The following is a 116,145-nucleotide window of genomic DNA, read 5'->3' on the forward strand; positions in this document are numbered from 1 at the left end:
CTGGCTCTCACCTGTATAATTCAAATAGATCCATGTGTTCAAAATCAATGATAATCGATTTTGAGTATCAAAAGACACAACCCTTCAAGCAGCCTTGTTAACTGGAGTAATTCATCAGGAGTCATTGGAGACTCTTCTTGTTTTTATGAATAACAGCAAAGGATTAGGTGTTGGATTGGTGCTTCAAATCCAATTTTAATTTGTTGGGGCCATGTTTTTGAACAATGCCTATGTGTGATAGCATATGAAAGCCCTTCTATGAAATTAATTTAAGCTTTGACTTGTTTTCCTTTTATTCCCATTCTCACTAATTTTAAAAATTTTTATTTGTTATATTTATTTTCGCACAGGGCTTGGCATTGGCTTAGTTGTCAAGATCTTCATCCCTCTTTCAGACCAGGACATATTGTACATTGGATTTCCTGGAGAAATACTCACAAGGATGTTTCAGTTGGTTTCTGTTCCTCTGATTGTGACCACTGTGATAACAGGTAGGCTGAATGTGTATTTTTCCTTTTTATAGCAGGTTTTTGAAGTGACACACACAGCATACAAAATTCCAAGTGGTGGTTTTAGAGCTTTAAGATGTGAGAGCTGAACACACTGCATCAGGGCAAACATCCATCATTCCTGTTTTATTGTTCTCCAGTTTCTACAGTACATGATTTAAAAAGACTTGAGTTTGTCAAAATGTCTCCCTATTAAGAAAGGACTTCTAACACCTTACCTTTTAAGAAATACTCACCTTATTATTTGAAAGTAGCGCCAATGATGACTGATTGTTTAGAATAACGCAGAAAAATATAAACAAATAATTTGATCGTACTCGTGTTACAAAAAGTCTCATCAGAGACTCTGGTGATGGTTATATGATCATTATAGGTGCTCATACTTTCTTTTGTGGGGGGGTAGGTGCTTCTCAGAAGGTTGACATCCCTGAAAAATTGGCTAGGAATATGACACTGTGCTTTGCCTCAGCTACTGTTATATCTGTCACTATAGGTAAGAGAAATAGGTTATCACATTCAAACAACACATTTCGGTTTCTTTTCACTTTTGCACCCTTTCCTGTACACAAGCATATGATTGTAATTTTTCTGAGGCTCCTTTTCTTGTATAAAATATTTGTTAAGTTTTATATACTGTAATTGTGTAATCGTCACCAACTGTCATGTTTATCTTAAAATTATGTGATCTTCCACATTTCTAGAGTTTAACGCATTTGCTAGTTTTCAACATCTGTTTTGTTAAGCACTATTGAAACAATTTTTTCACACATTTTTTCCTTGCCTGTCAACCTCTGCGTATTTGTTTTAGGCCTAGTGCTCGTAGTGCTGTTGGAGCCAGGGGTCGTTGAGATGGAAGAGGCAAGAAATCCCTTTGCTGTCGACTCCATATTGGACCTAGTAAGGTAAGCGAAAGCGATATCAACATTTACAAATGGACTTATATTGTACTCATCAATTGGAGGTAGCATGAGACTTTATCTATTATAGAAACATGGTGCCGCAGAATCTGATTCAGGCGTGCTTTCAACAGGTATGTTTCTAACTCAGATATGCTATTTACACCACACATTTATATGCTTTCCATGAAGGATAAATGTAATTTATTATGTATGTCATCCCATTTTTCTTCCCTAGTACCGGACTGACAGGGTGATGATAGAACATGAAACTGAGCCAAATTCTAGCCTAGAAACAGTAAGTCTTTCTCTTCAAACATGATCAAGAGTGAACATATACAGTAATAAGTAATGTAGTTGTTTGAAAACCAACATGTTGATTGAGTTTTTGATTTTGTTTCAGAATGAAACTCACACTGAGGTGGTATTGGTGGGTAACTATGTTGACGGGGCCAATACACTGGGCCTGATTGTGTGCTCCCTTGTGTTTGGTCTGATTCTGAAAGATATGGACGCGAGAAGGAACGCCTTTGTGGACATCTTTGACATCCTCAATAATGCCACAAAATATGTGGTTCACTTGATTGAGTGGTAAAGTAAAACATCATGACAGTTGATCGTTGTGTGATTATATTTTTTTAAGTGTTTTAAGGAGAATAAATAGAATAACACATTTCAATATTCATTCATTCATTCATTATTGCCATCATTATTTAGAGAAATATAGCAAATATCCAGTGAGGTGTGAGTTGGGTGAATTTATGAAATTATTATTAGAATTATTATTGTTTGTTTTGCTTTTTGTTGTTGTTGTTGGTTGTTTTGGTTCAAATTGTTATAATAGTAATTTCACAACTGTCTGTAATGTTTGATAATTTTTTATGTCCTGTTCTTAAATTACTGAGCTATTTATTCTTATTATTATTCTGTTTTCTGCTCTCCAGGTACCTTCCAATAGGGTTAATGTTCATGATAATAAGTCATATTGTCGAGCTTCAAGACTGGGAAAGTGTGTACCCACTGGGATACTTCATGGCTGTGGTTCTTCTTGGGTATTCCCATCTTGATCAGGATAGCTCTATCAAAATGGCATTTTATTTCTGTGTCTGGCTACATTTCTGATCCTCATAGTGATAGCAGTAGTAGTTCATAGTATGAATTTAATAATAGCCCACCTCTGCTCACTTCAGTGATCAGTGTCAGTACTGAACGCTCTGTTTCAGGCAGATAATCCATGGAGCAGTACTTCTCCCAGGGGTCTATCTTTTGATTGTGAGATCTAACCCCTGGGTGGTTTTCAAAGACGTTTCTCCTGCATTATGGACTGTGCTGCAAACATCATTCAGGTAAGAAGCTGTTTTAGGGCTGTCTGTTTATGATCCATCTTTATTGATTAATGTGATTATTTATTTGTTTCTTGCAGCTCTGCTGTTTTGCCACACACTTTCCGATGCTGTGATCAGGGAAACAGAATCAACCGCAAAATCACACGCTTCATGCTGTCCATTGGGATCAATGTTAACATGAATGGAACAGCCCTTTATGAGGTGGTGGCAGCAATCTTCATTGCCCAACTCAACCAAATCAGTCTGGATTTAAGCGAGTTAATCACCCTTGGGTAAATCTAACTGTCTGTCTATCTGCTATCGAAAATTAGAGAAATAATGCTAGATCATATAATTAATGTCCGTATTAGCTTGTTTTTAAAATGCGTGACAGGGCACTAAGAGGTTGCAACCTAAGAAATATATCACACTTACTTCTTTTGGGTTTTTTCTGCAGAGTGACAGCAGTGATCTCCACCCTAAGAGGAGTGGGGATCCCACGAACGGGAGCAGCAACCACCCTCTTTGTTTTGAGTGCAGTTGGTGTTCCTGCGAAAGAAGCTGCCATTTTGTTGCTAGTGAAATTGCTGCTGTAAGTTTAACCTGAAATTCAAAAGCTGCAATTCACAAGTCTCTAACAAATCATTTTGGCAGAGATCACTTAAGCTGCTTTTTCTAATTCCGATTCTGTCAACTGTAAGGAGAAATATATGTTAATGTATGTTATTGTAAGGAGTTAATGTCAAATAAAAAGCATTATAAAGTAGAAGCATATTTTATATATTACTTGTGTAGTAATAGTTGTGATTCTTGACTTTCAGAGGTCGTTGCAACACTGTTGTCAATGTTTGGGGAAACTGTCTTTGTGTGGCACTTATTAACCAACTGTCCATAAATGAAATAGAAGATATGGAGGAGCAAGACGCAAACACGAGGAGGTGATATACGAGATGGTTACAGTTTCTTTTCACTTTCGTTTGCAACTAGTGCATGACTCGCAGACCTCAAAAACTTCAAGAAGGGACATGTTTAAATTAGCCATTTACCCATGGGAAATCAAAACATGTAGATGTTATTGCAGCTGATGTAGACTGTCCAGCACCTACTTTTGAGTTTTCACAGTTGTCTGTGGTTGTGTTGTGCTTTCCTAGAATGGCGCACAGTGATGCTGAGAGTCACATCCAGGGTGGAGAGGGCTTTTCCCGAAGCTCGACCTCTTTCAAGAGTGATGTATCGGAAGATTAATCACTGCAGGATGACTTTACACCAACTAGCATCAGCAGTAGTAAAAAGGCTGACTGTGAAAATATTTTTCAGTGATGCCAGATTTTCTGTTTTGTTATTTGTGATTATTCGCAAGGCATTAATATATGATATGCAACAATTGATTTAATAGATGTATTTTCTGAAATTCATTTGTGTGTGTAATAGAAGTATTTCTGTACTTTAGTTATTAAATAAAATCAATTAAACAATCATTTTTGATTTAAATCAAATGAACTGATTTAATTCTGAGGAGAATAGATGGTAAGGTCCAATTGTTGATTTTGTACTTCCACAAATGGTGGATATATTTTTCATTTATTTATTTGTTTATTTTTTACAAAACAAGGTTGAATGTATTATTATTATTATTATTATTATTTATGGTGGAAACCAAGAACAACATTCCCATTCAACAAAAAGTGAAGTCAATATGTGATTTAATGTAGATAAGAAGAATTTTCAGAGATTATTTACAGTTTTTACAGTCTTTACTGTCTAAAATACTAAAATGTTAAATGGTCGATCAATAGCTGAGTTCTGATCGGTCATTTTGTATTTTTTATTATTGATTATATGTCATCTTTTTTATATTAATGGCTATGCATACTGTAAATAGAATAGTCAATTGTATTTACAAACAGCATCTTTTGTAACATATTTAAAATAAAATATTTAAAAAATTGCTCAATTTAAGAATTCATTCATAAGATTAAAAATAATTTCAGGCCCTTAAATGAAACAATGGGCGATGGGCCCTAATTGCTTTTTTTATGCATACTTTTAATTTTATTATATTTCTGTGTAATTTTAACGTTTGTATTATTGAAAAATGAATCTTTTATACAATAAGTTATTCTAATTATTAAGTAAACCTTTGACTAATTTAAACGTGGCAGCAGCACAAAGTAAAGAAGCGAGCTAAACAGGTCCCCGTACAGGGTCGACGCCATATTGTGTTGCCGTGGAGACGCGGTGAGATTAAACTGAAATTGTTCATGAGGTCAAAATGAGTCACGAGCCAATACGGAAGTACCAGCCAGAGGCTAAAAGCTACACAGCTGCTGCGAAGATACGGCTAATCTAGTGGTGGGAAAAGTGTCGTCGTGCCATATAGAAGTTCATTAATGTTGATGCTTCGAGTCTCTGGGAAAAAGCGAATGTTGCCACAATGGAATCAGCTGTCAAAGTCGGTATTTTGTCGGTGATTTTCACGGTATCGCAGGTATGTTGTTCAAAGATTAGAACCGAAACTGTACTAGTGCTCTGTTAGCAGTTAACGGGTCGGATATGTCTTACTGTCGAAAAACACATCATTTAAGAGAGCTGGAGATAAATTGGGTTATATCTTTGGTGTTACGTTAATTCAGTAAGATAATGGCTGTATGTGAAATGGAGTTGTTCGATATTCAACGAGACAAACAGTTGGTGCTAGTAAGCTAACGCTAGCATCACTGTTAGCCGAGCCAAGCTGTTACCAAATGAGCTCTTGAACTTAGTTACTGTGACATTAATATGACATATAATTACACCACAGTCACAAACCACCAAAACACAATGTTGCCTACTTATTTAGAGTTATAAATGGAGATATGGCGATGTCTCCGCCCTCCTCTTAAAATTTTAAGGAAGTTTTCATAGTGTCATAAAGGGAACAGGAATGATTTATTGATCGCAGAAAATGTGTCACTGCTTGTTGTTGGTAGTGTCAGGATGCATCTGCAAGAGTTATGTCTGGTCAGATGAGTCTGTCAGTTTCTGCTCATGCTTAGCACACTTTTCTGGGTCTGGTATTGTCTTAAATGTTTTGAAGTCACTTCATAGAATAAAATGTTTTTATTTATTTTTATTTATCTCAACAGATATACTGCCAAGAAGCTGTTCTACAGATTTCAGCTGGAGGTTTAGACAGGAAGTACTGCATTGTCAATAATCAATCCTGGACCCCTCTGTCACAAACCCTTGATGATGCTGTAAGTTTTTCAGATGTATAAAAACAAAACAAAACCCCGCAATCCTTTTCTGAATATCAGTACAGGAAAGTAAAGTTGCTTTTCATTGGCCTGTGGAGGACTGAAACTAGAGAGTCTGTTCACACTATGACTACACTATTCCAATGATGAGAAAAGCCCTGACAGTGTTTAATGACATATTTATGCATTTTTTACAGATACAGTATCCGTTGATGAATATGACCTCCTCTTTGCTGTGTAATGGCTCAGGGATCAGTCCAGACGTAGTAAAAGGCAAAGCGTTGGTGGTGAGGAGGGGTAACTGTAGTTTTAGCCAGAAGGCTCTGGTTGCCCAGAGCCTTGGAGCTACAACTTTGCTCATTGCCAGCACCATCCCATTGGTAAGAGAACTGCTATTACATGATTGGTATAGTATTGCTATCCCTGTGTAGCATTTAAGTTTCACAGGCAGAAGTGATTCTAATATGAGGAAGTGAAACATTAGTGGTGTTGGAGTGGGGAGATTCCTGCTAAATATATAATTTCTTTTCCATGTGAAATGAGTCATCTTTTGTTTATATGTTGACAATATACCAAGCATAACTGACAATGATCTCACTGAAGACTAGTTAAATCACTCTCAGCTGATCCAGCTGCATCTATAAACAACTCTGGTTCACAGATCATTCCATCAGCTAATGACTCGGACTATGCGAAAGTGCATATACCTCTGGCTCTCATGCGGAACAGGGACTTCCTGGAAGCACAAAAGGTCAGACAGACAGATTTTTTTCTGGTCATAGTATTTGGTCTTATTACCACTGTCTTTGTTGAGGTCAATTTCATGAAACTTTTTGTTTGACTTCAGGAGTTTGGTGAAGGGATGCTGGTGAAACTGTATGCTCCACCTCACTCAAAAATTGATCCAAGCATTGCTGTTATCTTACTGATTTCCATGGTCACAATTGTATTGGGTGGCTACTGGAGTGGGGCATGTGAGAGGTGAGATACTACATTTGCATTAATGTGCAGAACTGTAAATGTAATACTTTGACACATTAAGACAGGAGTGAATGTGACAGAAACCCATTGTTTAAATATTTGGTATGTAGTGAACCTGTTATTTATATTTATAGATTTTTATATATATTATTCCCTATTCAGGTTTTCCTGAATAGGGAATAATGAGGTGGCCCGTCTCGTATCAAATTACATGTCACCTCCAGTTCTTAGTAAACTATGATGCTTATTTTCAGACCAACATTTCACTCATTGAATTACTGTCATTTGAAACAAAAGTTGCAGCAATATGTTGGTTTGGTTGCTCAATTTTATAAACAGTATAGAGCACCAGTAAAGGTTCTGGAAAAAAGGAAAAGGGAAAAACATTGATTGTCTTGTTTATTTCCTACAGCAGGAGAGTGTCTGTTACACAGGTGTATCGTGTGTCTCCCGGATCTAAGCCCCCCCCCCCCTATTTCTCTAGAAGGGCTCCTTTATTCATGTTGCATCCCCATCAGGGGTTACTTTTGGGTTAGTTTGTAAAGTAGAGAATCACAAGGACAGATGAAATAGTGCAGGTATCACCCAGTTATTACAGGCAGTTAAAATGTCATAATTATTGTTGCAAATGAGCTCCCTCATTGTGAGGTAGCACTAATTGCGGACAATTTAGATGTTGATCTGTTTGTGGCAGAGATCGGTTGAACAGTGGCGTGACAGAGGGTGGAGGTGGAGAAAGCAAAGCAGACAGTGGAGAACTTTTCCTGTACTCTCCCCTCAAAGTGGTTGTCTTTGTTGCCATGATGTGTGGGATGCTGGTCCTCATGTACTATTTCTACAATGTCCTTGGTGAGTCTGATGAAAAACAGCCAGTATTGAAGGAAGAAATGTTATCCTTGTTTTGTTGAATCAATCTCTTTTTTGTTTTTTCCCCTCAGTTTACATCATCATTGCCATATTCTGCCTGGCATCTGCCTCTGCGCTGTTCAGCTGTCTTGATGCAGTGATGGAAAAAATTGGCTGTGGCACCATAAGGTATGAGCCACCCTCTTTCAACACAGACACAAATACACCATAAGAAAATTCTGATTTAACATCTTCAGACATGGTTAATTAAGATGAAATAGCAGTTGAATAGATGTTTGTCCTACTTATATATAAATGTGTGTAAATGTTTTACTTTTTTCCATAAATAGAGTAACTATTTCCCTTTATAAACAAGACATACTTGAGGTCACAGTGGGACTAAGTTCCATGTTGTTTCCCCCAAACTCCTCCTAACTGTTTCTGTCTCTGAATCACACCCTGGCTGCTGAAAGCCTTTGTTTATTTGGTGGTTGCATCTTTTTCCAGCTTCTCTATCCGAAATTGGAACTTCTCAGTGAGGTCTATCATACTGGCTGCTGTGTGTATTAGCATTGCTGTGGTCTGGGGAGTCTACAGAAATGAAGAAAGGTACCTTCATGTTGCACAAAATACACAACCATTATCAGTCTCTCCGTCAAACTTTTGCACTAATTGGTGCTTGTGCCGCTACCAGGCATTGTTGTATTGCAGGAAATTAGCCACTTAAAGCCTCTAACCTAATTAGTCTGATTTTCACACTCAAGAACTTGGCCACTTGCTGATGATATTTTTAGGAAAATCTTTTCAAGTTATCTGAAGCTGGTGAATGCTGCTAAGGACTAAATCGTGGCTTTCTTTCGTTGTTACTCATGGAATGTAACTAGGTACATTTTCTCTGCTATATCCAGCAAACCTAAGTTGACACACAAACGTAGGTTAAAACAAATGGTAAAAGAGCTTCCTGTGTTCTTTCAGATGGATCTGGATCTTGCAGGACCTCCTTGGCATTGCATTCTGCCTCAACTTCATGAAAACTATTTCTCTATCCAATTTCAAGGTACCGCTTTTGTCATCTTTTGCTTGAATGGTCCTTGCAGTTTGCTAGGCATAAAGGGAACTGTTACTTCCATTAACTTTTATTTGTTTATATTTAGTCACCCACCATCCCATTGTCTTTTTTTTTCCATTCTTGCAGATCTGCGTGATTCTACTGAGCCTCCTGCTTGTGTATGATGTTTTCTTCGTTTTCATTACGCCTTTCCTCACCAAGGTATGGGAATATTTATTTTTGTTTTTTTTGCCTACTTGTTAATTATTTCTGATCTATAATGGAGATGGTTTTAATTCCATTCTCCAGAATTGCTGGCTTTTATTTCTTTGTTTCACCACTCTGATACACAACAGCTCTGATATAAATTCTAATGATCTTCCTCTTTCAACAGGATGGGGTTAGTATTATGGTGCAGGTTGCCCTGGGTCCAGCATCTGGGGAGAAGGTAAGTCCACTTGAATAACTAACCCAAATTCCACCAAATTGCATTTTAATGCATTGGCCAAATATTCATATGTCAAAGTAAACACAGTTCCTTTCACTGCTTTAAGTGTCTTTGACAACAAGATTTTAAATTTTTGAAAAAAAAAATAAAATAAAAAATAATAATAATAAATAAATAATAAACCAGTAATTGCCTTTTACATTGGTTTAATATCTAAAATGATGATGAGTAGAAAATAAAATAGCTCAGTGCAATGAGAAATTCCAATTCGCTACTTAATTGGTATAATCTGAATGAAAATGAATAAGTTGAGTGAAGGAATGAGATAAGATATTCCTTTATTTGTCCCACAATGGGGAAATTTGCAATAAATGTACCAGAAAAGCAGTGAGGAGGTTTATCATTCTCAAGGGAAAAAAGGTCAAAGTTAAATCTGGCAAAATTCCCCATCCCTAGTTTTCTCCAGCTTTATTAACATCCCGGCTGATCTGCTTCGCTTGATTGTTGATGCCTTGAGGGCACTGATGGACTGATTGACTAACTGTGTGCTGGGGTTGTGTGGGCTCTGTCGTAGACACAAGGTAACATGGTGGAGGTCCCAGCTGAACCCCAGGCTCCCTCTGAGAAAGTAAGGCTTGAATTGTTACTCATCCAATCCTTTCTTCAGTGTTGCATGCTGAGGAGGGTGGGAAGGGATTGTAAATGGTTTGGTCTCCCATAGATTGTCGTGAGCAGAACTGTACTTTGAGGTTTTACAGCTGACATATGTCATGAAGTAAATAAGCACATTGTATTCACATAAATATATTGGCCACCATGTGCCACCAAAATAGCTTTGCTATTTCTAAGTCTTTGAACTCTACTGGAGTAATGAACTCCAATTTCCCAAAAGATATTCCCTCAGTCGGTTCGGCTGATGGCAATAAAGAACACTGCCTAAAATCTTGAACCAAAATCTCTCATGGGGTTCAGTGTCTTGCATCAGGACACCTTGTCACTTTGACCAAATCAGAATCAGTTCAGCCTTATTGGCATGCACTTCACCTGTGTAGAAGCATTGAGTGTTTGTGTGTGTGAGAGAGATTTTGACTTATTGTAACTAAATTACTTCATTGTTTTACACCTTTTGTCAATGTTAATCAACAACATTGTAAAAATAACTTGTCCTCAAGTGTCCTCAAGTTTCCATGTTAAGGAAAAATGTATTGTAATCACCTTCAGTTAGAGTAAAACATTAAATTAAATGTTTTTACTGCATTACTGTAACATTAACCAAGCAAAATTAAAGCATGAATAAAACTAAGTTCATGCAGCTTTTAAGTACAGAGATGAGCCAAATAGCTGAGATAGAAAATCTCCACAGCTTTGGGAGGTTATTATGAAGTAGACATGGCAGCCAGATTGAAGACAGCTCACTCAAAGCTTTGCTGTCAAAAAAAAAAAAAAAACATCAAAAATGTTGTATTTTCTCAGCTGCCAGTGGTGATGCGTGTCCCGCGATTCTCAGCTTGGGCTCAGAACCTGTGTGGGATGCAGTTCTCCATCCTGGGTTACGGCGATATCATTGTTCCAGGTGAGGTTGTAACTTCATTAGGGATGCATCACACACCCTTTTCCTTGTGCAAACTGTTTGTAGGTGGATAGAGGTGCATGTGTCAGCTGAGACAAGCTGAGGAAGGTTAAATATTTGTAGTGAGATGTATGACTCACCCACTATATTTGTCTTTATCCAACAGGTTTGCTTGTGGCCTACTGCAGCAGGTTTGATGTTTGGATTAACAGTAGCAAGAAGATCTACTTTGTCAGCTGCTGTATAGGTGACTCCCACCTTAACAATTGTTGGATTAATTTGCATTACCACATACAAACGTAACATCTGGTTTAGAGTTATTAAGCTGAAACAGTAAATGGCAACTTAAACTACACAGTTTTTACAAGTCATTGTGATTGTTAAGCCTGTTTTATTATTACATATTATTTTAGTGTGGAGTGAGTTTGTACCTTTTTAGATTTAAGCGAATTACATCCAAATATATCCTATTTTTGCAAATGCATTAAAATGACTCTGTAGCAGTTCCTCTGTGTTTAAAAGTTTAACATTCATGCTCTGATTGGGACTGTGCATGGTGGGAATGATTGAGTTTAATTTTTGTTTTTGTTTGCCTCTCTTTTTCCCCTGTAGCCTATCTGCTGGGAATGATCCTGACATTCGCTGTGATGCTACTGTCAGGAATGGGTCAGCCTGCTCTACTCTACCTGGTGCCCTTCACCCTAATAACATCAACTGTGGTGGCTGCATGCCGAGGAGAGCTGAAGCAGTTCTGGGCAGGAACTACTTATGAGGTCAGTGGACCAGAGAGGGACTTGTAATGCCTTTTACATACGTTTGGGAAATTAGTGGTGCTTGATGACACCTCCTCATTTCTGAAGAATGCCCTTCCTTTTTTGTCCGTTTCATAAACTCAATCTGTTCATCCATAAGTCCTGAAACCAAAGTCAACAGAGCACTCTTCCAAAACCTGAAGTACTCTGCTTGCTGCAAATTAGGGAGGATACTGTAATATTTACTAACATGAATAACACTTTCATGGCTATAATACCAGTTTGCCTGTGCATAGCATAACGCAAGAGCATCTTACTTACTGTACTGTGGTCCTGATAACTAAACCTACTTTCTGAACACAAGATACAACATAGACTACAACTATGTCTGCGTGTGTGTGTAAAAAGATAAAATTCTGACTTGCGTTCGTCTTTGACAGGTCTTGGACTCATCCAGGGAGCCTTTATTGCCAGGTGTGCTTCCAGACCCGTATCTTATTTTTTTACATTATTGCTTGATGCAGTCGTTTCCTTTTTAATCCCCTTTTTTATTTCGACATTTTAACTCCTAATTTCCATGGTCGTCATTATAAAAATAGAAAGAACTTGGGAGAAGTTTGGACACACAGTTTTGCCTCAACTGACCACTAGGTGTCTCAAGTTGATTAACAATTACCTCCAGATCTGTCTAAGGAACTTCTCCGCCACACTCCACAGTGGACTGGAGTACCATTAACCGTATCTCTTTATTTCTGCAGTTTGTTTTATCATTTCCTTTCTTTTCGCATCGCTCTTCCAAGCAGTGGGAATCAATAACTTTTTCTTTGTAGTACCAATGTTTTCTTGTTGTTGTCTGCATGTAGTAGCTTGGAATGCAGCTGTGGCATGGATATTCTTTCTTTGTGTTTTGGTGTTTGTCGACTATATAGTGTTTCCTCTAAGCAGTCCACCACTATTAAATGAAAGATGGACAGTCAGTGTCATTGTGAAGAACAGGACAATAAATCATCTTAGAAAAATTTAGATTTTAATTTGCTGAAGATGACTTGTAATAAATTTTACAAGTAATATTGATGGCAAACTAATGTTATTTAACGTATCTTAAGTCAATTGTGCCTGGCGAATCTATATGCCATGATGATTCCGTTTTCAGATGAGCTTGTTAAAACACTTCTCTAAAATGAGAAAGGAAACAGAGGATGAAGATAATGCTAGTCAGGTAACAATAGTGTCCAGAGGAGAGTATTATGTATGTTATGCTATGTTAAAAGGATATATTTACCTATTTCTATTCATGGGTTAGGGTTAGGGTTTTTTATTTTTTACTTAGCCTTTATTTATCCAGGTGAAAAAGGACCTAATGTTTTGTCTCTTTTCATAAACCTAAAATATTTGATCTACTATCAAGGACACTAAAGAATCAAGAAAATATTGGCCTATTTGAATTAATTTGTATAAAACTTTATTGTGTCTTGTGAATGAATGGGTTCCATTTCAAAGTTCAGTTGCCAGTCAAGTGTCATATATAATCGTCAGCCCCTGTTGCAGGAAAAAATCCTAGGGGAAACACTGCAATAGTCCTTATCTGCCGTTGTAATGCAGCTTGCCTTACAAGCTAAACTCTCCAAGTGACTCTGTCTTTGTCTTTTGGGTATTCATTGAACTAAAATATTAAATCGAAGAAATACTAACTTGTCATTTCATTTTCTCTTTAGAGGGAAGAACTGACCGAACCGTAGGAGGAGAAATATGCTGATTTTCAGTGTACTGCACAGACCCAACTTCTGGATATTTTTTATACATTTAAATATCACATTGGCAAAGAAAGGAAACATGTTATCAAGCACCTCCTTCTTAAAACATTTTGGCTTCATTTCAACAGCAGTGAACAGTTAGAAAGTAAATAAATATGTAAATGGAACAAACCTGTTTTAAATGATTAAAATGCTTGTTTGAGTGCCTGAAATGTTTGTTAGGTCCGTGTGCAACTAATGACTGCCTTGGTGATAATTATTAAACAAAATGAGAAAGCACTTTATAATATTTAGTTTGACGGCTGTTTCATTGTGGGTAGGATTGGGAATTGGGTTTAAATTTGTTGTAGTTAAAATATGACACATTTTAATAACTTTGGGTTTTCTGTGTAATCTGTTTGTATGATGAGATTTCTTTGATTGCCTTATATTAAATGAACAAAATCTATTCAAAGCTCCTGCATTTTTCTGCCCGGTTTGTGTCCTGTTGCAGTAGATAAAAAAAAAAAGTCAGTCAGCTTTATTGTCAATTCTTCACATGTGCCAGACATACAAAGCAATCAAAATGACGTTTCTCAGTATCCCACGGTGAGACAAGATGAGACATTTCTGACACTAAAAGTAGATGGTAAAGTGCACAGGTACAACAAATAAAGACAGACATATAAGCACCTAAGATGGCTAATTCCTGACGCTAAGTAAACAATAAAAAAAGTAGTAGCAGCAAAAAGTTACAAATAGCTCATCCATGCAAAGAAAAAAAATCCTTTTTTTAAAAAATTTTGTTGATTTAAATGGTGAAAAGACTTATCATTTATTGTCTCATCCAATCCATCACAATGTCAAAAGGAAAAACAATTGATAATCTGAATGTTACATTGCCAACAATGTCAACATTTATCATTGGCTTAACAAATTGAGCAGAATTATTCTGCAGTATTTGTGTTTTGGTTTGTAAGATTAATCTTACATCCCCTCGTGGTATTGATTTGTCAATCTAGCACAATTCTTTCTCCTCCATTGTATTTAACATAATGTACTTTATGAAATGATAAACCTCAGTAGGTGCTTTATTACGCTGTATGTGCAGCGTTAGTGTAGCAGGGGAATTCACCAATTTACACAGGGCCAACGTTTTTGCCCTGTGTACTTTTGAAAGCTGTAAAACAAAAAAAAACAAAAAAAGAAAAGGGTTAGGGTTAGGGTTAGGGTTAGTCATCCCCTCTTGTTGAATGAATTTGCAGCCCAACCTTTATTTTATACAGCACCCAGAGAAACAAATGGAGACGTGGCCTCAGCAAATCACAAAATAATGACGTGACTTCATTCAAAGAGAAACAGCAGTGAAGAATTAAAAGTTGTGGCATGGAAAAATTACAAGGCAGGAGTCTGACTTCACTGTACCATGGGGGGTATTTGGGTTTATATCTAGATGACATATATTTTTATAATAGATAGATAGATCTACCAAAAAAAAATAAATCACCGTTGTGACAGTGAACACTGCAAAAAAAAAAAAAAAAAAAAAAACCAAGAAGTACAAAGAAGTACAAGATAGAGAGCATAATTTATGCCCTGGAGGTGCTATGGAGGTGGTGTAAAAAGTGGTCAGGGCAAGATACAGTGCCTACAACCAAAATACACACACACACACACACACACACACACATATATATATATATACACATATATCTAAAGAAGTGTTTCTACAGAGCAGATCTATGACTCAGCAGGCTGCCCTGGATGAGTGGGACAGGAGCAGACATCGTGCCTCGCTCGGTCGGGTTAGGGTTTGTGTGCACCCGAGGTTCAAACACGGCTCACGTGTGGCCGCTGGCCCCGCCCCGGTCACGTGACGCAGCGCCGGCTGACTCAGCCGGCTCGTCACGCAGCGTCAGTCCGGAGTCGCACAATTATGAAAAAGCAACCTTCCGTTGGAGCTGCAGCCGAAGCGGATCTCTCCAACGTCCACCGGGCTTTCCTCCCAAGGCCAACCGAGAGCACCGCCGATAGATGGATAAAGGCCACGACGCAGCTCTTCCTGAGTCTCAACGGTGAAGAGAATGGTACGTGGTCCCGGATGGTCCGGCTGGGGCGGCGGCGGGTGAAGTGAGGGGTACATTTGGCGCTTGTGATCATCGTGACTGATCGATTTTATTTTGTTGTTATTTTTTTTGACTGGTAGGACATCCTTGTCTTTACTCCCCCCTCTCTTTCTCTCTCTCTCCCCCCCCCCCTCCCTCCACCTTCCCCGGTACATGCCGCGTCCTGCCTGTCAGGGCACCCAGCCGACAGCCCGGCGGCGTTAGCTTTACTGCCGGGCTAAGGGATGTTTAATGTCGGGTGTGATAAGTAAAGTTTACGCTGTGACACACGGACGATCTTAATCCCCCCCCCCCACCACCACCACCACCACCACCACTAAAATCACACACACACACACACACACGTACGGGCGGACGGTTAGCAGGCTAAGTAGCTAGGTGGCTAGCGCTAAATGCTAAATATGTGTACCGATGCTAACTAGCCGTTAGCCGTCAGAGGAGAGCGCTCCTCCGGGCTGGTCGGACCTTCACACATCGGGCAGATATTAAAGATATGAAGGGAGAGTTGGGGGGTATTTCCGAGCAGATGGCACTTGTTTGAGACACGTTTCTGCCAGCTGTCTCTGATGTCTGACAAGACACGCTGTCATTGCCAGTAACAGGTCAATGCGCCCCCCCCCTCCACGGCTGCCAAGTCCGCCTGAACTGACGCTTTGTTTGTTCAAATGGTGCGTTTGTTATCTCCGACTTTCCTTCAGCATCTTTTCCGCCCCCTCCTGACTCCTTTCAGCTCCCTGGGGGGGATCAGGCCTGCAGCAGAAGAGCCTCCGCAACTTCAGTGAATTGACATAACTTGTAATTTCTCCCTTTTCCTCTTCGTGACAGGCATGGCCTCTCATTCTTTCTCCCCCAACGAGAATTTCCTGTCTGTTTCTACCCCCACAAACAAACCAAGACGCTCAGACTGAATGTGAGGAGAAGATGACATGTTGCCAAACGTATGAGTCACGTTTGACCACACAGTGTGTTGGCGCTGTGTAATAATGACAATATCAACTGATTGTCATGCTTCAGATCAGGGGTGGGGAACTTGCAGAGAACCATTCTGTTGTATATGATAATAATCATTTCCACACCCACTAAAAAACTGCCAAAGGTTATTCCTATTTCTAATTTTGCTCATGGGCTTTGAGAGCCCAAAGGGGGTGATGCTGCAGCAAAACCAGTTTGACAAATAATTCATAATCTCTTGTCTCCCAGAAACTTGGCAAATGGCAAAAGGAAACCCTATTAATAATCTGGATGTGATAACATCAGGCTTAACAAAGCGAGCAGAATTATTTAACACATTTTATATGTCCTGCCGCACATAAGCTGAGTAAAATATCGTTACAGGAGCTCAGATGATATATAATCATCCCTCATGGTATTGATTTGTTGATACAGCCCATATAACGCTCTCTCTCCTCTCAACTGTGTTTGAGTTGGTTCATCTGGAATTTGGAGCAGCCTTTAGCCTCAGTGCAGAACTGTGTTATTTCCCACAGTGCTGGGCTGAACTGGTCACATGCTCCAGCTTACCCCTGGATGAGGAGCCCTGTTAATGTCAGACTGCTCTGCATAATTTGAATTTAAGATGGCTCATCACAGTAGGAGAAATGATTTGATCTGTATCGCCAGTCGGTAATAGAGCTTTATTATTGCAAGTCACAGTCTCTTATGTAATGATGAATGGTTGAACTAGTCATCAGCTTGGGCTTTAGCCCTTCGTGAGCTGGGGAAAAATGGTCTTGCATCACTTTGTTGTGCTCCAGAATAGACTGTAGCGCTACGAGAGCGTGTGTGTTCTGTGTACTTAGTTTGCGTGCGTGTGTGTGGAACTGCTTTCATGTTTCAGCCTGTGGCAGAGTGACTGTGGCATGCCCCTTTGAGCCCTGTTATCTCACGGTCTAATCCATTTGTACCAAATGTACAAACCCATTTGAAGATGACTAAAGTTTTTCCAAAGGCCTTTAACTGGGTTTTCAGAAAGGAAAAAAAGTGAGTCGGTTTTATTTTGGTGATTTTTTATGAATGGATCTGCCCCTCGCTCTGCGGAGTTGTAGCTCGTGGTCAGGCATCAGCTGACGCGCTTGCCCTCTGCAACCTCCAAAGAGCATTTAATGCATATTTTACTTCTCATGCTGAAGTTCTTGTATGTGCAAATAGAAATGTGCGTGTTTATACTTCTTTATAGCGAGGCAGAGCGTGTTTAAAAGCAGCAACCTGCCAATGTTCTTGCTGCTGTAATCCTAACCTAAGGCTGCTCTAACTTGGTTTTCACAGGCTCAAATAACCATGAGGGCCAGATGTTGAGAAGAGAAGTAATCACATGATTTACATTATAAGGTTGTACAGCTGCTTGGAGGTAGAACTCAGGGTGGCATACCAGCATGGACTCAGCACATGCTGTGCTGTCTTTTACAGCTAGTCCTAAGGGGCAGAAGTGTGAGAGCAAGAGCACAGTCACACTTTGGTCTCATGACAGTATTAATCCTATCTAATGGCTCCAATGATTGTCTTCCAGTTAACATTTATAGGCCTTAATCTTGGAACAACTAAGATGGAGCAAGGACTGATAAGTGATTCAGCCTGTGATACATCTTTCTATTAGACCTGTTACCTCAGCAAATCAAAAAAGCACAGTATAGTGACAGTTTTGCTTGGAAATGTTGTTTAAACAATTTAATGATCAAATTTACTGCAGATTATCTTCTGTTGGTTGATTAAAGAATTAATCAATGAATCAGCCCTAATTAAATGGTGTTCTAAAATATTTGTGTTTATCTTGATATTTGTCTTTTTGTATTCATGTGGTACAACTGCAGTTCCCCTGTGATGTGACTTAATCCAAAGAGAAGCAGCAGTGAGGAATTAAAGATATGGCATGGAAAAATCTCAAGGCAGGAGCCTGAGTTCACTGTACCGTGAAGAATGCCCCAGTTCTGTGTCTGTCCCCTTCACTATCACTATATAACCAGTGGTTCCATCGCAGTTGTTATAAAACGTATTAAACTAATAATTAAATTAAAAGTGTGAGACAGTTGCTGCGCTTCTATTTGCCTCTAACCCAAATGTTTTTATTTAGTCTTCCATTACAAAAGATTAAAACTCCTGGAAGCTGAATAACAGCCGCAGCACTTGGATGTCAATTTGTTAAGTAAAATGAGGGGAAAAAAAATAACCACCAAAATGATTTTGTTCTACTTCTCTGAGAACCACTCTTCTGTTTGGCTACTGCTCAGACTAAAGTGCTGACCTCATAACCTCCACTCTTTCTAATGGGTAATAGAATTGCTAAGCCAGATGTTATCTCACCCCATATTACGTCAGGAAGGGCCAGAGGAATGATGGGCTGATCAGCCAACCTTGTTACATTGTTGGGGAAGAAGGAGGAAAAGGAAAGGAAGAGCTCAGTTAGCATGTTTCTGAGTGCACGGTGTACTTGTATTGTGCGTTCAGGGGTGACCTTAGGAAGATTAAACCGACAGTATGTTGTCAAAGTAGCATCACTACATTAAAAACGAATGCATTTCCACAAACGTGTTGCTGCAGATGAACATGACACACACGCACACAAGTACTACATACACATACCCATAAAGAAGTGCACAGCATCCGACCTTGTTGAACTGAATGGGATGGAAAGGTGTTGGGTTGAATTTCCTACAGGAACATAGTAATCATAAGAGCTGGAGCGCAGACAGAGAAGCCAGAGAGGAAGAGGGAGGGAGGGAGGAAGTGTGTGTGTGTGTGTGGGTTTTTTTTTTTTTTGTGTGTGTGTGTTTTTGGCAGGGGCTCTGAAGTGCTGGAGTCTTTTGTTGCCTGACATTCTCAGGTACTATGGTTACAGGTTAGCAGTGCACAGTCCTGCTCTATCTAACTCATTAACACATTGTTGGCTCAAGACAACAGCGGTGTTTCTGTTGGAGACATTCCTCAGAAAAACATCAGGGCCATTCCTGAGGTCGAAAGGTGTGCCTCACACCTGTCTCTGCTCCTGCAAACACTGACTCACCATGCAGGCAGTTGGATATCACCAGACGCTGATCGAGTTACTAAAAGAGGGCACTGAAGAGTTGGTGACCTTCTCTGCGTCATCAGTGCAGCACAATGAAAACGGTACTCCAGTCACACATAAGTCAAAGAACATGTCGGTGTACTGTAGTGCAAAAATTCTTGATTAACACAGAATAAACTCAACATTTAACTATTGCTGCGTGTTTTCCACTGAGGGCTCTGGCATGAAATTAAATGGATACATTAAGAAGCAATGGAATTATTGTTAGTTATTACTAATTGGCAGGTGGGAACCAAACCTAGTAATTAACACCATTAGATGCTTTTGCCTGGCTGGGCTACTGGCTGGGCCCTAATTATACACACTAAACCACCATGAAGTGTACATTATGCAGTCACAACCTTCAAGATTTTTATACAATGTACAAGAAGTGAATATAATGTACCATTTTGTACTCAGAGAAAATGACTACATGTGAAAAGTCTGCATCTTCAAATACAGACATTTTTAAGAGCTAATTTATGCTCACTTTCTTGCATGGACTAAGAGGACATTTACCTTAGTTTAGCATAAGATTGAAAATTAGGGGCAAAGGTGAAACTAACTTCATTTTTAGAGCTTTGCAGATGGTGAGACGAGTTTCCGAGTCAGTGTTTGCTGCTTCGACAGCAACGATTCGTTATCGTAAAATGTAACTTTTTCACTTTTATTGTTTTTGAATTGTGAATGGACATTTTTGAGGATTTAAGGATTATTATCAAGGACTCACTTGTTTTCATTTCTAAATGGGTGGTTTTGATGATTGAGGGTTTGTCTACACTGTGTGGTTAACTGTTCAGGGCAAGAGACACTCACAACATAAATCCTAATTGAAAGGGATGGTAATTCCCACTGTGGAGATCATAATTTTCACCTTCATGAAGCATTTTCACATCACGGCCTCGTCCAAGCCATAGTACATTTAAACTTTTTTTAACTTGTAAACACAAGCTCTATTTAAACACTGTAACAGTCTAAACCAATTTAATTACCAAATAAATGTTCGATAATTCAATTTCAACTAAAAACAATAATTTATCAGTTCCCTAGATGGTTCCATCACATCACTTTTTATGATGTGACGGATGCATCTGATGTAAAAAAAAGTTTTCTTATAAGAGACTTCAGTGTGATGGCCAAAACAATATATATGAACATATGTTGCAAGCTGCCTGTCTGAAAGGAGCTTTGTTATGGCCAGCCCATAGATGGCCTGTCCTTGTTCTGATCTAGACATCTTTTTTTTAATGTCGGTTTTCTTGGAAATGTGTTTCAAAATAAAGGAGGCCTCCTGTAGTGTAAGTGAGGGGTCAGAAAGTTGTTTGGAGAGGTTTTGTGTGCGCAGCATGAATCACGGTTGTTGGTGTGTCTACAGTAGACAACTAGGTATATATCATTGAAGCCTCTGCCCATCCACTAATCCTCTCGCACACCTCCACCTCCCTCGTCTCTTTCTCTCCAGTCTAAGTATAATATCTAGTTTGTCTCAGACACATTCATCTGCCCCCCGAGTGGCTTCTTACAGATTAACAGTGGATGGAGTTTGGAGGCTGCAACCTCTCACTGATCACTCAGCTTTTAACCCGGGCCGGATCTGTATGCTAACAGCATCACTGTAGACTTTGAAACCTGTATGGAAACAGCGTGCAGTACTTCAGATACAGAGAGAAACATTGTGATTTGCTGCTGATGATCCCGCACTCAAGGGAGGCTGTGGTGACTGAGGTTTGTTCGGGAGATGCATAAAGGAGCCTTGGTATGTTCCTGTACAAAGCCCTTAAACACAGAGATGAAGAGGAGGACGTCCAGGTATGCACTCGGTGGCTCACTCTCTCTGGTCGAGCAATGGGCTGACCTGTTTGTCTGTTTGTTTCCATAAAAACCACAAATTTTTTTGTAAAAAAAAAAAAAACGTGGAATCTAGATTTCATTCTAGGTTTAGGGATATATGCATTTATAGATTTATCAGTTATCACAGACCATATTTTTGTGCATTTGTCTGCTGGCAAGGCTCATTTTCAGGTACTGGCACGTTGTAACTGTCTGTGTCCCACCATTTCCAGCGCTGGCTGTTTTATAAGTTTGAGTTTGGGGAATGGTTTAACCTCTATGTGGTAAAGCTGATGATGGCGTTTGCAGGTTTCCCTCTTTGTGCTGGGAGGGATTAATGTTGTTAATCACTTGTTGGTCCCCTCTGAACTGGACGGGAGGAACTGTGAGGAATGAGGCAGTAATTGAAAATTCCTGTGACATAAATCCTTGTTTTGATAAAATGGCAACATAGAGTCAGATAATTTGTTATTATATCTTACAGAATTATCTGATACAACACTTGTAGCTGATGAATTATAGTTTCCCTAATTTCACATTTACAATAAAAAAAAAAAAAAAAAAAATTCTATTAAGACTTTGAATACCTTTTGATTGACCTTTTCAAGTACTAAATCCTGGCATAAGTGTTTACAAACCCCCACTTGCCCTTTTTATAAAATTTGGAGTTCATTATTTACAAAGAAAAGAGGAAAAGAAGGGCACTTACCTATTCATGTTAATCCACATCTTTTTGAAAATGCAATATCTTCAATGTCAGTAATCATGTTCAAACATTCACTTACTATACAGTGGAGCATTGTTTGTAACACTAAGGGTCAACTGAGTCAACACATTGAATGTGTATGATGCTTGCCAAGCAGCTTGAATACATAAACGTAAACGCAAACATCTGCTTCCGTCCTTAACTCACACGCGTTTTCACTCTTTGTTCACAGTCCCAGAAACCCTGGATAGAAAGCACTTTCACCAAAAGGGAATGTGTGTACATACTTCCAGTGTCGAAGGACCCCCACAGGTATGTGCCTTGTGCTGATAGCCATGGAAACCGGGTAATTGTATGCTCTGTGTGTATGTGTGTTTATGTGTGTGTGTTTTTAATGTCACCTCAAACTCTAACCACTACTCTGCTAAGAGTAAATGAGTCTGTTTCTTCATAATTTCAGTGTTTATGTCTGTTATTGTAATTATATAGTCATAAAAGGGAGAAAACCAGTGGACCTTTGTATCATATTATCTACCTTTTCTAGGAATTCAATATCCTATTAATTTCTTATCACTCCCTTAATTTTGGAAGGCTGAATTTTTTTTTTTTTTTTTTAACCTGACTCACCATCCCTTTATTTGATTCAGTGTGATTTTTATAATTGTTTTTTTGTGAATGTAAAGAACTGATATGGATGTTGTTCTTCAGTGAAATGAGGCAGGATGTTTCTGTAGTCTGGCAAGAATTTTACAAAGCAGGGTTAAAGGTGTATGGAGGGTTCCTTATTGGCTTTGCATGAAGTCCAATAAGATGCAATGACGTACACAGATTTAAAGAGCACATGGTAGAAATGGTCATCCATTTATGAGTAAACATCTGGGTAAAATTATTGTTTTGTTTTGTTTTGTTTTTTTTTTATTTACACACAATTTACTCTTTAAGTATTTAAGTGCTTATGTGTAAGCCATTTCCGCTTTTAGTCACACTTTCCAAAATGTTGCTTCCTTTCTTCTTATACACTCACAACGATAAGGGGTGACTCTTTTTCCTGTGTTTTCTTTTACATCAATTATTTGCAACTGGCCTTTCTCCACTAACTACGAAATGTGCTGCTGCTTGTAGATTATTCAAAGATGTAAGTGAACACAGGCCTGGATGTGGCTGTGATCAAAACGTGTCCTTTCAACAGGTTTCATAACTCACTCTCGGTTAAATGTCAGTTTAACTGGGCTGCTTGTCCAGCTGATTGATAATTTTCCTCTTTGTCTTCAAACTGTTTTGTCTACCAGGAACTTCCTTCCCACTTGGGACAGTTGAAAATGATCTTTTTACGTTGAAAATGTCCCTCACATGTATTTGGAATTATTTATATTCAGATTAGTGATTGAATAATGTTGATGTGAATTCCCTTGTAGATGCCTTCCAGGATGCCAGATTTGCCAGCAGCTGGTCCGGTGAGTACATGTTTGGTCTTTCACTCAAGTTCAGTGACCTGACAGGATTATGCAGAAAGAAACTAAGATAAGCGGTTACTCTTAATCAGAAAATGCCTGCAGGAAAATCATTTTAAGTGTAACTCCTCTGAGCAGCGGCGCTCCTTTACAGGAAACAATTAACTTCCAGGCTTTGTGTGTCAGGATGCATAATCTCCCCTGACGCAATGAAAGAAGTTGAGTGCACAAGAAAGTTTCAAGTCAGTATTTATGGCTCATTGTTTGGATTTTCAGATTATAGTGCAATGTAGATGTAATTTATGAAATGAATCTTTTTTTATTTTTAAAATCTTTTTTGGACATCTGCATGTTGAAAAGTAGTGTTGCTGTTGTCTAAGCTGCCTCAACTTTTTGTTTTCACATGGCACATTTTGCAGTTTACTGTAATATATATATATATATATATATATATATATATATATATATATATATATATATATATATATATATATATATCTCTTTTAGTCTACCAATTGAATTTTTTTTTATGTATTTGCCTCTCATTTCAAGGCCACAACGAACAAGTTAATCAACTGAAATTACGTATGATTGGATTTAGCTAATTGACATAACAGTAGCTAACCTTAGTTGGCTTAGCCGAATATTAAGCTTTTACTGTTGTTGTGCTTTGCTTTTTTTATGAGAATCCTTTGAAACAGTTTCAAGTGTATCAGAGATACAAAAGTCAACATCTTAAGCTTTTTCCCAAAGAAGTCATTTCATTAATGCCGGTTTTGTAAATGAAATCTTGTCTAGATGGGGTCAGCAGATCACCACACTGTAATTTTGCCTTTTCTTATTGTTTTTCTTTATATTCTTCTGCCGTGGGGTGCGCTGGGGTTTGGTGGGGGGGTACAGGACCAATTGGTGAAAGGTTTTGAAATTTTGCCAACTGGTTGGGAGGACTCTGTGTTTTTCACCAGGTGGCATTAATGTGCCCTAAGCACTCTAGTGCCACCAGCAGGTCTAAGTTGAGGTTGTTCCGACCAATCCGTAAGTGGCAAGATGGGTGACCAAATCTGAGCAACCTTTGAAATGGGGATGAAAACGGAAGTTTGTCCATGGACTCTATATATTTCTGGAAATGCAACCCAGCATCCGGTCCTGTCACACTAATTGATAAGGCCACCACGCTGATTTTCAAGTGTGTCTTTGCTACCTCTTAACAACTGTTGTCCAAGCTTCAAAATTGAAGTTCAAAAATTTTAAATTGGCTAAGATAACATTGAGACCTCACAAAAGTTTGCACATGGAGGTTTGATCTTCTACAGCGTTTTGTCTGTCACAGCAGAAATCAGATAATATCCCAGCCAACCTTTAATTACTGACACAGAAGTTGCTTTCAGTGCTTACAACCGCGGCCTCGACTTAATGACATGTTTCTAGCCTGCTGAGCGGCTCGGCCCCCACATAACTTCTTTCAGCTCTCTATTTTTTAATTGTTCTGCTTTTCAGAACAATTGTTTACTGATACTTTAAGTTATTTTTGCTAAAAATTTCCTCATTATGTATTTTGCTCTGCTTAAGCTGACTGGACTAAATGGAGTTGATGAAGTACTTGACTTCTCTATCACTTATCATAATTGTGCTCTCTCTAAAGGTGCTGCTGTGGGCGGCTGGTGCGGCAGCATGTTGGCTTCACAGCCAGCTTGGCTACAAAATACTCAGACGTGAAGTTGGGTGAAAACTCCAACCTGCCCGAACTGGAGGAGTGGTCAGTGGAAAAACATACAGAGGCAAGCCCCACTGACGCCTATGGTGTCATCAACTTCCAGGGAGGGTCTCACTCATACAGAGCCAAGGTAGGAGGGCAGAGTCTTCTCTGGCAGAGGTTATGTTTTTCATGTGAAAAAAGGTGTATGTGCTCATTCCTATTAATAAAATTTAGTTTAATGTGATTTTGTACTTGTTGAGCAAAGTTTCTCCCCAATATTAAAGGTGAACAGTATGAAATTGTTAAAGCAAACAAAATATTAACTCTGTTCTTGTATTTGAGCCCAGTCTGTCATTTCCACATTACAATCCCAGAACCGGTTTGTGGATCAGTTAAAGTGTGTTTTACGTTCTTTATGTGTGCGTGTATGTGTGTGTCAACATGAACATGCTTACCCTTGGATCTGTGCCAACATGGGCAGTATGTACGTCTGTCCCACGACTCGCGGCCAGAAAGCATCCTCCGTCTCATGCTGAAGGAGTGGCACATGGAGCTTCCCAAGATCCTCATCTCTGTCCATGGAGGAGTTCAAAACTTTGATTTGCACCCACGCATCAAGCAAGTGGTGGGCAAGGGCCTCATCAAAGCTGCAGTCACTACGGGGGCCTGGATTCTCACCGGAGGTGTCAACACAGGTATGTAGTTGGACAAAGATTTTTGAAAGTGCAAAGTTCCCCTAAAAGTCTACGTCCTAATGTACTACTGAATTTACAGGGCTGGATCTCATGGAAAGTTATCAAATTTCTTCTTGGGAACTTTGCAATTTTTCTGCAGAAATATAGCAGAATGTATTGTACACCAACGGTCACATTAGCCACTTCAAAAGTTATTTCTCTTTCCCCCCACAACAACCTCAACTGTTTTTGAAACCAGACTGTTAATTGCAAAACACGTCAAGGGACTGTCCTCTTTCTCTCTTAAAAAGAGATTCATGTTAGTCATGCTCCAGGTGTGAGCTGTCAGCTCAATGTGAAACCAGTTCCACAAGTGTCAAGACTGTGCCACCTACAGGAAAGGAAAGTGATGGGAAAGTCCATGTTTCAGTTTGTACTGTAGCTGCATTTGTTGTTCTGGGCATTGCAGTGCGTGTCCAGGTCCATTTAGCTAAGTTCCACACACATATTTGCAGCTGAAGTACCTTTTGGGCTGGTGCATGGTCCGTGATCTCTTTTTTACACCTTCATTTTGAAACAGATGTTTCTTTCACTTTCTGTTGACTTCATACGGCTGGTCTGAAAATGCTGGTACTGTGGTTCTATAGCTGGACAATATTTTCATTGCCAGGTTTTCTGCAATTTGTTGCATTTGTTTGCATCTTTGTTTGAATTAAATTTATATCATCATAGCAGAAACAGATAATTTCATAAATTAAAATAGATCTACCTGATCTAGATATGTCATTTGCTCAACTACGTAAACAGCTTGTAATGAATCGAAGAAAAACGACTTGAACAACTGAAGAGATGTGGTCATCAAATAACTTTTGCTTTCACCTTGAAAAATATTAATTGAAGATTCGTCAAACACTCACCTACACCCTCACTGTGCACAAACAGCCACTGTCAGTTCGATGCGCTGATGTTGCAGAAGTTGTAATACCGGGCTCTAAGCGTGTCATTTGGCTGTGCGTGGTGGCCGAGGTGTGTCTGCAGCCACAGCGTGGCCTTAAGATGGTGTGGTCTGATCATAGTGTTTAAATCATTACTCACAGGGTCAATTACCCACACCAGTGATTACTTTAATGCCTCTCTGGCATCTTGGCCAGTTGGGATGGTCTCCTGGCTCACAAATTATTGCTGAATCCATGAGGTCCATTAACTGAGGATTGTGGTTCACAAACATCTCCAGGAATAATGCACTCGTGGTGGGCTCACCATGTAGGTGGTATCTTGCTCATGGATGTTCTGGGTTTCTTTTTCATGACTTGTTAATTGGCTCTATAATGCCTTTCATACTTTTACTGTTCATAAATCTATAAAATGTATAAATTAAGGGGCCAGTTTCATGTTTAAATTCCACTCACACTTATCTTAAGTGGAAATAAATAAATAACTAAATAAATAAATAAATATGTGATCATAAAAAGTTTATTAATAGATTTCTCTGCATTCTTCCCAAAGGTGTTGCAAAACATGTAGGAGATGCTCTCAAAGAGCACTGTTCCAGATCTTCAAAGAAAATTTGCACTATCGGGATCGCACCCTGGGGAGTCATTGAAAACAGGAACGATCTCATTGGCAGAGATGTAAGGCATAACTCTCATAATGTTATTTGCGGTCGGAAATTTCTGCATGTTTTGCAAAGGTGCAGAAGTCTTTTTTTTATTATTTTTTTTATTTTTTTGTTTCTTCTGACTGCTATCACTTCCTGAAATCCACACCACAGATTATCGCTCCGTATCAGACACTGCTGAATCCTCTCAGCAAACTAAATGTTCTCAACAATCTGCACTCCCATTTCCTCCTGGTGGATGATGGGACGGTGGGCAAGTACGGTGCTGAGGTCAAATTGCGGCGGGACCTGGAGAAGCACATCAACCTCCAGAAAATACATGCACGTAAGCAAAAACAAACAAATAAATAAAAAAAAAACACAACACGCTAAACCTCAGTGATCTGGATATCAAACCTATATTAAAGTATTCACATATAATTTTTTTTTTTTGGTTAATTTGATACATTTTCAGTTGTGTTGTACCTTTTCATATGTAAAAAAATATATACTAATGGATACATGTGTGTATACTACATACATATATATATATATATATACACGCACACACACACACACACACACACACACACACACACACACCTATACATATAGAACTATATACTGAGACACGCTGTTCAGATAGATCTGAACCCCAAAGATATAATCATGTTAAAGGGTCAGTTTGCCTTTGCCCTGTGAGAACTCGGCGATAGCAAAGAGTTTGGCATTATCTCTCCAAAACTCTTACTTGGGTGGAGCTGCAGCAGAGTAATGCCGCTTAAACCCAAACTTAATCTAATTTTCTTTGCCCTGGTAGGTATTGGTCAGGGAGTTCCTGTTGTGGCCCTGATCTTTGAGGGCGGTCCCAACGTGATCCTGACTGTGCTGGAGTACCTTCAGGAAAGCCCCCCTGTCCCGGTGGTGGTGTGTGAGGGAACCGGCCGTGCTGCTGACATATTGGCCTATGTTCATAAGCAGACTGAGGAGGGAGGGTAGGACAAATCCACAAACTAACACAGACACAGAGAGCAGGGGGTTTGCTTTGACAAAGATAGTAGATATACATTGATATTTTTAGTCAACACTAGTTGATAAGTGATAGAAAAGAGGGAAAGAATGAGGAATAATTGAGCCAGGTGAAGATTTAAAAGTGTGTGATTAAATATTGAGATGTGTGGTTTAAAAAAAAAAAAAAACTGACACAGAACCTATTTGGAGGTTTTTCCCCTTGTTAGCAAACATCAGCACCAAGAGCCATTAACTTATCAGTGCCAATAGTTCAACAAATGCCAGCGGTGGGAAGCATCTTCTATTCCGTCGCTTCTTTTCATGTGCTGAATGTGCTGCTAGAACTAACTCGTTCGTCACTTTCCAATGCGTCACTTTGCTCTGGAAAGTAAGTGTTCAGAAGGCGTATTACGATCTCTTATCTTGTAAACACAATAATGGCTGGACCTCTTGCCAAGACTGGCGAGTAAATATAGGTTACAAATGACTTGTTTTAAGGTAGAAGATTTTATTTTCCCTCACCGAGCGCAGTCTGTTTATGACTGGGATAAGGTAGTTTGCCCTTTTGGCCCAGAGCAGTTAAAGGTAACCTGCTGACAGGTTTAATCAGCCTGAAATTAGCGCATGCTGCCATAAAATGTTTAGACCATAACACAAACACGACTAGAATCTGTTAATGTACGTCTGTGAAACTGAAATCTGCCCCCATCCTCCTGTAAAAACACCTCGAGACAGTGATCCAAGTTTAACCAGTGGAAATAAACAACATTTCAGTGCTGCTGTTATCTAAGAGGGAAGCAGAAACAGATAAATCCATTAAATTTATTTCCGGTAAAGAGATGAATCAATTGACCACAGCACAGATACAAAGGAAAAACATACTGTTGTGTATTGGCAAAGGAATGCTTTGATTTCAAGGGCGATGATGCTCTTATACAGAAAAATTTCAGAGGAATCAGTGTTTAGTGTGTTTCTGAAGCGTTAGACAGGCAGGTGGTTGGCAGAAACCTGTAAAGAATCACAGTGTGTTTGACCGGTGTGACTGTAACCATGTTGTTCTGTAATTCCTCGACAGCGGCCTTCCTGATGGCGTGGAGACGGACATCATTGCAACCATCAAGAAAACCTTCAACTTCAGTCAGAGTGATGCCATCCATCTCTTTCAGACTCTGATGGAGTGCATGAAGAGCAAAGAACTGGTAAACCCCCATTTTTTTGTTTACAGTAATTTCACTGACGCTAAAAAGCAGCAGCTACATAAGCATGCCATCATGTTCCAGTTATTCAATTTCAACAATCCAAAAATAAAGTAAGTCTGAGAAAATAGACCAGCTTTGAAATAATTGAACCCATTTAACCCTCAATGACAGCTTCAGACATCACTCTCACTAGCTGTTGCTTCCACTGTCAGTTTTCATAAAGTGATGTATCGTGTTGCAAACTCTTCAAACATGTCAGTACTTGTTGTCTTGTTTCTTGGGAAATAGATCACTGTGTTTCACATCAGCTCCGAGGAGCACCAGGACATTGATGTAGCCATCCTGAGGGCTTTACTCCAAGGTTAGTAGCTCTATCACACCACCACCACTACCAGCACCACCCGGCCTCTTTAATACTGAAAGTCAAAGTCACATAAGGTTGATTCGGTCTGCGCTTGTTGGCACTGGGAGACTAGGTCTTCAACTCTTTGTAATGTTTTCACTCTGATATAGATATGCTTTGAGAACAGCGTTTCCCGCTCCATGTGCCCGCCTCTCTCTGTTCCTGAGGAGATCGTGTTGCTCTCGTTCACAGGGCCCCCTTATTCTAAAACTGTCAGTCACTGAGCTGGGTGCCTCTCAGTCCAATTCCTTAGTCTTCCTCTGCAGTCTGTTCAAGATCAAGTTGGGGGAAAAGAAAAAATTTAAACACACTGATCTGCTATTGTTGAGCAGAGGCATTTCTCATTTCAAGCGCAGAACAAATTTTTTCCCTGAAACATGGGTGTTTCAGCAAACAGACCACAAAGGACGTTGCTCACTCTCCTTTCAGTTAATCTAGACAAAAGCCAGGAATTTGTAAGTGACTGCAGATGATCGATTTTCTGGAGAAACGGGTTCAGACCTTCAGAAGACAAAGTGAAGAACATGGCTGAAAATGCCCACTCAAGCAAATATTTGTCTGCCAAAGGTGCCTTCATCACAGTGAAACAGTAACTCTTCTCCAAAAGGACCCTGGTGTTCAAAAGCACTCAAGTCCTTTAAAGAATAGGAGACTGCAAAAAAAATTTCCAGTCTCCTAATGATACAATTAATTTAGCCCATGAGATTTTAAATGGGAAGCTTGAAGTGTAATAACTGGAAGTTATACAGTTATTGTTAAAAGCTGGCCATAAAGGTAAAATACATCATCTGGCTGAAGCTATACATAGAATTTACTTAGTCAAATCAAAATGTCATAGAAGTTACTATTTGACATCCACATGATCAATTCTGTGTGAAACTATAATGATCATTTGATTGAGATGGATCCTGGAAGACAATCAGGCAGATTACTGTAGAAGTGAGCAGTAGAGTGAACAGGGATTTACGATATAGTCTAATCTGCTCTGCTGCTGTATTAGTGTGTAATTGACTGTATTACTGCCCTGGCCCTGCTCTACCAACCCCCTCTAATCCTGCTAGCTGGCTAACGGGAAGTACACAGTTAATGAGGCTTGACTTCCCTGGGAATTAATATCTGTTTGTGTGTGTGTGTGTGTGTGTGTGTGTGTGGGTGTGGGTGTGGGTGTGTGTGTATATATATGAATTTATTATTTTTTTTAAACACATTGTTCTACCTCTGTGTTTCAGGCACAAATGCATCAGCCTTTGATCAGCTGGTCCTGACTCTGGCCTGGGACCGTGTAGACATTGCCAAGAATCATGTGTTTGTGTATGGACAGCAACTCCTGGTAAGTGTGTGTGTCAGTCAGATTTCTGGGATGTTTGCTTTGTCCAGCTTTAGTTCCTGACCTTTGGTCTTTGGACAAAATGACCCCAGAGTCTTGATCTTCAATCTGAGGAGCCAGGGGACTTGACTCGGGCAGGCTGCCAAGAGTTGCTTGTCTTGACTGTAACATGAACCCAATTACAACTGTCCTCATAAGCTACCATCAGTGCTTGTTTATTTTTTTATTTTATTTATTTATTTACTTTTTCAAACTTGGGGCTCTTACATGAATGCACATATAGATATTTATTTATATTGTTCTGTGTGGGGTTTGTCGGGTAATTTGACCATATGCTTTTTGTCTTCCCCCTCATTTTATTTGTTTGCTGTGAAAATGAGCTTTATATTGGCGTGTTTATCTTTGTTTGTTCAGGTCAACTCTTTGGAGCAGGCAATGCTGGATGCACTTGTGATGGACAGGGTGGATTTTGTCAAGTTACTCATAGAAAATGGCGTCAGCATGCACCGGTTCCTGACAATCAGTCGCTTGGAGGAACTCTACAACACGGTACCATCATAAAACATGCTCACCCACTTGTAGATTTGTGTTTGCATGTTGTAAATTTTTCTGTCTCTTCCTGTTTTAGAAACAATCTCCCAACAACCCAACTCTGCTCCACCTGGTTAGAGACGTGAAACAGGTGGCCAATCCACTTCATCATTTAATCTTTTGATGTTCATCTGAGTCTTTTCAGTCACATTCACTATTTTGTTTCGGTGCCCTCTTACAGAGTCATCTGCCTCCAAACTACAAAATCACTTTGATTGATGTGGGTTTAGTTATTGAGTACCTGATGGGCGGGACTTACAGGTGCAACTACACCAGGAAACGCTTCCGAATCATTTACAACAATCTCCATGGCAACAATAGGGTCAGTTGCAGTGTCTTGACCTCAATAGCTGTTTAAATAAATCTGATGAAACAGAAACAACCCTAAACCTAACTGCACTAACATTTCATACATTACACCAATAATTGTTTTCCTTTCAATGTGGTGTGAAGTCTGAAGTTGTTTTCTTCTTTTGCACAGAGGTCTGGGCGCAACACAGCAGGTCATGGTTCCCATTTGAGGAAAAATCACGAGTCTTTCAGCATGCAGGCTGACAAGAAGGAGAAGACGAGGCACAATCACTTCATCAAGACTGCACAGCCGTACAAACCCAAAGTAAACTCCACTGTTCACTGAGAAGAGCATGGCTTCCTTTAGATTGGAGCTTCCTTCATATTTCTAAACATGAGGTCTCTGTATCTGTATCTTTTCCTTGATGTTCCTTCCTTCTCCTTCTAGCTGGAGTCTTCCGCAGAGCAGAATAAAAAGAGGAGCAAAGAAGAGATTGTGGACATAGATGACCCGGAAACACGAAGGTTTCCCTACCCTTTCAATGAGCTCCTGGTGTGGGCTGTGTTGATGAAGAGGCAGAAAATGTCACTATTCTTCTGGCAGCACGGAGAGGAAAACATGGCAAAGGCGCTGGTGGCCTGTAAACTCTGCAGGTCGATGGGCTACGAGGCCAAGAAGAGCGACGTGGTGGACGACACATCGGAGGAGCTCAAGGAGTATTCAAAGTGAGCTCCCCTGCGGCTTTGTGATGTGTCAAACGCTTTATAAAACCTTTCAGAAAGTCAAAGTAGAAGCTGTTCTGATTGTGTCGGTGTCTTGTAGTGAGTTTGGGACGTTAGCAGTGGACCTGCTGGAGCAGTCGTTTAGGCAGGATGAGACCATGGCCATGAAGCTCCTGACCTACGAGCTGAAGAACTGGAGCAATTCCACCTGTTTGAAGCTGGCTGTCTCCTCACACCTACGGCCCTTTGTGGCTCATACGTGCACCCAGATGCTGCTGTCAGACATGTGGATGGGACGGCTGAATATGCGCAAGAACTCCTGGTACAAGGTTCATGTTCCATTTGATTTTGTTTTTTGGTAACAAGACAAAAAGCTGAGGTAATCTTACTGATGGAAACGGCTTTGCTTCCCGTTTCCAGCAGCTGCTGAGGTTCGAAAAGTAGAAGTCGTCATCCTGATGACTAATGAAGCACAAAATACACTTTGGATGTGTAATCTTATCAGAATAGTTGTCATTTCTTCTTTCTTGTTAGATTTAGGCTTACACAATAAAAACATGGGATTAGTCAATATTGGTACTCGCGAGGAGTCACTTGGTAAATATAGGAGCATCCACCCATATGAGTGTTTGTCTGTTCAGGTGATTCTCAGTATCCTGGTTCCTCCGGCCATCCTACTGCTGGAGTACAAGTCAAAGGCTGAGATGGCTCACATCCCACAGAGTCAGGACGACCACCAGATAACTATGGAGGACAGCGAAAACAACTTTCAGAACATGCCTGAAGACATTCAAATGGTTGGATTGGATTTACTTTATTTTCTTACACTTCTTCTTTTTCTGAATCTGTAAAAATAAGTTACCACATATCTGTGAATAGATAAAGACAACACAAGTCTGAAAGACGAAAAACCATAATTTTGCTTATTTGGATTCTGTGATAAATTTAGTCATTTTCTCTCTCTACCAAACTGATCTTCTGTTGGCTTACTGGGACTTTCTTAACCTCCCTATAGGATGTGTTTAAGGAGGCCCGATCCCAGGACCATGTGGAGGCAAAAAATGACATGGAGACACACGTACGCCCCAGGAAGCTGCCCTTAACCAGGAAGATATATGCCTTCTACCACGCTCCCATTGTCAAGTTCTGGTCCAACACGGTATGGAGATTATAGAAGAGGACATTTTACCTCTTTGTCCATCCAACCATACAAGTCTTGGGGCTCTGGGACCTGCAGAGAATCCCTGTACCCTGGAGTAGTATCTCATCCCCAAGCCAACCTGTCTTTCCACCTGCATGGTCCACAAAACTTCCATTACTGCATCTAATCAGCAGTTGATGAAACCATTTTACCTTCACTTGCAAATATGGACCTGAGATGTTCAGATTCAGACCGTGGCTGATTATGTGTCCTGGCAACAGTGCAGGGGACAAAGTGCAGGCTTATCACACACCTCATGCAGAAAGTGATGTGATACTAATAATAGAAACGCACACTCTCTGAGTATATTAGCAATAAATGTCTGCCTGATTTTATCACATAACCTCTTCACGAGAAAGTCCAGGGAACACATTCACACAACACTTCCCAATCTATAACACAAATCTGGTAATGACACCTTGATAACGTGCGAGTTATATTTGTTGTCTGGTTCGTGGGTAGAATCAGAATTTTTCCCTGACTGAATTCTGTGCTCACCCATCAGTTTCAGTCTCCTCTCCAGCAGTTGAGTGGGCTATGTTTATTTATATACACAAGCCTGAGGCCAGTTCTCAGGAACCTGGGAGCTGTCATTGGGGGGGTTGTATTTGCTTCCCTGGACAAGGCTGTTTTTCGGGCTGCTCAGGACTGAGAGGCACTGATAACATCACTGAAACCGCTACACTGTTATATATCCCGGGCCCAAGCTTATCTACATCTGCTGTACCTGCTTCCATCCCGGTTTCAACACATTGCTGCAGAACTGTGGCAATCACTTGGCCATTAGAGAAGGGTGTTTTTTTTTTTTTTTTTTTTTTTTGTCCTCCCCCCCCCCAACACTTTACAGCCAGCATGTCAAGGTTCACCAATTTTTGAAAATGGTTGCCCTAATTCAAGTTGTGCTGTCCGGTTATTTCCAACCTTTCCCACAGTCTTTTTGTGGTCGATCCAAAGAGCCTTCAGTTTCAGAGCTCATGTCCTCGTTGACAGTCGTATGGTTTTCTAAGTGTCAGCAGGGAAAATAGCAACAATCGTTTTCAATAGCACTAAGTTGCTCAAAGGAACTGTTAAATCTTAAGTAGTCAGTTTATGCCACAAACTGAGAAAGTCTGATCACCAAAGTCAGTAGGATTCTTCCTCTGGGGAGCAGAATGCTCTAATTTGTTTAAAATTTGAATGCCGTCCATGTAGCAGTGACAGACTGTTTTTGTCTTGTGCAACACCTTTTTTTTTTTTTTTAGTTTTGTTACTGCCGTTTTTGGCCAGAAATGAATGAATGAATGAATGAAATTTGTCTTTTTCTGTCAAGCCTGAAGTACCATTAAACTAATGTGCTGCAAAATCAAGCAGATAAAACTATGAGCAACCAAAGTCACATTAAAACACATTAAATCAATTGGTTGTGTAAACGTATTGATAATGGGTGCTTTAACTCTCAACTGGTTAAAAACTGTTTTGTTTTTTTTTTATAATCCCTTTAAGACGCCTACGCCTTCCTTCTGAGGATAGGCTTTTGTTGGGAACAGTGAATTTCACTAGAGACGACAGAGGACCTCACACAGTCCTCATCCACACAGCTAACCACCAGTGGAGCTCTGAGAGCTCAGAGGCTCAGTGGAATGTCAAACGGTTTAAAAGGTTGAGCTTCAACTCCATCAGATGGGCCTCAACTGACCCCGACTCAAAATATTTTAGAAAGGGGAAGCCCCTCTTTAATTGTCTGAATATAGTGGCTCTAACATTTCATTCATTTCAGTTGTCATCTACAGTACAGCCAACAGACCCTGTACGTAATAAATCTAGATTTCCCACATTCACCATTTATGAATTTGGGAAAATGAAAGAAAAAATTAGGAGAGTGAATCTTTTAGTGTTTTTTTTTAATCAGTTTGCCCATGTGTCTCCTCCTCTCAGCTCTTCTACCTGGGTTTTTTGATGGTCTACTCATATGTGGTCCTGGTGAAAATGCCACACATGCCGTCTCCTCAGGAGTGGGTGGTCATCCTCTACATCTTCACCTCTGCCATTGAAAAAATTCGAGAGGTATGTGGAACCGATGTGTTACACTGATCTGCGAGCGCAAGTGCTTGGCTTTTAGATTTATAGTTGGTGAGCACAGTACATTTATTCACGTGGCAGTGAGACGCCAGTAGATACCAGGTACTCTGTTGACTCAGACTGAACTGATTAATCTCCTCACCATCATTTCAATTCTCCCCTTTTTCCCCTCAGATGTTCATGTCTGAAGCAGGAAAAATAAGCCAGAAGATAAAGGTGTGGTTCAGCGACTATTTTAACGTGTCCGACTTTCTGGCCATTTTGATCTTTTTTATTGGCTTTGGCCTGAGGTTGGCTGGAGGTGATGCCTTTGTCCCTGGCAGGACAGTTTACTGTCTGAATATCATCTTCTGGTATGTGCGACTCCTCGATATCCTGGCTGTGAACCAGCAAGCTGGGCCGTATGTCATGATGATTGCCAAAATGGTGAGTTCTTTTGTTTTTTAAAATATACTTTAAAATCACCATAAACCTTTTTGGTGGGATTTACATTCATAGCACTTGGGAGTGTGTTTTTAATAATGATGCATCAGTGACAGGACTGCTTTCTAGGAATATTCAGGAAGATGCGTGCAGAGGGCATTTCTCTTAGAGCCAAATGGTGGCTCCAGGCCAGTGAGCCTGTCAGATATAGTCGTTATTATTATTACTATTATTGTGTGCCAGACACAGACGACACAGCAGGATTCTTAAATCTGGCCCCAGGTCTCATAATCTTTAAAGTGCCTGAACAGCAGTAACTTTTCCTGAACTGTGTTCAAATTATGGTCAGAGGTGCAGAACCAATTAAAGGAAGTAACTGTGTGTGTGTGATTATTTTATGGCCGGAACACACAAAAATTTGGATACTTGCCTCCCTTTGTTTTGTAGTTCAAACGAATTATTAGAGACGAATGCTCAAAAAACGTTGCTAAATTTTTTGTGCATTCATTAATTTGTCGTATTACTATTCATGTTTCCATTTAATAATTTAAAACTCTCAAATTCAAACAGCATTAAGCATCTACAAGCCTTAACCAGGTATTGTGTGTGTATGTACAACAACACAAACTTTTCACCATGCGCTGTGTTCCATTGTATTTTTGTAAATGTACATTACCTTAATTCATTTCATAGCTTTCCTTCAAGACAGTATTGGATGAAATGATTTAAATCTGGCTGATATTCTTTTATTTAGTTTGACATTTTGGGAAAACAACAAGAAAAAAGTTTTTCATTCAACCGAAAATTAAAATAATTCTCTCAACAGTGCCGCTAACTTTTTTTTTGCTTTACTTTATTTGACCAAAATATGACTTAATATGTTTAAGGCAGTAGGAAAGCAGAAATGTGAAAATAGCAAGTACTTCTTTTATATTGTGATGCGTTAGAAATATAATAATAAACATTTGATAAAACCAGATTAGCTCTTTTCTCCTGTTTTCTCCGTTTCTGTTAAGATGAGCAAACAAGCAGAAGTATTTTCTGAAATATGGAACTCCTTTAAGTGAAATTTATTTAGTTAGAAGACAGTCGAGTTTCCATTATAACTGTTATGTCACTGTCAGTGCTTCAAAGTGACCGCCCTGGGGATTTCAATGAAGAGACATCTTAATATTATTAGTGTTATTATTTTATTTTGCCAATACCCAAAATCAACCCTTGCTTTGAATCAGGTGACACCAGAACAAACAAAAGGACAGGAGAATCCCCAGAGTAAACATGTGCCTAGAGAAACCTTTTGGTTTACATTTTTTTTTACTCAAATGTTAAATTATGTGTGTTGTGTATTTCAGGTGGCCAACATGTTTTATATCGTGGTAATCATGGCAATAGTCCTGCTGAGCTACGGTGTACCCAGGAAAGCTATTCTGTACCCACATGAGGAGCCCAGCTGGACACTGGCTAAAGATGTGGTCTTCCAACCATACTGGATGATGTATGGTGAAGTTTATGCCTATGAAATCGATGGTAAGGAAGATGAGGATGGTAGAAATGATTATGGGGATAAGAACAATTTAATTTGAAGTTTCTTACAATGGCGCAACATTTGATTTTCACTTGCAACCAGCTCTGGAAATCAAACTCACAACAGTCAAATCATTATTCCCCCTCACATCCCCTGAAATGCAACCACGCTCACAGGCAGAAGTAGGCTTCTTTTGGGAGAGCGGGGCAGTTTGCTCCACTACAACATCGGCTTCCCACAGGGGGTAAAACCACCTGAAGGTGGTCCATTCAAATTCATCACGTGGTGTATCACTTGTGACCTTGAGCTGGTCGTGGGAAATGGTTAAATCTGAGAGAAACAAATTGAAGGCTTTTGTTTTGACAAAGATGAAATATCCCTCATCCAGAATCACAACAGCATGTGTGATGTCACAATGAGAAGCTAATTTCTTATTCTTCTTCGCAGTGTGTGCCAATAACAGTGAAGTAAAGACGCTGTGTGCGGCAGGAGTGTGGCTGACTCCTCTCCTCCAAGCTGTCTACCTCTTTGTACAGTATATACTAATGGTCAACCTCCTCATCGCCTTCTTCAAGTAAGTGAATTCTGCTGTTGCTCCAGGAAAAAAAAGAGGGTATCCATGTTCTCACTAGTCTCCTAATAAGGGTTAATCCTGACCGCTGTTTCTGTGCACTAATTTTCCAGCAATGTGTACATACAAGTGAAGTCCATTTCTAATCTGGTGTGGAAGTACCAGCGCTACCATTTCATCATGGCCTACCATGAAAAGCCTGTCCTCCCTCCTCCCTTCATCCTTCTGTGCCACATCTACTCCCTCTTCTGTATGTGCAGAAAGAGGAAGAAGGAGAATACCTACGGACCAAGTATGTCCACCCTACTGTTGTCGTCTTTGATATGCTAACTTCTGATGCTAACTGATTGTATAACTTGTTACCACAGAGCCTTCTGTCAAATGTAGGATTATATGTTGGTTTCAAAAATAATTCGGCTCGCAGCCAATGTAAATTCAAATGCTGTGATTAGCATTGGGTGCTTTGCATTTTTGCTCATTGTGCATCATTTTTTACTCACTCAAGTTTTACTGTAAAATCGTCACCATGACTGAGACTTACAGTGCACTGTTGACATTTGACTAGTGTTCAGTTATGTGAGTGATTATTTTTGTTACACTGTCACACAAAGAAAATCCCTCGATGTCATTCAGTTAGTGACGGCAAAGGCTGATAAATACTCAGCTGAGTGAATAAGGCACATGATGTATTATTATGGGAGCATGGTTTGATTCCCAGGTGACTTGACTCTTTTCCCAATCTTTCGTTTCCTGTTTTTATTTTACATTTTTATTAAAGCAAATTTTTCCATGATGGTTTTCATACAGGCTCATTACACCACTGCTAATGTAGTCACCAAAAGTTTATTTTTTGAAAACCAAACTATTCAAATATTCAAAATTCTCCAACAGTGATAAGTCTCTGCTTTCCTTTGGGGCTTCTATTCTAACGTCGTCTTTAATCCACACTCTTTTAGAGCTGTTTCTCACAGAGGAAGACCAAAAGAAGCTTCATGATTTTGAGGAGCAGTGTGTGGAAACATACTTTCATGAAAAAGATGATCAGTTCCACTCTGGGAGCGAGGAACGCATACGTCTTACCTCAGAAAGGTGGGGCTATCCTCTTTCATAGAGTACAAAGTTTTTACAAAACGAAGCTATTTGAAATGTACATAGAGTGAATTCTCAATAATTGTTGGCAACAAGAGCAGAACTGTGGGCCGTGAGCTAACTGAAGCAATTTTAATTTTTCATTTATTTATTTGTTTATTTGCATTTCCAGAGTTGAGACGATGTCTTTGCAGCTGAGGGAAGTTGGAAACAAGGTGAACTTTATAAAACGTTCTTTGCATACTTTGGATTCTCAAATTGGCCACCTGCAGGACCTGTCAGCCCTGACTGTGGACACTCTGAAGACTCTCACTGCTCAGAGGGCATCAGAGGCCAGCAAGGTCCACAATCAGATCACACGGGAGCTCAGCCTGTCTAAGAACGTGGTCCCCAGCATCGCCCCTGTGGCTGCAGACACCGGCCCCCACTCCAAATCGTCTGTGATAGGAAAACGCAGCGTGGGACCGTACTTCGGCTCCTCTTTCCCCGAGACAGGGGTCGACATAGCAGATTCTCTTGTTGGAATTGGGGGAGGGACTGGGACAGAATGTATTCGGAGAGTTGGGCCCAGCCCTGGGGCAGGACTGGGGCTGGACCCCAACCTGAACCCAGCATTGAGTCCAGAGAGGAGGGAGTTGTTTGGGCTCGGGCACCTTGCTGCAGAGGCTGGCTCCTCAGGCAGTGCCTGCTCCAGTGCCTTTCTCCAAAGTGCTGTGGCCATTTCCCCCACGGAGCTGCGCCTCCGAGGCCACTCTCTCACCCAGAGTAAACTGACCCGTCCACAAGACCCGGGCCTTTCCGACTCCCCATCCAGCCTGCCCAACGTACCCTCTCTTGGGGCTCAGTTCCACATCAGCAGCACCCCGTCCCAGCCCAGCGGCTCCAGCCACCCGGAGCTCGCTCTGGCTGGGCTCTACCAGCAGCCGCACCAGCCCGATAGCACCACTGTAGAGTTTGGTGCATTTGTGGGTGAGTATGAGACTGAAGGTGAATCTGGTGTTGATGAGAAGATGAAAGAGGAGGATGAGAAGCGTGTGTGTGTGTATCCTACTGTGGTTGTCGTCTCAACTTCGAGCTCTGCTCGGGCTGCCTGCTTACCTGCTTGCACTGTGAGGCCCGAGAACAAGCACAGCGTAGCAATAGGAGGGGGGGAGAGGACGCTGAGCTGGGGGTACGTGAACGAGGCGTTCTGTGATGATGAAGGCAGATCAGGCTTTCTGAGTAGACAGAGTCCAGACACTCAGTCCCCACCGGCTCCTGAAGCTGGATCCCCAGGGGGCCACATCTCCACACATGGGGTCCAGCCAAGTTGTGCTGATGGACCTGCAGTGGTTCCCAGGAGGCCCCGCAGACGAAGGAACAGGGAACAGATTGAGTCAATGGAGCCAGAGTCCTGCTGTGAATTTCAGAGTGGGTCAGAAGTCCCGCTTGAGAAGAGGAGCATGGCGAGAAAGCCAAAGAGGACGAGAGGTTTGATTTTCAGTCGAGGGCTTGGTCTGCCGGGTGCTCGGGCCTGTCCGTCTCACAGATCAGGATCCCCGTCGATCTTTGACTGCTGCTTTTTCCCCTTATTCTGTTCTGTCTGGACCCTTTTCGTCCATCTTGCTTTTTCTATGTTCCTTGGTGGTTTCAGGTCAAGGGATGTTGACTGCCTAGTTTTCAGCCCAGTCATTAACAGTGCGTTTGGCAGGTGGAGGTGTGGGACAAAGTTTTTTTCTAAAGAATCAACTGTTGAAACTGTGATTTACTGTTGGGGTGTTGGTCATTTCACCTGATCAGGAAGCACATTTACTCATCTTGTGATGAATGGGGAGAAATTTGTGTTTTATTTATTTTGGTAATAGATTGGCATCCTTTAAATTGAAATGCTCATGTTGAATGGCAACCTTTTCTGGTTGCAGGACATAAAGACAGTTTGGATCTCCAGCAGTCTCCACCCAAAGACATCTCCACCTCCAGTAGGCAGCAGAGTCCGGCCACACAGGCCAGATCACAGGTGTGCTTATGTTTTTATTTTTTTTCTCCCTCAAGCTACATCATTTTCTCAGTCAGTTATATCAATATGAAAAAAATATATTATTTATTTTTTTGTTTTTGTTGTTGTCACATTTGTCTTCATTTGAACATTTTGACTCATTGATGATCAGACACTTAAAGTTCCTTTCAGTTTAAAAATGTTACTTCTTCTCTGAGATGTGATGTTCTACATTTAGTAGTCTGTATTTTTTGTCACATCAAAATGAGTCAATGATCTTTTAGCAGAAGTGACTATACAAACTTTAAATGAACAACATGAGGCTCTATTACATAAGATGTATGTCTGTTTGTTATTACCTAAGCTCAGCCTTGTGTGTAGTTCTGCAATAGTTCTTGATCTTCACATTAGTAGCTGTTTGTGACTGACTGTATTTTTCTGTTCTTTTCACAAGTTTTAAATGAGTAGAAGAGCTCCCTTCTTTGATTGGTCATTGAAAGTGGCATCTAGTTTAGATTTATTTTGAGGGGTCCCCACTATTATTAAGAGGTTCTACTTTTATTACCATCCTAAAATGCAGCAGGAAACCAGCCACATCATGAATTTATATATGGCGTTAACTCTTGTCTACTGCATCTGTGCAGTCTGAGCTTTGGAATATTTAGTTACCTCTCTCTCTGTTTTTATGGCCACAGATTCAGCCTGAAGGTCATGGTCTCATCAGGGCTGTCAATTCCTACGCTGGCTTCCCAGAGTTTGACAGAAATCCAGCTTTTCTAAACCCCAACTCCAGTAAGATCACAATGATCTCAATTTTTCTGCAAAAAAATTATTTTCTTCTTTATGTCAGTGCAGCTCTCAGATCGCCACAATCGACTGACCACTTGATGGTTGTTGATTGTTTGTTGTGTTTCTGTAGCTCTAACAAAGAAGGACAGAAGCAGAGTGTCAGCTGAAGACATCCTCATCCATGAAGACCCGAGGGCTGCAGTTCTGGTAAGAACTTTCATGACTGCAAAGTCGAAACTTCATTTACTCTGCTGTCGGGATCGTTAAACAACCTCATGTCTCCACCAGGAAAGAGTTCAGGTCAAATCAGCCCAAGCCAGCAGCCTGTAAGTGCGCGCACACACACACACACACACACACACACACACACACACGCATGGACACACACACACAAACACTAATGTCACTACCCTTTTAAAGGGAACTTTAAATTAGACATAAATTGCTTAGACTTTACTTTTTTTTTCTTTTTCTTTTTTAAACAGACAGAGGTCAGGTGTTGTTTTATTAGTTTCACTTTGTAAATGCACAGCACAGTGTCTGTAGTGTATGTCTGTAACCTGTTGTGTTGTTTGATGCCTTATCTCTGGTTGTCTGGCTGTCTTTCAGGCGAGCCCCTGGCGAAGACACACTAAGTGGTAAGATAAGTGTAGTTTCACGCTTTGTTGTCTGTCTGGATCAGCTGGTCGTGCATTGTTTGCATGGCTACATGTTTGGAAAGTGACCTTTGACCTTTTCAGTTTCTTTGCATTACTGTGTCCTCCTGAATGGCAGGCGTCACCATAGCCCTAAGGAATATCAGCATCATTCAAATCTATTTTTACATGAAATTTCTCCCTAATTGCTGTAAATTGTTTGATTCCTTTCCTTAAATTTATTTTAAACCAAGTCACACAATATGAGAGAATTTATAGGAACATTGATTTGAAAAATCTATTAGCTATTTAAAGTCTTTCAGACGCTGTATTTGCTTATAGTCCTGATGCAAAGTTAAAACTGTTTTGAGAAACTTTTATGATGTAGTCCATCAGGACCAGAATGTCAAATACCAGACTGGGGAAAGCTTCACTGTTTCTCTTCTTCTGTGGTCACAGCTGCAGTTTCTCTCTACCCGCCACGACACACCCACCTGGGAGCCAGAAAGGACTGTAAGTAACAAACAGTGTCTGAACAAAACAACCAAATATCATTCATGTGCAACAAATACCTTCACTCTCATTTACAGCTGAAACTGTTGTGCACAGAAACGTAATCATTAAGCATCTGCTCTAACAATACATTTGTTTTCATGATTTACTTCAGTAATTTCTCAATTCAAAAATGCAAAATATTTCCAATGTGACTATTTCCTGCTTTTTTTCCTTTTGCTTTTATCAATAACAGAAAACCAGATATTTATTATGTGTGATGTTGCCGGGATTAAAAAGACAGTTTTACCAGGTTACTTTAGGCTGTAAAAAAGAGTCTTTCAAAAAAAAAAAAAATGTGCAAAAGGTCTTTGTGCGAAAATTAACAACCATTGTGTTTTCTCTGTAGCTATTGGCTCACCATTCAAGCCCTTAGAAAGTTACCAGTACTCAGGTGAGACATGATCACGTTAATTATATTTAAAGATTGTATTGTCTGTAGAGTTTAAGTTATCTTCTCTGCTGCTGCTGTTTGAACATTTATCTTTATTTATTTATGCACTTTTCCTCCTGTAGCTGTTGAACGAAACAACTTGATGCGGTTGTCCCAGAGCATCCCTTTCACTCCCGTGCCCCCTAGAGGTGAGTCTGGATCACGGTGAATTCCCTCACGCCACAGATCACAAGAGAGCAAGTGAAAGCAGAAGGAGGTTGGCGAGTGCGGAGTCAGATGACGTAGTTTCTGCGTTGCTTTTCCCCGCTCAGTCCTGCAGCTGTTTGTCCTTCAATAGTTAACACAGTACTGAAGCAAAGTGTAGGTGTGGTGGGGGGTTTTATTTTTGTTTTGATTTGTTTTTGTGGTTTCTTTACATCTCCATTCTAAAGAGGAACTATGGTGATAGTCAAATAGTGTTTGAAAAGATTCAGTTAAATAACGACAAAGGGGAAAAGCCTTTGGGTCATGTGATCCAGGTTATTGCTGTACAGTTGTAACTAATCCACTATATAGTATGTATTAGAAATGCAGCGAAAATCAACATGGTCTTAATATTATATACAGGTTCAAGATTCAATGACAAGAGAGGGAAATTTTATGTAAATGCTAAGGAGCCTCAACTAGCTGCAGTTTGGTTTTTATACAGATTTTTCTAGTTTTCTCATCAATATGATATGCTGCTTTATGACATAATCACATAAATTTAATCTGACCTCAATTTCAATTAAACTGCATTTCTAACCTTCAAGCAGCTTTAGCTTTTGTAGCTGAAAAAAAACAATCATTAACTGCGGACCAGTAAAAAAAAAAAAAAAGGTCTATAAAAAGTCCCTTCTCATCAACAAACAGAGTGAATCAGCCGTCACGCCAGGACTGTATCAGCTCAGCGCTGGCTTAAAAATAAAACTGAAAACAGAAATGAGGCCTCAGTTCTGACTTCAATCATGTTAGAGGCTGATTGAGGTTAGTTCATGGCTCTGAGAAACTGACTCTTTGCCAAAGTTAAAACTGTCAGGTGTGAACAAGTCAGTTACTGGTGGAGGAAATAACCAAAAAAAAAAAAGAAGTGCTCTTCTTACCTCCCTGACAAAACCTGTCATGCTTTTTATTGACCTTACTGTGTCTCTGTTTTTGACCACAAAGAATTAAAAAGAGACATAAATCTGAGCCCAAAGACAAGATTTGATTTAAAACCATAAATGTTTTTAACTCCTAACTCAGCCTCCTGCTGTCGTTTCCTTCAGGCGAGCCGGTGACCGTGTACCGTCTGGAGGAGAGTTCCCCCAACACCATCAACAACAGCATGTCTTCCTGGGCCCAGCGGGGCCTCTCTGCTAAAATCGAGTTTCTCAGCAAGGAGGAAATGGGCGGAGGACTCAGACGGGCCCTCAAGGTGCTCTGCACTTGGTCTGAGTACGACATCCTGAAACCAGGACACCTGTATATCGTCAAGTCCTTCCTGCCTGAGGTGGTCCAAACCTGGCAGAGCATCTACAAGGACGACACTGTGCTGCACCTTTGTCTCAGGGTAGGAAACACAAATACACTCTTCAGTTGCACACTAGGTTGTCTCTTATTTGTCTCTGTGTGTTGACCCTGTAATGGACGGACAGCCTGTACAGGCTCCGCCCCCCCACGACCCTGATGGATAAGAAGCATAGACAATGGAAAAGCACAATTTCTGTGGCTGCGATAAAAGGCAGTTAACGCAGTCAGGTTTGATTTCTGCACGTGTACGAGGAAAGAAGGATCAGGAGCAAATGCACCAATGTTTGTTTTTGATCAACCCAAACTTCTAGCAGCAGCAGCAGCTTTTAGAGAGCTTATCACCAAATGTAAAGCAGAGCGTCATTACCATAAAACATATTTCTGCAGGCAGTTGGACTGTGGCTGCCATCTTCAAGATTTATGTTTAAAGAAAAATAAATAAATAAAAAAAATAAAAACACACAACTTCAAGAATCTCTCATTCACAAAAACATGCACACATATCTCATTGTGAAAGTTGCTATGGTCACTTGTTTGGGGCCGAATGCAAAATCTGTGGTAACCTTTCCATTTCCCTCCACTCCAGGAAATCCAACAACAGCGAGCCGCACAGAAGCTGACATTTGCCTTCAATCAAGTTCGGCCGAAGACAATTCCATATTCACCGAGGTAAACAGTGAAGTTTTTATGATTAGAATTATTATGTAAGGTCTATATTGGTTATATCGAAGCTAACATTTCCATGTGTGCTAGACAAAGTTTGCATACCTCACTGATATGACAGGAGGTCATATCAGGTGTGACAATTTACAGTACGGCTGATAGATGTCAGGTCAGCTGGCTGTTTTGTTTTTTTTTTTGTTTGTTTTTATTTTATTTTTTTTTTTTTGGCCGCCTGCTCTCATCGGTAGTTGCTAAAATCGAAGCTGTCTGTCATCCAGGTTCCTGGAGGTGTTTCTGCTCTACTGTCACTCTGCTGGACAGTGGTTCGCCATCGAGGAGTGCATCACCGGGGAGTTCAGGAAGTTCAACAACAACAACGGGGACGAGATTGTCCCCACCAACCTCCTGGAGGAAACCATGCTGGCCTTCAGCCACTGGACGTACGAGTACACCCGTGGAGAGCTGCTGGTGCTCGACCTGCAGGGTAAAGGCTCTCAGCACACAGGACACCAGACGGTCTCTGACCTCTGATAATGAAACTAATAATGGTTACAATGGTTTGTAACTCTGTAGGTGTTGGAGAGATTTTGACGGATCCATCGGTCATAAAGAGCGGCGAAAAGGGGTGAGATCACACAACGCTTAATCTCAGTAACGACTTATGAAGTTCTAATATAAACTTATATAAACTTATAAATATAAGACCTAATATAAACTGATTACATTTGGGTCAAGGTTTTCCTCAAAGGTTCTCCTTTCAACTTTACCGACTCCCTTCGTCTGCTCTGAATCATTTCTGTGTGACTGCAGATCCTACGATATGATCTTTGGGCCGGCCAACCTGGGAGATGACGCCATCAGAAACTTCCGTGCAAAGCACCATTGTAACTCCTGCTGTCGGAAACTCAAACTTCCAGGTGAGACATTTTCAGTAGCTGTTTTTTTTTTCCTGTGACAAAAAACAGTCCTCAAAATCTGGAGAATAATTTGTTTGTGAATTTTAGTTCCTTGATTTGAATTTTAAAATCTAGTCCGTAATTTCCTGCTTTTCCTCTCGGTGGTCAGATCTGAAGAGGAACGAATACACACCAGATAAGGTCACGTTCCCACAGGATGACCCCCCCAACCCAGGGGGAGGAGTCAAGGAGTCCCGTCAATCAATGAGACTGATGCTGTGATCAGTTTATGCCAGAGGGAGACACGATAACAAGGTGGCACTATTCTGTTTTGATTTTAGTCAAAGCCAAGGAGCAGAAAGGTGCAACAAATCAACTGGAAAAATCACATCTGTGTTTCCATGGAAACCAATGCATGCAAACTGACATGTTTGTTTTTATTTTGCTCCCACCAAAATGCTGTGTCGCACAGAATCCGAATATCTTAGCAAACCCTTTCTGTTCTGTAGCACATACACGGGGGGTTTTTAAACACATTTTGTACACATTTATGAAAATATACATACAGCATTGATATATATGAACTGGATATATTGACAGGTACAATATTGTTGCAGAGGGGTTTATTATTTATTTTGAAGTTTGAGAAGTTGCCTTGTTTTAACTAAAAAGAAGTAAAAACAAAGAACAAATCTAAGTGCATTGTCCATCTGTTACAGCAGCTTCACAGAGGAAGGTCTGCTGAGATTCAGCCGCTGCAGCAGTGCAGTTCGCCACCAGATCATTTTTATAAATGTATAAAGACTTGTATCACAACATTTTTTCCTTTTTTTTGTCTCTTTAGTTTAAGAAAATATACACAAATTTGAAAATCTTGTAAAATATGGGCAGATTGCAATGCAACTTTTACAGAGCAATGTATGTAATTTTATTGTATTGAAAGTGTGTCCACCAAAATATTGCTGAGTTTTTATTGTTACAAAGGTACTATTGCTATATCTTTGTCATCAACTATTGTATGAGCGATCTAGTGTATCTTATAGATACTGTTATCTGGCATGAGCTGAACAGATTAAAATATTTTATTCAGGGGAACTGACAGACCTAAGGGTATTACTGTATACATTTTGTACTGGATATCGTTTTAAACAAATAAAATGTTATTAAAAAGCTCTAGCAACATCACTCAGGTCTAAATCGTGGTTATCTGTGGCCTGAAATCAAACAAATTTTTTTATTTTATTATTATTATGCGTATATATATATATATATTTTTTTTTTTTTTTTTTTTTTTTTTGCAGGTTGTGAGGAAGAAACAGCAGTTGTTCTGTAAAGTATCTCAACTCCACGTTAATATGTTAAAGATTTTACTCTGTAGAATGGCAGTCGATCATCAGTCAGCATCTGTTTTGGTAATTGTGTAACTTTAAAGCAGAAATATTTGCTGGTGGTTTAATGTGAAGATTTTGTGTTTTTTCTTTGTGTTGAATGGACGTTAAACTGAACACATGGGCAGGTTGTTCAGCTGCAGCTGAGGAGGTTGTCTCACTTCTCAGAGTTTCAGTGGAGGATCTGCCTCCTGCTGTCCTGCTGTCCCAAACCTCCGGGCCTCAAACAATAAATAACACATTATTTCAGAGTCTGGGCGATGTTTTATTTTGAAAAAATTGCCGATTCTCTCCGTCACATCCGTTTATGACGCACCAGTGACGCGACTGAAGACGCTCGTCTCGGCCACGTGACGCGCTACCGCTAAAATTAAACCACACAAGCTAGCAAAATGAATAAGAAGCAAACGTCTTTGGAAAGTTTCTTTGCAAAAGAGAGAAGGAGAAGAAGAAACGAGTTTGGCTTTAGGTTCGGAGTTAGTCTGTGGAAATACTGCGGGACAGCCGACTGATCGACTGAAGCTGCGACACATCGGGAGGGAAGTTACCGTCCCAAAACTAAAGCGGCGGCTCGTCAGGAAGTGTTTATATTAAAATATGCGCCGTGCTCTGGGTGTGGCCTATAAATTGGAGTAGTTTGATCATGATGCTGCAGTCTGTGCAGCTCGTTTCGGACCGACACTTTCAGCTCACACAGCTTTATTTACACCGGCTGCAACGATGGTGACTGTCATTGTTGAATACTGGTAAGTTGTTAAATTCATTCTTTCGTGACTGATCTCGTAGTTCAGACGTGCTGTGGAGAACTTATTCTGCAGAAATAGCTCAAATAGAAAGTAGAAATTAATGTACAGTACTGTAGATGTAAGTTTAATAATATAAATTCATCACATTTGCCTTTATCTGCATAGAAACTGTCAACATTTAGCCCACTGAGGAGTTCTGCGTCATTAAAAAGAATTAAATTTAGAGAAGAATGAGTAAAGTAGTTTGTTTACTAACGTGCTGTCACTTCATGTTTTGTCTTGTAGTAAAGGATGAAGTTACTCATACCGCTACCAGGAACTATCCGGTACCCTGTACCAGGTTCCTGGGGTGCGAGTGAAGGGAGCTCAGGGGAGACCAGGTGAGCTGATCCGGGATGTGTTTTAATGCTGTGATGAGTCTCATTTACATACAAACTGTGACAAAAAAAATACATTTAGACTCTAAACCTTCTGGCTCTATGTTAATTATTACAAAAAAGAAAACTCAGATGTTTATTGTCTTTATTTTGATGGTACATCTTGAATTCAGATGATTTGGTTTCTCTTTGGCTTTCTCAGTGTCAACTTCCGTCTCTGTCTGGGTTACACAGCTTCCTCTTTCAGTGCAGGACACTCTGATGCACAGTTCGCAGTAGTTAGATGATGTGAATACAAAACTAAAAAGTCAACAAGATGAATGGATGTGAACAGCTTTTCAATTTCATCTTTAACCACCTTCTCCTCCGACACAGACAGCTTTGAGGTGTCAGTGAACGGTCAGCTCATCTTCTCCAAGCTGGAGACGGGATCGTTTCCGGACAGCGAAATGGTCAGTGAGCCGATTCGATTGTTAAAAAAAACAACAACTGCTGTGACAGACTAAATCAGCACATCACATTCATCTCAGCTACAGCTGAGTTTCTCCTCAGCAGTGACTCAGCTGAGGTTTAGACACACCCACATATTTTAGGAGGTTGTTACACACAGTCACTGTCTATTTTAGTATCACATCATTTTGTTCTTCCTGAATCACCGATCACATCAGGAATTCATGTTTATTTAGGAAAGTGAATGACGTAAATATGAAAATTCATTTTAATTTGGTATATTTCAAATCATCTGAGGCTTTTCTTGGCACTGACGGACAAGTCAGGAGAAATTGTGCCAATTTATCTTCAGTCAGGTGGTGTTGTTGTTTTTTTTTTGTTTTTTTTTTGGGGGGGGGGGGGGGTTTGCTGCTGGTCATTTATTTAGTTTGAATTTCTTTTTGTTTCATGTGTCCAGATAAAGAAACAAGTGAGTGAGATGATTGACAAAGAAGAAAAACCAGAGAAAACATCAAAGAAAAAGAAGAAATGTGCTCTCCAGTAGAGGACGGAGGAGGAAATAATATCTGTATTCACACTGTTAGTGACATGTGGTTTCACTAAAATCTGACCCCAGAAGATGTTACCATGTTCTGTGTGCAGTGTGAATCCAGACAGAGACGACACGATGATGAGACCAGTTTCTGAAGACCCAGACACTGATCTGTCCTTCTGTTTATGAATGTCCACACTGAAAAACATGGAAACGTGTTGTGTGTACACGATACAAGTCCAGAAGCCTTTCAGTGGTCTGCGGCCTGAGAGCTGCTCTTCTCATCATAAGTCTACTTAGATGTATTTACTTTTAAATGCGGGGGGGGGGGTGGAATTTCACTCTACCAAGTAATCATTAATATTGGCCGTTTCTCTGCTTGTGTAGGCTCAAAGGTTTGTTGTGAATTTAAAAGGATAGCCTGATGTTTTTTGGGAAATGCCATTATCTGACCAGAAGATTGGTATGATGAATGTACAGCTTCTACCTGCTTCTGCAGACTAATCGGAGAATTCCTTCTCTGGTTAGTCTTTCAGTGTTGGACACTTTAAAAATTCTATCAGAGTTTAACATATAATCTTGTTTCATATCTGTATTTTTCTTGATACTTTCCAGTTGGGATGAATAATTTTCTCTGATTCAGATGTGAAGAATGTAACCAACCAAAAAAAGCTTTTCTTAGAAATGCATTAAAATATGAAGGATCGACTGCCGATCGGCTCATTCCACGTGATTTTCAGCCTGTTTGACTGATACAACTAGTAGCTGCTCTTTAGCTGAGAAACAGCAGTGAAGGAAACACTTCCCCTGAAATGTGGTGTTGTACTGAAGTCACATCAAACTCAACATTGGCGGTTGATTGATGTGAAACTGTCTCAGGGTTTAACCACGTCCTCAGAAGCATTTGGTTTCTGTCACCTAAATAATCAAATTTTAAATGATGAATCCGATGAATCCTAGAATGAAATACAAAATAAGTGACATCTAAGTTTAAATGATTAAAATTTGGATAAAATATGATTTTGTGTATGTTGGTGCATCATCATTAAAACCTCTTTTTTTTTTTGGGTGATAATTTAAGTTACATTTTATGACGACACAAATTTAGTATTTGACAGATTCCTACTGCGTCTTAATACATCACATCATCTGTAGAAAACCTTTACTCTCAGATTCAGGACCTGCTACACTTTTTCCCTCCCTGCTGTCAGATGTCTGAACTCCAGCATGGACACAGACAGCAGACCATAATTTATTTATGACAATATGTCTGCACGAGAGGAGAAGAAAATCTTAATGGTGGTAAAAAAAAAAAAAAAAAGATTAGAGTGGAACTAATCACAGAATCACACACTGATCCATCATTTTTGTTTTTATTATAAAGACAGACAAATAAATAAAACAAAACAATGTAAAAATATAAGATCTGGAGAGTGGAAATGCCAGAGCAACGGTTTGTTCTAACAGCAAAGCATCTAAAATCAAATTGGTCCCTGGTTTTTTTGTAGACTGATATGAGAAACATTTCATAACATAGCACCGTTGTGTGGTCGCCAGCTCCGTCGACCAGATAAATCATACATTTCACATAAGGGTAGGACAGAAAACAATGAAACAACTGAATCAGCTGTGGGTCGGTTAGAAAAGGGCCACTGCCTGACAGTTTCATTTCATATAAATATAATATATTAATTTATACATTGTACACAGGCATAGTACTATACCACATACACAACTCAGGTAAACACGTGAATAAAAGGCAGCTGAGAATTTTTAAATCAAACTCAAAGATGTCAAAGTCAATTTTTCTAGCTGCACAGCTGAAAATATAAACATTGAGAGCTAATTGATTCTGTGCTTCAGTTATAAAGCTGTCGCTCACTCCAAAAATTACGAAGGCATTGAGATTATTTTTACAATCTTAAGGAGCAAGTAACAAAATATCAGTGTGTGTGTGTATGGGGGGGGGGGAATTGCCAAGTATGTGCAAACATTCAGTTGATGATCACAACCCTGAATTCACTACAGATTTAAGCCTGTTGCAGCATCAATGATCAAATTCAAATGTCTACATAATTGTGCCAAATGAAATGAGAACATAGATGAAGACGCATTATGGACATAGAAGTCTGAACTAGCGTACCAGGAGGAAGGTGAGTCCAGCGAGGCCCACGCCAGCAGCAGCAAACAGCGCCGTCTTCATTGACGAGTCCTGACTCACCTCTCTGGCACTTTGAGAGAACTTACAGAATCCCTCCTGCGGGAAAAAGGAAATTAAAATGGTTGAGAGCCTGAAACTATCTATTAACATTCAATTTCCCACCATAGACTGAAAGCTTCAGATCATTACAGAGCAAATATTAGCTGCCAAAAGTCTTCAAGGAAGCGTTTGCCTAATTGACGGCTGTGGGCAATTATGCAATGTATTTTGTAAACGTGTCGCAGTCTCTGACAGCTCTGTGTTTCTCCACCAACACTGAAATTTATTCCGATGCTGCTGATATCTGCAGTTTCTGAAAAATGTAACAGCAGTGCAGTTCTTCAAAGTTAAAAACAAACTAGAACACTGTCAAAGTGCCAACCTGTTTCAGCAGAAAAACAGGCCATTAGAAAACTGCAGGTGAAGTTAGTGAAATGTAGAAAAGTGGGGGGCCAGGTGCTGCATTTCTTCCATCGTGTTTTCAGACTGAAACCACACGTTGAACCAGCGAGTGCACCTGCTCTCTGCACCAGGTGCTCCGCTGCTTTACAGCTGCCTGTTTTTCTCGTCATACCAGGCTACCTTTCAGAGTCGCCCCTGCCAAACTCAACACACTGAAGCTTTGACTGTTACTACAAAGTCCATCTGGCTGAGCTGGTTGTGCGTCTGTTGAAACCAGCTGCTGGCTGAAGAAAGGAGGGGTGGGTGTGGGTGCGTGTGTTTACACGGGTGTTTGGGAGAGAGCCAAGGCGAGTCCATTCACAAAAGCAGACATTCAATGTAGGCGTGTTCATTTTGGTGAGGCCCCGGACTATAGTGTACCCAGAAGCCATCATAACTATCCATCAAGTTTTTCCAGTAAATAAACCACTGAGCAGGTTTAAATTTATCTCTGTCCTTTTGATTTCCTGTGGCTCTACAAGCCTTCAGTTCAAGACCGCCTGACAACAAAGCTTCTAAATCCAAACCCCGGCATTGTGTGATCAGGGCCCTGAATTTACACTGTTGCGTTGAAGCACACATTCCTCCTATAATCACAGCTGCCACGAGACACTTCTGAATGCTCTCTGGACAACAACAAAGTCAGAAAGACTAGATCTGAACTCTAACCTGGCCATATTTAAAACCACATTTTACACAAAGCTCTAAATATGTATAAGGAGGCTTGAAATGAACATTCATATCACACTGGGTGATTTCCATTCCAAGTAGTTCAAAATATCTTTTAAGGGGATTTTTTTTTTTTAAACTGTCCACAGTTTTTGCATTGTGGTTGTGTGTGACTCAGTCAGAGCTTCAGAGCAGACATGTTGTTATAACTTACCCATCCATCATTCTCCAGCAGCCAGTCTTTCTTCTCCTCTCCCAGGTAATCAGCTATGGTCTCCGCCAGTCCCCTGCAGAGTCCAGGCCCCTGTCCCAGTTTTTTCCCAGGGTCCAGCCCCGGATTCATGCCACTCTGCTCCAGCAGCTGTCTGGCCAGCACCCCAGTAAAGGTGAAAATGGAAACCACCCTCCCCCAGTTCAAGTGTCCATCTCCCACCAGCTCCTCCATCACCTTCCTGAGGCTGCCACAGGGGTCCTGCCCAGACTGCTTCAGGAAGGTCTGAACAAGGGAGTGGAAGCGAGCCTGGTGCTGCGCCTCCATGTCCTGGGCCACGGTCCTCATGGCAGCGGCTGATTCGCTGGGAGGTGGGGGTGCTGGCTGTGGCTTTGTGCAGCAAAGGTATAGGTAGTCCTCTGCCACAACCAAGGTCTCTTTCCACACCCCACATGACATTTTCTGTAGAAGGGGAGAGGATATAGTTTTCGTTAATTAAATCAGACTGTATGAAGAACAGCAAACATGGCTTTTTTTTGTTTGCCCTATTAAATTTGACTTCATTGATTTCACATAAACCAGGCAGCATTTCACAATGTTTTTCTTTCTATGCACTAAAAATCCAGGACTTAATAATCCAGTCCATGTTCTGGTCAGGTCTGTTGATTAAATCCTGATCCATTAACTACTTAAAAGGACCTTATTGGTGTATTTGCAAGCTGAGCTCCTTGATTTTGAGTTTAAAACGCTTCCTAATGCCGTGAAAATGAGATTTCTCTCTTTAAGCATTTTAAAACCTTACAAATAAGATTTGAGAGCACTTTTTTGTGGGGTTATTATTTTATTAATTAAATCAGGTTGTATGAACTATAGTACATATTGTTTTGCTTTTTTAAAACCAAAAAACTATTTCCAATTGAATTTTGCTTATAGTACTGTGTGAATCAGCATCTTTGTTCGTTAGCACCAGCTTTCCTTACCAAACCTGACGTGAATACCAGGCAGTTTCACCACTTTATCTTTCATTATTAATATTATTATTTTAAGAAATGTAACGTAAAGTCTAGATTTCTCTCCTGGTGCGTTCAAGGTCACTGTGTGAAGTTCGGACTCCGATCATCACCATAATCTTAACGGCTCCGTCGGTTACTGAAACCGGACGGTGCTGCCGCTAATTAAAAAAAAAATAAAATAAATAAACACAAACGAAACACACAAAAAGCTCCGTCCCGGGCTGTGGGGGGAGGCTACACGGCGGCGGACTTGTCGCCTGTCGGCAGCGACCGTTGGTCTGTCACCGGAGTAATGGAGGACACAAAGGAACGACTGGAGCGGCGGAGAGGACGCGTTTTCACAGCGACACACACACACAAACACCCCGGAATTGTATTCACCGAACAACAACAACAAGAAAAATAACAGACTTCCAGACGGACAGCACTCGTTTTTAGGGCCGATGTGGCCAAAGAAAGCCGCTTACCCTCCCAGCGATATCAGACGGCTCTCTGCGCTCACGGACGGCGGAAGGAGGACGTCGGCACGCGCACTCTCAGCTTCCCCCCTCAGCTTGACCGTACGTTTATCGTCTGGCTCCGCCCACTGGCTGTGACGTCACCACGCTGCGCGGCCCCTGCGGAAAACACACACAGACACACACACACACAAAAAAGCCCAACGAAAGTACCGCTAGGAAAATTAATTTTGTTTTTCTTAGAGTCATCGTTCTATTAAAGCCAAGAAGAAAAACAAAACCCGCAGCTTTCCCTTAAACAAATTCATAAATAATCTAATATTAGTGGCTGCACTGTCAGAGATTATATACTAAATACTGATATTAAATAAATGGTGAATTTAAACCAAAGGTGAAAACACAAAATAACTCAAGATATCACCCTGAGCTCTTTGGAAGTATTTTTTTATATGTACTTACATTTTATTTAATTAATTTAATTTATTAAATACTTTGACCAAATAAGGAAAAAAAAACGAATGATAGTAATTCATTGGAGTTGTATGTGGAAAAATAAACCACCTTTTAATTCATGTGCAGCTCCGGCCTGTGGGACTGACGTGATCCTGGCTGACTTAAAGGAATATATATTATAAGCACTGATGCTCAACAGGTTCACGTTCAGCTTTAATTACTATTCCAAGTAACTTTGACTTTTTCTTCTCACATGGTTCACCACAGGTTTTGATCAGGCAACAGCATGTGGTTTTGATTTGGCTTCCCTCGTGACGAAAACAGTCTCACCTTGGGCCACCACAGTCAACACAGTGAGGAAGTGAAAGTGAAGTGACATCATATGTCTTAGAAGAAGAATGGATCGCAGACTTACAAGTGTATGAGCTGTTTATGGCCACTTTTCGGGTGCGGCAACTCCCCTTTGCCTCTTATATTTTTTATCACAGGGTTCCTCGGTGTTTCCCCCTGGGTGTTTCCCTCTTTGAACTCCAGAAAACCTTTAATTCTGGTTAAAGTAGAAACAGAAAAACAAAGACAGAAGCACTGGCTATATGTCTTAAATTCCAGATGCCTCCTCGTTGTGATGAACACCTGGGAAACATATATTTGATAAACTCGAATTGAAAATTCAAAGGTTTTCAGTAAAGCTCACATCGTCTCTTTGGAACATTTTTAAAATACTGATATATTCATATTCATATTCCAGATTTTTATCAGCACAGGGGAAGAACAAAGGTGCCACAGTTCCTGTAACCTTGCTACAGCATTGACAGGTTTTTCATCAGAAAGCTGTAATTTGTTTAAGAACTTTCTCAACACTTGGGGGATTTTGTGTGATAATTCAAGTGATGACTTGTTTAAGAAGATCTGAACTTTGATCAGAAGTTCAAAAAAATAAAGATGTGTAAGTTCGAGAAACCAGAGAGATCAATGAACAAACACTTTAAACACAAGATAAAATCCTAATGTGCAAAGGTTAGCCAAGCAAAACATGTAATTTTGACATTACTTTAGTTCTAACTGTATTTTTCCTAATTTCACAGTTCAGTTCAAACTGACCTGGAAAAAGAGATATCACTATCTTTAAACACTTCAATCAGTTGCAATGAAGATTAATGCTTAGTTTATTTTTGTTACATGAAATAATGACGTAATGAATGAGGGCCAGATGTTTTACTGGCCTGGGTAACACAAAGAACAAGCAAGATTTGAGGGCTAACAGATTTTTGGGTCTTATAGATATACATTGGAGACCATGGATCCCTGGATAAAAAGAACACACCAGCATGCCTTGTAGAAATTTGTTTGGACGAAGTAAAGTCGCCCCTGGTGGCAGTCGGTGTAACTAAAGAAGGGTCTCTAAGGACCAGGGGACACAACAGAAGCACTTTCACTTCCTTGCTCTAGTTTCACAACAACAATTATAGGACTCAAATGTCAGTTAAGTAAATCCCAAGGCCACAATGAAACAGTGATCAGGTCTCATCATGCCTGTTTCTATTGCTCTCCTGTACTACAGAGAACAAATATGCAAATTTCAGGCATTGGGACTGAATCTAGGTCAACCTTAGTTGGTAGTGGTGGTCGGGAGGAGGAGTCAAACACAGCCTGTGTGGCACAAGCAGTGCAAAACTCTGTCTCAACATTGTGTTGTATTTTGTTTATGTAGAGACAGGTCCATACACCTTAACCTGGTTTGGAAAAAGGTTTTCTTTATAGCTTCACCTGCACATGAGGGTTCCTGACAATGAGTTTCGTGCAGAGCAAAAGTGGGAAAGCTCTGTGTGAAACCCTGTTCTGGGAATAAAAAGAGACTAAATGTACAGAAAAACTATTTAGAATCTTCTTTATTATTATTACACTTTGTTGAGGTTTAAGTATTTTGAAATGAGAAAATTTTGAGGTTAAATATAATCATCTTCTTTAGAGTGATCATGATACAACCTACAATAGTAATAACAATAACACTGCGTGCACTTACAGCTTTAACCTGGATAGGTATGGTTCACTCAGGAGAAGTGGCTGGAGAAAAATCCAGAGTATACAATTTACGATCAACAACCTTGTCTGCGAGTCTACATAGCAGAGCAGACACACGCTGCTGATTTTGGCTTTTTACACTGATAATTATTTCCCACTATATCGGCAAAAACACCCAAAAAATACTCAATATAATTATGAAATTAGCAGTCATCAAACTATGAATAACACAATAAGAATCCCAATTTGAGCTGTCTGTTTAAATGAATACCCATCCTACAATTATGATACAATGACATCTTTCTATTGAGAGGAAAGGGAGAGGTCTTTGTGTTTCTGTGCAGGTTACAGACAGGGAGGTGCCATGTTCGCAGTCACACAGCGCTGGTGTTGTTTTTTTATGGATCACAGCCATCATCATAAAACAGCTAGGCCCAAATCTGTAAGAGAAAAGTAGGCACAATGTAAAAAATCATTCAGTGTAAAGCTGTAACTACTTTTGTTAGAGAAAAGATTAATATTAATCAATGTTGACATAATTTGCTTTTGAAAAAGCCATTGTGGGGTTAGAAAATAGGCCTTTTCAATACCTGAATGGAATTAATACCAGTTCAACTTTACTTTTAAATAGAAATTAACTTAATGAGTTATAATTTAAGTCTTATATTTATGCATTTGTATTATTAAAATATGTTATAGTATAAAAATAGTTTTTTAAAATAATCAGGCTTTATGCATTCAAATTTTTATGACATTCTAACGTTTTTCATCTTTAAATGACTAAGACGGAATGGTGCATTGTATAGGCTAATATTACTGTCTACCAAATCTCAAAAACACATCCAACAATCAACAGCCAAACCGTAAAATGATAAAGTGAGGTAACCCCGATTTACCCGTAAGGTGTTGTCCCAGGAAGCAGAAGCAAGAGATGTGCCGTCAGGTGACAATCTGACTCTGCTGATACGGTTCTCGTGGCCAAACAGGATGGAGGCACGAGTTCCCTTTAGAACATCCCAGACATTAATGGTGTAATCATTATAACCAGCAAAAAGCAAGCGACCTGATGTTGGGAGGCAAAGACAAAGAGAAGAGGAAGTGATGTGGGGAATTTTAGAATAAGGAGAAGTTGGAATGAATAAAAAAATTCAGGCTCATCAAACTTTTTTTTTTTTTTTTGCTTAAATCACTTGAAAATGTTTTATGTAGATTAAATATTAAAAGAATTTCTCAGATGAGTAAAACTTTCTAAATGTTTTTTGAACTAAGAAACTACATTATATCTACCACACAGGTCAACTTTTCATGTAGGAAGCACTTTTAATCTGATATTCACTCCTTACCACTCATAGAGAAGTCCACAGTGGAAGCACCAAATATGATGCTGTCCTTCTGGTAGATGGCAACTTCACGATCAGCTCGCAAATCATAGAATCGGCACTGAGAATCATCAGCAAATAGGACACAAAAAGCTAATTTATTAGTAATCACAGTCTGTGGATGAGGTTCCATATTGTATAAATAGTATTTGAAACGTTGTTATCATGAACAGCTAAAGCAGAAAAATTAATTCAGTAAGGAACAACTGAGATATATGAGTCTTATTTCAGTTTGGTGTTCTGCTGTTAGAAGTGCATCAGTGTAGATAACCATCGAACCAAAAATGTGTTCAGAATGTGATTCAGAAGGAGCCTCATAACTCAGCATTACTTTTTTCTGCAAAAGCACTAAGAATTTCAATTTCCAATATTGCACAGTGCACATACTGGCATGAAAAATAATCACAAACACACAAGCAGATAATATGACGTGACTCACTGTGGCATCGTCAGAAGCAGAAGCAAAAGCATCTCCACTGGGATAATACCTGGAGACACATGATCGAGGGTGGAATAAGATACTCTGTAAATTCACAGAGCTTTTTATTTGAAAGAAACATTATTGATTTTGTAGTTAGTGCATCATTTTTGAGTACTGATACATTCTGCTGTGTGAAGTAAATCACAGAGCTGAAACATGCTGATACTGAATTATCCTACACAACACTACACACCATACAAATTATTTTACATTATCATTAGCTCATTTACTTTAATGGATATTTTGCACACTCAATAATAATCTATGAAACACTCAAATACATGCAACAAAAGTACATCCAACTAATTGCACAGTTTTGATTAATATACCAGCAGAGCTTCAAAGAACTTGATTAGGCTGCAAAGACAATGTGTGGAAACTTTGATTTAAAAGTCATTTTAAAATTAATTACATGCAAATTCAGTTGCTTCACTGCTATTGTTGACCTAATAATATAAACACTTGTTCTACAGCGAACAAACCAAAATTTGAGGAAAATCCCTCATGGTGTTACTGAGCTCACAATAACAGGACTGCTAGATGGACAACCAGAAAACATCATTATTATTGCCTCCAGCTGCGACTGCTGCCGTTGCAGGGGCAAAAACACAAGGACAGTTACAGATGTCTTCTTGGAGGTCAGTTATGCAGCCACATGGGTAAACGCCTTGGTTAATTATATGCTTTTATGATTTACCATTTAATATTTTCTACTTATGTCTCCTTTTGTAATAGTAGCAAAACTGCTTCTCTTCCTTGCAGCGCAGCTAGTTTTCTGATCGTCTCTGTCAACAACGTTGTTTTTGTTTTAGAGAAGATAAAAGAAAGGTGGTGGACTTTTGTTCTATCAGAGAGTTGAACTCACTTCACACAGTTGATGTCAGACTCGTGGCTCTCAAAAGACTGAATGTTCTGTCCAGAGCGCATGTCCCACACATTGGCCCTCTTGTCACTGCCCTGATAACACAAACACACATGCACACAGATACACAACAGGTGCTCTGTTGAATTGATTCATTCAAGTTTTTAAAAGTTCATTAGAAATCAAAATCATGAATGTCTGGGGTTTCCCCCATGACATCATGAATTACAAAGAACTCTCTTCGCTCTTGCCTCCTCACCCCAGAGACAAAAGTGTTTCCCGTTTCAGATGGTGCGATGTCCAGAGACAAGACATCTGCTGAGTGACCGTGGAAACTCTGCAGCAGCTGCCCGCTCTCCACATCCCACAAGGCACATGTGCCATCACCACTGGAGGTCAGGAGCTAAGAGACGCATACACATGGGCAAATACACCCACCCACACAGACACACACAGCATAGACAAAAAAAAAACAAAACAGTCAATAGAAAAAAAAATATTAAACTTATTTTAGCACAAGCACAAGAAGTGTATATGTTCATAACTCAAATGAATGATGTTCATGTTTAGAACTCAAATCCTGGAATATCTCCTGTGCTAGTCTTATTCACAAAGGAGCTGTGAAACCAACTACTGCTTCAGATGCAGCCTTGGTGTGGTAGTTTAGGAGTGATATCACTGAGGGACTTAAGGTAAATTCTGTATTCTGCCAGAAACCTGGCACAATGACGGGGCATAAACATGAAACTAGGCTGAATCACATCTGAAACAGCACTGCTGGTGGCTATATAGAGACAAATACAAAAAACACATTGGTGTCAAATCGCTTTAAAGATAGAATAATAACATTCAAGCAAAGACATCTGAGTTCATCTAAATTAAGTCTCAGTGTCTGACATGAGATCATTGTGACATCAACACTGGCCTTAAAGGTGAACTAAAGCTACTGAACATGCAAATTTTTGCAAATGTATGTACACACATACAGTATGTACAACACAAGATAAAGGTCAGCACCAAACCACAAACACAACTCTAAATTTTCCCTTTGCATTGTGTGCCCACATACGAAGAAGCACACAAAATGTTAAAATGTCAGCGGTTCCTCTGATGCGAACAGATTATGAGCACTTAGGGACTCATGCATACACCAGAGATCCCTGCTGGCTGGTGGATTAGAGAGCTCCTGCTGGATGACCTCAGGCACAAAAACACACCACATCCTGCTGGCACTGAGAGGCAGCTTCAGTTTCAACGTGAATGTAATTATCAGTCAACCACAATTACTGGCACACGGACGGAAACCTCACTGAACGGAGACTTTGCATCAGCCTAATTCAGATACCACATATTAAAATATTTGCAGAGGGCTAATCAACTTAGCGCACAAGAGAATGTTTACTTTACAGGGAAGAATTGTAATCAGCAGATTGGGGGTCTGATGCCATGATTAGATCCTGAAAAATGGTTTGGGGATGTGTATTAATATATCATTCTTACCTGTGATTGTACAATTTATAAGTTCTCATATTTATGGCTGGAAGAATGTCAGACACCCCTAAAATGGACCATACCACTTCTGATCCTTGATGTCAGCCTTCCTGCTCTACTCCCATTGATGGCTCATATCCATAGACAGAAGAAGCATTTGCAAAGCACCTAACTTGTTTAATAAACTTAACCTTCTTTTCCTCTGGGTTTCTGAATTAAATTATGCCAAGTATCTACGGATGAGCAATAATATTTTAACTTCTAAACTTCTAATGAACAGCTACATAATATCAGCTAGCAGCTCTTCATTTACAGTGTTGTAAATGGAAATATCTTTAATCAAATAACCTCCCAGACCAAATGTCAGGACAACAGCAGATCCTTCATGTAACCACTTCCATGTAACTGTGCTGCATCAACATGGTCTCAGCTGGAAATACTCACACGCACATACAGATGTATGTCACAGCCCAATCTTATCTATACTTTTTGCATATTTTAAGGCATGCTAAAAAGGGGAAGTCTTTTATATACTTATAGGGTGAAATGAATAATAAACACTCTTTCTCAGCTCTCAGTGTGGCCCAGAGCTTTGTGCTTCAAGGTCTGTTGTGATTGTATGAAGGCTATGAGCGTGACAGTGGCCTCATGTACATGAATGTGTCTTTGTGGGAGATGCAGCATGAGAGCGCATATGTGTGAGAGATGGAGTGACAGAAAGGAAGAAAACATGTGTGTCTATGTGTTAAATGTTCTGGCCCGAGGTCAGCGTGCTCCACTCTTTTCTTGATAAAACCCACTCAGGATCTATTAATAAACACAGGATAGAGGACCCCCTCAGTCTCCTCTCTGCCCCCTCCTAAGTCCTGCCATCCATCTCCTCTCTTGTCTTCCTTCCTGTCCTCCTCTTACCTCCCAGCCCATTATGCTCCTTTGCTTTGCTGAGGGCCAAAATGGACTAAATTATTAAAGCTAAATATCTCTGCGATCTGCGTTGCTTCCTCTATGCTCTCCTTTTGATTTTGCCCCAACTGTAACATAGTTGTAACAAGTATTTGAAAATACAAGTATTTTTGTATATTTCTTATTTTAAGAGAGGATCTGTGCAATTTAACCCAATTTGGCTGCTGGTGGTGCATTTATTGATGACACAACATTGTGTCACATTATGTTTTTACTGTACATTTGAACTGAGAGTGTGATCTGCATGAAACTGTGCATGTATCATGTAAGTCCTTAAGGAAATGATATACTTCAGAAAATACAAATGTTATAATGGAAAAGCTTGTGCTCATACAAAGGAAGTGATGCTGCATCTTTACATTCTCAACCTCACAAGTGCAGTGTGCCCATGGACAGCCATGTGCCAATACTCAATAACAATACTCAGTCTTTCCCTGAATCAATCAACATTTGCTGTTTTATTAATAAATTCTGACCATAAATTATTAGAACAAATGACAGTTTAATTCTGCATAAACAATGGGATGTTATAGTGTGCCTCTTATTCCTCCCTGTTTTTTCTCACATGGCAACAAAATGATGCTCACCTGCATGTCGGAGTTGGTGAAGGCGCAGCCTGATACATAGTTGGTGTGCATGGCCACTGACTTTCTCTTTGCAGCCAAGTTCTCATTTTTATCCAGAGACAGTGGGATGACTGAGCACTTGTTATCCAGCCCACTTTTGGAGGAGGTAAAAACATCAGCAGTTAAATTCAGAATATCATTTATAATATATTGCTAACAGCATCAGTCCCCAACCATATTAATGGTAAAGTTACTACTCACTTGCAGACATTTGAACAACACAGTGCTGCTCTGCTGCTAAAATCCTCTATTTATCATTGGATGCATTTGTCTACAAGTCTCACAAGAAACGGAAATTAAAGGAGCTGTAAAAATTGTAAAAAAGGATTTTCTCCTTAAGGGAGAAACTTAAAAGTTATACAGTCTTGAACAAACTTAATTCCTGTTTAAGACATTGAGTTCTGCTTGTGTTGTGAGTTAAATTGAAAGAGGAGTCAGCAATCCTTATAGTCCAGTTCAGATCAGAGATGATAAAGCTCCTCTGGAGCTCTCAGACATTTTTCAGCATGCTAGCACACCAGGCACTTTGAGCTCACAATGCACAGGTTTAGCAAAGTGCAATGTACAGCAGACCTCCAGAGGGGATCTGAACCAGCCACCTGAAACCAAACTGATCAATGATGGATTTATGGTCAGTCAGCCTTTTTCGTGAGAATAGTTTCTCTAGTAACTGCAATAAAATGGCTCTAAATATTTTATTTCCGTAAAGAGTGACATTTTCTATATTTGACAAGCGGAATATGAGTCAAAGAATAACAGCCAATTAAATATATGTGATAAAAAAGTTCATACTGACCCACAGGCCACAGCACAACCTGAGGGAGCATATGCACATGCCATGATCCATGTACATGGTAGGGATATTCCATGCTCCTGTAAAACAGATGGTGCAAACACACACACATGGACAGACACACAAAGCATGAAAAAGAGAAAAACATTCATATTGTGTTGGCTGTTATTCCTATGAAAATGTATTATCTATAATAAGAAAACTATTCTCATACACATAACATTCATAGTTACACATCTGCAGTAAATCTGGATGTGGTGAGAATTAGTAGGGATTACATTTAGTGTGGTTCTGTCTGCTCCACCCTGGCTACCACTTAAGTGCACTCAGGCACACACAAAGACGCACACACAAACACACCACAGTCATTACAGGGGACAGATGGATAGATAATCTTTAAAGGGATATTTCCATTTCCATGTTGCACCCTCTCTCAGAGGAGTATATACAGCATGTTTAGGATGGCCCAACACCAGCACATATGGTGCGTGAGCATCTGACCATGAAAATAAAAATCAGAGCTGCAGATAACAGAGTGGAGACGTGCCTGAGGTTATAATGGGCAACCAGGCTTCTGGAAACAGTTTTGCATGATTGTCTGTTCAGGGATGTTCCTTTTAGTCTGACACGACACTCAACCTTTTGATTTACATGTGACATGATCAAGGTATAAATACAGTTATGCTTCTGCTGAGATACAAATGGAAGCTAAGGCGTCAGATGTTCTCACGAAACACCAGAAGATCAGTCATCTGACGGTCCTGTCGCAGCATAAGAGCTCAGACTGACCTTTTGGAACTGTTAATTTACTGTATTTTGGGTAAATGTATCAATATGGATTAGTTAAGTGTTTGGTTTGTAATTCTGATTTCCTGTTTGCAATAACACTTGACCAGTGTGACTAAATTGATGGAGAAATATGATATAAAGCTGAAACAATAAAATATAAAGGAATTATAGATGTTGCTTTTGTCTTATTTAAATATTTAAGTTAATAGAAAAAAATACAATTACTGTGGATAAATCCTCTCCCTGCTGTCATTGAATTAAGACCCTAATCCAAAATGTAACTTTAGGCAGTGCAGGTGGTTGAGTGGTTAGAGCACAGACCATGTTACCGCAGCACCCGGGTTCTGGCCCGAGACTTAGGCTGCAGGTCATTCCTCTTTCTCTCCCTGTTTCCTGTCAGCCTCTCTGCCACTTACTATCCAAATAAAGGCATAAAAAGCCCAAAAGATACTTTGAAAAAAGGAATGGTTAGGTTCATTTGATGCTATAGGATGCTTAAAACTATGCCAAACTATGTTTTTTCCGTCAAAAGTATCATAAAGCATTATTATTATTATTATTTCCACCCTATCAGACTAACTTTTACCTTATTAAGAGTGAACGCATCCCAGACAATCACTTTTCCATCCTGTATTGGAGAAAGAAAAACAGCATTACACAAAAACGTTGAGCTGCCAATATGCTTGGGCAAATTAAAACCACACACAAATAGGAATCACGTGTGTATACCTGTGAAGAGCTGACTACACGACGTTTGTCTTTGCACCAGTCCATACAAAGCACCTTGTTCCCGTGACCTTTCAGCACACGTCTGGTCTTTATGGAAAGGGCACCCAACACCTCAATCTTCTCAGCTACCTGGTGCACTGAAGTATCCAACACACACACACACACACACACACCATGTCAGCTTTAATAATCTACATATAAATCACCACACAACAACAAACAGACCAAATGAGGAGTAAATAACTATGTTATTCTCCACAGTTGGTGGTTGGCAGGGAGCTCAGTAAGACACTTTTAAACAGCTTTTATTAGATTTTCTGCTCTTGAATGTTGGCAGAGAGCAGTTAGCTGTTTGTTGGTCGGTGTTGTTGACACTTACACTCCACGTCGTTCAGCTTGTTCCTCTCCTCCTCCAGCTTCTTCTTCAGACTCTCGCTCTCCAGCTGAAGGCTCGACAGGGTTTCCCCCTTCTGGAGCCCCTGACAGGCCATCTTCACCGGGGACAGCCGGAGGACAGCCGGAGGACAGCCGGGAGGACAGCGGGAGGACAACCGGGAGGACAACCGGGAGACAGCCGGGAGGCCAGCGGGAGGACAACCGGGAGGACAACCGGAGACAGCCGGGAGACAGCCGGAGGACAGCCGGAGACAGCCGGGAGACAGCCGGAGGACAGCCGGGAGACAGCCGGAGGACAGCCGGGAGACAGCCGGGAGACAGCCGGAGGACAGCCGGAGGACAACCGGAGGACAACCGGGAGACAGCCGGGAGGACAGCGGGAGGACAGCGGGAGGACAACCGGGAGGACAACCGGGAGACAGCCGGGAGGACAGCGGGAGGACAACCGGGAGACAGCCGGAGACAACCGGAGGACAACCGCAGAAAGCCGGGGGACAGCGGGAGGACAGCCGGGAGACAAAGACAGGGGGACACAGGCAGTTAACGGGGGAAACGGCGGTTTGAGCCGTTAGCCGTTAGGTGAGATTGTGCGCGAGCACGACGGTTGATGCGGCCGGACCAGGGGACCGACAACCTGCCGCGCGCCCTCCTGAACGCCACGCCCCCTCCTGAATGCCACGCCCCCTCAGTACTCGATTCCTGCATGTTCCCATTCGTCGGTCAATAAAGTTCATTTACCTTTGTTTTGTTTTTGTGTTTTTACAGGCAAATATGCTGCATTTATGAAATAAAACAATCACAACTCCAACTGATCACAAATCTCTTTTTGATAGGACGATAATAATAATAATAACGCCATTTATATAGCACGTTTAAAAACAACGTTGAGGTTGTGTTTTGACGTATGAATCGGAGCTGGACATGAGCAAACAATAAAACAAAATACACACACACAGTAAGGATGTAAATGATAATAATAACAACAGGGATACGTCACACTAATCACCTGATCATCACTGTACTCTTTACTGTTACTTAATTATTTTGTTATGTATCCTCCCCAAAAAAATTACTTTTTATTCCTGTTTGAATGAGACCTAGTGAATGTTACAGAGACCAGCTGTTTTTGGGGAATTCATTTGCCTTTTTTAACCAGTTTTTAAAGGTGCAGCTCAGTAATAGTTACCAGTTTGATTAACAGTAATTACTACAGGCAATAATAATGCATCACAACATATTTCAATGCATTGTTGAACTGTTTGCATGAATGCATGGGCCTGGTGACAACATACATCTCTTTTATCCTCTGTTATAATTCTGTTTTGATTTCTTTTAATAATAATGTCAGAAAGTGAGCAAGTCAAATTGAAATATTGTGCTGAAGTCAGTTAGGAAATTTTTTTGTCATTGCATTTCTAAAAGGTATTGTGTCAATATGCTGCAAATTGTTGAATTAGCCTTTGAGCTAATTGGTTACTATTATTGATGTGCGCCTTTAAAGACAGGTTGAAAAACAGTATCTTGTAGGTCCTGTGTGTGTGTGTGACTTTATTTAGCAGGTTTTGAGTCATATTTATACAATTTTATGTCAACAGTTGCTGTTGACAAGTGGTGTCTTCAGTTCAACAGATATTTTATGAACTGTTTGAGAGCTGCCATCACCTGGCATGCGAGTACAGGACAGTCCAGAACTTCCTGTTGGATCCATGCTACAGTGTGCCCATATAGACTACATCATGCAAACGCTGATCCTGCTTGCAATTAAATTCAATGTGTGCAGCTGTTTGAGGATGAGAAAGTGAGAGGAAACAAAAAGATCACACACCATTTCCACACAGAAGGAGCAGTAGTTGATGGGCTCGTTCTTGATGTAGATGTTCATCAGAGGACGGGCGTTTGTACAACTGTCGCAGGGGCCAAAAGTGACCGCCATGAACGTTTGGTCACACATGGCTGCAGATGATCACCAACACACCTGTGGAGAGAACACAGTAAACACAACTACAAATATGACGACACTCCGCTCAGCAAGAGGTTGGAGGTTTCTTTGTCTTGATTGAGGGTCTTTTGACTTTTGTGGTAGGTTGTGACCACTTGTGTGCGTGTGAGTGTGAGTGTGTGGTTGTGGAGTTAAGTAGCTGGTAATCTACGTCGGGCTGATCCTTTCTCTGAGCTCCAGAGGAGAGGACAGCACAGCTATTCTGGGAACCACTCACTCAAACACTCAGTTTATTTAACGAACAAATCATATTTTATCTTATTTTATCACATGCTGCTGCTGCTTTTGATGAAGAAACTTGTAGTTTGTAATTGCTTAAATAATCCTTATTGCTTACACAGTTATATTCAGTAAATGTCAATCTTATTAAGAGAGAGAAAGAAAGCAAAAATAAAATGATTGTTGCATTTTTGTCCTCATGTTGATCATGTTGTGAATATTACTCTAAGCTGAGTGGATTATGTGATGTTATGTCATATTTACCTCCAGCTATGAATGTTTTTCTGTTTACACATACATGTTAGATTTTATGTTTGTAAGTGAAATTCATGACATTCAGATAGTTATGTTTTTTGCTGAAACTTTTCCAAACATGCCTGGTTGTAGGTTGTATAACACACTGAGAAATATTTAGCCTTTCTAATACACCAACTAAACCAGAACTTTTCAACAAGTCTCTTACATCGATTAAAACAGTGAAAGAATGAACTGAATGACAAATCTTACCTCAGGAGAAGACTTCTCTTTTCCTACTGCAGAGCAGGTATCTATCCCAGAGAAGCTAGTTGTGTTTTTCCAGAGAAGAGGATTGTCAACGAGGGACGGGCAGAGAACTATAAGCTTCTTAGAAGAGTGTTTAAGCTGTGACTCTGCTCTGCTTTTACCTCCATGTTTCAGACGTCCCTGTAGAGAGTGGACAGTTACATTCACACTCCGATCCACTTCCCATTGTGGATAAGAAATAATAAAACATAAAAAAAATTCACTCAGTGTTGCATATTACAATATAACAACAAAAAGGAAAAATCACCTCCTACAGACAATCCAATAGTGCTGAATTCTTTTATTTTACTTTTACAGATTTGACAATTTATTCCAAGTTTCTTAATTTCTTAACGGTGAACACATTCACTAAGCACAGCTACCAGAAACTACAAACAGTCCAATTTGTTGAATGTACACATGGGAGTAAAGAGGAAACATTTCAGTACTGGCATGTACACACCGGTACCACAACAAGTGGGGTGATGATACTTTTCAGTTTTTGACAGTTATTATTTTTTTTCCTCGAATGGCACAATCAATGGTAGAGCTGATAATAACAACGGTCATTTATAATGTCTACATGTATGTATCATACAGCCATCTCTCTCCTCCTGTGAACAAAATGACATTTGCTCGAGAGGTCAAGAGAAGCCCGGGGACGAGAGGCGCCACAGCCCTGCTTTCTGCTTTTTCCTCCTCTGAAACCAGCACGGCCTTCCTATTCTACGCTGGCAACACATCAGTCCACAAGGTGAGTCTGAGTCTGTGAAGGCTGGTGCTGCAGCCACGATACCTACAAGAGTCCGTCTTCCTACCTGCGGCTTGTGTTAACTGACCATTTTGATGAAACAGCAAGAACATTTGAAAAAAGGAAGCATCTAATCATACAGGGAATGTGGCAGAGGAAGCTCAAGGGCCAGAGTTGTGCGGAAAGATGGAAATGAAAAGACAGAAAAAAGCAGACTTTTAAGCGCGAAGGTTTTCTTCTTACAGTCTGTCTGTAAATTTGTTATTTATCCGACTTCCTCTGTAATCATTCGAGTTCATTTTGACAGCGAACCAACTAGGACATCTCTTAAACATAAAAATGATCACATTTAACAGTTTATATTCATCTTACAGTGGAAAAAACTGCATTGACTGAAAAGAAACAATGCCACAATGATGACAATGTGTGCAAGTCCTTCAGAGAGCAAATAATTCAGATATAAGGCTTTGTCCACAATGTGCAGCTAAAATCATGATACACTTCATTAACATTATTAACATTCATGTTTAATTAATACCTTCAGTTACCACCTCTCTTCAGATATGTACTCTTTACAAAGACCTACGTCAAACTACCTACAAACCCAAACAATATATAACAAAAGGCAGATCGATTAAAATGGTCCCAACATTTGTGCAACACAAAACTTTCTTTATTCCACTTGCTGTTAGTTTCCATCTGAGGCTTGTTTGTGGTCGTTCATTGAGATATTTCACTTTTTTAAAAACATTTTTACTACTCTGGCTTTCATACAAATATTTTCCATTCCTCACTTACTTTGTTGCAGCTGAAGACAAATTTTGAATTAAGAGTTACTGTGTTCTGTTTTGGTGACCATTCAGTTTCCTATGTGGGTAAACACCTTACAATAAAGAAAATATTTCATTTTTAACAGATAAAGTCTTTAGGCAAAATAAGGTTCACATGAGGGCGAGAGGCAAATTTGGTTATTCTATAAAGCTAATGGCAAAAAAAATAAATAAAAAAATAAAGTAAGCAAACAAAGGGGATGAACACGAGGCTGCCATGACAATTTTACCACAGACAAAGGACTGTTTTCTAAAAGTATGAGCAGATTCCCTGATGCTCATCCAACGACTCACCTACACCAATGTTTCTCTAATATGAAAAATATTTTGCATGCATGTTAATTTCTGGTCAGCTGATAAAGCTGAGCCCATGCAGGTTCGATGGGGACAGCAAGAGGGGCAAGCAGCAGCAGCAGCAGTACCAGCAGTAATAGCATTAGCGCATGCTGTACACCACCGTGTAATTTAAAAAACTAAACAAAATAACCCGCCCAAAAAAAACAAAAAACTATCTGTATGTTGGTACTTTGGCTAAAACCGATGACAGGATAGCAGGACGGCAGATAGAGGATGGACAGGCAGGAGATCGGTGCACAATGTTAAAGTTCAGCATCGTTGTGAAGATAACAGCAGAGAAATGAATGGTGCCGGATAGATCCCCAGAAAACGCTCAAAAACTAACTTCAGAGAAACTGTTTCTCTCCATTCTGCCCAGTGACACGACTGTTACGAACACATGATGATAAGAAAATAACACGACTGAAGTAAATAACTATGCATAGACGACAGTGAAAAATTTTCAAAGCTCTGATGAGAGCTGTGTTTAGAGAAAACAAGAAGAGAAGAAAGCGTTTGGAGGGAAAAAGCCCACCGTGACATGGCAGTGAGCAGTGTTGTGTGTACATAGATCTGGGTTTTTACTGTTGTGTACATGTGTAGCTGTAAACAGTAAAGATCCTCGGAGTCAACTCCTCAGCAGAGTTCAAACCTTGTACCTTCTAGATTCCTCCTCAGTTAAACCCCTGCTACACTGCAGGGAGATATGACAGAGAGACATTTTTATATTAAGAGGCCTAACAAATGATAATCTTGTTAAACTATCCTATATAATTTACCTGGTATCAGTGTAAACTTGTTATGGTGGAACTAAACTGCTTTTACAAAGCTGTTCATCCTGGTAAATGAAATGTTGAATCCCATCCTCATATTGGACGCCTTTTCTGCAAAGAGAAAGCTTCTAATCTTAACGATGGATAGAGGGGACGGAGCAAAAAGCAATAAATAAAATACATGATAAATATTATTCATATTTATATATATTTATATATGCATAAATAATATTGTACAGATGACAAGTAAAATGACAGCGTACAGAAACAAGCCTGGTCTGCTGGAGAGAGAGAGCTAACATTAGCACTCATCTGGTTTTGTACTGAAGACGAGGAATTCATTTTGGAGTACAAACCCAACGCGTCAATCTACACTTCAAATTGCCATCTTATTGCTTGTCATGAGGTCTCAGCCCCTACATTAGGACCTGCTCTCATCTATAGGTACCTATATTCTCACCGGAGAAGAAGACGATGACAAGAACGACGATCATAACCACGAGTTGAAACACGGGGGAAGGAGCTGGGCGAACCAGGGTCAAGACCACGAGGGCAGACCCTGGAGACATTGACCTGGTTCTGTGGCTTCTCTAAGAGGCAGGCAGGCGATTTTACAAGCAGGGGACAGATTATGGTACTTGGCGGCCAGATTTAAACCAGCGACATTGGGTTCTGGGCCTCTTCGTTGGAGAGAAGGTGTACATAATTGTAGGCGTGCATGTCAAAGTTCAGAGGATGTCAGTCCTCTACTGATGGATGCTTGAGTCCAGATTTAGATTTAGGGATATTTTAGAGGTCTAAATATTAAGAGGAGACTATTTGATAAATATTTCATATATAATCGATCAAACAGTGTAAATAGAAATCCTACTTTTTAAGTGTTTGTGATGGTCAGAAAATGCATGTATTTCTCTCGTGATTGCAGTGTCTGGGGTTTTGGGGTCAGTGGGTGTCATGTGACTGAACAGCGGCCACTAAGACAAATATTCTGCAGGGTGTCGGGTTAGACACGAGTGAGGAACCCCAGGTTCAGTGAGCTGGGGATCTGGATGGTTTCCAGGGCGAGTGAGGACGGGCTGAACGGGAAGGTGACTGGATATATCATCTTTGTGTCCATCAACAACTGGGGACTCTCACATCGGTCTCGCAAGCGAGTCTGGATGGTGAAAGAGAAAAGACTGAGTTAGAAATAGTCAAAATAAATAAATAAATGCCAGAAAAAAGAGAACTGTTTAAATTTTGGTTGAATTACAGAAATTTGGAGTGTAGAATCATAGCACAACTGCATGACGCTTCTGCAATTGGTTTGAAATTCACTTTGCTTTAATTCAAATCAAACTTCAAACTTTTTACCTGTATGGTTCGTATGAACGCAATTGAAACTCTCTCCTCAAACTCATTGACAGGTGTGTAGAGGTTCAAGACCTTCACAATCTGAAAGAAAAGTAACACAAACAGGGTAAGAACACAGTATTTGCCAACAGTTACCAACAAATAAGTGGTCCATTAATTGAATTTATGGACACTGTGGTGTTTTACCTGAGCAGTCGTCAGGGCCAGGCACATCGAGCAGATGGCCTCAGCGTCCTCATCGGTCTTTTTCTTCACCTGCAGCAGCTGAGCGGCCTGGATCAGCGGCTCCAGAGTCTCTTTGGCTCCACATGTCATGAGACCTTTGTCTCTGAGCCACTCCTCCAGCTGGCTCACATTGTACCTACACACACACACAGTGGGTTGGGGTTAGGGGTGAAGTAGTTGCAACCAGCTCACTGCGGCTCGTCTCTGAGTAGCAGCAGCTCTCACCTGATCTGCATGCCTTTGCTCCAGGAGCACATGTCTTTGCGCAGCAGCAGGTTGTTGAGGGTGACGGCGCCGATGATGTAGAACTGCTGCTTCACCACCTGCTTGATGAGCTCGGGGTCGGTGCCGTGCTGACACATGGTGGAGTGGAAGGCGCTAAGCTGCCGTAGGATGGAGTCCAAGGTGTAGGTGCCCTCATCTGCAATACTGGACGTCCGCTTACGGAGACCGGTGGGCTTGACCCCTGAAACGCCCTGGATGGTCTCATGTTCCAGCATGCCGGAGACTGCAGGAACACGAATGTGTGAATAGTATTTGTATCATACATGTAAGAAAATGTCATAATTTCTCTTAAATGTACAGTTTCCTTAAACTGTATGAGCACAGAGTCATACACACGTGTACACACCTATCATGGGTTGGAGGATATTCTCCATGCATTTGATCAGCTGCTGATAGATCTGGATGGCCAGGTCACTGATCACCTGTCTGTATTCCGCCAGGTCGAAGTTGGACAGACAGTGTTCATTCTGTCTTGATGTGTTGTGCTTCATGAAAGCCTGTGACAGACACCAGCAGATAAACTTAGCACAGAATTCTTTCAAAAAGGTGGGATTTGGGGGATTAAAAAAACAAAACAAAACAAAACTGCTATTGTTTATACCTAAATGATGCAATCAGTTTACATTTTTAATAAATTATCTGTTTATGTGAACAGTTTTTAGAAATTCTGTTTAGCTATTTTTTTTTTTAGCTATCTTTTTAAGATAGCTATTTTAGCTATCTTTAGCTATTCACTCATGATCAAAAAACAAAAAGGTTAAAAAAAACAAAACAAGAGAAATAGCTGATGATGATGAGTCAGGCTCACCTCATCTCCGCTGTACTGTTTCAAACAGTGCAAGAAACGACAGGTGTTGGCCAACCAGAAAGAAACTGTTTCAAAGTCATCTCCTCGTTTCTGGCAGGAAGAGAAAAGACAATGTGGTCAGTAAACCTGCTGGTTATAGTCAGAGCCTCGCCAACTCAAGACATCCTGCAACTTACAGAAAACTATTTTAACCTTAATTACACTCAGCAGTTTGACTGACCCCAGCCAGAGAAAACATCGCTAACAGTCTGCAGCACATTTACGATGCAAGCACATTCAAGGATCTGTCCAGACTGATAAGGACAAATGTTCAAACCCGAATTACCTGACCAGCCCCAAAGTCTTATTGCTATTCATATAAGGACCACTGCAAGATGACACACACACAAACACACTCAAACAAACCTTTAGTATCTTCTTAATACTGTTGATGGTTGAGGTGAGCAGAGTGCGGACTTTCTGGTCATCATTGACATAGTCAGCATGTCTGAGACACATGAACAGGATGTAGGCTGGCAGACCAGGGATCAGATTCACTGCTACACCGCGAGGCTTCAGTTCTGGAGGAATGAAGGTCAAGTTAGGTGAATGGCACCAACAATGAGATGTTTTTCAGTTAAAAAAAACAAAAAAACAACTCACTTGGTTCATTTTAACTTTCAAACTGGATCAAATGTGAACATAGCTCATAACACTGTCCTGCATCATTACTTGGTTTTCAATGACTTCACGAAATTTGATAAAGTTTATATATTTTTTACTCCTCATTTCTTACCCAAGATGAGGTTCTTGACCAGTTTAAGTTCATCCTCCTTCTTGTACTCCAACATGCCTTGGAAGTCTTTCTCCCTGCGGGGGATGTTGACGGGGTGGATGGGCTCATCCACCATCTGTCCTGGAGACGTCTGGCCTTCAGTTTGACCGGCTGGACACACACAAGACAACAACAATTGAAGCACAAACTGCTCTATTTTCTCAACAAGCCTTTGATAAATGATTTAACCCCCTACCTCCCATCTCTCCGATCCTCTTGGAGTAGACCTTCAACTGCTTCTTGAGCTTGCGGATGGTTCGATCTTGCTTCTCCAGCTGCTCCATGAGATCCTGAAATAGATGAGAGGGCAAAGTGATGGAGAGAGATGAAGACAAAAATAAAAAGGCGAGAGAAAAAGAGAAGTCAAGAGAAAGTGCAAGCGTCTTCTGACTCAGCTCCACACTGTTGCCCTCCAGTGGTAAAAATCTACACTTTATTTCTGCAAATGTACAGATTCTACATAGGAGTAGGAAAAAAAGTGTGGCATTTAAATATTAGAGAATATTTCATATGTGTGGATAAACAACTGTTTTTATAAAAACATATACACTGAGATAGTAACTGAATTAAAAACCATTCTAAATTCTAAGAGAACTGAGATGTGTCTGAAGTTCATTCAGGTTTATCTTGGCATAGTTGTGTGAAAAAAGCGACAGGGGGTTAGATCAGCGTGAAAGCTGCGGGGCTGACTTCATATCAGAGGGAAGTTGCAGGACTCTGGCTGTTAGGAAAGAGAAAAAAGTGCAGAGCTGCTCTGCTGTGTTAGAGAGATGCTGAATTCAATTTCGTTCAGTACACACAACTTTAGTTAGTTCACACGCAACACACACACACACAGGCGTCAAGGGAAACACGCCTGTTTCTACATACAACCATCCGTCGTAAAATGATGACTCGAGCCTCTCTGGATGCTGTAGGATCCTCTGCCATGAGTTCCTGTCAGGACACCATCCACACAAATTAGTGTTCGTTTCAGTTTTTGAATGTGAAGCCCAGTGACCAAATACTCTCTTCATAATCATGTTTGTGTAACACGAGGAAGAGACTTGGTTTGTGTGATTTGGACCGATGAAGTCAAATTGACTTCCAACTTTATGTATCACTTGGATTTGAGTGTGTGTGTTTCAGTGCTGGCTACATCAGATGGATCAATCATGGACATCTTGACTATTAGAACCTGAAATCTTAACATTAAACATTAAAAGCCTTTATTGTAAAAAGTTTTCTACTTTGGCAGTCAGTGATGACTTTTTCTGTTACTGTTACAAACTTTTTTGATGTCTTAACTTTGATCCTGTTTTCATACTGACAGGCTGACCTGAATGTTTGGGATTTTACCTCTGTGTATAAATTGTTGCTCAGACTGCTCAGACTCTATGCAATGAGCTTTTCCTCAGCCTGCGTGTCTGTATGAGTCCATGCATGTGTTTGCGTCGGCTCGTACCAGGTTCTCGTTCGTGAGCCGGGTGATCTCATGCTGCAGACTGGCTTCGATTCTGGCCTCTGGGGGCAGTTGGAGGTTTTGTGCCAGGAGCTGCTGCTGACGATTGTTCTCCTCCTTGACATTCTGCAGCTCACCACGTAACGCTTCCACCTCATTATCGTAACCTCTCCTCTGAGTTTGCAGTTGGTGTTCCAGTAACCTGCGAAGATGGGAGGATGTGGAAGAGGAATGTGGTGGGTAAGATGGTGGGGACAAGAAAGAGAAAGAGAGGTTTCAGTGAGAGAGGGAATATTTGTCAATATTAACAGACAGTGAAGTGTGGAAAGCACAGAAGAAGAAGGAATAAACAGGGAAGAGGAGAAAAAAAAAAATCAGCAAACAGTAAGAGAGGGATAAAAAGTGGAGGTTTTCTCCACAGTGTGGTGATGCAGGACAGCAGCATGCTCTGCAGATACTACCAGCAGCCTCGAGCGCAGCCTCTCTGTATATTCTTCTTATTCTGCTGTGTCATTTAGCTTCACACTCTTTAAAAGCTGAATCTTACCAACATAGTACACGGTCATAAGAAACAAAGGTTTAAGATGAAGCGCTGAAGATTTGAATCATCAGATCCAAGTCAAATAGTGCTTGATAAAAATTCTTAGGGTTAGCTTTGAGTATCAGGAACGAAAAAGTCTTTGTCACTGTGTTTGGAGCAAGTAAGCTGTTAGTGATTAAACATAACCAATTCACTCCTCACATCAAAAGAAGATGATGATGTTTAGTATTCAAGTATAACATGTTGCAATCTACAATTAAAAGTTAGTGAAACTACTTAGTTTGAAGGGCGAAGGATGAACACAAATTCTGCTGCTTTTTCATATAAATGAAATCTTCTATATTCTATATTTTCTGTATATACATAAGTCTTATAATTTTTCATGCTATTTAACTCTGAAGTCATATCGTTTCGACTTGTGCCATGGGCCATATTTTATATATGGCAGAGGCTTGATGGGACTTAATAACATAACCGTCTAGCTGTTCAGCTGGACAAAGTAAAGTGGTTGAGATACTGAGAGAGGGAGAAAATATGAAATTGAAGAAAGCCAGCAGGACACATCCTTCCCTGTGAAAAGGCAAAGTGTCATGCTCAAACGTCACACTTTTGTTTGAAACACACTAACACCTGATGGTTTCCTTCAAGCCCTGATTAACCAGCCACAGCTCTCCATCCTCATTCAGCTTATGGAAGTCTGGAGCAGCAGATCTGACCGACACAGCACAAGGGACCGTGAACAACACAAAAACAAGTAAAATGTGGAGTGTTCAAGTGGAAGTGTTGCTGTTTGAACTCTGATGTCAGTCTGCAAGCAAAGAAGGTTGTGTGCAACAAGTGAAGCATCATGGAAACAGGGAAGGATGAGGGAGGGAAAAACTTAGAGATGCATAGCAAAGCATTTTTTACTGTTCAATTTTATAGAAAAATATGTTTAAATTAACTGCTGATAATTGCCTGCTGTGTTTACAGTCCCATATGTATCATAACATGTACAGATGAGCTGAGCACAACAGGGTACAGCACAAAGTGGATTTAATCAACTGTTCAGATCCCAATGGGAAACATGGCAGGGACCACCAAAAATTATTTATTGCGTAAACACATACACATCCTTCATGTTTTACTGTGCATCTCAGCTTTTACAAACATAATTAAAAACATACGGTAAAAGGATTATTTCAAGCAGTATTAATGCCAAACTGATTCCACAAAGCTAAGAGACGAGGCCTTCTAAAACAATATTAAACCTGCTGCTAAAGTTAAACTAGAAGAGAAAGGTAAAACTCTTTAAGCTCAGATATTTCCATGCTTTCATGCATGCACTGTAAATAGGGAGTTCAGTAAGATCTCCAAAGAGTCACCATAGCTGTAAGCAACTCAATATTATTGGTTATTTTATTTATGTTGTCTAATCCTCGAGTAAAGGACTCTGCCCTTCTTAATGAACTATTGAAATACATGCAAACCTAAAAACTTTGTTTAAGACTAAAAAAAGCAGAAACACTTTAAAGCATGAGAAAAAAATCTAAATTGTAGAATTGTCAATTGGTACTTTAATTAGTCTTCATGCTGTTATAGCAGAAAATGCCACACAAAGCTACACAAGCGTCCATTCACTGTTTCAGATTCACTCATGTCAGATCATTTGTAAAAATTTCTTAACCCTGTTCAGTGACAGCGTGGCCATGCATGCTCTGCTCCATGATGCATAGGCCACGTCTTATCCGTTACCTGAGCCTACTCAGAAGATCACTGACCTCCAGCGGCTTATGCATGAACCTAGGAGATCTGCATGGGACAAAAAGGTGTTCACACACACGTGTACGAATACATGCACCACTCAGACAGACATTACATTTACAGTACAACTGCAACTTCATAAGATATTAAAGTGAACAAAAAAAAGGTTGAAGGAGACGGAGACAAGGAGATAAGGAGTACACTGGCTGTGACAAAGTACCTGTTGGTATCTTTGAGGCCTATGTAAGCTTGTTTGAGTTCATCAGCGTCCTTCAGTTTAGACACATCCTCAACAAAGACAGACGGCTCCGTCATGGTCTCCTAGAAAAGAGAGAGAAGAAGAAAGAAGGTGGAGAAAATGACAACAAAGAAAGGGCGATGAAACACACAGATTAACACCACATTTAGAAATTACCAGGCTGCATCAGGAACCACAAAATCAACATAATGGAGGGGGGCTTTTCATACAGGTTAGGTGTATGAACAAAGAGAGTCAAAGAGTTCATTAGTGTTGATCTGAACTGCTGTGAGGAGTCAGCGTGTGTGTGTGCTTTATGACTTCCTGACAACCTTAGTGGAAAGCTGCTGGCTGTGACTGTCCTTTTACACTGACAATCATGAACCAGCTGGAGCCTCAGGCTTCCAGTGACAAGCCATGAAATGGCACAGTCATCTATTTACAGGAAACATCAAAGCAGTTCAAGAGATAAGAGGGGCATGTATGAACTGGACGCTGCTGAGAGTAACATGGGCTAAAGGTCATTTATGATCGTTTGGATTGTTTTTGGGCATGTGACAGCTGCATGACACTTCCACATAATGAATCATTTTCTGTTGTTTAAAAATCTTTTAATTTTTATCCACTAAATATCCATTTAATCATTTTAAATACAACATGCAAAGATTTGCATTTGCATTTGATAATGAAAAGAATACTGAATCCTGTTAAATGGGGAAAGACCACTGAACAGAACTCAGAAATGTTCAATGAAACAAATAATACATAAACTAATCCACCCAGACAAAGGACGAGACAGATGAGAAATTGAAACTGCAGCCAATTCTGCATTACGAGTCTGCATTTCAATTCTCTGAGAGTAAGAACTGCTGATCTGGTGTCAGTAGCTGATTCTACTGTAGCTGATGTTGCTTCCAGTATTTAAAAAAAAAAAAAAAAAATCTATTTATGAGATATGTTTAATTTTTCTTTGCCGTGGCTTTAAGTTAGAACATAAAAAAACGTGCATTGAGCTTTTACACTTTTACTGTTGGATCAGCTCTCTTTCCTGATAATGTACACCATAATGTACACGACATACGACACAACACACAATGAAAAGTGTCAGATTTTTATGCATGATGCAGTCTTTCAACTGTACCTTCTCATCCTGTGGGAAAGCATGGATGGAGGAGAGAAGGTGGAGACAGTTAGACACACAGAGGGGAGCGTGAAATTATTTGCAACATACAGAGCGGATGGATTAGTGATTCTGTGACAGATTGACTGACAATCTGTTCCACTGTCAGTCAAAAATATTTTGATTGTTGTTTCTCTACATGGCACACATCAACATGAATTTAAGATAACAAAAGATGCCTTAGATTTAATTATTCTTCCTGGAGTACATAAACACAGAATACAGGGAAATTATTAAATCAGTGACTATATTAAAACTGGTCCTTCAGTCCATGAGAGAAAACAAAACAAACTGGGGTGAAAACATGTAGACGTAAAAAGCAGCACATCGACCAACATCCACAGTAAGGACCCTGTGTGAGAAAAATAACTACACCATGTGATGACCATGGAGCCTGCGTTGTTGGATGAATACTAATAGATGATGAAATGCCATCTTTACCCTGTGGTGCATGGCCTCCTTTTGGCTGACCAGCTGGGAGCGCAAGATCAGCACCTCCTCCTTGCGAACCTCCAGTTCCTCACAGGCAGAATTGAGTTGGTCCAGCAGCACCTTATAAGCAGGGGAGCCTGGGGCCCCGGCACCTGTAGCTGCATCACCCAGAAGGCTTTGTCTCATCTCTGCCAGATCATGTCTCAGCTTCTTGTTCTCGGACTCCAGTTCCTGACGCTGGGATGTGAAAAGGGTTGGGGTTGCAGCAAAGTAATATGTGAAAAATTTGGGAATTTGACGTTTTATGGCTTTAAATAAACCCTTTTTGAATTTTGACTTTATCCTATTCTTACTTACCTTGAGAGATTCATACTCTAGCTCAGCCCCACGAGCCTTTTTAAACTCTGCATCATCCTGAAACAAGAGGCAAAACATGACAATGAGGAAAACAGGAATCTAATCCAAGCCGTTTAAGCCACTTTCTTCAGATATCAAAATCTCTCTACTCATTAATGGGACTTAAATTATGAACATAATGCATCTTATTATATTAAAGCGCACTGTTTGCTTACGATCATTTACCATGTGTTAACACTCTAGAATATGCCCAATAACATTAAGTGTGACTTAATAAAGTCAGTACCCTGGCTCTAGCCCGCTGGAATTGCTCCTCTTTGTTTTCCAGTTCATTGCGCAGTGACTGCTTTTCTTGTTCCAGTTCTGTAAGACGTTTCTGCAGCTTGAGGGTCAGTGAGGTGTCGATTCCTCGTGTCACATCCTGCATGACAGGGAAATGTGAGCAGAGCATTTTCCCAGTAATAAGTACCAGGCAGGTTCAGTCTAAGTTCAGTGTGAACTGAACCCTGCATGTTTTATGCCAGAAGCCACGTTGTAACAGCAAAAATCATTTCTTTGCATAATTCCTCTTATTAAAACTGACAACATTTAATGTCCCCATTCTTACTTCTGCGGCACGGGAACCTTCTTCCAATTCGGCGTACTCTGAGTTGTAGGTGTACTCTGATTCGTTGCTGCTGTGGGTGGAATCTGTTCTCCTGTGGCCAGGCTTGGAGATGTTCTTCATATTGAAAAGAGAATCAACCATTTAGAGAGCAATGCATTTAATTTCTCCATGCTGTTGATGAAGAAGAACCCCACAGTGAAATGGTGGACATGGCAGGATGACTGTGTATGATTGCAGATTAATAAAGTAAACCTCTCATAAGTAATGATGGCTATGTGTGTGTATCTGACCGAGGAAAGAGCCATCTCCTCCTTCAGGTCGTCGTATTTCTCCTCGAGGTGAAGGTGTTCTGACAGGAGATTCTGGTAGCGAGATCGCTCCTCGTTCAGATCTGTCTCCAGCTGCTGAGTCTCCTCTGCTATTGCCCGGGCCATTTTCTCTGTTCAGGCAAAGAAGTAAGAAGCTTAGAAAAAACAAACATTGTGTGGCTTAAGAGACAGTTAAATGTTTTCATGACTAAAATGAGTTTCATTTATGTTGTGATATTTGCATACCTGTCATCTGCTGACTCTGTTCCTGAATCAACCTGTTCAAGTCGTCCTTCTCTTTCTTCAGCGAGCCATTCTGGTCCTTCAGCTCCGAGACCATCTACACACATGCACACACATCCATCCGTCACATTGTGTGTAAAATGTTGATGGTCTACATGTTGACTATAATAAGTAATAAATATTATTGATCTTTTATCTAATAATAATAATAATAATAATAATAATAATAATAAGCATAATGTTAGTGAGTCCTGTTACTACAGATCTGAGAGAAAATAATCATTAATACGATAAACAGAAAATTAAATTCACTGTTGGATTAAAGGGAGAGACTTAAAGAGAGAGGTCAAAGACAATTTCCTTTTGTGTTTCAATAAATCAGCAAGTTGCTATGACACACACACACACACGTTTTATCTCACGAAGTGTCGAGGTAAGAACTGTCTTCTAGAGATCAGCACACAATGGGAACGGGAAGTTTCTAAATGTTTAAATAGTTTCTCTTCTCTATTTCGATTGCTTTGCAGATGTCTGGTCTCTGAAGTACAGACCACTGAACACTAAACAAAAACACACGGAGTACACACAGAGTTCAGCTGCTACCTCATTAGCTCACTACTCTACCTCCTGTGCTCACCTGACCAGGGGCAACTCTGCCACCTGAGCCCACCACATGCCTTTTCGCCCCTGGTTCGATGTGCCTCCTAAAATAGGGGGAAAGAGTTTTTTCTCTGATGCCAATAACATCTATATGCAAATTTAGCATTTGGTGACAAGCTGTGCACTTCCAGGGAACTATGGGAGTTTCTAATAATAGGAGTAATTTAGCCATTTTCTTTTTTTAATTTAATGGTTGAACATCGGTCAGAGGAGAGAGTACCAGGTGATTGATGATAAAGAGAAAACGTTTCACATCCTTTCACTTCTCCTTGTAATTCAAAAGATTGCAGTGACCTAAGAAAAGGTTAGATACACCAGTATAGTAATGCAGCAGGTAAGAGTGCAGATGTGGACGCTGAGCCAGCCTTACTTTTTCCATTTCGTCCCGGTATGTCTGTGCCCAGTCCTCGATGGTCTTCTTCTCCTGTTGCGTTGCGCTCAGCTCCTTCTTTAAATGCTCCAGCTCCTCCAGCAGTGATGTCACCTGGTTTGTTTTGTTCTTGGCCTCCTCCTCAAACCCACGCAGTCGGCTCAACTCGCCACGCATCCGCTCGCTCTCTGCGGAGTAGGAATTCTCCAAACCAACAAGTCTCTCGTTGATTGACCGGTTTTCCTTGCTCTGGAAAAACAGTTCAATGAAAATGTCAAGATGAGAATATAAACGTGTCTATTTGAATATATATACACATATACAGTATAACTGGGGATAAAGAGTCAAGATCTCACCTGCTCGTCGATCTTCCTCTGTAGCTGCATGATCTTGTTCTCCATGCCTTTGTTGAGCTTCTTGAAGTGCTCCACTGAGCGGGCCTCGATCTTCAGCTTCTTCAACTCGCGCCTGGCTCTCATCCTGCGGATACAGCACTGCAGGTAGACGATGGAGTAAAGGCAGCGCTTGTACCAGCATCGAGCCAACCAGCCACGAACATGTTTCTGAATGATCACAGCCTTGTGCTCCCGCAGTAGCTACATAAAGAGAAAATGTAAAAGAAGTACAGAGACATATTAGAGCATGTTTACTAGGAATTCAAGTGGATTCTCTGGATATTTCCAGACCTTACTGAATGTTTTGCAGGGATGTGTGACTTACTGCCTGGTACTTCTGCCGGGCCATGTAAGCTCTGAGCATCGTCTGCATGGCCAGGGCAGCTGCCTGCTTTTGCCTGTAGCGTTTCCTCTCCACACACATCCTCTGGTACTTCTGGATGATGGTGGCTGCTTGAGTGCGACGCATGAACTTGGCCAGACTGAGGAGAGACATGAGACTTGTCTCAATCACCACATATTTATAATGCCAATATTACTCAAAGCCACAATAAATTTATCCAGAACTGTCTTATAAAACCAACATAGTGGATGTCCTTGCACGTGATTCTTTTTTCAATGGCTGAAAGGGGGAGAACATCAGGTTGGCTTGACTCACCAGCGAGCCTGGTATCCTCTGGTGAACCTCTGGATGGTGATGGCAGCTTTGCGCTTGCGCTGATATTTTTTGTGTGCCAGCCAGCAGCGGATAGTTTTCTGGATGCGTATACAAGCAGCTCGCAACTTGTCTGCCCTTAACTTCTCCAGATATGCAACCTGGCCAGCCCTGAAGAAGATCTTGGTCTTACCAAACTGGTATTTATCCTGGTCCTAAGGGAAGGAAGGAGTAGATCTTAGAGGTAGGACAAATTGCATGCACTGTGCAATCAGAAAGAAAACGCAAAACCAGGCTGCGCCAGATTACAGAATTTATCCAATGAATTGGGTATTTTCTTGTTGATTAAAAAAAAAAAAAATTCAAACGAAAATAAAAACATTAAAAAGACAATAAAAAAAACTCCAACATCTGACCTGCACCAACTTCTCCAGAACATTTTTGCACGTCAGCTTTCTGTCAGGAAGCACATCCTTCTGCTTCATCAACACTCTGTAACGGCTGAAGAACTCCTGGTAGGTCCATCTGTGACACACATGTTTCTTAAGTATTTTACAATCATACTCCAAACACTTGTCTGGTAACAAGGAAATATACTTCTGCTGTGACAACATATCATTTGTGCTGCAATTTAGAGGTTTTTATTCCCGGCATTGCATTTATCTCAAAGACATTTTTGGAGGGAGAGTTCTTGAAATGTGTCAGAACCTGGATGGGAAACCCGCAGCAGAGATACGGATGGTCTCCAGGACACCACAGGCTCTGAGCTGCTGCACTGCACGTTTAGGATCAAACCTGCAGACAGATAATCAGTCGCATGACTCAGACAATGACTTGAGCATAGTGAATAATTCAACTCCAAAGAAATTATGGTTTCGCCACCAGCAGAATATAGAAGGGGAACTTACGAGAAGGCCAACTTGAAGTCATTGGGTTTGATACAGCGGACATAGTGTGGAGTTGTAGCATTCAAAGTATCCATCAGCATTTGCAGAGAGTTGCGAAACTAACATAAAACAGATCATCATCAGCCAAGTGCAAGTTTAAGATCAGCTTTGGATAATTATCTTTAAAGTCATAAGCTATAGTTGCAGAGTGGATAATGAAGTAAATAATGGGCTTTTTCTTACAGCATGATATGCGTGAAATGAATCTGATAAGCATCTATATCTACATTTTATTACAGGGTCAGTCTAAAGAGATGGTCAACCTGGCAGCCGACAGTCTTCTTGTGCTCTTTGCTGCTTCTTTCCCGGCCTTTGTCAGGTTTAATGCTGAGTCGGGTCCGGCCCCCAGTCCCTGGGACCTGACCAGTAGGACTGGTTGCTTTCTCCTCATCCTGGAACAACTCCACCAGCAGGTCAAACTGGAATCAGGACCAAATCTCAGTCAGCAACAGATTAGCTGACAGTAAGTTTTAGACACTGCAGACAATATTGATTAGCTGAGAAATGAATTATTGACAAAGCATGTCACTCTGGATAAAGAATTAAAGCTTCACACATGGGTAAAAATCCACTCTCCAACAGTCTTTTCTTAATGCCATGCGTGTAGGTTTTTCTTACTTACTGCGTAGACACAGGCAAAGCAGGATGACAAGTATGTTTTGAATTTTGATGGGTTTTTTTTTTTTTTTTCGATCTATAAACCTCAACATAGTGACATAGTAATCTAGTGTGGAGACAATTTGACTTGAGACTTAATTAAACAGAGCCATTTCACAGCTGAAGCTTATGAGTGATTAAATGTTTAATTTGGTGATTAGTGTTTGTTAAACCAAGTCAGTTAGAAAGTTATAAAATGCTACAATAAATCAATAAAATAATGAAAAGGTTATGGATTATCATATATGATAGTATGGTGTTGTCATATATGTTGGCATGGCATTATAATGCCATGATATGATATGAGTAGTATCATGTACTATGCAAATGTATTAAAGCGCACGTTAGTCATGTTCCATATAACACTGAGGTTATATAAGGAGGATCCTGTGTTATCTGTGCAGTTTCAGGTCCTCCTGCTGTGCTCAGAGCATTGCCATGCTGCATCTCTTGCCACCATCATGAAGCAGCATCACTCTAAAAACAAAGTGCTCTCCTTCCTTCATCCCTTTCTTTTATGTGCAATCCCCTTTTCTCCTCTCAGAGCGCCTTTAGTGCTCCCCATGCAGCAAACAAAGGCACATACACACACAGAACTTCAATCTCCTCAGTGCTGTTAAGTGAGTGCCAAAGAGAGATATGGGAAGGAGGAAAGATAAAAGCTAAAAAAAAAAAAGAGGCGCTGAAAGAAGAGCTACAGGCGACCCAGCGTTGTAAGAACGCCTCTGTTTACCTTCTGCTGGCAGGGAAGGGTTGTCATGATGAGGACAGAACCAAACATACATGGACAACATATGGAGACACAGTGACAACAGAAAACACAACGACATTAAAAAGAAAGGTCACAGGAACCAAAAACCCAAAGTTCAAAATCTTTACCATCCCCATCACAAATTACAATACACGTCTACTGGTCAAAAAGGAAAGAAAATCAGGCAAGACTAATGAGGATGGTGTACAGTGCAGTGATGGGAATAGCATGATGGGATGATCATTTTATCAGATCCAACACTTTGGGGTGCATTGCCACTGAATTGCAAGCTTGCATATTTTAAAAACTCTGTGTCTGTGAAATACTGCTACACACAAGTGTGTGTTTTGTGTGTTTTTACTGATTAGACTACACAAAGTAGATGTTTTAATCTATTAATGTGAGCCTCACAGAACCCAGTGCCGTTTTGAGCATTGTGCGTACTGTATGCAGTACTGTTAGATGCTGGAAAATGTAATTTTTAGTGCACAGAAGTTTTACACAACATCCGCTTTATCTTGGATGCTTTGCACGGACAGAACAAAGCAGTCAGGGTATCCTGGAAATAGAAAAAATTACCAACATCATGATCCTAATGTGTGTTAGCCTTTGCTTGTTTTTTTATTCTGAAATATTATTTGCATCCTGACCAAACATCTTTTAATTTAAGTAAAACAGGATAGTCTACAACCATGTTGTTTGCACCTGTGCTATATAACAATGTAATGGAAATAGAGGCTGAAGGTGAAATATAAAGTAATGTCAGTTACTGTGAGTAGCTCTCTGACTGTTGTGAGTGGTTTAAGAAAAAGGATGCAAAAAACAGTGGGTGAACTCCAGCAAAACAAATTTCTTTTGACAAGTTGAAACCTCTTTAACAACAAATGATGGGATCCGCTCGGCAGAGATTTTAAAGAAATTTAATTAGACTAAACCCCGCTGATAGGTCATTACAATTTAATCTAATTTGTCTAAGTCTCGCTGATCTTCATGGCCAAAATAAGACTATACGTTGCATTGTTGTGTGTTTGTGTGTCTGTGTGCATATGTTAAGTGGTTATGTTAGAGGTTAGAGCAGACAGTATTTCAACCCTTACCCAGCTCTGCTCTTGCTGAAGTCTATAAGAGAACAGCCAAGGTCACCATGAGCATTTGGACAAACATACTACATCACAGGCCGCGTGTGTTTGTGTTTGCAGCCAAAACATCAGCAAGCATTTAAAAGGTGACCTATCTGGGCTTTACCCATGACCCTACACCTAGTCTAACCCACTCAGAGTGTCACATATAAAGTTGCATTACTTGGAAGCATAAAGCAAAATGTATCTTTGTGTATTTTTTGCCCGTTGTCTGTAAACAAAAAATGGGCCTCAGTGATCGTAAATCTCCTAGAGAGACCAAATGTTTTCGCATGGCCAGCGGAGGGTGCTGCTTCCCTGAGCATTCAGGCAGTCAGGACACAGTAGCTTATTTTTCCCCTACAGACTCCAGGCGCTAAAGCTTCAGGCTTCTTTTCAAGATACACAGACACACACAGTTTCTTTATCTATGCTGCTTCTGTAGGATCTGTTCTTGACTCACTGTATACACTGTAATGTAAAGTAGGTTTTTTTGTGTGTGTGTGTGTGTGTGTGTGTGTGTGTGTGTGTGTGTGTGTGTGTGTGTGTGCACCTCACCTTGCTGGCCTTCAGCACATTGATCTGTTCTTCATTCACAGTGTCCTTGTTCTTCTCCAGAAAACCTTCACACTGATACTCCACCTGCTCAAAAACAACAACAGCAACAAACAGAGTACAGCTTGTGTTACAACTGCAAAATATTTGTTGTCTTTTCTTGACTGTCTCTAAAAGTCTTCCTTTGAAAAGGCCAACCTTAAATTATTTCCCCATGACCGACTGGATGTTGTTTTAACAAGACACGACAACAAAACACAAATAACAAGAGTCTCCATTCAGCATTAAACTTCAGTCTTGTGGTCACAACCTTTATCTAAACAATATGATATTTTCATCCCTTTGTTTGAAGTCAAATGGAGGTGACATTGAGGGTCTTATAGATCAATCCTTGTAAATGTTTGGCAGAATCTGATCCAGTTTTACTAACAGGGAACCTCATGGGAAAGCCTACATCAGTCCTTGACCCATTTATCTGTAAACTTAGAGCAAGGATCTAAAAACAGAAATGAAAAATAATCCTTAACGTATGAAATGTACAACATTGATGTAAAATACACCAGTGCAGATATAGACATACTTAACACTTCATTGCAAAAGTGCCTTTTTGTATGTCAAATCAAATCAGATTTGTTTGTATAGCGCCAAATCATAACAAAGTTACATCAAGGCACTTTACATATAGAGCAGGTCTAGACCAAACTCTTTATAAATTTATTTAAAGAGACCCAACAGACCCAACATATGTAAACAATTAAATAACTAATTTTGCCCTCTATCTACTCTAAAAATATCACACACTAGCACTGCAGCAGCCACTGCAGCCAATCTGTCCCTAAATGTCGTTTGTGCAGCTGAAGAGGCAAACTGCAACACAATATACTAAACAATATCTGCTGTGCTGTTACTTTAATAAATAAAATTTGAATTCCAAATGGATGAATGAAGCTACTTGTGCTGTGCACGATGTGAGACAGACCATGCCATTCAAGCCCACCTTGTCAGCGAAGTGTTGGATGATGAAGGCACGATTGGACATGCGTGGCTTCTCAAAGAGGGAGCAGGTCTTCAGATGGGTGTTGTACAGTTTCTGGGCCCAAGAATCATCAGAACCTTTGGGCATCTGGGAGGAAGAAGAGACAGAGGGAGCACTTAGACAAACACCTAAAGTGTTAACTGCTCAAAATTACACAGATCGATCAGTAAGTTTAATGTGGCCCCACCTCAAATGTCAACAGTCTATATATCTTGCAGCGGTAGAGCAGCCACAGAAAGATTAGTTAGTATTGTTGGTAGTCTGCATCAGCTAAGAATATCAATTTCAAGAATGTGTAAAAGGTACAGATTTGAACTCTGCACTTAACACCACTGCTGAAATTTTTAATGCAACTGCATTAACTATTTTAAATTCATTCAGCTGAAACGTCACCCAACACCTGAACATCATGTCTGTGACACTTGTGTTACACTGTAACAAACACATACCCCCAAAAAAATAAATCAGATAGACCTGTCAGCTTATCTGATTTTCAGCTGAAGGTGCTCAATATTTTAATTTTACTAGCATGAATAGAATCATTCAGTCTGTGTGTGAACTGGAAGTGAAAAAGAAGAAGCACTTGTTTGGTTGAAACCAAGGTCGAAATGTACACAAAGGTGTCAGAGACTTGGATCTGATGTGTTTAAAATGTAAAGAAGAAAATGGTTGTGCATGTAAAATCAACAAGCCTTGTTTAAATGTGCAGCATCAACAGTCATAAGTCATCAACTCCTCGCTGCTGTGGCAATGCATGTCTTATTTAAAGACAGTATAAACATTAAAAGGGAGGTACTTTGCACTCCTCGTCCAGCAGGTCCAGGATTCCCATCTTGGCTTCTATGAGGTTGATGCAGGGCTGGTTGTCATAAAAGTCAATCAGAGTCCAGGGGATCTGCTCCTTCATGTACTCCTCCTGCTCCAGCTTGAACACATGCTGCGAACAGACACACACTCACAGTTGGGGGTTAAGCTGTACACTTGCATTTATTGAACACACTAATATCTCACATCTGTGAACATCATGTGTTGTCCCACAGGTAAAAGACATGAGGCTCACCATGTTGAATTGTTGCTGGAGTTTCTCATTAGCATAGTTGATGCAGAACTGTTCAAAGCTGTTGATCTCAAATGTCTCAAACCTTGTGAGGAAGAATTACAATGGCGTTAACCAGATGAATGTTTCACATATCCCCAGAAATTACTTCCAATGGTCGACTTCAGTTCATTGGGTTAGGGGGCACATGAGATGTACTTCATTACTGTAAATTTGCTTCTCAAATGCAAATGCACAGACATACCCATAGATGTCGAGGACACCGATGAATGAGTGCTGTTTGATATTGGTAATCAGAGCCTTGTTAACATGCTCTACGATCCAATTGAAGAGCTTGGCATAGATATGTTTGGAGAGTGCATCACGGGCGTTTGTGGCCTGCAGACGAGGTAGGGGCTTGATATACGTCTCTGTGGCCGTCTTCAGCTTCCTGTGGCACAGCCACTGAGACATGTCCTGGTAGTTCACGCCCACCAGCTCACAGAACGCCATCAGGTGTCGATTGTTGGGCTAAAGACACAGATTTTGATCATTACCAGGAGGTTGATACAAAAATGAAATAAATGGTCCTGGATATTACTATATCACTGCCATATGCTTCATCACTTGTCTCTCATAGACCATCATAAATACTCCTTAAGTTTTCAGTGCTGCTGAACATTGCTTTCTTGCTGTTGGTGGGTGGTGGTGATTGTTGCTGCATATGAACTTCAGCCAATCTTGTTTTTAGATTATAAGAGGTTATGATACATCCACTGGACGGGCTACATTTTACAGGGTAAATTAGAAGCTACGTAGGTGGCTATTGGAAAAGGGTCGGTTAGGACCCAGTCAAGCTGGTTAGCTTGCCAACTTCAGTCGAGGAAAAGAATTGACAAAGTCAGCTGTTAAATGCTACCTGCCAAGATGTAGCAGAGGGCACTTTATCACCCCACAGTGAATACTTTAATAAGGTTAATGTAAATAAGTACATAAGATTACTGTGGTCGACTCTAAAACATTCATAATTAATATAATACCTGTCTACAAAGCAATTGTTTTCAGACTGCCTAAAATACTAATGTTATTATTATTATTTTTTTTAATCACAGAGAATTTAACATTATCTCTTTCTGTTGTCAACATTTGGAAGCTGTTTTACTGTTTGAGACAGAGAAAACAGAAATAGATCAGACTTGAGATGAAGAATTGATGGAATAAATGGAAAATTGTAAATATTATGCTATTGGTTTACACATATCTTACTAACAGTCAGGAATGAATTATAGATATTATCCTCACAGGAATGAGGCTGCTGTCTGAGTCTCTGTCCTTTATTTCCACATTTCCCAAATGAAGAATAGCAGCCAAAACCTGGAACAAACCCATCTGATAGGACTCATTAATACCTGCAAAGAGAAACACACACACAGACATTTGTGACTCAATGAATATTTATCGTTGCAACCCCAGTCTTAACCTCATCACACAAAGCCAATCCTCAGTTTTGGGTTTTTTTTTTGTATTCTTAATTGATCTCCACATTTAATGCAAACATTTCATGCAGGTGAGTTTTTTCTATATTTGTTACAAATCTTCCACGCCAAGGCAAGAGTGTGTGTGTTACCGAGCAATGTGAAGGCATGGCGAGTGGTGCAAAGCTCCTTGGTGTCGTCCACACCATCGATGACGGGGCTGCGGCCCTGCCTTGTGTACAGGAAGTCGTTTGCACTGCCTGAGAGAGAGAAAGTATTAATGTTCAAAAGTCGTATGCAAACTCCCTTATGAATACAAAAGTAACATGTACAGATTACACTTCAAGACATAAAATACTGTAATAAGGACATTTATTTTAGGTGACACCATTTTAACAAAAATCAACTATTAACAGTTGGGTTGCCTTGGATGTAACCATAACAACACTTTTGATTTCTTTGGTCCTACTGAGGGAATTTCAGGAGAATCACCCAACAATTTTTTAAAGGTCAAAGATTTTTCTAAATAGACATGGATTTATGACAAAAACACAACTTTCCCTCGGGGTATGGGTATGTTTACTATCAGCAGAACAACCTTGTGACAACACAGAGTTATGTTTTTAAAAATCACATTCCCACTGTGTGCCTCACTTACAGAAAAGCTCATTCCACTGAGACAACACACAAACACAGATGCCATATCAAGACTTTGTAGGTGGTATAAAAGCCACGCACTTCTGAGTAACAAAGATGTTATTTACTGTTTCAGTGTTTTACACTGAATTAAGGCATGGCCTGTTGCTTGGCAACAAGAGGCACTGACACGACCGTGACAACCACGCCATTTACTAAGCCAGGAAGTCAGCAGGAGAGGAAAAGACAGCAGCTGTGTGTGTGTGTGTGTGTATGTCTGTATGTGTCTATCCCATGACTAGGATGAGCAGGTGCAGGGCCACAGGAGCTGTATAAGAGCCTGTTCAACCACTGAGTCAATGAGTTTGCTGCATCTAAACTGAACTGATAAATGGCAGCTCTATTCAGACACATCGCTGTTGGTCTTTTTTTGGAGACGCTGAAGTGGGGGGGTTGGGGAGCATCAGTTTTATACCCTGATTCTATCTTGGGCCCACAGCAGGATCATAACTAGTTTGGGTTGCAGTTTAAATAGCGCTCTTCCTGAAATACAAACATTTGGAATAATGTAAATTAAACTGGATTTTTTTATTTCTCCTGGCAGAGCTAAACACTGACATGAAGGACTTTCAGTGATATGGCAGTTTTCCCAATGTGTGGTGCCATTACAATCAGATTTTATACTTACAGTGATCAGAATTTATTAAAAAGAATTTATTAAATACATTTAATTTTTGCTGGTTTTGAAAAAACTTAAAAAGTTACAAATTAATTCACATTCGAGAGATTCTCAGCAACTGCGTTGGTAACTGCTTGCAGTTGTGTGAATGCAGGAAAAGATGAATGTACAAGTGCATGTCTGTTGGTCACACTTACTCAGCTTGAGATTCTTGAACTCAGGGAGATGGGATGATGCACAGAGCTGATAGAAGATATGATAATTCCTTTCCTCATCCGCCTGGAAGGAAGTGTGAATAGGATAAACATTAAATGTAGACTTGTAGCATGTTCAGTTTATCATACACTTTTTTGGACCTACTCTCATCAAAGAAGCGTTGACTTACACTCTTTTTCTCTAATTGTAAAGCAGGCAGGATTGTGCAGAAACTGTTTTACAATTGATATCCAGAAGCTCAACTAAAGCAGTTGGCAACTCTATCATTTGTTTCAGGACACATCTGTGGATTTGACTGTCATCTTTACTTTACCACACTCACATTTCTCCAGACATAAAGGTATTATGTAACCTGTTACCTGTGTCCCACATTTGTGCTGCTGCACCCAAACACAGAACATAAACACTATTAATTGTGCTCCTATGAAAAGGTGGCATCTAAGCCAAGAATGTGAAAAATGTGAGCAGGAACATTATCACACCTTTCTACCAACTTCCTCCTTCCTTAACAGCAGTGTATGCATCAACATGTACGTGTGCAGAGATAAAACATAAAGCTATATTTTTAATGCTGATACAACCTTACTCGCTCCACTGGTGAGTAGACACACCCCAAAACAATCAATAAAGGTCTATGATAGAAACTGTTATCTATGTGTTTATCTATGGCTATATAAAAGACAAAGACAAAAATTTGGGAGTAAGGATGAGACAGAAAAAAAGGATGAAAGAACCACCAAACCACCAAATCTAACTGAATAAAGGCCCCCACCCAAAAAAACAAACAAACAAAAAAAAAAACAACACAAAAAACATAATGCTAAAACATATATCCTGACAGTGTAGAAAGAGAAAAGTAGGTGAAGAGCAAAGAGGGGCCAGTGCTGTAGCTCAGTGTGACAGATGGCTTTTGAAAAGGACGCGTCCTCCTGCTTTGTGAAGAACAAAGTTATTGCTAATTTAAAAGGTCACCAGGATTATACTGACAGTTAATATGTGCTACTTTTGTCCTACTGGTGACGTTAACTGAGACTGTAAATGTGTCTGGCTGACTGCACCTCTTCATACATGTGAAGTCCTGAAGCCAACAAAGAGAAGATTTAAGATATTCTCAGTGATCTTTTGTATCACTACAACAGGGGTAATGCTGTTGTTAAGCCTGTCAGTCAGTGTTAGTGTGTGAAATATGTGTGTTGCTAGATTCAGTCTCACTGTTACTAATCCTGCAATAAACCAGAGTAGGAAATGACCCTAAGAACAATGTGTACTCATGAACAGTGTGTTCAGGAACATACACATGGGACATTAGAGGCAAAAAGGAGACTTGCGATCAGGGGTACAGGGAATGTGGCTGAAGGACACATCAATGTCACTGTTAAGAAGACTGACAAACCGCACGAGCTGAAAAATGGCCATCTGTGAACAGAAGCTGGATATAGGTGAAAGCTATTCATGTTGTGTATGTTGTGTGTATTTGTCAAATCTCTTCAGTTGCTGTTGCAGATGGGTACAAGGGTTATCTCTGTTCATTTGTCTGTGATGCTGGAGGCAAGGTTAACTGACTGCAATGTGTAAAGCAATGAATGTAATGTGAAAGTGAGTTCAACATCCAAGATGTGTACAAAACTTGTCAGGTGCGTGTGTTCATGCAAACTTTAATGTGACTTTGTGCGCTCACCTGAAAGACCACTCGTGATTTCTCCAGCAGATATGTTCTCATGTTGGCACCAATAATGCGATAGCGGGTGTCGAAGCCAATCTCAATGTATTTGCCAAAACGACTGCTGTTGTCATTTCTCGTGGTTTTCGCATTTCCAATAGCCTGAGTGATGGACAAAAATTAAATGCTTTTGTGAGAGTGTTGACGGGATTGGCATGATGGGAAGTGTAGAAATGTTCATTTGGCGGGTGCTTCCAGTTGTCCCACAATACCAACAGCATTGTGAACAGCAATTTGTAAATGCTCTGGTGAAAAAAGTACCAATCATCACAGTGAAATGTGTGGGCTAATGTGAGTCTTAAACAATTCACTAAGGAAAGTAGGCCACTCTTAAGTCTGTGAAGTAGCAGCTCATTATTTTAGCTTAGCATAAATACTGGAAACAGGATGCTCCAGCTGTGCTGGTAACAATATCTTATATTCCTCTATTTCTTGGCCAGACATCTTATTGTAACCAGGACTTACTGACATAGTCTGGGAAATAAAACCCTAAAATCACAACACATTGACTTTATTGTATTTATGTTTCTGTCTGGAATAAACAAATAAGATTAACTTTGGACAGAGCCAGCCCAGCTGTTTCTGGATGTTACGGCTATTCAGTGCAAAGCTAAATGGTTGCTGGTGGTCGATGTGTGAGTGGTATAAATTTTTCTCTTACAGGAATATTTTCTCATACTGTTTGTTATAACCTGAAATAAGCTGCACTTCATTTATGGTCAGTCTGCACTGGATCAACATGTCTTATTTCTTCTCTGTCCTTCTGTACATAAGTTGGATAAGTGATAAGTTGGCAGACATTTTCTGCTGAGCTACTGCTCTATATTTTGGCAAGTAAATTATCTGCAGCACGCAGCCTTAGTTCAATTTACAATATTGACCAATGACCTTACTAGGAATTCTCAGTAGGAGAGTGAGGCCTCGTATAAACACATACAAACACACACACACACACCAGCTACACATGGTTATTGCTGAGTTAAGGACAAAGACAGTCTTTCTCTGCAGGCAGGGAGTCATTCAGAGCAGGTATTTCAATTTCTGAATCAGGCAAACACATCAAATAAACATTTGCTCTCCTGCGTACACAGGCACATTGGTTTTGCAATATCAAAAAGGCTGACGCAACCATCTCCTCTGGATCCAGGCTGAGAGGCCGAAGTGACATCACTTCAAGGAAAGAAAGCTTCCTATTCATTTCTGTGAGCTCAGCTCTGATTGGCTTGAGGTGAAAGTGTAGGCTGGGAGGAGAATGATATAAACTGAGTGGTTGGAAAAGGACTGACAGGGTGGGTGGGGGATGGCAGGAGGCGGAGTAGGTTGGAAGAGTGGGTGTGGCATATGGGCACAGATGAAGTCTCCAACCCCTCCTGTCCCTATGAAACACACAACACACTTAGGGATATAACAGTAAGAGAGCAGCCCGAGGTGGGGGTGGGTAAAATGACAGGTGCGATGTGGATCTCATCCTTTGACCTGTAATTTTAAGCGTACATGTTGTACAAATTTGAATCATGTTAAATCAAGTGAGCAGATAAAAATCGTTTAATCACAAGAAAGATGATTAGAAACAATGACACAAACTGGAAAGAAATGTTTAGACCGTTTAAAACTTGTTGTCTGCTTTATATTTCCAGGTAGTGATGTCTTCTTTGCTAAAGTCAGCAGAGTTTAAATGTCAGTAGGAACCAGCTTTAAGACAAAACGCTAAGCAATTGAAAGTCAGCATCAAATCCTCACCTCCATGATGGGGTTGGAGGCCAAGACTTTCTCCTCCACATTGGCCTCGCTAGCAGAGCCGCTGACTGTAGCAAAGTATCTCATAGCATATTTGGCTGATACCGTCTTTCCTGCTCCAGACTCTCCACTGACAATGATCGATTGGTTCCTCTCATCCCTGACAGGATGAAAATGAAATATATCAAGTATTACAGTTTTGACCCCAGGAGTCATTGAGGTGAGGCAATGAGAAAATTGTGACTTTTCTTTTGGAAGCAAATTTTTCTTGCCTTAAAGTGACTCTTTTACAGTTTAGATGCTAGTACTGACAAACACACCTTATAACCTCTCTGCTCCTCTGTGTGCTAATATCTCAGCAGCCAAACCCCCTAATGAACCCCAGAAGTGGGACGAAATCCTCATGCTGCTTCCTTCTGCTGTGCCACCTTAATGTAGAATAAACTTCCAGATGCTAGAAGTAATAACTAGTGTCTCATAAATGTGTCTCTTTCTCTGAATGCCTTCTCATAAGATATGATTTTTGTGAAGTTATCATCACAAAGATGACATGTACTAATGATTAAAAGTTGTGATATTTTAAACATGCTATTGACGTCTATTGGAATTAGAGGCGCCTTCAAGTCTTATCTGTCATGCAGTCTAATTAGATGAAGAAAAATCTTGTGTGGTATCATTGTGAGCGCCACAGTGAATACGGACAAGAGAAAGCATAAATGAGAGTTTTCTGAGGAGCTAAGGAATAACATAAGCAGAGTAAAGATAAAGACCATCTCCAAGCAGCATGGGGCCCCCATTGAACACATGGCATCAAAGCTAAACTCTCTGGATGTAGCAAGAGGAAAACTGACCCCAGATTCAACAGATGAATAATTTTAATTTTGGCAAAGGAACCAAGGAAACCTTCAAAATAGATACAAGCTGATGCCAAAAATCAAGATTCAACATTAAGCTGTCACACCATACATTTAATTGTTTAAAAAAAAAAAAAAAAACATAAAGAGAGATTTTCGCTCAATCACATCTAGTCCATCCTATTTACCACTGTTGATCTAATAAATGGCTCCTGTAGGTAAATCCAGTATTGAAATGTGTGTGTTTTTAAAAGAATGAAACAGTGAGAGTGACAGTGAGACCACCATGAGGTTATTTCTGTCACAGATTTGACCTACAAACCCCAAAGGGAGAGGGAGGGCTGAGCAACATGGAGACTACAACGAGAGCTACTCAGGTAACACATGCGCACACACACACGCACGCACACACACACACACACACACACACACACACACACACACACACACACACACACACACACACACACACACACAAACCTGGCCATCTGTTTGTAAGCCTCCTCTGCCACAGCAAAGATATGTGGGTCCATGTCTCCCATATTCTGACCACTGTAGGCATTGATGATGTCTGACCCGTAGATTGGCAGCGTCTCATACGGATTGATGGCCACCAGAACGATTCCTATGACACAGATAAAAGGTATGAGCAGCTGACTAGGACTGTGTCAAACAGCTAGCGTTCCATTATTCTTCTCTGTGGCGGGACAGCGGAGAAATTATAATCAAAATATAACATATATGAACCATTTTCCATTATATGTTCCATTATCAGACTGAAACATCTAAAGCAGTCGAGGCAGATGGCCGCCCCCCGAGCCTGGTTCTGCCTGAGGTTTCTGCCTCTTAAAGGAAGTTTTTCCTCGCCACTGCCGCGAAGTGCTTGCTCATCGGGGGATCTGTTGGGTCTCTTTAAATAATTTTAGAAAGAGTTTGGTCTAGACCTGCGCTATATGTAAAATGTCTTGATGTAACTTTGTTATGATTTGGCGCTATACAAATAAATCTGATTTGATTCGATTTGATTTGATTTGATCTCATTCTTTTAATTTATCCTACTGAATTTAATGCTAATGATTCCTTAAAATATAATAATTAAATGTCAGTACAGTGTACTGCTTATTTTACCAGTCACTGTTAATGTACTTAATAAAAATTGCATAAAATTTTTGTCTGGAGATAAACACTGCTTGATTTATGGCATATGTTCATTGAGTTACTGAAGATCAAAGACACTAAGGCAGAGTTTCACTAATTTCATATAAGATTATCAATTTTGGTGGATTACACAGCTGACTAGTATGGTATGGAGGAACTTAACTGTTTACTCCTTAAATAAAGGATTTTTAAAAAAATCAGGTTCGTTGAAAATAAATAAATAAAAATACATGTTATTTTGACCTCATACATCAGTGCTTCATCAAATGGCTGAGAAAACCTTCCTACCACAGTAAGTGTAGATGAGCTTAGAATCGATGAAGCGAACTTTGAGATTGTGTAGCACGGCTGGCTCGTGGAGATAGCTGAGAGCTGTGAGGTCATTTTCGCCCACCAGGATGTCAGGGTTTCGCAGGTATGGCAAGTTCTTCGTCTTGGGGTCCAGCTTGTGATCAATGTTCTACAGATGTCCAGGAAAACAGTGACACAGGAGATGTAAAGCAGAGTTACACAAAACTATTAATTCATACATTAACAAAAGGTGGCAGATCATGAGAGTGATCTGTTTGGACCCTCTAAATGCACATTATACATATTGATTCAAACATTTACTCCACAGTTTATATTTTCAGACTAAATTCAAGTCACATAATCTTTTTTTTTTTTTTTTTATATATATCAATGAATATACTACGCAAAAATTGATCATACAACTGAAATCATGACTCGCTTCATAATTACAATATCTGCCATAATGTCATATGGAGCAGCCCTCATTGAAAAGTAATACATCATATGAAAAACAAAACAATCTGAGGGCTGACAAAACTATATTAGAGGCGTCCTGATTTATTATACTTTTAATGGCATCTGCAAGAATTTGTATAGCTATGGTACTAAATCTGCTCTACTGTAATATGTTTATTCAAATGATCAAAAGTCAGCATTACTATACCAACAATCCATGTTTTGTATTTGTACTCACCAAATGATGAGTGAGAAACATGGCCTTCTTTACTGCTAACATCAAAAGAGTAAAGGTTCCCTCCTCCTAAAATAATTTAAATCCAGTCACTTTCTTCTGGAGCTTCTGTAAACTCCTCAACATGTTAGGATGCTGCCTTTTCTCTGGTCTGGCTGCCTGGGGCTGACTAACAGTGGAGAAGCCACCCTTAAGAAAATCAATCAGATACACACCCTCTACAAGTATTTCATACAGCATTTCATAGTGTTTCATACATAGTTTATAAGCAATATCATGAGACAGCCCTGTGATTTGCTATGGCTGAAATGCAAAAATGTCACTTGTTTGAAGCTGTTTGTGTTGACTGTTATTAGATTTGTTCCCTTCTGTCAAAACTTTAGTGATTCTGCAATCAAAACTATTAATTCAGTAACCTGATTATTAGACTGATTAATTAGGTGTATTGTTTGGATTATCTTTAACAGCAAATATCAACTTACATTAGCCTGCGTATCATGAGGCTGTACGATCTTCTCAGCCTTCTTCACAACTGCCTTGTTTTTCATCCAAACATTTTTCTGTTTGTCCCGAGATTGAGCTAGGTTGGAAGTTCTGGCTAATCATAGCTCCATTAAAAATACATCCCCTACTCTCCACCTGCTCCAATTTTCCAACATATATCAGTGAAAACTGCTAATTTGTAGTCAGTAAACCAAACAAATAGAATTAGAAGAAGAAAAAACTAAAACTCTTTCATGGTAGTTGCAACTGGATGCATTTACATATGATCACATGAAGATGAAATCACTAGGGGAAATAAGGCAAATGGTTTGGCTTGTGGCCTGCATTAATTAACAAGCAGCCATTTAAGGATTGCTAGACATTAGAAATATGTCTAGTGTGTTTGAATTGAGAACTGAGGAATAGAATCCACTGCTGTACATAAAAAATACTCCTTGGGGCATCTTTGTAACCACGTCTCATCTGCGGAGAGTGCTAATGGTAAAATCAATAGCCACTAATGAGACGCTGTGCTTTTAGGAGTCTTTGTGAGAGCGACAGAGAGAAAGCAACAAAAAGCTGAGAGCAGCGGGCAAAAAAAAAAAAAAAGAGAGAGCGCTAGGGAGAGACAGATCCTCACCGTTCCATCTTCCAGCAAGAGCTGCAAGGAAGGGTCGCCATTTTTGTAATCCTTGGTGAGCTCAGCAGACTTCCACACCTCCTCTGCATCGGGGATCCACACCCGTGCACACTGACAAAGAAAAGAAAAAAAATATATTAAAAATAACTTTATAACACTCGAAAAATGCAAACCAATTCAAATGCCTGGGTTGTCGACATTTTCCATTTCCACCCAAAACCCCACTCTTTACTTGGTGCAGTTTATTCTCTATGCTGACAACGCCTCTGTTAATATGAATAATATGTTTGAAATGCTTTAATAATGTTGAATTTATCTGACATTGTGATAGTTTTCTCCACCTGGTTTTCCAAAATGAATGGATTTAAGAGATGTTTTCCAGAGATCCAGATGACTTATTCACTGAAGTTTGCACCACTTCAACGCAACTAAAACCTTTTTTGGAGATTCTTTGTTCCTCTCTCAGTTAAAACAGGATGACCTCAGAGAAGACAATGGGCTGTGTTTCCACGGCCATGAGCACATGGCCCATAATGGTCAGACAGGTTGTGGGAACAAACTGTTGAGCATGTTGTAGCTAATAAGTACTGAAAAATGCAGTTGTGGATATTTATGACCAACTCAAAATTCACACTCACACTTCAGCCTTTGAGGACTTGTGACTGGAGGCAATCAGCTGATCACAGACAGTGATCACTACAGCCTGTCACATGGCTGAGGAATCCGGCTCACAAATGTGGATGAATGTGGTGCACCCATGTTTTTCCTTGACATTACATAAGGCTATGTGTGTGCACGGCAGAACCAGAATGGATTTTATCTGGTTAAATTGTTTCATGTGTATATTGTATCATGTGTGTGGCATAAATGAGAAAATATTATTTATAAACTGTGTCTAAAACCTTTATGTGTTATAATCTTAACATGGAGGAGGATTTACACTTTACTGTGAGATACATTCAGTAAAATTACCAGAATATATGGAACATATGCAGGAAATCGCTAATGTAGAAATGCCTGAATAATATCGCTCTCATGAAGAGTTGGGTAGCTAAAACACATGACGATGAGCTAAGAGAACAAATGATTTCACTGCTTCTTGTAATGTTGCATAAACAACTGAAGGCAACTTTTTCAGAGAGCTGAGAGAGAAAGGCTTCATTGTAAAGAGGTACAGCCTCAGAAAAATAGGTTTATTTGGTGTGTTGCTTAACCTCTGATCATCTGAATCATGCCATCATGGTAAAATAAACCCTTGCTCTCCCTCCCTCAGTCTGTCTGTCTCTCCTTCTTAGTATTTAGAGTGGTGTGATGGGAGGTACAACCTCTCAGAGGACAAGGAAATTATATAGTTTTTAATATATCTATGTATGTTTTTATTCATAATTATGCAGTGCATTACTGGAAGTGTTATTGACATATTTTTCTTCGAAGGTCCATCACCACCAAACTCCCTGGCTGTCAGATTTCTTTCTTTCTCCAACCCTGCAGGAGCACGAAACACAGGGTCTGTGTGATCAGTGTGGTTAGGTGGTGAGCAGTGTGGTTTAGGTTCGCCTCTGAGTGAAAGTTAAGAATGATAAGTTATAACTTGCCCACTTCAATGGACTTATTTAATAAAAAAATTATCAGAAAATAAATACCATTCATGCTTAAAGTGGGGTCATGGGACCCCCAGGGTTCTTTGAGGGCATTCTCAAGGGTCCCAAGCAAAAAGAGGTTTAATCTAACAGCACTATCAAAGCTTAATAAAGCTTAATAAAGTCCACTAAGGCGAGGTCAAATATTAATGGATAAGAATATATTGGAGTAAACATTTAGCCTTGATGAGAGGCATACAATTTAACCATGGCCTGATATAAATGGAAAAGATGTTGGCCTTAATTAGGCAATTGCTGTCAGGCTGCGGCTCTGTCCGGCTTCAGCTCACAGAAGGGATGTGTGGATTGTGAATGGAAGGATTTGACAGCATGGGGATGTTGAGGTGACGCAGAAGAATAGATCAGGACAAAAGAGCCAGTGTTACCCCACTGAGCATGTACAGAGTTGCAGAAAGAATATCTCAGTATGGTAGACCCGGGGAAACGACCAGCTTGGTCAAAACGAAGGTCACAACCTCACACCTGCTCATATAATTGCGTAAAACCAACATATCTGTCAGGTCAAACACCTTGTTCATTTCAGACATCCTTCTTTCCTCAAATTAAAGTTTTTTTAAATTAAACTCTTCCGATTACTGCCACAGCTAGTTTATTAGGGCATTAGGAAAAGCTGCTCTTCCAAAATTGTCCAATCAATGATGGCACATATATAATGGCAAATGTGTCAGCCTGAATTTCAGGGAAAATTTCAGAAGGGATGCATTAGAAGAAATCTAGAAAATACTCATGTATGGTGGAGCAATGAAAAACAATGAATCCTGTGTGATGCTTACACAAATGAAAGCAAGGAAAAGCTCATGTAAATTATATTTCATTCGGTCGTACAGGGTGAAACTGGACAATTTATAAACTCTTCAAACTACCTAAGGGGAAACAGAAATGAGAAAACCATCAGCCAAACCTATTTATAACTACAGGAGAACAGTATGTTTATAGCTGCTTTTTCCTCTCCTCATCCCACCATTTTGCAAGCGGTTTCACCTTTTTGGTCCCTGCAGGAGACTGTACCAGCAGTAGCCTCCTAGCAACAAAGACAGAGAGGAGGACATAGACATAGGGAGAGGGAGAGGGAGGAGAGCAGTCTAAAAATAGGAACAGTGAGTTTTGAGCAGTATCACACATCACAGACAGATCACTGCATTACTGGGCACACTTCCTGCTCCCGTTGATCATCCTTTCTTTCCCTCACACACACACACACACACACACACTTCACACACCACTAGGTGTCAAACACGATTATCCTGAATTTGTTAACACCGAAATATGCTGCCAATCAACACAATCCTTTTCTACTTCCTTGTGTGTCTGAGAAGTGGCTGAAAAGACAGACAGAAAGCAACACAAGTCATATTTTTACACCAAGAAAGTCTCCTAAATTGACAAAACGAAGTAGAGATGAAGAATGAAACACAACCTCACACACACACTTGTTTACATGCGTCAAGGGCATCATCATCATCCACTAGAAAACACCAGCTGGAAAAAAATGGAAGCTGCAGAGAATAATATGATGAGTCAGAGTGCAGTCGCTCTGTCTGCCACAGAAGGATGGACAAAGGATCAGGATAGTGGGTTATGAGTGAAATCACATGTGGCATCAGAAGTCACATGACCCAAATGTCTCTATATTGAACTCACCTTCACATGTACAGAAACTGCATGTCAACAAGAGACTAATATTAGTGGTTTATATTTCTGTTTTATTTATTCTTAATCAGGGCACTGGGAGTGATCACACTGATCCAAGGGTCACATGATTTCTGTGTAATTTGTCTTGATACAGCTGTCAATAGGAAACTAATCACTAATACAATAAGGAGAGAGAGCGCACACATTCAAACACCTTCAGCTTCAACCTGCACCTCATCAGTAACAGATGCTCCTGAAATGTATGTTGACATACACAATGTTATGTGCTTAATCCTCACTTTGCAAACCTTGCACACTGTGAAGCTCATTTCAAGCTCGGTCTTCTGGGGCATTCGGTAAATAGGGCTCTATAAAAATTGGTGATCACAAAAAAACTGAATTCATTATAGACACAGAATAACACAGAACTCGTTGACATTTTGCATAAACCTTTTTTTTTATGGAATAAAAAGGAATGTATGTCAGGAAAATGCTCCGAGGGGGGTCACTAAAAATGCACGGCCCCCTACCCATGAATGAATGAATGAACGTGGTCACTTGAACGTAGTAGTGAATTCCCAGTGGGGGCACCTGAACATGTCCAGGTTAATTGATGTAAATGTACCTTGTGACCTGAGCAGCACAGTGGAACAGTGGTTAATGCTGTAGCCCCGCAATAAGAATGACGCCGTTCGATTCACGGGGTGGGCATCTGAACGTCTAAGATAATTGGTGACGAGTAATGTATGTAGTAATGGATCCCTCCAGAGACTAGAGACTAGACCAGACTAGACCAGAGACCAGACAGTAGAGACTAGACCAGAGACTAGAGACTAGACCAGACCAGACTACACCAGAGACGGGACCTCCCGTGAGACTAGATCAGACCAGAGACCGGTCCCCTGCAGAGAGTAGAGACTAGATAAGACGAAAGACTTGACCCCTCCTTAGAAAAACTGGGAAAAAAGAAAGAAAAAAAAATATGTGGGAAATTTAAACAGAATTTAGGAAAAAATAAAACAGATTTTATAGGTCTCCAGGTATGAATCGATGTTTTGGCACACCCCCAGTAGATAGTGTAGGACAGTAGGACAGTAAGGACTGCTAGAGTTTGAGTGACTCACATAAAACATATTTTAAGACTGGTCAACGTAAAAACAGCATCAGTGGAGATTACTGGTATAAAATACAGACTTCTCAGGTTATAATGTGATAACTAGGAGATTGGGCAGCACAGTGGCATAGTAGTTAGCGCAGTAGCCCCACAGCAAGGAAGTCGCCCATTTGGTTCCCGGGCCTGGGGCCTTTCTGAGCGGACATCTTGTTTAGGTTGATTAGTGATTCTAAATTGTCCATTGGTCTTATTGTAAGTCTGAAGGGTTGTTGGTCTCTGTCTGTTGGCCCTGTGATGAACTGGCAACTTGTCCAGGTCGGCCCCGCCCTTGGCCAGTGTGAGCCAGGATTGGCTGCAGCACCCCCCGAGACCCAGAAATGGATAAGCAGTAGAAGATGAATGAATGAATCAATCAATTCAGATCAAATTGTAGGACAACAGTAATTTAATATCAAAATAATAGTTGCAAAGCAATGCTTCAGTGCCACAGATGATTACTCTGATAATTATCAGAACTCATAAATAGCAAAAGGTAGATGGTACCTGCTTGACAGTTACCTACTCTTACAGTAGCTATAAGCAGGCCAGTTCAGAGCAGGAAAGGGTGGCTCCTGAAGGTACAAGGCTGCGCTGATGCTAATCCTGGTTTAACTGAGAGAAAGGAGCAGGACCTGATTACACTAACTCTGGGTTTAACACAGCTAATCTTATTCCAGTCAACTACACCGCAATTTTATTGCATTCACATATGGCTAGAGGTTAGCTATACTGCTAATACGACAAAAGCTTCTCCTTTAGATGATTAACCACAGACAGATACAATGGACATGGATTAATGTGGGCATCCGAAAGGAGATGGTGGAAACTATAGGTGCATACGTGTTAATGTGATGTGTTAATTAATAGAAGATGCCAGATTAAATTAAAGCCATCCAAAGCCATTTGCCACAAAATTAATCTTAAAGACTGTTTATATCTGAATATAATAACATACTGAACTGGAATATAAATGGCTGACATACTCTTTTCATTGTTTCTTTAAATGATTATCATTTTATCTGTACACCCAGCCTGTGTTCATGTGCCCTTGATGCTGCTGCTGAGTGTCAGAGCACTCCTGAGACTGAGGTCACAGAGATCAGGGCACTGGGAGTGCATGTACAGTGAACTGTCTGTGCATCTACAGTGTGTGACTGCTGGGGGGTGTAGGGTTTAACTGCAGGGCAGGGAGAAGTGTTTACAAATCTGCACAAAGTCAACAGCAGATTAGAGAGACTTCACCCTGCTAATACTGAGCTTTCACTCTTGGACTGGAGTCCCTCTGGCCTGGTGTGCCTTCTCTGAACCCTCAAAGGCTTTTTATCCTACTTAGTAATGCAGGCCGCTAGAATAAATCTGATCACTTTCATTCGTGGTCCAATTTATCTTTAAATATGTGTCATTTAAGCTTTGATTCCAGAAGATAGGTGCCCTTTTTTACCACTGAAACTGAACTGATTTCGTCATGGCCACTACACTGTCGGTGTAGTTGAAAAATCCCTGAATAAAACCAGACTCTACTGAGGAGGAAAATAATGCTCTTAATATTAAGAAGAATTAAGGGAAGTTCATGGAAGGTGCATCATAAAAGTGAGTCAGGTGGAAATACATGAAATTTTTCTTACAAGACACAAAGGTAGACCATCTGGAGAGCTGCAAGGAAAATGTTTTGCGCACATATTCTCAGTAAAGCAGTCAATGCAGTCTCAGTCTGCAGAAGCCTCGTCACATGATGCCACTCATGTGAGAATCTGCTGTTTTTCTGCTCAGCTAGGCAGACGCAGCATGACGCCAAGATTTAGAGGCCTCAACCTTGGTGGAGAGTTTGGTCAGAAAGACCCTTGACGGCCTTACTTAGCCCAGGGGTGTTCCCTTAGTAGACTCTTAGCACAACTAGCATGCCAATGTGCAGTGATGGTCAAAGATCAGAGTCTCTTACTAAGAAGCTCTGTTACTACCCTGCAAGTAATCACATTAGTTTAATCAGACCAGACTCCCTCACTTGTGTTCGATATATCAGAGTGGGACAAGGGGAGAACACAATGTTGACAAATAGTTGAGCTCTTGACTTGCATTTATAGCAGGGAAACAGTATAAATCTTAATATCAAATACAACAAGAGGCACTATGTTCACATGCTTTTTTCAATGCTGCATCTTGAGCTGCAAAGGCACACTAGGTCCACCCTTAGAACACTAAGTTGATCTGAAAGTAGTAGCAGTCTCAACAAGAGCCAAGTGAGATATAAGTACACAGCCAGGTACCTACGCATGCCGGCGTGAAGACTTTGTTATTTAGACTGAGGCAAGAACTTGTTGCTAATCCAAAGATTTTACCCTCTGACTGATTTCAGTTTCCTGACTGTTTTCTGCAGAGGTAAATCCAGAGGAAGGGTGTGTCAAGTCTGGGGCTCCATGTTAACCCAGCCTTGAGCAGCCCACAGCAAAGTCAAGACCAAAAGGCTTAAAGATCACACATTAAATAACTGCATGTAAGCTAAAGATGGAAAATAGCCAAGCCTGTTTAGAAATTAAACACTTAAGAAAAAACCTTACTTCGACAAACATGTATTCCAACTCCCGGTTCATCTCGTCTCTTTATTGATCCTCTAGCTCATGCTACGAGTCTGCTGGTTTTCTGGATGCCTCAAGTCGCACACGGCTCAAGAGCAGACACTAACTGATCAAGCGCTGAACTCCGGTGCTTGCTGCTGGATGAAATCTTCCCATTGTGTTTGCAGACATAAGCAGTGTTCACTGATGCTCCCCAAAAGTTCCTCATCCACTGACAGATGACTGGACATCCCTGCTGTCTATCACATACACGGGCTTCCTTCCTCGATCACATGAGCTCTGAAGCACACAGACTCTTGGAGCGAGCAAAGAGGACTTTCCCACAAGCCACTGGCATGGCAACAAATAACAACTGTCCTACAGACATGGGGACAAGCGCTAAAGCTGGATCTCATTCCTACACACACACACACACACAATATTTTTGGGGATATTTGAGAATCATTAACTTAAATTTTAACTTATATAACATATTTTTTTTTTTTCATGATTGCATTAGCATCACCATCATCTCCATAAATAACTGTGATGCTGTAACACTTTTTTTAAAGGGTTCTTCTTTGACATGTCTGTTTACTTACTTACTTTAACCAAGTTATGTCAATGATCTAATGCACATGCTCTAAATTAGGGCAGAGGAGAACTAAAATAAATCCTTGGCATTAGATCATGTAAAATTCTCCAACTGATACAACGGAGGTTGCGCCTCCAGTAGTCTGAGATATTTATATGAACTGCTAATGTGTAACAAGTATTTAAATAACAAATTGTGTTTTGTTATTATTACCGTTACTCTTAATAAAATAAATTACCACAGCTTTCTACCATGTTTATCCTTCCTTCAAATCATTATGTCTTTCCAAGTTGTACATATTGTTTTGTTTTCACAAGTTGGATGGTCAGACTTAAAAGCCATGTTGCTTCTCTTCATTCATGAATAAATCTTTCACTGAGTTATAAAACCGCCTCTGTAGCATCTATGCTGGGTTGAAACGGTCAACCGTACTGTGCTTCTGGCATCACCCCAATCAATGATGTAACAGCAGGTGCTTTACCCTCCTCACTGGGACAACAGGTGCAATACAAAGTGATTGGTCTGTGCTTAATGAAAAATCGCCTGCTATTACAGATTTCAATGTGTTGAACACACTTGCCTCCAGTCTGTCCTCAAGTAAATCTTCATCTTTCCACTAGGATAGCAAAATTAATATAAATCTAATCAAAATAACTAGAGGACCAAGAGAAATTTTTAAAACATAGATCCATCAATTTTTATGAAGGGAAAACGTGTCACAAAAGATTGTTGTTGTGTACGTTGTGAACAACGTAAATGTTGAGGTGCTAAAAAGACAAGTCGAATGCGAATGGTATGATCAAGTTAACACCGAAATCTGAAGAGACAAATGTTTGTTTTTCAATTCAGGTTTCTCAATTAATTCTGAATCTAATGATTCTGAAAATAAAGTACATGTTCTTATTGCGGTAAAGAAAAACAATCAAACCAAGTGCAGTGTGTATTTTTAAACTTAAACTAGCTTGTTTGTGGAAGAGCATTTCCAGCTCTTGATCTTCAAATGGAGAAACACATAATTTCCTTTTCCTGGAAAGTCCATTTCTACTTCTTGTCACCCAGCGTTGTTTTTCCACCTCTGGCCATAGTTTTGATCATGATTTCTCTTTATTTGGCTAAGGTGGACCAACAGACCAACATGGGTCTAATGAGAGAGTCTTCACCTCTGCTTCACCTCTTTCCTACTGGTGGTGGTCAGATCAGTGAGGCCAGTGTGCGTGCGTGCGTGCGTGTTTTGAAGCAAACAGCGCAAACCCACTGAATAAGCTTCTATAAGGCTGACTCATACACACAAAGGGCAGAGTGTTTCCCACCCCTGCACTGGTAAAGGAAATCACAGAGAGGGGTCTGACATCAGAGGCTGACTTCTAAAACAGACTCTACCATTCAAAGCAGATACTAACTTTATGTTTCCGAGCTACACACACACACAGACGCGTACTTTCCCTACTCCTTTCAAAACCATTTAACACCCAACAAGTTACTTTAGGGAATACCACACTGAAACTGATGTATAAGATGCAAAAATCTGCTGGCAGAGCCAAAAGATTTGCCAGCCTCAGACAAAATCTATGAAAACTGAGTTGTGGCTGGTTTTAATTTCACACATGGGGGTTACTTAATCAAAAGCCAAATATGTATTTTTTTTTTTTTTTTTTTTTTAGCAAATTTATAATGCAACCTGAGCTGTGCGGAACTACTTTCATTTAGTTAAAGCCACCACCACATCTACCAGAAACATTTCACAATGGGAAAAATGTGAAAATGATTAAATGTATCATTAATGATGGCCACAAAAACAAAACAGACTTTTTTGTTTTGTTTTGTTTTTTTTGGGGGGGGGGTTCACTGAAAAAAAATTAAAAATAAAATAAAATCAATTTCCTCAAACAAACAATAATTGTAGCTCATTGACAACTTGAATAACCGTTTCAGTGCTAAATGCAATGCTCAGTTTGAGTCTTTCTTTCACCTGAAGATTAGTCCTAACTGGTGAACATCCCCCTGGGAGCTAGCATGGACCACTTGCTCACACAGGGTTCAAATCGGTGTCATCTGCTTTTAAGACACCATCATTGAGCACCTGTCTATAGCCCTAAAGACAGCAAGGGCTTGCTCTATAGCCGTAGGACTGGGTGAGTAGTGTTTCAGATGACATGAATACACTGCAGGGATTTTCTGCAAACTTATTAATATTTAAGCTGCAATGGACACACACTGACATGTTTTTTTTTCTCCAGCACAACAGTTAATCAACCTGAACACACCAGCTGTCAACAAGGAGAGGGTGGGTGACGCATTTCCTTTCACACACACACATATACACACACACACACTATTTCCAGTTTCACAACAACAGCATTGGATATAGAAATACTACAATAGCAGAATCACCATCTATGACCTTGTGAGCCTTCAGTGTAACATGTAGAGCCTCCCGGAGGAGCCAGGGCCTCCACTGGTCTAATCATCCACGATGCTCAGAGGAATAACGCTAAGGGGGAAAGATGGTCAGAGGAAGGATGCTAAGGGGGAAGGATGCTCAGAGGAAAGATGCTAAGGGGGAAGGATGCTAAGGGGAAGGATGCTCAGAGGAAGGATGCTCAGAGGAAGGATGCTAAGGGGGAAGGATGCTCAGAGGAAAGATGCTAAGGGGGAAGGATGCTAAGGGGAAGGATGCTAAGGGGAAGGATGCTCAGAGGAAGGATGCTAAGGGGGAAGGATGCTAAGGGGGAAGGATGCTAAGGGGGAAGGATGCTAAGGGGGAAGGATGCTCAGAGGAAGGATGCTAAGGGGGAAGGATGCTCAGAGGAAAGATGCTAAGGGGGAAGGATGCTAAGGGGAAGGATGCTAAGGGGGAAGGATGCTCAGAGGAAAGATGCTAAGGGGGAAGGATGCTCAGAGGAAAGATGCTAAGGGGGAAGGATGCTAAGGGGAAGGATGCTAAGGGGGAAGGATGCTAAGGGGGAAGGATGCTAAGGGGAAGGATGCTAAGGGGAAGGATGCTAAGGGGGAAGGATGCTAAGGGGAAGGATGCTGCACTGTCCGGATGCTGCGGCCGACGCTGCATCTCCCAGCGGACACTGGAGCTGAATCGCTCGGCTCACGGCCCAAATATTCGGGTCAAACAGCCGAGACGAGTAACAACAGTGATGTGAAAGACTAACACAAGGAGATATAGACGCTGGGGTTTGGGCTGAAGCCAAATATTGTTCTTAACGAGCCTCCATGATGGTGGCACCGCCTCGGCATCGTCCCAACCCCCTTGTTTCCAATAAGAGGAGGAGGGAGGCGATGGAGGCCCGAGGGAAGGAGATTTCTTGGTTAGGAGAAGGAACAAGGTGACAGATGAGCAAATAAAAAGGGCAAAAATCATCATTTCCTTCGATGCATGTGTAAAAACCATGTCGCGTTTTCACATCTCCCCTCAGACACATCTCACAGCTTCTTCTTGTTCATGTTTCATTCATTTGAAGCCGACATCCGCCGAACTGAACGTTTTAATTACAGAAATGTTCATTTAGACATTTTTTTTAGAGAAACCAAAGTGTCCGTCAGCTCGACCATTAAAAAGCTTTCAAAGACCGTCCGTCGGCTCGGACCGTTATTTAGCCGTTGAGCTAGCCGTTAGCATCCAGCTACACGTCCAAAAACGTTCATTTGTTTTTGTGTTTTTGCTGTTTGTTTGTTTGTTTGTGTGTGTGTTACCTTTGTGTATAGCTCCGACGCTGCCATGGCGATTGACTCGCTACGTGCCGTCTCCGATGTGGGCTGAAAGGCCGGCAGGTCTCCGGGCTCCGGGCTCGGTGTGTGTGCTCATGAAGCGGAGGCTGAAATCTGCGCTGCTGAGGACGAGCCTCCTGCCGCCATCACAGCCGGGGGGACACAGCTCCGGGCGGCCCAGGGCTCCGGGGATCACTGAGCATTCTGGGTATGATGGATGAAATGATTCAGCCAAACACCGCCCGGAAAACTGCACCACCACCCGGTCAAAGGGAGCCAGTACACCAACAACGAGGGGGGGGGGGGGGGGGGGGGGGTGAGGGAGGAAAGGAGGGAGGGAGGAAGGAAGGGAGGAAGGAAAGGAGGGAGGAAAGGAGGGAGGGAGGAAGGAAAGGAGGAAGGAAAGGAGGGAGGAAAGGAGGGATGGAGGAGGGGAGGAAGGAAAGGAGGGAGTGAGGAAGGAAAGGAGGGAGGAAAGGAGGGAGGGAGGAAGGAAGGAAAGGAGGGAGGAAGGAAGAGAGGGAAGGAGGAAGGAAAGGAGGGAGGGAGGGAGGGGGGAAGGAAGGGAGGAAGGAAAGGAGGGAGGAAAGGAGGGAGGGAGGAAGGAAGGAAAGGAGGGAGGAAGGAAGAGAGGGAAGGAGGAAGGAAAGGAGGGAGGGAGGGAGGGGGGAAGGAAGGGAGGAAGGAAAGGAGGGAGGGAGGGAGGGAGGAAAGGAGGGAGGGAGGGAGGGAGGAAAGGAGGGAGGAAGGAAGAGAAGGAAGGAGGAAGGAAAGGAGGGGGGGAGGAAGGAAAGGAGGGAGGAAGGAAGGAAAGGAGGGAGGGAGGAAGGAAAAGAGGGAGGAAAGGAGGGAGGGAGGGAGGAAGAAAGGAAGGCAGGAAGGAAAGAGAGAGGAAGGGAGGGAGGGAGGAAGGAAGGGAGTGAGGGAAGGAGGAAAGAGAGGGAGGAAGGAAGAGAAGGAAGGAGGAAGGAAAGGAGGGGGGGAGGAAGGAAAGGAGGGAGGAAGGAAGGAAAGGAGGGAGGGAGGAAGGAAAAGAGGGAGGAAAGGAGGGAGGGAAGAAGGAAAAGAGGGAGGGAGGGAGGGAGGGAGGAAGAAAGGAAGGCAGGAAGGAAAGAGAGAGGAAGGGAGGGAGGGAGGAAGGAAGGGAGTGAGGGAAGGAGGAAAGAGAGGGAGGAAGAGAGGGAGGAAGGAAAGGAGGACGAGAGGGAGGGAGGGAGGAAGGAAAGGAGGGATGGAGGGGGGGAGGGAGGAAGGAAGGGAGGGAGGGAATGAGGAAAGAGAGGGAGGAAGGAAAGGAGGAAGAGAGGGAGGGAGGGAGGAAGGAAAGGAGGAAGGAAGGAAGGAAAGGAGGGAGGAAGAGAGGGAGGGAGGGAGGAAGGAAAGGAGGAGGAAAGGAGGGATGGAGGAAGAGAGGGAGGGAGGGAGGAAGGAAGGGAGGGAGGGAGGAAGGAAAGGAGGAAGGAAGGAAGGAAGGAAAGGAGGAAAGGAGGGAGGAAGGGAGGTTGATTGATTGATGGATAGAGGATAAAACTCTGGCAGGATTTCCAGACGTTTCTTATCTCCACCTTCTGATGATGACCACGTCTATAAATGTTTTTGTCCCTTTTGGTGGTTTTCTTCTGATGTTTGTTGAATTTGTCGTCACAGCTCAGTTAATACGAAAACACAACTCAACACATCTGATCAGTCCATAACAGGCCTGCCTCATTGTGATGGAAACACAGAGGGATGTGTCAAAATGTTTCCTTCTCCTTCTTTCATTCCTGAGAGCACGTAAATGTCACTGTTTGAACAATGACGTTGAAGAATCTTAAATTTAGCAGGTTACGTCTTCCGTCAGGCCGGTCATGTGGAGGTGAACAGTCCAGAGGTCATACAGGAAGTCAGCCGCAGGGCAGCAGCAGGAAGTGTCTGAGGCCCCATGTCTACGTGGAGACGAACAGATGTGTGGCCGGGGAATAAAGGTCCTGTCCGTCTACCATGACAGCAGAAGGAGCCCCTGAACGTCCCCCTCTGTCGGGGCCCCGTTCTCAGGGGCCTTTTCTCTGCCACGGTTAGTGACGCCTGCTCTGTGGCGGCTGTCCAGCTGCCCGACAGCCCTCCGCAGCACCGCACATGTGAAAAGCCTCCTGAGGACGTACTCAGGGCCGTTTCTAGCTTTGTCGGGGCCCTTAGTTTGCCAAACTACAACGGACAGATTCCAAATCCCAGGTGATCCACAGTGAAGCCACAACTTTTCATTAGTTTATTCTTATTTCTTTAAATCAAAAGGGATCAGTTCAGTTTAACACACACAAATGGTTTCCATCCCTTACGTCTTCCCTCTCGCTTATTAACGACCGGCCTGACCATTCATCACTGTGGGGCCCCCTAGTGGCTGGAGGGGCCCTTGGAAACGGCCCTGGACGTACTGTTAGCTGAGCACTGCAGCTTACAGCCCAAGTGCAGCCTCAGCTGCAACAACCTCCGTCTTCCAAGAAGACTTTCTCTGTGTGTCTGTAGGAAGAACATTGTTGATGTGACACTGATGCAGGAGCACTGAACTCTAATCCTGACAGACAAGTTTATCTCATCTGAACTCACCTACCAACCCACATGGACAGAGAAGGGCCTTCCCCAAACTGTGCGCTCATGGACTCGTCCAAAATGTCTGAGTAGGCTGAGGTGTTAAGATTTCTCTTCACTGGAAACAGAAAAGAGACCTCGGCCAGCCTGGGGAAAAAAAAAAAAAAAAGACCTCCAGCAGACTTTACAGGAGCTAATGTTCTCAGACTCATCCATCAGGCTGCCAGATAGAGGTGCGATTGGTCGCTCCACAGAGCTCCCAGTTTTTGTGCTGATGCTAATGTCAGAGGAGGTGTTGGAACAGTTACTGACTCAGCAGAACAGGAAACACCTGAATTCAGTGATTAAGAGGTGTGGCCCAGTACTTTCCTCCATAAAGTGTAGCTCTCAGAAAATAATTGCGATTAGCTAAAGTTTTATTTTCCCTAATAACACAACCCAACAAATATTAATACAATAAAGCAATCATCGCTGAATGATGTTTTTGCTGTGACAGACTGGATGTGTATAACGCAGCTACAGTGTCCCTTAATGCCTCTGACAGTCCCCGACTTTTTTTTTTTTTTGCATCCCTCGATAACAACCATGTTAACAATTTCCACAAAACTAGTTGTTCTACCACATGTACAATTTTATTTACTCTAAGACAGTAGTTGTGTGTCCTCACCCAGCTGAGGGAAAGCTGGAATGCCATGAGTTGTAA

General features: G+C 40.7%; 5 protein-coding genes and 1 long non-coding RNA gene across 11 annotated transcripts; 3 read left to right on the forward strand and 3 right to left on the reverse strand.

The window, feature by feature from the left end:
• Positions 1-5,026: 5,026 nt before the first annotated feature.
• sppl2a (signal peptide peptidase like 2A) lies at positions 5,027-13,836 on the forward strand. 3 transcript variants are annotated; one of them, XM_029497984.1, is made up of 17 exons: positions 5,162-5,218; positions 5,856-5,966; positions 6,164-6,346; positions 6,628-6,717; positions 6,814-6,947; positions 7,642-7,796; positions 7,886-7,982; positions 8,301-8,402; positions 8,769-8,850; positions 8,989-9,063; positions 9,236-9,289; positions 9,864-9,917; positions 10,763-10,862; positions 11,026-11,106; positions 11,472-11,632; positions 12,052-12,085; positions 13,327-13,836. In XM_029497984.1, the coding sequence occupies exons 1-17, from the start codon at positions 5,165-5,167 to the stop codon at positions 13,365-13,367; spliced, it is 1,608 nt and encodes a 535-aa protein (XP_029353844.1). In that variant the 5' UTR covers positions 5,162-5,164; the 3' UTR covers positions 13,368-13,836. The 3 variants fall into 3 exon arrangements, with proteins under 3 accessions (XP_029353842.1, XP_029353843.1, XP_029353844.1); XM_029497982.1 differs by lacking the exon at positions 12,052-12,085 and having other exon boundaries at positions 5,027-5,218; positions 13,327-13,835; XM_029497983.1 differs by lacking the exon at positions 9,864-9,917 and having other exon boundaries at positions 5,027-5,218; positions 13,327-13,835.
• Positions 13,837-21,267: 7,431 nt separating this feature from the next.
• On the forward strand, positions 21,268-48,949 carry trpm7 (transient receptor potential cation channel, subfamily M, member 7). Of its 2 annotated transcripts, none has more exons than XM_029497487.1 (40): positions 21,268-21,318; positions 22,278-22,357; positions 23,461-23,499; positions 25,139-25,340; positions 25,674-25,887; positions 27,373-27,497; positions 27,638-27,809; positions 28,284-28,458; positions 29,550-29,673; positions 29,962-30,034; positions 31,306-31,406; positions 31,818-31,952; positions 32,032-32,085; positions 32,176-32,316; positions 32,476-32,610; positions 32,734-33,011; positions 33,109-33,337; positions 33,650-33,805; positions 34,024-34,167; positions 36,124-36,252; positions 36,442-36,693; positions 38,043-38,248; positions 38,658-38,789; positions 38,900-39,078; positions 39,743-39,875; positions 40,048-40,844; positions 41,777-41,871; positions 42,546-42,642; positions 42,770-42,846; positions 42,928-42,965; positions 43,249-43,277; positions 43,734-43,787; positions 44,176-44,220; positions 44,343-44,408; positions 45,507-45,790; positions 46,337-46,419; positions 46,692-46,897; positions 46,987-47,038; positions 47,224-47,330; positions 47,479-48,949. In XM_029497487.1, the coding sequence occupies exons 1-40, from the start codon at positions 21,268-21,270 to the stop codon at positions 47,589-47,591; spliced, it is 5,802 nt and encodes a 1,933-aa protein (XP_029353347.1). In that variant the 3' UTR covers positions 47,592-48,949. The 2 variants fall into 2 exon arrangements, with proteins under 2 accessions (XP_029353347.1, XP_029353348.1); XM_029497488.1 differs by having other exon boundaries at positions 38,043-38,217; positions 38,663-38,789.
• A 302-nt stretch (positions 48,950-49,251) lies between these two features.
• LOC115041345 (uncharacterized) lies at positions 49,252-51,515 on the forward strand. Its single transcript, XR_003840600.1, has 4 exons — positions 49,252-49,443; positions 49,729-49,823; positions 50,196-50,272; positions 50,728-51,515. It is a non-coding gene; the product is annotated as an uncharacterized LOC115041345 (long non-coding RNA).
• A 644-nt stretch (positions 51,516-52,159) lies between these two features.
• Positions 52,160-55,888, reverse strand: bcl2l10 (BCL2 like 10). Its single transcript, XM_029498615.1, has 3 exons — positions 55,804-55,888; positions 54,327-54,785; positions 52,160-53,059 (listed from the first exon to the last, which is right to left on the reverse strand). The coding sequence occupies exons 2-3, from the start codon at positions 54,780-54,782 to the stop codon at positions 52,937-52,939; spliced, it is 579 nt and encodes a 192-aa protein (XP_029354475.1). The 5' UTR covers positions 54,783-54,785; positions 55,804-55,888; the 3' UTR covers positions 52,160-52,936.
• A 2,704-nt stretch (positions 55,889-58,592) lies between these two features.
• Positions 58,593-68,729, reverse strand: gnb5b (guanine nucleotide binding protein (G protein), beta 5b). Its single transcript, XM_029498268.1, has 12 exons — positions 68,604-68,729; positions 66,762-66,873; positions 66,383-66,519; positions 66,240-66,281; positions 64,868-64,944; positions 64,033-64,165; positions 61,251-61,394; positions 60,995-61,086; positions 60,088-60,136; positions 59,613-59,709; positions 59,166-59,332; positions 58,593-58,709 (listed from the first exon to the last, which is right to left on the reverse strand). The coding sequence occupies exons 1-12, from the start codon at positions 68,727-68,729 to the stop codon at positions 58,698-58,700; spliced, it is 1,188 nt and encodes a 395-aa protein (XP_029354128.1). The 3' UTR covers positions 58,593-58,697.
• Positions 68,730-69,846: 1,117 nt separating this feature from the next.
• On the reverse strand, positions 69,847-113,078 carry myo5aa (myosin VAa). Of its 3 annotated transcripts, XM_029497907.1 has the most exons (42): positions 112,863-113,078; positions 101,565-101,675; positions 99,748-99,919; positions 98,782-98,926; positions 97,451-97,607; positions 95,669-95,812; positions 93,972-94,053; positions 92,612-92,719; positions 92,287-92,393; positions 91,250-91,515; positions 91,009-91,090; positions 90,745-90,885; positions 89,910-90,035; positions 88,916-88,999; positions 87,222-87,224; positions 86,095-86,250; positions 85,793-85,890; positions 85,593-85,679; positions 85,301-85,409; positions 84,888-85,099; positions 84,555-84,711; positions 84,191-84,430; positions 83,835-84,083; positions 82,808-82,901; positions 82,544-82,692; positions 82,254-82,367; positions 81,933-82,067; positions 81,647-81,703; positions 81,299-81,526; positions 80,819-80,827; positions 79,660-79,760; positions 77,159-77,357; positions 76,585-76,650; positions 75,911-76,004; positions 75,676-75,825; positions 75,306-75,460; positions 74,901-74,990; positions 74,439-74,589; positions 74,033-74,315; positions 73,769-73,943; positions 73,583-73,663; positions 69,847-73,385 (listed from the first exon to the last, which is right to left on the reverse strand). In XM_029497907.1, exons 1-42 carry the CDS (start codon positions 112,887-112,889, stop codon positions 73,233-73,235), a joined length of 5,547 nt encoding a protein of 1,848 aa, XP_029353767.1. In that variant the 5' UTR covers positions 112,890-113,078; the 3' UTR covers positions 69,847-73,232. The 3 variants fall into 3 exon arrangements, with proteins under 3 accessions (XP_029353767.1, XP_029353768.1, XP_029353769.1); XM_029497908.1 differs by lacking the exon at positions 87,222-87,224; XM_029497909.1 differs by lacking the exon at positions 80,819-80,827.
• Between the last annotated feature and the right edge of the window lie 3,067 nt (positions 113,079-116,145).

The sequence above is a fragment of the Echeneis naucrates genome, chromosome 3 (assembly GCF_900963305.1).
Source record: "Echeneis naucrates chromosome 3, fEcheNa1.1, whole genome shotgun sequence".
Classification (NCBI taxonomy): domain Eukaryota; kingdom Metazoa; phylum Chordata; class Actinopteri; order Carangiformes; family Echeneidae; genus Echeneis; species Echeneis naucrates.

Bases quoted from the DNA above. Each gene is read 5' to 3' on its own strand.
- sppl2a (XM_029497984.1), top strand. From the start codon at position 5,165: ATGGAATCAGCTGTCAAAGTCGGTATTTTGTCGGTGATTTTCACGGTA. The intron at 6,347-6,627 runs GTAAGAGAACTG...TCTGGTTCACAG, and splicing joins TTGCCAGCACCATCCCATTG to ATCATTCCATCAGCTAATGA. The intron at 10,863-11,025 runs GTGAGGTTGTAA...TTTATCCAACAG, and splicing joins CGGCGATATCATTGTTCCAG to GTTTGCTTGTGGCCTACTGC.
- myo5aa (XM_029497907.1), bottom strand. From the start codon at position 112,889: ATGGCAGCGTCGGAGCTATACACAAAG. The intron at 84,712-84,887 runs GTGAGTCAAGCC...GTCTCTCCTCAG, and splicing joins AGAGGATACCAGGCTCGCTG to TCTGGCCAAGTTCATGCGTC. The intron at 76,005-76,584 runs GTATGTAGAAAC...CATCTATTTCAG, and splicing joins TCATTTTACGACGGATGGTT to GATCTCATGGAGCAGCTGGA.
- bcl2l10 (XM_029498615.1), bottom strand. From the start codon at position 54,782: ATGTCATGTGGGGTGTGGAAAGAGACCTTGGTTGTGGCAGAGGACTAC. The intron at 53,060-54,326 runs GTAAGTTATAAC...TTTTTCCCGCAG, and splicing joins TGCTGGAGAATGATGGATGG to GAGGGATTCTGTAAGTTCTC.
- gnb5b (XM_029498268.1), bottom strand. From the start codon at position 68,729: ATGTGTGACCAAACGTTCATGGCGGTCACTTTTGGCCCCTGCGACAGT. The intron at 64,945-66,239 runs GTAAAAGTTAGT...TCTGTTTTACAG, and splicing joins ATGCGTTCACTCTTAATAAG to GAGCATGGAATATCCCTACC. The intron at 60,137-60,994 runs GTGAGTTCAACT...ATGTGTCTCCAG, and splicing joins TCTGACATCAACTGTGTGAA to GTATTATCCCAGTGGAGATG.
- trpm7 (XM_029497487.1), top strand. From the start codon at position 21,268: ATGTTCCTGTACAAAGCCCTTAAACACAGAGATGAAGAGGAGGACGTC. The intron at 38,249-38,657 runs TGGGGATAAGAA...CTTATTCTTCTT, and splicing joins GAGGATGGTAGAAATGATTA to CGCAGTGTGTGCCAATAACA. The intron at 41,872-42,545 runs GTGTGCTTATGT...TTATGGCCACAG, and splicing joins CCACACAGGCCAGATCACAG to ATTCAGCCTGAAGGTCATGG.